This window comes from Falco cherrug, chromosome 16 (assembly GCF_023634085.1).
Source record: "Falco cherrug isolate bFalChe1 chromosome 16, bFalChe1.pri, whole genome shotgun sequence".
In the NCBI taxonomy this organism is placed as follows: domain Eukaryota; kingdom Metazoa; phylum Chordata; class Aves; order Falconiformes; family Falconidae; genus Falco; species Falco cherrug.
In genome coordinates, this window is record NC_073712.1 from 10203213 (window position 1) to 10345282 (window position 142070).

At 49.0% G+C, this 142070-nt stretch overlaps 5 protein-coding genes and 2 pseudogenes across 5 annotated transcripts; 1 reads left to right on the forward strand and 6 right to left on the reverse strand.

Moving 5' to 3' along the window:
- Nucleotides 1–8150: 8150 nt before the first annotated feature.
- On the reverse strand, nucleotides 8151–8717 carry LOC129737508 (olfactory receptor 14C36-like). Its single transcript, XM_055728328.1, has one exon. The coding sequence runs from the start codon at nucleotides 8715–8717 to the stop codon at nucleotides 8151–8153; it is 567 nt and encodes a 188-aa protein (XP_055584303.1).
- A 3378-nt stretch (nucleotides 8718–12095) lies between these two features.
- LOC129737509 (olfactory receptor 14C36-like) lies at nucleotides 12096–14379 on the forward strand (annotated as a pseudogene).
- Nucleotides 14380–16394: 2015 nt separating this feature from the next.
- LOC129737510 (olfactory receptor 14C36-like) lies at nucleotides 16395–67343 on the reverse strand (annotated as a pseudogene).
- A 6915-nt stretch (nucleotides 67344–74258) lies between these two features.
- Nucleotides 74259–80841, reverse strand: LOC129737511 (vigilin-like). The gene is made up of 9 exons (XM_055728330.1): nucleotides 80788–80841; nucleotides 78568–78774; nucleotides 77875–78090; nucleotides 76821–77027; nucleotides 76505–76606; nucleotides 75833–75946; nucleotides 75099–75185; nucleotides 74804–74935; nucleotides 74259–74501 (listed from the first exon to the last, which is right to left on the reverse strand). The coding sequence occupies exons 1-9, from the start codon at nucleotides 80839–80841 to the stop codon at nucleotides 74292–74294; spliced, it is 1329 nt and encodes a 442-aa protein (XP_055584305.1). The 3' UTR covers nucleotides 74259–74291.
- A 7134-nt stretch (nucleotides 80842–87975) lies between these two features.
- LOC129737512 (hydrocephalus-inducing protein homolog) lies at nucleotides 87976–100224 on the reverse strand. The gene is made up of 4 exons (XM_055728331.1): nucleotides 100105–100224; nucleotides 98356–98475; nucleotides 94858–94992; nucleotides 87976–88179 (listed from the first exon to the last, which is right to left on the reverse strand). The coding sequence occupies exons 1-4, from the start codon at nucleotides 100201–100203 to the stop codon at nucleotides 87976–87978; spliced, it is 558 nt and encodes a 185-aa protein (XP_055584306.1). The 5' UTR covers nucleotides 100204–100224.
- A 24889-nt stretch (nucleotides 100225–125113) lies between these two features.
- LOC106630946 (ankyrin repeat domain-containing protein 26-like) lies at nucleotides 125114–126237 on the reverse strand. Its single transcript, XM_055728332.1, has 3 exons — nucleotides 126052–126237; nucleotides 125434–125630; nucleotides 125114–125186 (listed from the first exon to the last, which is right to left on the reverse strand). The coding sequence occupies exons 1-3, from the start codon at nucleotides 126202–126204 to the stop codon at nucleotides 125114–125116; spliced, it is 423 nt and encodes a 140-aa protein (XP_055584307.1). The 5' UTR covers nucleotides 126205–126237.
- Nucleotides 126238–127942: 1705 nt separating this feature from the next.
- On the reverse strand, nucleotides 127943–134868 carry LOC129737513 (ankyrin repeat domain-containing protein 26-like). Its single transcript, XM_055728333.1, has 5 exons — nucleotides 134742–134868; nucleotides 132582–132795; nucleotides 130224–130407; nucleotides 128382–128471; nucleotides 127943–128122 (listed from the first exon to the last, which is right to left on the reverse strand). Exons 1-5 carry the CDS (start codon nucleotides 134866–134868, stop codon nucleotides 127943–127945), a joined length of 795 nt encoding a protein of 264 aa, XP_055584308.1.
- Nucleotides 134869–142070: the final 7202 nt, after the last annotated feature.

Genomic DNA, 142070 nt, shown 5'->3' on the forward strand with positions numbered 1-142070 from the left:
CCCCTTTGCAGTGCCTTGATGTTGCAGCTAGCCCAGGCACTGCCCCCCACCAGCACAGGGACCCTTGCACAGCACTCCAGCTTAAGATCACTGGCACCGGCTGCCCAGAGAGGCTCTGGAAACATTCCAGCACCACCTGCACAGGAGTTTGTGCAACCTGCTCTAGCACAGCCTGCTTTTGCAGGGCGTTGGACTAGATAATCTCCAGAGGTTCCCTCCAACAACGACCATTGTGTGATTCTGGGACTCGTGGCACTTTGGCTGAGGAAGAAGAGGTCAGGATCCTCAGGCCACCCGACACCTGACTGCCTTCCCAGTGTCTGTCTAAGAAACCTGCCAGTCCTCACTAACAGAAGTTGGACCTGCACACGTGGGCTTGCACATGTGCATGAGCACTGCAGGGCAACAGCCTTCTCTCTCTTCCCCGTCCTCCACTGCAGGGCGAGCGCAGATGTTCTGCCAAGGGAGCACCAGTCTGCACAGGCCCTGCTGCTGTCGCTGCCATGCAGCGGCTCTTCTATCCTGAGCTCCCTCTACTGTGTCCCACACCACTGGCCTGGTGTGACGGCAGAGCCAGTGGCACTACCCTGTTGACGCAGAAGGCTCGGACACAACTGATACGACCAATGTGATCAAGTTAGTGCCACTTTATTAAGGGATACACAGCAATTTATAGTCTACAGATGCTATTAATAGACTCACAGCAATTTATACCCCCAGCTAAAAATACACACTCTACACAGGCTTTGTTATGTAAAAGGTGATAGCTTAAAACGACTCGTTCACACGCTTCCACCTCCCCTAGGATTGGTCCCCGTGTGGTGCCCACACGCTGCTCCCCCGTTGTGCAGGCATCCTGTTTTTTCTCACCTTTCTGTCCAGCTCTCTTACCTCTTTGTGAATATACAGTCCCTTTGTCTCTCTTGGCCTTGCACATGTCCTTCCCAACACCTACAGCTTGTTACAGCTGCGGCCTGCTCGGCCTGCTATTACAGCAAAGTTACTTGGTCTGCATTGCTCATAATATGTCCGTTGTCTTCCAGCCACTCCACAAATCCCCCTTTTTGTTTCTGAGGGATACAGACCCCTTTTATCAATCTGTTCATCATTGTCATAAAGCAATTCCACACTCAGCCCATTATCACTAAAAAGATTACAATGGCAATTAACATCGTTATCCCATGCAGAAACAAATCTTTTAACTGTCCAGTAATTCCTAAACTCTGTAGCCAGTCCGTTAACCCGTTCTCAACCTTTATGGCCTGTACGTTTTTTCTCAACTCTGCAAGCTGCTTATGAATAGAGTTCGAGTGATCAGTCAAATTCATACAACACGTTCCTTAGCGCTGATCACTCTAGGCTACTCTCTACTGTTCATGCTGTTTCCTTATCTTCTAGAGGTAAGATCACATTCCTCCTTTGTTTCTGTTGCATCCTAGTTTCTTCTCATACTCCCTCAAAGTTATTGAACTCCTTGCTGCAGGATCTCAGCTGCACATTGCCAAAGCAAGGCCAAAACTGCACATTATCCCACTGTCTCTGTTCCGTACGATTCTACAATTACCGCCCCCCCCCCCCCCTTTTTTTTTTTGAACAGCTAGTACCAGGTTTGCCATGTTCTGCAGGGCCCTTGCAAACATGATGGCAACCAAGGTAATAGCAAACAAACAATACTGCCAATTGAGTGAATGGATGCCAAAAAGGCTGACCTTTTCTCAGGTTTTGATAACATGTTGCTGCAATGGGGCGCCTAAAATCCACGCAGCATGTACCATCAAAATCCTCACAGCCATGTCCTTGAGCCAACAACAAAAAGCCAATACTTGCTCTGTTTTGTATGTAATAGTGGCCAATTTGACTCACATTCTTAACTGCCTAACAAACAGGGAGATTTAACTCTTGAATGCTTTCACTGCTGTTACTCCAGATAAGAGAAGAACCACTGCAATATGTTCCCATCAGTCCCATAAATCAACTACATCATTACCTGCTTCATCCAAAGCTATATTGCATTTAAGTGCATTATGCTTATCAACATGTTCACGTGTTGATTTATGTGGGTGTCATGGTCCCATCATAGCCTCCTACTACATTAGCATCTACATAAAGACAACTATTGACATTCAAAGTGCAAACAATATCAGCTTCTTTTGGATTAACATTATGCATAGGTAATCAATTATCGCCAATATCAAGGCTTTCAGTAAGATTCTTCATTCCCCAAATACATTCACTTTTTTGAAACAATGTTTGCAAGTCAGGAAGGGCACAGCAAGCCAGGATGTGTTCAGTTGCTGTGCTAAGGAGACCCACACATCAGTTGTTGAGTTGACTGGTGGCAGCAGCACTCCCACGGTCTGGCATGCTAAGCTCAGGCCGCACACAGCGAGCAGGTATCCATCGCGGACCTTCATCTGTAGAAACACAAGCATCACCTCTCCCGCAAGTTAACAATCCATGCGGTCCTCACCAATGCCTGGTGTGAGGGTCTTTCACGCGCACTAAGACACCTTGGTGCTTTTGCTGCTTGTCACCAGTTGACACAAAATATCGTACAATGGGAGGCACCGCATGGTCGACAGAGATTGTCAAAAAGTTCAAAATATAGCATGCTTTCTCGGAACGTGCCTCTGGGTCATTCCCCTCATTCCCCTTTTCTGTTTTTCAAGCAGGCGTTTAAGAGTATCATTCATGCATTCAACGATGGCTTGGCCCGCAGGGGAACGGGGAATACCAAATTGCTGGGGATCCCCCGCCGGCATTGTAACAACTTACATCTGTTGTAACACCAGACTTGTTACACCAGACCTCTGCCATTAACTCCAAAAGTGGGCACGGGGATACCGTTTGGACAGTCTGGACACGCTGCAACAAAGCTGAGTGCAGCAGCCTGAGAGAGACTCTTTTGGCCAATCTGTTGATACAAGAATCGCCAATTCTGATGATAAAATTGGTGGGCTAACACGACCTGCAGGTGGGCCTCAGGAACAGGCACCGACAGAGCCACAGAAACTGGAGCATCAACTCCAGCATTGCCATCGATTACAGAACCGCGTAGGCAAGTGTGGCAGTAACATGCATGACATAGAATGGAGAACGGCGTTTCCAAATCCCTTCCCGAACTACAGTCAAAACTGCCAAAAAGCTTGAAGGCCTCTGCCATTAACTCCAAGGGGAGTGAGGGAGGAGAGCAGCAGAGTTCAGGTGCCAGGTCACACACTGGCAGGCAGTGGCCTGTGCAGAAGGGGTGAACACTCCTTAGGGTTCCCTGGAATTGCCTCACAAGTATAAACTCCATTTTGAATGTTGGAGCTGTTGGAGGCTGCTGCCCTTGCAGAGCAGCTGTGCTGAGCTCTGCCACCTGCCTTGGTACTTGGCTCCATCAGTGTCACAGCTCTGTCTGCAACAGCACTGGCAACAGTTGCCTCTGCGTGGGCCCCTGGCTGAGGGCACTGCTGCACATCTGGGCTGAAGCCCCCCAGCTGTGGCACCAGCCCAGCTCTGCCATGAGGAAACCTGGAACCAAGTGTCCCCGAGCCCGTGGGTGCAAAGGCTTTGCTTCAGAGCAGAGACCTGGCCTGGGCAAAGGAGAGCTGAGTCTTTGTACCCCTAGGACTATGCAGTGAGGTGCTTCAATTGACTCTGCAATGCTTACTGAAGCACTGAAGACATCCTCCCTGCCCCTGCCTGTAGAACCACCAGACACACACATACACAGACGCTGTTTAGGAGTACTTAGATCCTTTGCTGCAGTCTTCCTGTTATCCTGTCTCATAATGGGTTAACAAAAGTTGATACTGATGCACAAAAGTTTTTCTCCTCAGAGAAATGCCACTGCTGGACAGAAGTGTCTCTGCCCAGCTGAGGCCGGGAGCATCAGTGATTGCATCCGGCTGTTCCCCAGCAGGTTCCCGTGCAGCCCCAGGGGCACCTGGAGGGAGCGCAGAGGGGCAGAGCAAGGGCTGCCTTGGGCTGCTCCCTGCTGCTGAGCTGGGCCGGGCTCCTGCCATGGAGGGAGCTCATGGCAAGCGGGCAGCACTGCAGAGAGACAGCTCTGCCCACCAGCAGCGCCTCTGCAAAGTGCAGCAGGGCTGAGGCACTGCCTGCAGGCAGCGAGGGCACAGGAGCCAGGCACCCAGAGCTTCAAGGCAGTCTGGGCTGGGACAATGCTGAGAGCTCACCGTTGGAGAAATCTGCAGAGCCCTTGACCAGGTGAGTCTGTGGCTGCAGGGCAATGCCTCTGCAGTTCCTAGCCGGGTCTGCAGCAGCTGGGGCACCCCCAGCCTGTGGGACCGTGTGGGAGCCTTTTGCTGTGGAGGAGGCCAGTGTGCTGCAGAGCAGGGCTTCCCTGCTGCAGCGTGGGAGGGCCAGGGTGATATGGAGAAATAATGTGAAATGGGGATAATGGACATGGATTGTGATTGTATGTGTCTGCTTAAGGAATGTGGGTATGGTGACTAGTCATGGGTGGGGTGACAACTACAGTTTTGAGAAGACGCCTGCCCCTCTTCCTCTAACAAAGGGGCTATTTAAAAGAGAATAAGAAAAGATGAGAGACATTCAAATGCTATCTAGAGGGAGGGAGTGCTAAGTCTCCTTGCTGGAAAAGATTGGGTGGTCACAATCACCTGAAGAAGATCGGGTGGTCACAAGGACATGAATCACCTGAAGAAGATCGGATGGTCACAAGAACATGAATCACCTACAAACCTGCAAGACCACCACATTCCAGGAAACGGACTGATAAGCTAATTAACATACGAAGCGGGGTTTAGGTAACGAATATGTATAGGCGTTAATTGAATATTCATTTGTTCATTGTATAAATGTGAGATGGTTCGTCACTTCGGGTATGCACGCTTGTGGAGGAGCGATCCCCCGTGCATCTGCGCGCAATAAACATACCTACTTTATAACTTTCGAGTTATAGAGTCTAATTCCGCACGTCAAGGGCATGTGGGCTGCCTTGTGCCAGGGCCGGCTGCAGGGCTGTGAAGGTGGCTGTGCAGGCAGGGGTGCCCAGGGCTGTCCTTGCCAGCAGGGTCCCTGCAGCCCAGGGGGCTGTGTGCTGGGGCAGGGGCTCTGCCGCCTGCCAGGGGCACCTCTCTGCCTGCTGCGGAGGTTCCAGCTGCTCTGTGGGGTATACATTGATACCAAATAGGGAAGGGTCTCTCTGCTGTTGAGACTGTGCTGATGTGTGAGCGCTGCTTACAAGTGTAGATTACCCTGAGGATAACTCTGGACGAGATTTTTTCGTAAGGAAGTTTAGGGCAGAGATAGCTATTGTAATACAGGGCTCTCCTCAGCCTGTTTTCCATTTCCTGCTCTTGGGAGCAGGACAGGGAAGGGAGAGATGGAAACAGAGATCTCTAGTTGGAAGTGACGTGCGGAATTAGACTCTATAACTCGAAAGTTATAAAGTAGGTATATTTATTGCGCGCAGATGCAGGGGGGATCGCTCCTCCACAAGTGTGCATGCCCGAAGTGACGAACCATCTCACATTTATACAATGAACAAATGAATATTCAATTAACGCCTATACATATTCGTTACCTAAACCCTGCTTCGTATATTAATTAGCTTATCAGTCCGTTTCCTGGAATGTGGTGGTCTTGCAGGTTTGTAGGTGATTCATGTTCTTGTGACCATCCGATCTTCTTCAGGTGATTGTGACCACCCAATCTTTTCCAGCAAGGAGACTTAGCACTCCCTCCCTCTAGATAGCATTTGAATGTCTCTCATCTTTTCTTATTCTCTTTTAAATAGCCCCTTTGTTAGAGGAAGAGGGGCAGGCGTCTCCTCAAAACTGTAGTTGTCACCGCACCCATGCCTAGTCACCATACCCACATTCCTTAAGCAGACACATACAATCACAATCCATGTCCATTATCCCCATTTCACATTATTTCTCCATATCAGAAGAAGTCACTGAGACTCTTCGCTGGAACTGTGAGTTATAAGGAGGTCTGCCATGAGCCTCCTGATGTGCCCTCAGCCACTCTTCTGCCTATGAACAGCAGCAGCAGCACCTTTGCTGGAGCCATCAGGGTTGTTCTGACCTGCCCTTTCCCCCTGTGGACAGGACCATGCGCCCAGCCAGTGCCCTGCAGACAGGCAGGTTTGTGTGGGGGCAGCGCACAGAGGCTGGGATGGGGTCTGTGATCACCGACAGGGAAAGACCTGGCACAGGGAAACACCTCCCAGGAGGAAAATCCTGTGGCATCCGAGATAAAATCAAGACTTAAAGGAAACTCAAAGCAGAAATGTTGTGGGTGGGAGAATTCAGCAAGCTCTTTATGACCCCCTGCAGTGCAGAGCCTTTCCTCTGAGGCATCCCCCTGGCTTGCTCTCCCCCCAGCAAAGCCTCTGCCCTCAGGGCTGGGGGTCCCGAGGTGTGAGCCACCCCCTCTGCAGCCAGAGCTCCAGCAGAGTCGCGGGGCAGCTCTCCAGCCACGTGCCCCGGCCCCTCTGCAGAGCACAGGGGCTGAGAGCAGCTGCCCGGCAATGTTGGTGTGTGGGAGGTGGCGAGCAGAGCTGGGCAAGGGCAACGCTGCCCTCAGTGCCTGGCACGCTCACCCTGGCCTCTCTCAGTCGCACCCTCACTCTGTTTTGCCTCCTTTCTCCATTGTCTCTGTTATTTGTTACTGTTCTCTTGCTCTTGCTGTCAGGCTCTCTGGGGATGGGTGTTTCAGCTGCAGAGTCACACACTGATCTTGTGGGTCCTGCAGCTGTGTCCATGGGAACAAGTGTCCCAGCTTTCCTGCCACCTGGGGGGCTGTGGGCAATGCCCTCTGTGGGGATGGGCAATGAGCTGGTTCTCCCTGAATTAGATGCTATATTTAGGGTCCTTTTGTACCTCCCTGACATTTGCTTCCAAGCAGTGAGTTGCCCTCCAGAATGCAAACCTGTCCCCTCGCACCCGTTGTGATCTGAAAGCCTCACGGAGAATTGCAGGGATGCTGTGACAGAGAAAATGCTGTTGGGTGGGTGAAATGAGCCCTGTGTGTCCTTGGCTGCAAGTGGGGTGCTGAGACCTCAAGAAATGGTGAGGGGTCTGTGGTGGGTCAGGCTGCTCTCAGCGGTGCCTGGTGGATTTTCAGGGTGACATGGCAGTGTGGTCACCCTCCACCTCAGGAAGGTGCAAGCCCAGAGACACCGGGAACCAGATGGACAGACCACCTCCCCGCACTGGGCACTCACCCACAGGCAATCCTCTTGCCTCGCAGACCTCACTGTGTTCCTCCTGAGGGCAGCAGCAATGCTGAGAGTTTCTGACATATGAGAATACTCCCCACAGAACATGAGAGGGAGCTGTTAAAAGAACTAGAGCTCTTTCAAACTGCCTTCACCCCTCTCATTCCGTAGCCCTTGCAGTGCAGATGCAGACATGGCATGAAGGGACAGAGGCCAGTGTCTGCCTCTGTCTGCTGCTCTTCTCTCACACAGACCCTGATTGCCCACTACTGGCAGCCCCTCTGGGCCAGTCGCTGTCCCCAGCACCAGACTGCTGGCCTGGGGGCTCCCCAGGCACCTCCTGCTGCACCAGGGACACAGCAGCCTGCCCCAGCTGGGGCATCCACAGAGACACCTGCTCTTGCCCAGGGATGTGGCCTCAGCCATGGCCCTGAGCAGGCGGTGCTGCTGTGCAGGGCAGCGGTGCCTGAAAGCCCAGGGAGATGGTCCCAGGCACATCCCTCTTGGTCACCCACCATTCCCATGGGCACTGGCACCCACACGGGAAGGCTCAACACAGGCCCATTCCTTAACGCATTGAGCCATGCCCTCCTCCCCTGAGCCATGGGGAACCCAAGCCCAGCAGCACGCTCCTGGGGGCAATTCCTTCAGCCTGTTCCTGAGCTCAGCTTTGGAAGAAGAGCCCAACCTCAGGACATAGGCACTGAGAAAACTTGCTTTTATTACAGAGATGCCACACTGAAGGCCAACTGCACCATCCTCCCAGGGCCACATACAAAAACCTCTAAGTCACACAGTCTGTGTTCATCCTTTAGGAAAGTGGAGTAGGTGCAGACATTGCAGGACCAAAAGGACTTACACAGATGGAATGATAATAGAACGGGAGGTTCCAGAGATGATGTGGAAATAGCTTGTGAGGGAACATGGCAGCTGATTGCTGCTGAGAGACTACTGATTACATGAGCTTCTTCAGTGCATCCTTGAGCTCCTTGTTCCTCATGCTGTAGATGAGGTGGTTCACTGCTGGAGGCACCACCGAGTACAGGACTGACACCACCATATCCAGGGATGGGGAGGAGATTGAGGGGGGCTTCAGGTAGGCAAACATGACAGTGCTGAGAAAGATGGAGACCATGGCCAGGTGAGGGGGGCACGTGCAAAAGGCTTTGTGCCGTCCCTGCTCAGAGGGAATCCTCAGCACAGCCCTGAAGATCTGCACGTAGGACAGCACAATGAAAAAAAAACAGCCAAAGAATAAACAGGCACTAACTACAATAAGCCCAGCTTCCCTGAGGTAGGCATGTGAGCAGGAGAGCTTGAGGATCTGTGGGATTTCACAGAAGAACTGGTCCAGGGCATTGCCGTGGCAGAGTGCCAGTGAAAGTGTATTGGCTGTGTGCAGTAAAGCGTAGAGAACATCACTGCTATAGAGACCTACTGCCATGTGGACACAAGGTCTGCTGCCCAGCAGGGTCCCGTAGTGCGGGGGTTGGCAGATGGCCACGTAGCGGTCATACGCCATGATGGTAAAGGAGAAAATATTCTGCTGAAATGAAAAATACAAAGAGAAAGCTTGGGCAGCACACCCAGAGTAGGTGATGTCCCTGGTGTCCCAGAGTGTGTTGTCCATGGCTTTGGGGAGAGTGGTAGAGATGGATCCCAGGTTGAGGAAGGAGAGATTGAGGAGGAAGAAGTACATGGGGGTGTGGAGGTGTTGGGGTCTGCAGCGGGTCTGCACATAAGTTAGTTGACTTCAAAGACTTAGCCGTGTACCTTTAAGATGGCCACAAATTGTCAGGTATGTAAACAGGATGGGAAGAATCGGAGCTTAGAACCGCAGCATACGGGCACCTACAGCAACAGCAAAGAGCAAGCAAGAAGAAGGACACAAAAACCTATCAGGGTTTAACACCTGCACTGTCTAAGATATATAAATAGTTTGTATAAACAATAAAGGCCATTTTGTCTGAACCCAGCCACGCAGACGTAGTGTTTCTTTTAAGTCCACCTCGACTTGCATCACCACATGGAGGTGTTGGTTACCCGGTACAGCAGTGATGATGACGCTGTTAGCCAGGAGGGCAGCCATGTAGATACCCAGCAAAAGCCAGAAGGTCAAGAGCTGCAGCTCCCGTGTCTGCCAATGCCAGGAGAAGGAACTGGGTGACCCAGCTGCTATTGGACATCTGCTTCCTCTGGGCATGGGGACCTGTTCAAAGAGGAAAGACTGGGTACAACTTAGAAGACACTTCTCTAGCCAAGTGAAAGCCTTTCTCCTAGATGCGTCCCCGCTGCCCCATGTCCACCCCTCTGCCGTTCCTAGGAGAGCTCCCTTCAGAGCCGTGGCTGGAGCTGTGCTGAGTGCTGGCCGAGTGTGCTGTGAGGAGCAGGGGCTGTGCCCGCTGGCTGCCCAGCAGTGAGCCCTGCATGGGAACCGTGGGGGCAGGGGCCACTCCTGGCCTTGGACTTGGTCAGACCCAACTGCTCCCAGCGCAGAAGGGCCTGTCAGCATCTGCTCTGCCCGTGCTGAGCAACGGTCATGGCCAGAGTCAGGTCAGGAGGGTTTTGTGCTGTGCTCAGGGAGAGCAGGGTGAGTGCTGAGAGGCAAGGGGACTGTCTGTGCCTTAGGGCAGTGTGAGGGAATCTGGTGTGTCCCTCTAGCTCCTTCGCAGCTGCCCAGCTCTGCTGGGTGAGGAGGTACCAAGGAGCCTGGAACTTAGGAGCTAAAGGCTGTGATGGGTGGGAGAGGAGAGAAGACTTGTGCTGTTCAGGGAAGGCATCTGCAATGTATGGCACAGCTGGGTGGTGATCCATCTCCCCCACTTAAGGTTTACCCTCAGCATTCCTCCACTGCCCCTGATCCCCTCTGTCTGTACCTCACCGGCCTGGAGCTGTCCCTGCCAGCAGCTCTTTCTCTGGCCCCATGGCTCTTCCCTGCCAGCGCTCACAGAGCCCAGCTCAGCCCCTGTGTGCCCAGCTCTGCCCTGCAGCCGCTCTCTGTCTGCATGCCTGAAAGAACAACAGGTCACCCAAACCCTGATGGAAAAGGAAAGCTGATGCTGGTTTGATCTGCAGGATGGTGGGGAGGGAAGGCACTTGCTGAGCTTCCTCATCAACCTGACTGATTCCTCAACTGTCTCAGTCCCTGCTCTGACCTGCACAGCTCAGATTTGATTGCCGCCAAGTGGAGCCAGAGAAAAGTTGCAGCAGAGATTCAGGCAAGCACAGACCCAATCAGGAATCTCCTACAATGAACAGTCCCTGCCTGCACAGCCACCTTCACAGCCCTGCAGCCGGCCCTGGCACAAGGCAGCCCACATGCCCTGGCCCTCCCACGCTGCAGCAGGGAAGCCCTGCTCTGCAGCACACTGGCCTCCTCCACAGCAAAAGGCTCCCACACGGTCCCACAGGCTGGGGGTGCCCCAGCTGCTGCAGACCCGGCTAGGAACTGCAGAGGCATTGCCCTGCAGCCACAGACTCACCTGGTCAAGGGCTCTGCAGATTTCTCCAACGGTGAGCTCTCAGCATTGTCCCAGCCCAGACTGCCTTGAAGCTCTGGGTGCCTGGCTCCTGTGCCCTCGCTGCCTGCAGGCAGTGCCTCAGCCCTGCTGCACTTTGCAGAGGCGCTGCTGGTGGGCAGAGCTGTCTCTCTGCAGTGCTGCCCGCTTGCCATGAGCTCCCTCCATGGCAGGAGCCCGGCCCAGCTCAGCAGCAGGGAGCAGCCCAAGGCAGCCCTTGCTCTGCCCCTCTGCGCTCCCTCCAGGTGCCCCTGGGGCTGCACGGGAACCTGCTGGGGAACAGCCGGATGCAATCACTGATGCTCCCGGCCTCAGCTGGGCAGAGACACTTCTGTCCAGCAGTGGCATTTCTCTGAGGAAAAAAGTTTTGTGCATCAGTATCAACTTTTGTTAACCCATTACTAGACAGGACACCATGAAGACTGCATACTCCTAAACAGCATCTGTGTATGTGTGTGTCTGGTGGTTCTACAGGCAGGGGCGGGGGGGATGTCTTCAGTGCTTCAGTAAGTATTGCAGAGTCAATTGAAGCACCTCACTGCCTAGTTCTAGGGGTACAAAGACTCAGCTCTCCTTTGCCCAGGCCAGGTCTCTGCTCTGAAGCAAAGCCTTTGCACCCACGGGCTCGGGGACACTTGGTTCCAGGTTTCCTCATGGCAGAGCTGGGCTGGTGCCACAGCTGGGGGGCTTCAGCCCAGATGTGCAGCAGTGCCCTCAGCCAGGTTCCCATGCAGAGGCAACTGTTGCCAGTGCTGTTGCAGACAGAGCTGTGACACTGAGGGAACCAAGTGCCAAGGCAGGTGGCAGAGCTCAGCACAGCTGCTCTGCAAGGGCAGCATCCTCCAGTTGCTCAGAGATACAAAACAGAGTTGAAAACTGTGAGGCAATTCAAGGGAACCCTACATAATATTTATTTCTCCATAAACAGGTAAGGGAGAAACAACGATTCTGTGTGGCCTCTGCTGAATTGAGCAAGGGCAGGTGTGGTTACAGCTGAGGTTGTCTCTGTCCTCTTCTCCTCTGCCTTCCCTGGCCAGTTCTCCCAGGCCTCTGTGGCTGCAGGCAGGACTCTGGAGGAGAACAACCAGCACTGGGAGGGGATAAAGTCTCTTGAACTCAGGGAGTCTTGAGCAGTCCGTGGGAGCAGAGGGGCGTTATCCCAGGGAGCTGAGAGAGCAGGCTGCTGTCACAGGGAGGCCACTCTCCATCCTCTGGGAAAGGCCATGGAGACTGGGAGAGCTGCGGGAGGGGTGGCAGCACCCACCAATAGTGCAGACATTTAAAACATGACCAAAGGATGAGCAGGGGAAATTAAGGCCCCAGAGTGTGTCCACTGAGATTATATTTCTGGGTGTATGAAAGAGAAGGTGAGCGGATTGACGATGGGGACATTGTGGGTGGACATCCTCTCTGCTTTCTGCGAGGAAAGGAAAGGATTGGTGGACTTAGAGCAGTGGTGGTCTTCAACTGGGAGTCAGCAAAGCTTAAGAAATCATGACCCACAACATTCTAGTGCCCACATTAGGATATTGTGGCCTGCATGGGTACAGAAGTGGATGGGTATAAAAACAGCTGGATGGTCGATCTCTGAAATAAGTGATGAGTGCATGGTTCTCTGCCTGGAGGCACCCAGCTCGCAGCGTCCTGCTGGGGTCTGTCCTGCCACCTGCCCTGTTGAGCCTGGTTTGTATGACCTGGAGGAGATGAGAGGGGTATTTTTCATAGCATTTGTAGATGACGCCACATTCAAGACAGCAGACACTGCGCTGAAGGAATGGTTGCCAACGTAAAGGACAGACATGCTGCAGGGGTGTTTGAAAAGATACTTAAAGGTGTCCAATAATAAAAAAAGATTCCAAAGTCTTTTCCCTAGAGTGGACTAAGCCCCTGCACTGAGTGAGGCTGGGGGCTGTGTCGCTGGGTAGTAGCTCTGTGGGAAAGGCTTTGGTGGTCCTGGGGTGTCATAAGGCAAAGCATGAGCTGTCAGGAAAAGCAGCCAACAGAATCCTGTGCTACGCAGAGACAGTCCAAATGATTATTGCTTGTCTGCTCATCACATTATACAATAGATCCAGCACATCTAGAATCCAGGATACCAGAGACATTGGTAAACTGGACTCAGATCTCTGGAGGCCCACCACAATGGTCAGAGGTGGAGCACTTGCAGCATCACAATTTAAGACAGCTGGCTTTGTCACGGCTGGAGAAAGGAAGATCTTGGGGGAACATGCGTCAGCATGGCACTGGTCCCAGGAAGACACAGTCAGGCTCATGTCCATGCTGCAAGGAAAATGGACCTGAGACAATGGGCTGAAAGCAGACATGGTCAGAGGACATCAACTGAGAAACTCTTCCAATGTGACAACAGCCAAATGCTGGAATTGGTTTCCCAGAGATTGTGTGCTTCCTCTTTCCCAGAAAGGGACCAATATGCATTTAGGTAAAGCCTTGACAAATGGGGTCTGGCCCTGCTCTGTGCAGGACATTGGTCAAGAATCCTGCAAAGGTCCCTGCCAGCCTGAAGGATGCTGTCCCTTCTTCCCAAAACTGTTCTCCAATTAGGGAAAGCACTCACCTGCTCCCTGGGCACTGAAGAAACTCACAGCAGGTGCGGGGCTGCTTCACAGGTGCCCAAAAGGTGTCACCTTCCCTCAGCCCATCCCTTCCCTGATACAAGCTCTTCTCTGGTACTCTCCTCACGTCATGCAACAAGAACAGCCTAACCTGTCAATCCCCATTGACCATGCTTTTCTTGCTGTATATCTCTTCCATATTTTCAAGATGCTTGCTGTGGGAATTGTCCACCTTGGGTACCAACTCCATAAAGCACACCATTCTCTCTCATTCACCGTATTTTCCTACTATTCCTCAACATCACCACCACAGTGAGTGACCACCACCTCAATACCCCCACGTACTTCTTCCTCCTCAACCTCTCCCTCCTCGACCTGGGCTCCATCTCAACCACTCTTTGCAAAGCCATGGCCAACCCCTTGTGGGACACCAGGGACATCTCCTATGCAGGTTGCGCTACACAGCTCTTTTTCTTTTTATATCAGCAGAGTATTGTCTCCTCACCATCGTGGCCTATGACTGCTACGTGGCCATCTGCCAGCCCCTGCACTACGGGACCCTGCTGGGCAGCAGACCTTGTGTCCACATGGCAGCAGCTGCCTGGGGCACTGGGTTTCTCAATGCTCCGCTGACACGGCCAATACACTGTCACTGCCGCTCTGCCAAGGCAATGCTGTGGGACAGTTCTTCTGTGAAATCTCCCAGATCGTCAAGCTCTCCTGCTCACGGGCCTACCTCAGGAAGCTGGGCTTCTTCTTTTTAGTGCTTGTACAGGATTTGGTTATTTTCTTTACATTGTGCTTTCCTACATGCACATCTTCAAGGCTGTGCTGAGGAACAACTCTGAACAGGAACGGAACAAATTCCACGTGCCTCCCTCACCTGTCTGTGGTCTCCCTCTTTCTCAGCACTGCCATGTTTGCCCACCTGAAACCCCCCTCCATGTCTTCCCCATCTCTGAATCTGGTGGTGTCAGTCCTGTACTCGGTGGTGCCTCCAGTAGCGAACCCCCTCATCTACAGCATGAGGAACCAGGAGCTCAAGGATGCACTGAAGAAGCTGATACAGTCAGTAATCTCTCAGCAGCAATAAACTCTCCATATATATTCACAAAGGATTTACACATCATCTTTGAAACATCCTGTGGGTTTAGTGGATTTCTCTGTGACAGTCCTGTTTCTCCTACAATACATCTCTTCATACACTTAATATACTCAAATGCAGGAACCCTGCCTGTCTGACCCAGAGGCCTTTGTAGCATTTCTGTGAGTATGATGGGCCTGTGTTGAGCCTTCCCGTGTGGGTGCCCAGTGCCCATGGGAATGGTGGGTGACCAAGAGGGATGTGCCTGGGACCATCTCCCTGGGCTTTCAGGCACCGCTGCCCTGCACAGCAGCACCGCCTGCTCAGGGCCATGGCTGAGGCCACATCCCTGGGCAAGAGCAGGTGTCTCTGTGGATGCCCCAGCTGGGGCAAGCTGCTGTGTCCCTGGTGCAGCAGGAGGTGCCTGGGGAGCCCCCAGGCCAGCAGTCTGGTGCTGGGGACAGCGACTGGCCCAGAGGGGCTGCCAGTAGTGGGCAATCAGGGTCTGTGTGAGAGAAGAGCAGCAGACAGAGGCGGACACTGGCCTCTGTCCCCTCATGCCATGGTTGGTGCCAGCCCCCAGGGCTGACTGGCAGGATGAGACCCCTCTCTGATCACCAGCATCTGCTGTGCCTTTCAGAGAGGCTGGGTCTTTGGGATGAGTGCCCAGAGCTCTGCAGCCCCCTTTGGGTGGGCAATTGCATGGGGCCAGCCCAGTGTGGGCTGCTGTGTCTGCCTGGGCTGGGGAGAGGGCAGGGGAGGGGGGTAGAGCTGGGGGTGGGCTGGTCTTGAAAGGTCCTGGGTGGGGCAAACACGGGTGTAGGGCTCAGCTGTGTGAGTGTGCAGGGTGGGGGCACAGAGCAGGGTGGTCCTTCTGCAGACTCAGGGGTCATGGTGAACAAACCATGGCACCAAAGGAGCGGGACTGAGGTGCCTGCACTGTGCCATGTTCCCTGGACACTTAGCAGGAGCTGCTGCAGGGAAATTTTCCCCACGAATTCCCAAAACTGCTCATTTCCATGTCTGGTCATACACCCAAGACCCAGTGAGGGATCTTTCCTACGTGGTCACCTCTGTCTTCCTCTATGACTCAGTGACACATAAATCCATCACCAGTTTTAAATAAGATGACAACCAGTTTCCCACTGCCACTTGTTACACCAAGTCCTACAGCTCTTGCCACAGTTGGTGTCTTACCCAAGCCCACCGAAGGACACCTCCAGCCACATCATGTCCTCATGGACTTGTTCTGACAAATACTGAGACAGGGCATTGACTGAGATCCCGCCAACTGGCCTGGGTCCAATGCTCAAGTCTATCACTCAAATAATGTCACAAAACCCCCAAAATCTCTCTCAGCTTCTCCTTGTTCAAAATATGATCCAGGCCTCAACCATCCTTCTGGCTTCTGCAGGATTTGTTCCAATCTGTCAGGGTCTTTCTGGTGCTGGGGAGCTGCTTTCTGGGGGCAGCATTTGTGATGTGGTCTGCTGGTGGGTTAACCTTGGCCATGGGGCAGCCAGCCCCTCAGCTGCTCATCCTCTTGCTTGACTCAACTAGATAAATAGAGAAAATCAACCAGCAATGCTCCTGGGTAAGGATAAAGACAGGGGGATAGTAACCGATCCCCGTTAAGGCCAAAGATGTGTTGTCTTCCTATAGACCAATGTCATTTTGTGACAATTAAAACCAGTTTGGATTGTGAGGAATAACGACCAACACATGAATGACCATTCCCCTCACAGTTTCTCCCAGGACCAAATTACTCCATTGCTCCCAATTCATCTACACACCCACAGCCATGGAGGCACTAGGGGGATAGTGAAGAGGGGGTTGATGGTACAGAACGTCTCTGCTGCTCCTTCCTCCTCACACTTCTGTCCTTCTCCAGCATAGGTCCTCTCCATAGACCCGACCATCTTTGTAGTCAAAGGCAATGTGTTGTTCATTTCTTTGTGTCTAACTTCTCTTGATACTCAGAGAATGAGAGACGAGAGAAGATTGGAAGAGTCTCTGGACATCTTCTATTTCAAGACGCAGCTGAGACAGGTCAGCTTGAGCAAGTTAATCGTGGCCTTGTCTAGGTGGTTTTGGAATATCTCCATGGATGGACATTCCACAAACGCTCCTGGCAAGTAGATCCAGTGATTGATCACCTGCAAAGTCAAAAAGTGTTTTCTTAGGATCTTGTGAAATTTTATATACATTTGTAAGAATCTCACAAGGCTTTTGTTCTCCAGACTGAAGAGGCACAGATCTGTCTCCCTTTCTTCCTGGGAAAGATGCTCCAGTCTCTTCAAACAATTTGATGGCCCGTTGCAACTCTTGCTTTAGTAGGTCAACAACATTCTTGCCCTGGGAAGCCCATCCTGGACACAGCACTGCAGACGTGGCCTCAGCAATGCTAAGATGAGGGAAGGGTCACCTCCATCCATCAGCCAGCAATGCTTTTCCTAATGCAGCCACCACAGCTGTTGGCGTTTGCCATGAAGGTGCATTAATCATTCATTCTCATCTGCTTGTCCTCTGGCACCCAAAGGTCCTTCTCTGCAGAGCTGCTCTCTGGCTGCCCTGCCACCAGCAGGATAGCCACAGGAGGGCTGGATCACAGCCTGGCCTCCCCAAGGAACTTGCTCAGAACCAGCACCAGCAGCAGCAGAAGCTAGTCATTCTTGGAGATGAGCTTCACCTCTGGCACAGGCAGCACGGTGCTACTAAGACACCTGGGAGAGCAAAGCCCTCTCCTGCCAGGGCTGCACAGCCCAGGCCTGTTGCCCTCTGGCCTTGGCCACTGCAGCCTTTGCTCTCATGCTGGGAACCTCCTTCCTCCTTCTGCTGCCCCCTGCCATCCCCTCCAGCATCCTCTGCTGGGAAGCAAACCCTTCCCACACAAGGGCTCCCATCCCTGGGTACCCGGTTTCTGTGTGACAAGCCTGCCCTTGTCCCTGGTGCCACACCTGAGGTGCTGCAGCCCACATGGGCCCCAGAGCCCACCGCCTGGGCGTGGGCAGCAGGAGTCCCCTGTGCCACCACAGAGCTGTGACATCAGTGCCATAAGTCCTAGAGTAGGGGCACGACAGCTCCCACGGCTTTGGTGGTGGATGGAGACACAAGGTCTGTAGGGGCGACCTACAGGAAAGATGAGAGTGGGGGATGCTCTGTGTGATGTCAGGGCAGCTCAGATACATGGGGCTCTGGTATTGGACAGGCAAAGAGGTTGAGTGAGAGCTTGTGTGTGGATCAAAGGAGAGACCAGAAAGAATGACACAGTGGTAGGAATTAGTTGTGGTTTGACCCTGGCCAGCACCTAATCACCCAGAATCAGTTGCTCAGTGACCCCTTACATGCTCAGCATGATGGCGGAGAGGCTCCAAAGAAAATTCACAGGTCAGAAAAGAGACAGTTCAACAGGAGAAGCAAAAGCTGTGTGTGCAAGCAAAGCAACATGTAATTCACTCACTCCATGCCATGGGCAGGCAGGGTTTCAGTCATTTCAGAAGAGCAGGGCTTCTGCACATCTATCAGTGACATGGGAAGATAAACACCATTACCATGAAAGTCCTCTTTTCATCCTGCTTTCCTTGTGCTGTTATTATGAGCACAATGTCCCATGATATGCAATAGCCCTTTGGACATTTGGGGTCAGTTGTCCCAGCTTCTTGCGTCCCCCCAGTCTCTTGAGCAGAGGCAGAGTGCAAAAAAGAGAAAGCCATGGCAACTACTCTGCAGCAGTAGCCAAAACACTGGTGTGTGGGCAGCGCTGTCTTAGGAAGAGACACAAAGCACAGCGCCAGAAGGGCTGCTGTGAAGAACATGCACTCCATGCCAGCCAGAGCCAGGACAGAGTTACAGGTCATACGGTCAGGCTGAGGAATGGACAATGTCTTCTTCACATGCTCCGAGGCAATCTGTGGATGACAGGGTCTGGCTTTTCTGGAGGAAGCAGTCTCCTTGGTATTCACTGCACAGGTAAGCAAGGATGCCAAGAGTCCAGGGCCTTGTGGGCAAGTTCCCCATGCCCAACAGCCCATCCAGTCTGATGCCTGCCTGGAACTGGGACACCCCAAAGAGGAAGAGCTGCTCAGGGATGTGAAGACCAGTGCCAGCCTTGGTTGTAGTGAGTGTGAAGTTGTGGTGACCCTGATCCCCAGTCATGTGCGGAAAGAGATCAGTAGAGCACAGACCTGAGACAGGAGGGAATGAGAACCTGGCCTGTTGAGGGCCCTGGCAGGTGATATCCCATGGGGGCAGGACCCTGAGGGTATCCCTGTGCCTTCCTGGCCCTGATCAGATTAAGTGGGGCCTCCACCCAAAGCTTTGTCCATGGCTCCAGGAGTTCACTAAAGCCAGGCAGGAGTTTCAGGTCCAGCATCATCTACGCTGTATGTGTGTGGGTCTCTAGGCACAACCATAGACAAAGTCTTGCCTGTCCATGGACCTTGTCAAATCGAAAATATTCAGGCTCACATCCCAGTTTGATTCTTGATGGGGTGGCCAATGAAAGGACTTTATGGCCCTCAAAGTCTTAGGGTCTTTCTACTTCCTTTCTTCTCATCCCTATATCAGTTGATGGGAAGAGGGGAAGGAAGAGCAGGTCAGGCTTCAGGGTGTCACGGACTGAAAGGGGGGAGAAAAAACTCTTACCTTCAGCTCTTTCCCAAAAGCCTAAAATCTTCCATAGAACTGGAAAGCACTGACATTCTTCCACGACCCCCACTTTTAGCAAAGAAGTTGAGAGTTCCCAAGCAGAGGATTTGTTCCCATTCTGTTTACAGCTTCAAGCACCCCATGATGTGGAGGTTGGTCATTGCATTATCTCCTGCCAAGAACATTCTTATTTCCACACCTGAGGATTGCCTATCACATTCCTGCCAGGCACCACAGCTCCAAGACTGGCTTCATCCTCCTGACCACCTCCCCGTTGGGACTGGCAGGTCACTAGGAGGCTCCCAAGGCCTTCCCTTGTGCAGGCAGAACAAGGGCCTTGCCCTCAGTTCCCCCTCCCAGGAAAGTGTTCCAGCCCCTGAGCATCTCAGTGACTCTTCACTGAACTCACTCCCAGTCATACACATCTTCCTTGCTGTCTCGAGGCACTGAGACACTTCTTGCCTCAGTCGCTCCCCAGTCAAGGCCCAAAAATGAACACAGCAGTCTACACATGGTGTAATGGGCGATGAGCATGGGGACACCATCACTTCCCTCACTCTCTTGGCAAGGCACCTCTTCATACGCTCCAGGACACTGCTGGCTGCCTCTGCTACCAGGTCACAGGGGGGGATTGTGTTTTGCCTTCTGTCCCCCAGCAGCGCCAGGGCCTTTTCTGCACAGACACTGCCCAGCCAGGCAGGTCCCAGGCCCTGCAGCTGCAGGGTGTTAGTCCATCCGAGGGAGGTGCAGGCCCTGCCCTTGGTCCTTCCTGCATCTGTGCAGCTCCTGACAGGGCAGCCACCCCACCTGCCAGGTTTTCCCTGGATGGCATCCCTAGGGCACAGGAATGGGCCTCCGAGTTCAGGGCCATCACCAGACCTGGTGCCAGTGGCCTCCACTGGGCCATGTGTACAGCTCCTAAACCGCACAGGGCACAGGAGAGTCCCCTGTGCTGCCCACAATGCCCCAGTATGTCCCAGTGGCCTCCAGGTGGGGTGTGAGCCCCTCACCACTGCTCTCTCAGCCTGACCATCCCACTGGTGTTTTACCCATCTCTTTCCATACGCACCCAGAGTGTCATGGCCTCACTGGGGCAGAACACTGAGGGAGACCATGGGCGGAGTTTTGCTGAAGCTGAGGGAAATGACATCCACTGTGGAGCTCCTCACACACAACTGCAGGCTGTCAGGTTGGCTAGGTGTGATTTACCCTTGGGAAATCCACCTGGACAGTTACCCTCTCAGGTGCCAGGAATGTCACCCAGGAGGACTCTAAGTGGTGGCACACCCCTCGCCAGTGGGGGTTTGTGCAGCCTCTGGTTCCCCGAGTTGCACTTATGGACTCCTTCCAAGACATCGCAACAATGCTTGTCCTTCCTCACAAGTAACTTCTGTCAATTCATGGAGCTTTCAAAAGGGATATTTCAAAGAAATATTAATTTTATAACAGAACTTCACCACCATTATTATTACAGATATACCACATCCTTAATTTATCTCATCCTCCTTATATTTGTACCTGACAAGGAGGCAGTGTCGACTTCTGTACTCCTGCATTAGTAGTTCCTGAGACCCGATTGCTCTCCTAATACCATACCCCTTCAACACCCTCCTTGTGCCCCATGACCTGACAACAGAAAAGCAGTCTTTTTTCTTTCAGATTTATCAAATGTATTTCGCACAAGCCATTTGAGAGGAGAAACAATCTCCACATGAACTCCTTGGGTTGCGTTGACACAATTTATGTATGATCTTCTACCTCTATGGCGTTTTTTCAGGTTGGACAGACCTCTGGAGATCATTGAGTCCACTCCTCCAACTGAGGCAGGGTGAGCTAGACCAGCTTTCTCAGCAGCTTGTCTAGGTAGGCTTGCGATATCATAGAAGCATAGAAACAGAGAATTGTTTAGGTTGGAAAAGACCTTAAAGATCATCAAATCCAAAAGTAATCTCAGGACAGCCAATTCCATCACTAAATCATGTCCCAAAGCAGTGTGCCTGTGTATTTCTGAAACATCTCCAGGGCTGGTGATTCCACCAGCTCCCTGGGCAGCCTGTTCCAATGCTTGACCACCCTTGCAGTGAAGATGTTTTGCCTCATATCCAATCTAAACCTCTCCTGGTGTAACTTGAGGCTGTTGCCTCTTGTCCTGTCATTTGTTATGTGAGAGAAGAGACCTACCCCCACCCATCTACAACTGACTTTCAACTACTTATAGAGAGCAGTAAGATCCCCCTGAGCCTCCTCTTCTCCATACTAAACCACACAAGTCCCCTCAGCTGCTCCTCAACAGACCAGGGCTCCAGACCCTTCACCACCTTTGTTGCCCTTCCCTGGACGTACTCCAGCATCTGAAAGTTTCTCTTGAAGTGAGTAGCCCAAAATGGAAAAACAATGTTCAACATGTGGCTTCAGCAGTGTTGAGTACAGGGGGTTGATCACTGCCCTGGTCCTACTGGCCACACTGTCTCTCATACCAGCCAGGATGATATTGGCCTTCTTGGCCACCTGGGCACATAGATGGCTCATGCTCAACCATCTGTCAGCCTGCACCCTCAGGGCACTTTCCCACCAGGCAGCATTCCAGAAACTCTCCCCCGAGCCTGTAGCGTTGTGTGGGGTTGTTGTGACCCAGGTGCAGAACTGGCACTTCTCCTGGTTGAACTTCATACAATTGCACACACACAAATGATCCAACATGTGCAGATCCCTCTGCAGAACCTTCCTGCCCTCAAGGACATCAGCACTCCCACCCAACTTAATGTTGTATGCAAACTCACTGAGGGTGCACTCAATCCCCCTGGCCGGATCATTGATTAAAGTTCTGGAGCAGGACTGGCCCCAGCACTGAGCCCTGGGGAACACCACTCCTTATGGGCTGTCACCTGGATGTCACTCCATTTACTACCACTCCTGGGGCTTGGCTGTCCAGCCAGCTCTAACCCAGCGTGGAGAACACCCATCGAAGCCATGAGCAGCCAGGTTCTGCAGGAGAATGCTGTGGGAGACGGTGTCAAAGGCTTTTTTAAGGTCCAGGTAGACAGCATCCGCAGCCTTTTCATCATCATCAGCGCAGGCCAACTTTACAATCCTCGCAGGCACATGTGCAAAGAGCTCTGGGTCAAACAGGCTGGGTTCATGTCTTTGAGTAATGGCAGTGGATGCTGCCATACGGGGACAAAGAGGCTTGTCACAGATAGAAAAATAAATGCACAGGAGTTTCCAGAGGTAACTTGGAAATTACTTGTGAAGAGCCATGGGTAGCTTATGGCTGCTGAGAGACATCTGACTGCATCAGCTTCTTTACTGCATTCTTCAGCTCCTGGTTCCTCATGCTGTAGATGAGGGGGTTCACTGCTGGAGGCACCACCGAGTACAGGACTGACATTACTGGATTGAGGGATGGGAAGGAGACTGAGATGGGCTTCCGTTAGGCAAAGGTGGCAGTGCTGAGTAAGAGGGAGACCACGGCCAGGTGGGGGAGGCACGTGGAAAAGGCTTTGTGCCGTCCCTGCTCAGAGGGGATCCTCAGCACAGCCCTGAAGATCTGCACGTAGGACAGCACAATGAAAACAAAACAGCCAAATGCTACTAAGAAACTAACCACAAGAAGCCCAAGTTCCCTGAAGTAGGCCCGTGAGCAGGAGAGCTTGAGGATCTGTGGGATTTCACAGAAGAACTGGTCCAGGGCATTGCCGTGGCAGAATGGCAGTGAAAGTGTATTGGCCATGTGCAGTAAAGCGTAGAGAACATCACTGCCATAGAGAGCTACTGCCATGTGGACACAAGGTCTGCTGCCCAGCAGGGTCCCGTAGTGCAGGGGTTGGCAGATGGCCACGTAGCGGTCATACGCCATGATGGTGAGGAGAAAATATTCTGCTGAAAGGAAAAATACAAAGAGAAAGGCTTGGGCAGCACATTCTGAGTAGGTGATGATCCTGATGTCCCAGAGTGTGTTGGCCATGGCTTTGGGGAGAGTGGTGGAGATGGAGCCCAGGTCAAGGAGGGAGAGGTTGAGGAGGAAGGAGTACATGGGGGTGTGGAGGTGGTGGTTACACGCTACTAGCAGTGATGATGAGGCCATTGGAAACGAGGGTAGCCAGGTAGATGCCCAGCAACAGCCAGAAGGTCAAGAGCTGCATCTCCCGCGTGTCTGCCAATGCCAGGAGAAGGAACTGGGTGATGGAGCTGCTGTTGAACATCTGCTGCTTCTGAACATGGGGACCTGTTCAAGGAGGAAAGACAGGGACAATTTAGGAGAGACTTCTCTGAGCCAAGTGAAAGCCTTTCTCCTAGATGCGTCCCCGCTGCCCCATGTCCACCCCTCTGCCGTTCCTGGGAGAGCTCCCTTCAGAGCCGTGGCTGGAGCTGTGCTGAGTGCTGGCCGAGTGTGCTGTGAGGAGCAGGGGCTGTGCCCGCTGGCTGCCCAGCAGTGAGCCCTGCTCTGCAGCAGGGGCTTCATGGGAACCGTGGGGGCAGGGGCCACTCCTGGCCTTGGACTTGGTCAGACCCAACTGCTCCCAGCGCAGAAGGGCCTGTCAGCATCTGCTCTGCCCGTGCTGAGCAACGGTCATGGCCAGAGTCAGGTCAGGAGGGTTTTGTGCTGTGCTCAGGGAGAGCAGGGTGAGTGCTGAGAGGCAAGGGGACTGTCTGTGCCTTAGGGCAGTGTGAGGGAATCTGGTGTGTCCCTCTAGCTCCTTCGCAGCTGCCCAGCTCTGCTGGGTGAGGAGGTACCAAGGAGCCTGGAACTTAGGAGCTAAAGGCTGTGATGGGTGGGAGAGGAGAGAAGACTTGTGCTGTTCAGGGAAGGCATCTGCAATGTATGGCACAGCTGGGTGGTGATCCATCTCCCCCACTTAAGGTTTACCCTCAGCATTCCTCCACTGCCCCTGATCCCCTCTGTCTGTACCTCACCGGCCTGGAGCTGTCCCTGCCAGCAGCTCTTTCTCTGGCCCCATGGCTCTTCCCTGCCAGCGCTCACAGAGCCCAGCTCAGCCCCTGTGTGCCCAGCTCTGCCCTGCAGCCGCTCTCTGTCTGCATGCCTGAAAGAACAACAGGTCACCCAAACCCTGATGGAAAAGGAAAGCTGATGCTGGTTTGATCTGCAGGATGGTGGGGAGGGAAGGCACTTGCTGAGCTTCCTCATCAACCTGACTGATTCCTCAACTGTCTCAGTCCCTGCTCTGACCTGCACAGCTCAGATTTGATTGCCGCCAAGTGGAGCCAGAGAAAAGGGCTCCTTAGGGCAGAGGCAGGGACTCTGCTCTCTCCTTCCCTCTCCTTCCCAGCTGCCCTGCAATTGCTCCTTTCTCAGATGGAGAGTGATCACACTGCCATGTTACCCTGACAAGCAGCCAGGCACTGCTGAGAGCAGAGCAATGCACTGCACTGAACAAAAGGCCTCATCCATTCTCGAAGGCTCAGCACTACACTTCTATCCAAGAACACCCAGGGCTCACTGTGTGACCTGGAAGGCACAGCTCAGGTGGACACCTGAAGTAGGTAGACAAGGGTCGTGACCATGGCAAGCTTGAAAAGGACAGTCAGCTCCTTCCCTAGCCTCACAGACTGCATTGCCCACAGCATCACGTGTTAGGGGAAAGCTGGGACACCTCCATGCTGTGGACATGTCTGCATAGGAGGACCCACAAGGTCTAAGTCTCAGCCTGCAGCTGAACCCCTTATTGCCAGAGAGCCTGTCTGCAATGCCAATAGCATCTGAGCAAGGCCAGGAGAGAGACAAAGGGACACTCGGGAAGTCCTTCCCCTTCCCCTTCCCCAGCACACCACCTCCCAGACAGCAGCAGGGCAATACAGTCACCCTCAGGCTCTGCTCAGTGAGAAATGGGACCGTGGCAGCAGGAGAGATGCATTTCATCCCTTCTGCTGCTCTGCTGGACCAGGAGGTGTTGAAAAAGATGAAACCAACAGTCCAAAAGCTGTGCTGGGTGGGAGAGGAGAGCAGAGGTGTGTTACTCAGGGAAGGCACCTGCTCATAAGGGCATGGCCAGGAGGTGCCCCTATCTCCCCTGCATCAGGGTTCCCCTCAGCATCTCCCCCCTCCCTGCCCAGGGCTCTGCTGCCTGGAGCTGTCCCTGCCAGCAGCTCTTTCTCTGGCCCCATGGCTCTTCCCTGCCAGCGCTTACAGAGCCCAGCTCAGCCCCTGTGTGCCCAGCTCTGCCCTGCAGCCTGAAAGAACAGGTCACACAAACCCTGATGGAAAAGGAAAGCTGATGCTGGTTTCATCTGCAGTGTGCTGGGGAGGGAAGGCATTTGCTCAGCTTCCTCATCAACCTCCCTGTGATGCTTTCAGCATCTCACCTCCTGCTGTGACCTGGACAGCTCAGTTTCCATTGCTACCAAGTGGAGCCAGAGAAAAGTGGCAGCAGAGATTCAGGCAAGCACAGAGACTAGCTGGACACCCCTGCCATGAACTTTGTCATGAAAAGTCTCCTTAGAAATGATCTGGAGCTGTGAGCAACCCTGTCACATGCAGCACCCACTCAAAAGCACAGGGAACTTTTCCTAATGGGGATCACTCCTTCCACCCACAACTTCTCCCCAGAGCTCCATGGGAAGCTCCTGGGCAGGCTGAGAGGTGCCCCTGGCAGGCGGCAGAGCCCCTGCCCCAGCACACAGCCCCCTGGGCTGCAGGGACCCTGCTGGCAAGGACAGCCCTGGGCACCCCTGCCTGCACAGCCACCTTCACAGCCCTGCAGCCGGCCCTGGCACAAGGCAGCCCACATGCCCTGGCCCTCCCACGCTGCAGCAGGGAAGCCCTGCTCTGCAGCACACTGGCCTCCTCCACAGCACAAGGCTCCCACACGGTCCCACAGGCTGGGGGTGCCCCAGCTGCTGCAGACCCGGCTAGGAACTGCAGAGGCATTGCCCTGCAGCCACAGACTCACCGGCTCAGGGGCTGTGCAGATTTCTCCAACAGTGAGCTCGGAGCATCCTCCCACCAAGGTCTGCTTTTGAGCTCTCCCTGCCTCCCTCCTCTGCCCCTCTGGGCTCCTCCAGGTGTCCCTGGGGCTACAGGGGAACCTGCTGGGGAACAGCGTGATGCAATCACGGATGTTTTGTATCTCAGCTCTGCAGACACACTTTTTTCCTAGCAATGGCATTTCTCTGATTAGAAAAAAGATTTCAGCATGAGAATCAGCTTTTGTTAACCCTTCAGTAGCCAGCACAGAAGGAAGTTCACAGGAAAGCATCTCAGATCTCCAATGTGGGGTTTTGGTGTGTGATGTCTTCAGTTACTCTCACACAAGGTAGGCATGTAAGTCTGGGTTTGTAGTCTCAGGGCTAAAGACTCAGCTCCTTTTCCCAGGCCACGCCTCTGCTCTGAAGCAAAGCCTTTGCACCCGCGGGCTCGGGGACACTTGGTTCCAGGTTTCCTCATGGCAGAGCTGGGCTGGTGCTACAGCTGGGGGTTTCAGCCCAGATGGTCAGCAGTGCCCTCAGCCAGGGGCCCACGCAGAGGCAGCTGGAGCCCGTCCTGGTTCAGACAGAGCTGTGACACTGATGGAACCAAGTGCCAAGGCAGGTGGCAGAGCTCAGCACAGCTGCTCTGCAAGGGCAGCAGCCTCCAACAGCCCAGGCATCCACCACGCAGTTTAGACCAGTGAGGCAATTTCAGGGCACGTGAAGGAGTGTTCCCTCCTTCAGGAGCAGTCACAGAAGACACAGAGATACTGTGTGGCCTCTGCTGAATTGAGCAAGGGCAGGTGTGGATACAGCTGAGGTTGTCTCTGTCCTCTTCTCCTCTGCCTTCCCTGGCCAGTTCTCCCAGGCCTCTGTGGCTGCAGGCAGGACTCTGGAGGAGAACAACCAGCACTGGGAGGGGATAAAGTCTCTTGAACTCAGGGAGTCTTGAGCAGTCCGTGGGAGCAGAGGGGCGTTATCCCAGGGAGCTGAGAGAGCAGGCTGCTGTCACAGGGAGGCCACTCTCCATCCTCTGGGAAAGGCCATGGAGACTGGGGGAGCTGTGGGAGGTGTGGCAGCACCCACCCATGGCACGCCCTTTTAAAAGATGGCCAATGTATGACCAGGGGACGTAAAGGCTGTGCCCCAGAGCGTGTCCACTGAGATAATATTTCATGGTGTATGAAAGAGAAGTTGAGTGGGTTGATGCAGGGGAGATTGTGCCTGGACATCCTCTTTGCTTTCTGTGAGGAAAGGACAGGATTTCTGTGCTTAGAGAGAGCAGTGGTGGTCTTTCAGTGGAGGTCATGACGTGCGGAATTAGACTCTATAACTCGAAAGTTATAAAGTAGGTATGTTTATTGCGCGCAGATGCACGGGGGATCGCTCCTCCACAAGCGTGCATACCCGAAGTGACGAACCATCTCACATTTATACAATGAACAAATGAATATTCAATTAACGCCTATACATATTCGTTACCTAAACCCTGCTTCGTATGTTAATTAGCTTATCAGTCCGTTTCCTGGAATGTGGTGGTCTTGCAGGTTTGTAGGTGATTCATGTTCTTGTGACCATCCGATCTTCTTCAGGTGATTCATGTCCTTGTGACCACCCGATCTTCTTCAGGTGATTGTGACCACCCAATCTTTTCCAGCAAGGAGACTTAGCACTCCCTCCCTCTAGATAGCATTTGAATGTCCCTCATCTTTTCTTATTCTCTTTTAAATAGCCCCTTTGTTAGAGGAAGAAGGGCAGGCGTCTCCCCTTTGTTAGAGGAAGAGGGGCAGGCGTCTCCCCGTCTCCCCTTTGTTAGAGGAAGAGGGGCAGGTGTCTTCTCAAAACTGTAGTTGTCACCGCACCCATGACTAGTCACCATACCCACATTCCTTAAGCAGACACATACAATCACAATCCATGTCCATTATCCCCATTTCACATTATTTCTCCATATCAGTCAGTAAAGCTTTCACATTCATCGCCTGCAATAATCTAATGTCCAAATTCTGATATTGTGGACTGCGTGGGTAGAGAACTAGATTGGAAAAAATACCTGGATGGTCAGTCTCTTAAATACGTGATCAGTACAAGGTGCTCTGCCTGGAGGCATCCATTTAGCAAGATCCTGCTGGGGTCTTTCCTGTCATCTGCCCTGTTGAACCTAGTGTGTATGACCTGGAGGAGATGAGAGGGTGATTTTTCATAGCATTTGTAGATGTCACGACACTCAAGATAACAGACACTGCACTGGAAGGCAGGGTTGCCATCCTAAAGGACATAGGCGGGTCACAGGGATGTGCCAAAAGTAACCTCATTGTATGCAATGAAGAAAAATCCAGAGACTCGTCTCCAGAATGGACTAAGCCCCTGCAATGGCAGAGGCTGGGGTCTGTATGACTGTGAAGGAGCTCTGTAGGAAAGGCTCTGGTGGTTCTCGGATGTCATCAGGCAAAGCATAAGCCATCAGCAAAGGCAGCCAACAGCATCCTGGGCTCTATGAGAAGGAGCAGGGACACTGGAAATGGTTATCCCCCTCTAGTCAGCACATCATACAATAGATGCAGAATATGTGGAATCCAGAATACCAGAGACATTGGTGACATGGACTCAGTTCAGTGGAGGCCCACCATGGTGGTCACAGGTGGAGCACTTGCAATGTCAGAAGAAGTTGAGACAGCTGGGCTTGTCCAGCCTGGAGAAAGGAATGTCTTGGGGGAACATGCAGCAGCATGGCAGTGTCCCCAGGAGGACACAGTCAGGCTCTTTTCCATGCTACAAGGAACAAGGACAAGATGCCATGGGCTGGAGGAAGACATGGTCAAAGTATATACAGGGAGAAGCTTTTCCATCATGACGACAGTCAAGTGCATATCCAAGAAAGTAACAAAGCTGTATCCAAGCTGTATCCAAGAAAGTAACCAAGGTGCCTTTGGATAAAATTTTGAGTCATCTGGTCTGGCCCTGGTTTTTATAAGCGATTGGTAGAGAAACATGCCCAGGTCCTTGCCAGCCTGAATGATGTTGTGTAGAAGGATTTTTAAAGGACCGAGGACATATGTTACCATTGTCCAGAGTGGACAACCCAGGCCTGTTAGTTGAAGCTGCAGAGCAACTTTAAATTGTCCTTGAAACAAGCAGTGTGAGAAAGAAAACAAGCTATGCACAAACAAGAAGCCAGGTGCAGAGCAAGTCCTGGGAACTGCAAAATGAACACACTCTCATCGGCACACTCTGATCAGGCACCTGCAGCATGCCCACCAACCAGCAACACGAACACCCGCGTGACCAGAAACTTTTATCCAATCACCTGTGTGTAAAGTCGCGTGAGCGGTTGGTTTAAGTTATACATGGAATTAGATGTGTCAATTAAACTTTTAACTAGTATCCTCTTTAAGAGAGGTGAGAGCACTAAAGAAACAGAAGTGGAGGCTTTAGTTCGCTGGGCACGAAAAAAGGATAAGATTCCCGAGCCCGCGTTATTGTTTAGTGTTACTGAGTGGAGAGAAGTGGGAAATTGCCTCTGGAATAGTACAATTGAGGGAGGTAAGGAAGGAAAAGAAGCTAGAGCGTTAGGAGCTATGTGGCGGTCGATAGTTAACACTCTGGAAACTATGAAGGCGGAAAAAAAGGTAGCGGCAGCAGCTATAGAAGTGTTGCGGGGAGGTGTGGTAGAAAAGCCGGTAGAGCAGAAGGGTGACTCACCTAAGCCTTCTCTCTTGGCTACACTTTTCGGAGTTGGGCATACTCGTCCTATGAAGGGTATGTCCGCCCCTGCGTGTTCAACAGTGCCGGAGCTTTTAGATAAGACAGCGGACAAACCAGAAGTTACTCCTCGGGAGCCTGAGGTAACTGAGCCAAACCTGGAAGAGGCGGCCGAGCCTCCCTAGGAGGGCGGGGCAGCGTGTCCTGCTGCACCAATCGGAGCTGTGGGTGGAGCAAGGCCATTTCAGGAGGGCGGGGCAGCGAGTCCTGCTGCACCAATCAGAGCTGTGGGTGGAGCAAGGCCAAAACAGAGGGTGGCAACAGCTAGTAGGTCTCGTCAGGGCAGGCAAAAGCGGCGTCCGATGACGTTTCCTCCTCTTCCTGAAACATCATCAGACAAATTTGAGGAGGATAGCGGGGAGAAGCCTTGTGATAACAATACAGAGAAATCCTTACAGGAGGTAATAGATAAATAAAGAAACCTGGAAAAGCGAGTTGAAATGAACCTGCCTACTACTTCAATACCTGTAGTTCCTCTAGTTAATGCAACTACCCCTCTGATACTGAACTCGGGAAAAGATCCAATTCTACAGCAATGGTCCGGTGCTGTTTGTGATGCATTTTTGGAGGGTGACTGGCAGGTGACCAGCTCATTAGCTTGTCCTGAGGTGGTTAATAATCTTGATGCACATCACTGGGACATGATTTATGAAAGGTTAATGATCAGATTTTAGCGATGGGTGTGTTGCAATCAGCTATTCCACCTTTGATGATGATCCCTCAGATCTGGCAAATTGTTGTGATAGACTTGACTGTTTCTTTATGATTCCCTTACACCCTGATGACACACAAAGAGCCTCACTAACGATGATTTGCAAACATTCCGATCCTGGTTGCATGGCACTGAAGCCAACGGTCCTCGAACTTATTCACCAGAACAGTGGGCTGCCCTAGAAGTTGTGTCCTGCAAGACTCAGACTGGCTGGTGTGGTCGCCGAATGGTGAATCATCCGTTATCTTTCTTGGTTTGTAATGTTGCCACTTCACCTTTTGCCCTTATTTTGCAATGGCAAAAGAAAAAGGGGGGAAATTCGGCCATCATTTTAGAGTGGTTGTTTTTGCCATTGCAACTCAGACATCGTATTTTAAGTTGCCCTGAAGCAGTAGCGGCCTTGGTGAGAAAAGGAAGAGACAGGATTGTTGAAACTGATGGGACTGAACCGGCAGTTATCAGTATTCCAGTCCGTGGTGATGATTATGGGTGGCTCCTGAGACATTCAACAGCCATACAGGAAGCCTTGATGGGTTATACAGGTGTTGTACACAACAACCGGCCAAAAGGACCTCTCTGGAAAATGTTAGAACATTACCAGTGGATTGCAAGACCGTTATGCTCAAAAAGATCAGTTGACAAGCCAACGGTGTTTACAGATGTAGGACGAAAGATGAAGAAGGCTGCGCGTGTTTGGCAATCTGATAATCAGTGGCAGAAACACATGATCACCGGTGAACCATGGGACAACCTTCAAACCTTAGAGCTGAAAGCAGTGTGCTGGGCATTGGGAAGCTTGAACGGTACACCTGTAAACATAGTATCAGACTCATTGTACGTAGTTGGTGTAGTAGAGCGTATTGAAGATGCCTTGTTGAGAGAGACAAAGAACCAACATCTTGGTGGAATATTTCTACAACTGCGTGGTCCTCTTCGACAGAGAAAACATGAATTTTGTATTATGCATATTAGAAGTCATCAGTGGACCATTGGGTTGGGCAAAGCAATGCTAGAGCTGATGAAGCAGTCAGCTGTCTGGCAATAACTTCTCCAACAAATAAGTTTGAAGAAACTCGTAACAGCCACGAGATGTTTCATCAGAATGCAAAGTCTTTACATCGACAGTATCAAATACCCATAGCAGATGCAAAGAGTATTGTCCGCTCCTGTCCTCAGTGTAGTCATCATGGACCTGGTTTAGGGGTGGGCACTAACCCAAAAGGTCTGAAGGCACTTCGGTTTTGGCAAATGGATGTAACACATGTACCTGACTCTGGGAAGCTTAAGTATGTGAATGTCACAGTTGACACATTTTCTCATTTTATATGGGCCACTGCACAAACCGGTGAAAAGGCATTACATGTGGAGAGACACTTAATGTCTTGTTCTGCTGTCATGGGAGTACCTGTAGAAATAAAGACAGACAATGGTCCAGCGTAGAGTAGTCAACGAGTCGGAAGGTTTATGACAACTTGGGGAATTAAACACATCAAAGGGATTCCTCACTCCCCAACAGGCCAAGAAGTTTTTAAAAGATCAAACCGTACCCTGAAGGATTATCTCCAGAGACAGGAAGTATCGCAGGACATAGATGTAACTAAACGGTTGACTAAGGTGTTGTTTACCTTAAACTATCTCTCCCTTATGGAGCATGGAGAGGGACCACCTGTTGTTATACATCACCAAACAGTACGAGGGAACCAAACAACTACAGTTCCTGGTTTGAATGTTCTGGAAAAAAATATGGCTTCAGGTGTATGGTAAGGACCTGATCTGGTGTTATTTATCGGTAGAGGTTATTTTTGTATCTCCACAGATAAAGGACCTATATGGGTCCCTAGCAAGTTTGTGCGATCCGTATGTCAAAATCAGAAGACGGAAGAGAAGACGCAGAGCGAGCAGATGGAATAAACTGTCTATGTTGTAAGGGATGTAACCCGCGGGTATTGTGCCAATGTATGCTATGTGGGGTAAAACTGTTCTGTAAGCCAAAGCTGTAACGTAAATGGTGTAAAGAGTGTATGTGTTTAGATTAGTAACCGGGCATGAAGCAAGAGAAAACATACGACTAGTGTAATACCATGCTGATTGGAGACAATGTACATCATCAGAATCTGTGAAAGCATTTGTGGATTGTGGTGGAATGTTAAAAAAAAAAAAAGTGGAAATTGTAGGACTAAACATATTTGAGTGGTGGACTTGGTTTACGGTCTTGATGAATTTTTTAACCGTTGGCCAAAGTATTTTGCCATCTTGCCTAGGACAAACATATGGGTGACATGGGCAAATATCATGGGAGTAACAGACTTTTGTTTAAGTCTGCAACAGGCAGACAACCCCGTTAGAAATTGTTTAATTGGTATTCCCAAACAGCAAATGTCCTAGCCTCCATATTTATGCCGGGGGCAACGGCAGCATTAAATGCTAAGAATATATGAAGGTTAGCATGCTGGGGAGAGAAAAAATTTAATCTTACATCACATATTTCAAATTCGTTATTGCTTGATGTAGATAGTCTTAGGCATGCTATGTTACAAAATAGAGCTGCAATAGATTTTTTGCTATTAGCACATGGACATGGTTGTGAGGATTTTTTGAGGCATGTGTTTTATGAACCTTTCCGATCATTCCATATAGAAGCACAAGACGTTGTCACAACTGCAGGGAAACATGAAGCATATTCTTGCTGATGATAATCCCTTCAATGAGGATTGGGGATAACAGGTTGGTTAAAGACTTTATTGATGGAAGGAATACACTTTGTTATAATCATTGTTGTAATGTTTTTAATTTTTAGCTGTTTACTTTCTTGTTTGAAGAAAGGTTTAACATCTATTGTGAACCAGAAATAGGTTGTCCAAAAAGAAAAAGGGGGATATGTATAGGGATTTTTAAAGGACCGAGGACACATGTTACCATTGTCCAGAGTGGACAACCCAGGCCTGTTAGTTGAAGCTGCAGAGCAACTTTAAATTGTCCTGGGAACAAGGAGTGAGAGAAAGAAAACAAGCTATGCACAAACAAGAAGCCAGGTGCAGAGCAAGTCATGGGAACCGTGAAATCAACGCACTCTCATCGGCACACTCTGATCAGGCTCCTGCAGCATGCTCACCAACCAGCGACACGGACACCCATGTGGCCAGAGACTCTTATCCAATCAACTGTGTGTAATGTCGTGTGAGCCGTTGGTTTAAGTTATAAATACGACCTGTTTGCTCAATAAAGTGAGCACGGCATGTAGCCATATTGGTGTGATTGTCGTGACTTGGCCGACTCTCCACGGGGGACCCTCTTCAGCAATTATAAAGTAATTCATTACAGACCCAGACTGTCTCCTCTATTTTTTGATTATTGGGTTTGGTTTTGCTTACAATAATGTTGTCATTGCATTTGTAATTCAGTCTCAGCTTTGCTTTTCTGCCCCAGTGGCTGTGTAAATGAGGATCCCTGCTCTCCACCAGTTTGAACAAAATAAAGGGCCCTTCAGTCACTATTGTCCCCTGAGATCCTTCCTCCAAGGCCTATTTGGGGCTGCAGGGACAGTTTCTGTATGCAGAGCTGGATGGGAAAAGAGTCCTGGCATGCCCGCACTGCCAGGGGGTGGAAGCCCTTGGCTCTGCAAAACCGTCCTCTTCCCACTTCCACGCTCCTTCTGATCCCTTGCGTTGCTGCCAGGCCTGAGTGCGCTGGCAGCCTGGTCACAGCCGTGCTGCGTGGCAGTGCTGTGACCGCAGGCAGGGACAGGCAGTGGCACCTCTGTGACACAGCTGGCCTCCATGAAATGTTCTGTATTGACAGAAACCACCGGAATGCAGCCCTGGGATGTGCTCCCTTGAACCGAGGTGCCTGTCTCCACTGCTCATGACGAGGGCCATCTCTGAGAGGTGCCGAGCAGGGTGCTACACCCCCGGGCTGAGGTGCTGCCAGCCTCTGGCAGGGGCAGCAGGAGGCCAGGCAGTCACTGTGCCCGCTGCAGTGCTCTGCCTCCGCACGTGCCAGGGAAGGGCTCACTAGCGGCATCCCTCGAGATAGGAACCTTGGCCAAATGTATGGAATGTATTTATTAAGGCACTGTATACTGTGATGGTGTGCCTTTTCAGCTCCTCTTTGGATGACACCAAGCTGTGTAGAGCCTTTTATCTACCTCCTCTGCTTCACCCTGCCTTGAGCAGGATAGCTGGACAAGATGACGTTCAAGGGACTCTTCCAACATGAGTTATTCTACGGTTTCATGAAGCATTTTCTTAGAGAGCTCTTCAAGACAGAATAGCAGGAGGAAGAAGGAAAAACTGGAAGAAAGAAGTGGAGGTATAAAAAGTACCAACAGAAATACCGCAGTTCTTCTGAGGAGCACTTCTCCACTCAAAACATGAGTAGGAAATCTATTAGATTAAAAGATCCATGAAAGAATCTTCCCTTTATCTGCTCAGGTACTGGGTCACAAGGAGGGTTCTGGGTTGGGATGCCTGCCTGAAGAGTGGTTTCCCAGGTGCTGGAGCTTTCCTTGGAGGTAGGAAAGAGCAGGAGAGAGAAACAGTGTCACAAAGTGCAGCTTAGAATGTTGAGAGTGGAGATCAGGAGGAGGAAATGTCACTCAAGGACTAAGGCTGTGGTAAGAGGAGTCCTCCAGAAGGAGTATGAGATCTGAGGAACAGAGTGTGAGGCTGGACAGACACCAGTGCATGTGTGGAAACGCCAAGGTAAGAGCAAGGTGGGGAAACCAGTTGGGTGTCTGCAGCCTTCAGTGAAAAAGCAGCAGCTGTGGGACAGCGTAGGACACTCTGTGATGGACATGGCAAAAGGCACTGGTAAGGCTGGAAGTCACCGAGAGAACCAAAGGCTTTGTCCCTGTGGTTACAGGCACTGTCTCTGCCACCAAGGCCTATGAGGATATAAGTTGTCCTAAGGCCCTGGGGCCTCATGGCCTCCTTGCTACCACTTGCAGAACACTCTTCTCCCCTTGAGCGATACTGCACAGTGAAAGTTCCCAGCATTGGCCACAGCCTGCCACCCTGAGGCCTGGCACCTGCACTCTGCTGCTCTCCTGCCTCCCTCGCCCTGGGAGATGACACTCCACCATTTCTTGCTCCTAGAGCCAAGGTGGACATGGATGACTCAGGGTTTCAGATCCAGCTGAGCATCACAGCTGTTGGCCCATCTGGTGGCTGTGCTAAAAGGCTGATGCAAAGAACCTGCAGACACCTAAAGGAGCATTGTCACTGTGCTGTCCTGTGACTGTCAAGGGGTGGTGGCCTGACCATTGTCTTGTAGGAACCCACCAAGCCTCATTCTCACAGATCCCCTCCTTCACTCACCTTGGTGTTGGTAAGGTTGTTTAGCTCACACGTTTCCAACTCGTCTCATAGAAGCTGTACATTGGGTTTTATCCTTTCTCCCATAGGTTATCAGAGAGGTACCACTAGAATAGTCTATTAGCTCAGCATTGGGCAGTGGCTGGTCCATTTTGGAGTCAAATGAAAGTGTCTCTTATGCCCATGGAGTCAGCTCTTGATCTCTTCTCACCTTTGCCAGCCCTACAAACACCTTCAAACCGCTCCCAAACCCTTGCCATGTAAACCTGCAGGATCCCTAAATTCCCCAATAAGATGTCAGGTTATTGATCCTAAGGCTTACTCACACTGGTTAAATAAGACTTTTCCCCCTTCCCCTCCCTGATCTAGGTTATTTCAGAGCAGAGATGTGCTGGACCACAGCTGTGTCATCAGGGCCAAAATCAGACGTGTCACAAAAAAAAGCAGGTACCAAGTGCCCAAGGTCCCATGAAAGCACAAGTTTTGCGGCAGAGCATGCTGGGCTGGTTGGCAGTTGGCACTGTAAAGGTGAAATGAGATGTCCCTAAGGGGAGCAAACCATGCTGTCCTTGGGACCAGAGAGATGCAGGGCTGGGCTGTGCAGTGCTGGCAGGAGAGGGCATTGCTGCTGTGTGATGTCTCTGCAGCCGCAGAGGACCTGTGGTGCAGGTGAAGCTGATGTCCAGGAAGGTGTCCTGGTTTAACCCCGGCCAGCAACGGAAGACTACCAGCAACCAAACACCACACAGCCACTTGCTCACTCCCCCCCACCCGGAGGGGTGAGGAGGAGAATCAGAAAGGAATGTAAAACTTGAGTGTTGAGATATGAAGAATTTAATAATTAAATTGTTAAGGGATAAGAACAACAGTAATAACAATAATAATAGCCATAATGATGATGATGATAACAACAACAATAACAACAACTAGGAATGGAAAGGTGGGGAAAAAAGGTAAAATCCAAAGGAAGGGAAAAGGAAAAAAATAAACATCACGTGATGCACAGTACAACTGCTCACCACCCGCTGACCGATGCCCAGCCAGTTCCTAAGCAACAATCCCCCCAGCTAACCCTCCAAGTTTACATAGCAAGCGTGCCGTCCCATGGTATGGAATACCTCTTCGGCTGCTTCAGGGCAGCTGACCTGGCTGTGTCCCTTCCCAGTCTCTTGTGCCCCTCCAGCATTCTGGCTGGCAAGGCCCAAGAAACCAACAAGTCCTCGACTCTAGTATAAACATTACCCAGCAACAACTGAAAATATCTGTGTGGTTATCAACATTGTTCTCACATCACAGCCAAAACACAGCACTGTACTAGCTACTAAGAAGAAGATAAACTCCATCCCAGATGAAACCAGGACAGTATCCACTCCTTACTCCATACCATTTATGTCATGCTACATTTTCCCAAACGTCATCCTCATCACTCCTCCTGTACTTTATATAAATACACAGATATCACCCCTTAGTCTATGGACCCTCCCTATAAAATCCATTGAGTTCATTTAGTCCATGATGTAAGGCTCCATCTGTTATAACAGTCTTTCTGGGCAAGGAGGACGGTATGAGGTGTTAAATTATTCCACATTGAAGCCAGTTCTAATCCTACTACAGCTGTGCTGATCTGGTTTCACCAGCCAATCTTCGCTGGTGTGGCAGTCGAAGAAGAAGTAAGGTTCAAATCTTCCCATCTAAAGACGGTAGAAATGGATGCCACAAGATTATCCAGTCTCTCCACGGTGTGGCTTCAGATTCTACCATCATCACCAAAGACAATATACAGCATTACATAACAATTAACATCACTTAATTTATTGACTGTTTTCACCCATAATCAATTCCCCTTGATGCGCACGTTGAACTTCCCCACCTTCCCGCACTACCCACCAAGTGCTCCCAGGCCCTTGAGCAAAAACAGTCCCACGAATGGGTTTGCCTTTGCCTGAGGCAGGAATGACCCCGACTGTTTTCTCAAGCATATTTGTAAGGTGCACTACAGGACCTTTATCCCCCTCTACAGTACGCAAAAGCTTTGGCTGGGCAGGACCAGCTCGGGTAGCAGATCCTCTGGTATTAACCAACCAGGTAGCCTTTGCTAGATGTTTATGCCAACGTTTGAAAGTTCCACCACCCATTGCTCTCAGTGTAGTCTTTAACAGTTTGTTACATCGTTCAATTTTCCCAGAGGCTGGTGCATGATAGGGAATGTGATATACCCACTCAATACCATGGTCTTTGGCCCACGTGTCTGAGACTGTTTCAGAAATGAGTTCCGTTGCCTGATTCAGTTCTTCCCGGGGTGCCATGTCACCACAAGACCTGTCTTTAAAGGCCTAGGATAGCGTTCTGGGCACTGGCATGGGGCACAGGGTATGTTTCCAGCAAATGGTGGTTGCTTCCACCATTGTAAGCATGTGTCGCTCGCCTTGGCAAGTCTGTGGAAGTGTGATACACTCAATTTGCCAAGCCTCACCATATTTATATTTCAGCCATCATCCCCAATACCACTGAGCCTTTAACCATTTGGCTTCCTTAATTGCAGCGCATGTTTCACATTCATCAATTACCTGTGCAATAGTGTCCATGGTTAAGTCCACCCCTCAGTCTTGGGCCCATCTATATGTTGCATCTCCTCCTTGATGACCTGAAGTGTCATGAGCCCACCGAGCTATAAAGAATTCACCTTTATGTTGCCTATCCAAATCTACTTGGGCCAGTTCAATCCTTCCCAAATGGGTAGGATTTAGGTGACATCCATCAGTGAAAGTATGGAAACACTGTGGTGAGAGCAAGGCAGGGCAGCGAGATGGTGCCTACGGCCTGCACGGAAACAGGGGCAGGTGTCCAACCATGTAGAACAGCCTGTGGTGGAGATGGAAAAGGATTTTAGCAAGTCTGGAAAGCCTGAAGAGAACCCAGCTCTTTGTCCCCTTGGCTATGGCAGTTGTCTCTGACACAGAGGCCTGTGAGAAAACATGTTGTCCTCATGGCACTAGAGCATCATTGCCTCCTTGCAGCCCCACCGGGAAGCTGGACGTTGTTGTGCCATCACTGTCCTTCACTGGGCATTGGATCCCCCACCTTCCATGGTCCCCAGGAAGAGCCCTGAGCCCTGTGTGAGGGACAGCACCGACCTTCCCACAGGCTGCAGGTCACGGCTTGGCCTTTCTGCTTCATCAAGCAAGCCAAGGCTTTGCTCAGCAGCAGAGCTGCCTGCACAGCGCCTTTGCCTAGCTGCACTCACAGCCTCCAAGGATGGGCTCTAACAAGGCCATGGGGACGCTTCCTCGGTCATGGCCCTCAGTGGGGCCTGTTAATGCTTCCAGAGACTTTGGGGTTTGCTCCTTACTTGATGTTCTTGAAAGGTTTCTTCAGTCTCCTCTCATGATCTGAATTCACAGCACCAAAGACACCCTAGGCTCATTACAAGGCAGAAAGCCCTGACAAGCCATGTCTCTCCCATCAGGGACAACTGGTCTTCAAGTCTTGCTTGCACAGGTAATGAGATAAGTTTCAGAAGTACAGTGAGAGAGGAAAGCAGGTAATGACCACTCTGGAGAAGTGATAGAAGACTCTTCCAATTGCTCTTGATGCAGTGTCTCCTTAATAGGTGTGGCCAGGTGGGAAAAGCAGTCCCTGGAGCTAAACACTGTTTGGACAGCCTTGCTCCTCAACTCTACAGCCCCACTATTTCTCTTCTTGTCTCCAAGGGATTTACAACACTTTACATGAGACTTCTTCAACCAACTCTGCAGCTGAATATAGCAAGTGCTTGGCAGTAATTATTGCCTGCTTTCCTTAGAGAACAGGGTGTTAAAGACAAATAAAAGAGGGCTTTCTTATGGAGGGGGTGTGTGTAGGGGAATGGGTTAGAAATTAATAAATAAAAAATATATTGCTCAGCTGTATTATTGTTAGTTCAAGCAGATCCCCATGAAGTCTGTTGCCACAACTGAAGAGTTGCCCATAGGGAATATTAGAGACACCACTGAAAGACAGTCCAACTTTTCCTCTCTGAACCTTAAAGGAGAAGCTACATAGGTAAAACGGATTGGCGTGATCATAGAGGAAGAGAAGAAAGGCATCAGGAGATGAACTTCTTAACCCAGAGCTGTAAATCAGGAAACCAGGACGTCGGCGTATTCCCAATGTCTTGAATTCCATAGAAGGTGTCAACTTTCTGGGACTTATGACAAATATTACGATGTTTCCAAATCTTTTTTATATCTGTAGAAATCCCCCCATTTTAACGTACATATACTCAATAACTGGTATTAACAACAGCACAGGCTCTGCCCTCAGACGCCAGCTTCATATCTAATGCCATTCCATTTTGCACAGCTATAGGGACTATTTCTCAAACTTCTTCCTGCAAAGCCTTCATGGCACCTGCAGGGTCCTTGGCCATCTCTTCCATTCCTGTGCATCTTTTTATCACTGCCTTCTCCAATTCAGGAACCGCTAACCAAGGAGTAACCAAGGCCACAAGAAGGTGGATGATCTGGGCTATCATTATGACACCCATGACATCTGAGAAGCTCATAGTCCAGTAGGAGGCACGTGGCCATGTTGGCAAGTTTGAGGTCCCTGGAGTCTCCAGTTCCTAGGGGATTGGCCACCAGCAGCCCAGCTGGTTATGGCTGCAGTAAGAAAGGCACTTGGACTCTGAGACAAAGTGTCATTTCAAATGGCCTTGGTTAGAGCAAACTCTCCACACACGGAGACAATCGTGTCAGCTGTATTCCGTCCCTTCTGAGGCTGGGAACACGGAGTTTACAGCGTTGGGAGGGTGATGCAGCAAGTTGTGCAGATCCTGCCTGCAGAAGGCTTATCCCACATTGTCTCCTGTGAGACCTTGAAGTGCTTTCTGCCAGGGAAACCCATTCTAGTCATCACTTCTCGTGTTCTAAGAGGAGATGTTCACTTGGGAGTTGGTAACTGCAGTCCCAGGTAAAGGTAGGGGCGTGGGGTTGGCCATTCACCAGCAGCTTCCTGCAGATTTCTTCTTCCAATATGGCTTATTCTGCAACCCAGGGGCACACTCAGCACAGACCAGCCTGAAGGCCAAGAGGTACGTGGAGCACAGCACAGGCCTGCTCAGGTTTCCTGTGACACTCATCACTAACTCCTCCATGTACAATTGTCCTCTGCTCAGATTCTCTGAACCTCCTGATGAAAGTTAGAAGGAGAGCAATATCTCCTTTAGATCACTAGAGAAAGGGACCTGTACTTGAAGTCCTTTCATTGAAGGGCAGGTGGAAGGTGATGCCTGAGCTGACTTGGTGGGAATGCTCTCCTGGACTTGTTTTGAACAAAAAGACAAGGCAGGAATGGTTCCAGATGTGGAGGGCAGCTTTGACTGGAGTATGGGTGAAGGTGGTGTGAGAAACCAAGGGACTCTCTCAAAGCTTGTTTACATCCCTGATGAGCGCTGTGAGGCTTAACAGTTGTGAACAGACACTGTGCAAACAGCTGCCTGACATAAGATTTCGGCTGGGGTCAAGGGCAGGCCACGTGGCTTTGAGGGCTGTGCCTAGACATGGACAATAACCGCTACCTGTGCAGTAATCGCATGTGCCCCACAGAGGAGTGCGGTATGTCCTGTTTGGGAAATGCCCCCCCTGAACACCCTAGCAAAGACTGTGCTACCAAACAATATGTGGGGATGCACAGATCCCCATCACCCATGTGAATGGAGACTATGGATCAAGGGGAAGCTGCTGGATCCATGGTGGTGACTTTCTCTTGCAACTCTATCTTGACTGATTGCTAGATTTCTTTCTTTCCAATCTTTCTCTCTTCCCTGTCACTGTTTTCTTACCACAACACGTGAATGTTTTGTTTACAAAAGTGCTCAATACATTTCCTTTATTAAAGGCTACTGACCTTGTTTGTGTCTATCTCACTCTGAGAATCACAAAGAATCATCCCAGCTTGGGTCATCCCAGACCGGAACATGTGGTAACAGAGTAGAAAACCCTGAGAGAAGTCAGCAAGAAAAGTTGTAGCAGGGTTGGGTAGAGAGGAAAGATCACCTCCAACAACCCTTGGGCAGTGCTCTTCATAACAGCCCAGGATGCCGTGGGCCTTATTTCTTTGAAAGGTGCAAAGCCAGGAGAAGAGGAGGCTTTGGGGACACCTAAAAACAGCCTTCCCATATCTTCTTGGGACACAGCAGCAAGAAAAGGCAGCCAGGGTCTTGCCTGTTGTGCATGATGGGAGCAAGAGAGCTAATGGGCATCAGCTGAAGTGAGGGAGGACAATCTTTCTCCCCATGAAGACAGTCAAGCACTGGAGCATATGTCCCAGAGACCTTGTGCCCTGTCCATCCTTGGAGATTTTCAAGACTCACATGAAGGAAGGCCTGAGCTACCCAATCTGACCCCATAGCTCATCCTGCTTTGAGCAGCACATTGGCCTGGACACCTCCTGAGGTCCCTTCCAGCATGAATGATTCTGCATCTCAATCCAGCATGGATCTTGCCTTCATGATGGGAGGGCAATCACCCAGGTTCCCAGCAGCTGTTGAAGCCAAACAGAAAGTTGGTCAGATGACCTATGACTTTCTTTTCCCACTCCAAGCATTATTGCTCCAATACAGGGTTGCTCGGCAGCTACGCCCAGAGAACTGTGATTGATTCCAATTCTTCACCTTTTCCTTCCTTTGTCCCTCTTTTCCCTTGCACAACTGCTTCCCCTTGACCATCCTCGTATCCCCCCATGCAAGCAGCCAGCCCAGCCTTTCCCTTCCCTCCCTGGCCTGTGCCTTCCTTCCTTTGGTGACTGAACTTTTCAGAGGGAAAGGAGGGAAGGAGTGGCTGGGTGGCTGCTGGGTTATTTCCCAGAGACAAGCCATTATGGTAAGGAAGATGTGTATAACTGGGATGGGGTTCAGGAAGGAAGAGAGGCATCCGAATGTCCCTAGGACTTGGAGGGCCATGGTGTCCTTTCATTGGCCACCTCATTAGAAATCAAGCTGGGAAGTGAGCCTGAAATTCTGAATCTACAAGGTCCAAGGACAGAAAAGGCTGTGTCTATGGCTGTGCCTGGAGACCCGCACACCTACAGCATAGATGACACTGGGCCTGAATCACCTCCGTTGCTTCAATGGTGTCCTGGAGCCATGGACAAAGCTTTGGGCCCTAGGCCCCAGGTGAGGCTGGTCAGGGCCAGGAAGGCCTAGGGATGCTCTCAGAGCCCTGCCCTGCCCCCATGGGATCCCACCTGCTAGTGCCCTCAGCAGGCCAGCTTCTTATTCTCTCCTCTCCAAGGGCTGTGCACTGTTGCTTTCCTTCCTCACATGCCTGGGGATCAAGGAAACCACAACTTCATAGTCACTACAACCAAGGCTGGCACTGGTCTTCACTTCCCTAGAGCTACTCTTCCACTTTGGGGAGACCTAGGTCCAGAGGAGCATCAGACTGGGTGGGTTGTTGGGTCTGGGGAACCTGACCACAAGCCCCTGGACTCTTGGCATCCTTGCTTACCTGTGCAGTGAACACCAAGGAGAGTGACGCCCCCAGAATAAACCAGCCTTTCCCACCCATTGTTTCTCCTCCCATAGTATCTCACAATCCAAAAAATATTAATTGGTAAGAAATTAATCATTGGCAAGACAACACATCTTTGGATCAGTAAGTGATCTCCCTCTCTTTATCTTGACACACAAATGTTGCTGGTTTATTTTCTCCCTCTGTCCAGTTGAGTCAGGGGAGTGAATGAGCAGCTGGGGCACTGGCTGGCTTCAGGCCAAGGTTAACCCACCACAGGACCACATCAGGATTGCTGTGCCCAAAATGTGGCTCCCCAGAAAGAGAAAGACCCTGGCAGATTGAAGCAGGTCCTGCAGAGGTGAGAAGGATGGGTGAGACCTGGAGCACATTATGGACAAGGAGAGGCTGAGAGAGTTGGGGTTTTATTTGAGGAATCGTTTAGAGTGAAAGGCTGGCGCACTGGGCCCAGGGCATCTGCTGGGATGGCAACCCTTGGCCTGTTTCAATATTTGTCAAAACAAGGCCATGAGCACATGATCCGGCTGGAAGTCTCTGACCACGGCCTTGGCTGAGTGACCAACTGTATCAAGAGCTATGGGACACTTGTGTGTAAGAAGTGTCAGTAGGAAAATTAATCACTTTATATTGGAAATGCCAATGGAGTTTGGTCTCACTAAGCCACCAAGAAGGATAGAGGTGACAATGCAGCAAAGGTCCCTTGTTGGGGCTGGGACCACACAGGGAAATGTGAAGTGTTTGGGACTTCTTGGGGAAATTTTCCCTGCTGCATCCTCCCTGGGGTCTCCAAGGAACATGAAACAGTGCAGGCCCTCTCCTTTGGTGCCTTGCTTCCTTCAGCATGACCCCTGGGTCTGCACCAGGACCGCCCTGCTCTGTACCCCACCATGCACACTCACACAGCTGAGCTCTACACTGGTGTTTGCTTCTCCCAGGCCCTTCACAGCCCACCACCCCCCTCCCAGCTCTGCCCCCCTCCCCTGCCCTCTCCCCAGCCCATGCAGACACAGCAGCCCACGTTGGGCTGGCCCCATGCAATTGCCCACCCAAAGGGGGCTGCAGAGCTCTGGGCACTCACCCCAAAGACTCTCACAAGGGCACAGCAGATGCTGGTGATCAGAGAGGGGTCTCATCCTGCCAGTCAGCCCCAGAGCTGGCACCAGCCATGGCATGTGGGGACAGAGGCCAGTGTCTCCCTCTGTCTGCTGCTCTTCTCTCACACAGACCCTGATTGCCCACTACTGGCAGCCCCTCTGGGCCAGTCCCTGTTCCCAGGGACTGTTGCCCTCTGGCCTTGGCCTCTGCAGCCTTTGCTCTCATGCTGGGAACCTCCTTCCTCCTTCTGCTGCCCCCTGCCATCCCCTCCAGCATCCTCTGCTGGGAAGCAAACCCTTCCCACACAAGGGCTCCCATCCCTGGGTACCGGTGTCCGTGTGACAAGCCTGCCCTTGTCCCTGGTGCCACACCTGAGGTGCTGCAGCCCACATGGGCCCCAGAGCCCACCGCCTGGGGCGTGGGCAGCAGGAGTCCCCTGTGCCACCACAGAGCTGTGACATCAGTGCCATAAGCACTGAGGAGAGGCACGACAGCTCCCACGGCTTTGGTGGCAGGTAGAGACACAAGGTCTGTAGGGGCAACCTACGGGAAAGATGAGGAGTGGGGGATGCTCTGTGTGATGTCAGGGCAGCTCAGACACATGGAGGTCTTGTACTGGACAGGCAAAGAGGTTGAGTGAGAGCTTGTGTGTGGATCAAAGGAGAGACCAGAAAGAATGACACAGTGGTAGGAATTAGTTGTGGTTTGACCCTGGCCATAGCCTAAACACCCAGAATCAGTTGCTCACTGACCACATACATGTCCAGCATGACTGGGGAGAGGATCAGAGGAAAACTCACAGGTCAGGACAAAGTTCAATAGGAGAAGCAAAAGCTTTGTGTGAAGAACATGCACTCCATGCCAGCCAGAGCCAGGACAGAGTTACAGGTCATACGGTCAGGCTGAGGAGTGGACAATGTCTTCTTCACATGCTCCGAGGCAATCTGTGGGTCACAGAGCCTGGCTTTTCTGGAGGAAGCAGTCTCCTTGGTATTCACTGCACAGGTAAGCAAGGATGCCAAGAGTCCAGGGCCTTGTGGGCAAGTTCCCCATGCCCAACAGCCCATCCAGTCTGATGCCTGCCTGGACCTGGCACTCCAAAAAGGAAGAGCTGCTCAAGGATGTGAAGACCAGTGCCAGTGTTGGTTGTAGTGAGTGTGAAGTTGTGGTGACCCTGATCCCCAATTAGGTGGAGAAGGAGGTCAGCAAAGCACAGCTCTGGGACAGGAGGGAATGAGAACCTGGCCTTTTGAGGGCCCTGGCAGGTGGGATCCCGCGGAGCCAGGGACCAGAAAGCATCCCTATGCCTTCCTGGCCTAACCAGCTTCATCTTGGGCCTCCACCTAAAGCTTTCTCCATGGTTCCAAGAGGCCATTGAAGCCAGGCAGTAGTTTCAACTCCAACGTGATCCATGCTGTAGATCTGCAGGTCTCGAGGCAACATTTTAGACACAGCACTGCCTGTCCATAGACCTTGTTCATTTGGCCTTCAAGCTCATTTTCCCAGTTGATTCTTGATGGGGTCTCCAATGAAATGAACTATGACCCTTTAAATCCTAGGGCCTTCTGCTTCCTTACTGCTCATCCCTTCATCAGTTGTTAGGAGGAGGAGAAGGAAAAGCAGGTTCTGGCTGTCAAGGACTGAAATGGAGGAGCAAAACTGTTACCTTCAGCTCCTTTCATATAGGCCTTAAATCTTTCACAGGAACCAGAAAGCAGTGAGATTCCTCCACCTCCCCACCTTTTAGCAAAGAAGTTCATAATATCCAAGCAGAGCATTTGTTTCCATTCTGTTTACAGCTTCAAGCACCCCATGATGTGGAGGTTGGTCATTGCATTATCTCCTGCAAGAACGTCCTTATTTCCACACCTGAGGATTGCCTATCACATTCCTGCCAGGCACCACAGCTCCAAGACTGGCTTCATCCTCCTGACCACCTCCCCGTTGGGACTGGCAGGTCACTAGGAGGCTCCCAAGGCCTTCCCTTGTGCAGGCAGAACAAGGGCCTTGCCCTCAGTTTCCCCTCCCAGGAAAGTGTTCCAGCCCCTGAGCATCTCAGTGACTCTTCACTGAACTCACTCCCAGTCATACACATCTTCCTTGCCGTCTCGAGGCACTGAGACACTTCTTGCCTCAGTCGCTCCCCAGTCAAGGCCCAAAAATGAACACAGCAGTCTACACATGGTGTAATGGGCGATGAGCATGGGGACATCATCACTTCCCTCACTCTCTTGGCAAGGCACCTCTTCATACGCTCCAGGACACTGCTGGCTGCCTCTGCTACCAGGTCACAGGGGGGGATTGTGTTTTGCCTTCTGTCCCCCAGCAGCGCCAGGGCCTTTTCTGCACAGACACTGCCCAGCCAGGCAGGTCCCAGGCCCTGCAGCTGCAGGGTGTTAGTCCATCCGAGGGAGGTGCAGGCCCTGCCCTTGGTCCTTCCTGCATCTGTGCAGCTCCTGACAGGGCAGCCACCCCACCTGCCAGGTTTTCCCTGGATGGCATCCCTAGGGCACAGGAATGGGCCTCCGAGTTCAGGGCCATCACCAGACCTGGTGCCAGTGGCCTCCACTGGGCCATGTGTACAGCTCCTAAACCGCACAGGGCACAGGAGAGTCCCCTGTGCTGCCCACAATGCCCCAGTATGTCCCAGTGGCCTCCAGGTGGGGTGTGAGCCCCTCACCACTGCTCTCTCAGCCTGACCATCCAGCTGGTGTTTTACCCATCTCTTTCCGTACGCACCCAGAGTGTCATGGCCTCACTGGGGCAGAACACTGAGGGAGACCATGGGCGGAGTTTTGCTGAAGCTGAGGGAAATGACATCCACTTTGTAGCTCCTCACACACAACTGCAGGCTGTCAGGTTGGCGAGGTGTGATTTACCTGTGGTGATGCAAGTCGAGGTGGACTTAAAAGAAACACTACGTCTGCGTGGTTGGGTTCAGACAAAATGGCCTTTATTGTTTATACAAACTATTTATATATCTTAGACAGTGCAGGTGTTAGACCCTGATAGGATTTTGTGTCCTTCTTCTTGCTTGCTCTTTGCTGTTGCTGTAGATGCCCGTATGCTGCGGTTCTAAGTTCCGATTCTTCACATCCTGTTTATATAACTGACAATTTGTGGCTGTCTTAAAGGTACACGGCTAAGTCTTTGAAGTCAACTAACTTATCTGCAGACCCGCTGCAGACCCAACATTTACCCTTGAGAAATCCACCTGGACAGTTACCCTCTCAGGTGACAGAAGTGGGGAGTGAGTTTTTTTATTTATGACACTTGATCATGCTTCACATTGCTTGCATATACGAAAGATCCATCTGCGCCTGTGTGCACCCAGAGCTCTAAGGCAAACAGGTGGGAGACGATGCAAAGGACCTGTAGAAACCACCTGCAGAATTGAGAATTCTTATGTAAGGAGAAGGGATGTAAAGTCCCCGGGGACAATGAGAAAAAGGGTGGGCTTGGGGACATTCAGAGCAAGGTTGTCCACCCTGTGTCAGACCTCAAGGGACAGTGTTTCCTACCACTCCAGACCTCCTCAGGAGAACCTCTGCCTCATTATAAGTTGGAGAATGCTGCTAGAACCTCTCCTCTAACCTAAAAAGTAGCAAAATATAAGCGATGAAATAAAAATTAATTATTTTCAGGTGCACTTTGAACTCCTCTCTCTTATCTACAAGAATAGGACAGATTCAATTAGCTACACAGGTCTCCAAGACTGGAAGGAAATGACAAAAAGATAAACACCTCATTAGGGCATTGGGGGCTCCTGCCATGAACCTGAGCTACTGAGAAAAGACTGAACCAGCAACTGAAGGAATGCAAGTCAGAAGCAATACTGAAAATACCTTCAAATATTAATGGGTCCCAATGAGGGCCGTTACTAAGAAAGTGTCCCCATGGACTCCTTAGGGTAGCTAATAGAGGCCAGAAGTGCAGGTAGGCAAAGGTACTGTGTCAGTGCTTGTAATACTGCAATTATCCATTTTTTTTATTTTATTATTTTTTTGATGAAGCAGAAAGGCCAAGCCCTGACCCCCAAGCCCTTGGAGTGCAGAACATAAGTCCCTCCCAATAAAGTTTCCTGTCACAGGCCTTGATGACATGGGCAACTGCCGTTGCCAGGGGGACAAAGGCCTCAGTCCCCTGTGGGGCCATTCAGCCTTGCTGGAGCCCTGGGCCATCTCCACTGCAAGTTGCCCTGCACTGTCCGTGCTGGTATCACTTTCCACTCTGGCGGTGGGCACATTTCTTTCTTTCCCACCCAGCCCTCACACCCTTGCTTGTCTGCCTTCACTGATGTCTCTGCACTCATCCCTGCTTCTTCCTTGAAACTCAAAGCCATGGGCTGATCCAGGCTCCCTTGGGTGAACCCTGGCATCCCAGGGTAACCCTCAGAGGGACACTTCTTTTTCCTCACATCCAATCTTATCCTTCTGTTATCAATTTGTTAATAAGTTAAGATTGATTGATTTTATTTGATTAATTGATTTTATAAAATCATTTAATAAAATTAAAATATAGAAGGATAAGAAAAAAAATCTTATAAGAAACTTATAGCTGCACAGTGAAAGTTGTTATGAGATCTTCCGTACGTCCTGTACCAAGGCTAGAAGAAGGGGCTGGAACCATCGTTAAAACTTAGGTAATAACTTTAGGGTTGAAAGGTTTCTTTGTATTTAACCAGTCTTCTGTATGCAGAGGTGTACTGAAATGTCAGAATATGAGATGAATGGGAACTGGGGAGAGTCGACTGGAACAGCTTGTAGTTACCTGCCAAGAAACCGTGAACTTCAGTAAAAGGTAATTCCGGCAGGGGGAGATCGCGACCACCGACTCATACACCACCTACCCAAATCGTACCCCAGACCCATTTCTAGACCTTTCTAAGCTCTACTGCGCAGAATCGGATATAGGAGGAAAATATGTTAATGATTTACAGGAAATGTTATGATTATGCATGAATAATTAATGAATATGTATGAATAAGTTCTATATATGGAATCTGATTTTGGGACCTGGCGTGCGTTGATCGTGAGAGGACTCGCTCACGCACCCGGCCGTTAATAAAGAAGTGTCTGCTTATCTACATCACATTGGTGTCGATAAGTTCTTCATTCCGAGATTTCGGTAACGGTTTTGGCGACCCAGATGGGACCTCACTGAAGGAGACCGGCGGAGTCGGGGACCTGATCAGTTCCAGCCGGCACCGAGGATTTCTCGGGGATACCCATCGATCCCCGATCCGTAAGGCTCTTCGCGACGTTCCCTGGATTTTTGGGTAAGACACTTCTTTTTTTAATTGTAGTAAGTAAGTGCACTAGAGGAAGTGGGTAGGAGTCCCACTATAATAAGTGTATGGTAAGGAGTGGGATGGAGTCCCACCAGTGAGTTGGAGTCCCACTGAGTAAGTCTACCTGTCAGACGCGGTGAAAGAGCTGCGCAGGGTAGGACTAGAAGTCTGCCCGTAAGACATAAGCGAAAGCTATTGCAGGGTTGGACTAAAAGGATCCTTGTGGAAGTGGAAGCCTAGGCGTCTGCCCGTAAGACATAAGCGAAAGCTATTGCAGGGTTGGACAAAAGTGGAGACAAGAGAAACTATATGCTATAGTGTTCTCTAAGGTAGTGCCTCTAACAAGAAGTTAGAAGTTTTGGGGGTTTTTTGTTGTTTTGTGAGTTTGTGTATTAAGAAGAAAATTAAGAGGTATAATATTGTGTTATATGTTTGTTTAAAGTAACTGTGGGAAAGTGTGTGTGTGGCTGTAAGGGTGAGACGTGCAGTTGAGCACAAAAGCCAGTGTGGAGTGTGGATCCGCGGATCGGAGTGACAGAGTTGAATAATTGTGTATTGTACTGTGAGTGATTATACCATGGCAACTAAGTTAACTCGATTGTTTAAAAGTAAAAGCATGGGTAATCTTGTGTTAAATAATAAAATCCTGAAAAATTCTCCATTGGGATGTTTGTTGGCACATTGAGGGGATTTATATGAGGATTTGCCAAAGAGCCAGATGATCGAGTATTGTAATAATTGGTGGCCGCTATATATATTGGAAAATCAGGAAAAGTGGCCCACCAATGGGACACTGAATTATAACACTATTTTGCAGTTAGTGCTGTATTGTAAAAGAGAAGGGAAATGGAATAAAATGCCAAATGTGGATTTGTTCTTTTATGTAAGACAAAGAAAGGATTGGCAGGATGAATGTAAGCTAACTATTAGAGATAATTTGGTAATGGCTATAACTTCTGATAATAAGAAAGTGGAAGAGAAAAAAAAGTGTTGTTCAGATTGTGAGGTTGGGAGTGGATACAGGAGTGACATTTTTTTTTGTTAAATATCTGTAAAGGAAAAATTGGAACAAAACCAGGCCATTCCTGCAACCCCTGGATTTGAAATTTGGAAATAAGATAATTACACATGAATATTTGTATGGACCAAAATGTCCGATACCCTTCTTAGGAAGAGATTTGTTATCCAAATTAAATGCACAAATTGTTTTTGATGAAGGAGAACTTTTCTTGAAAATACCTGAGTCAAAAACGGGAGAAATCCTGATGATACAAGAAAAGGTAAAGGAACAAGAAATTCCACCGGAGGTGGATTTGGCAGTGATCCCTACTGTATGGGAGACAGATATTCCTCGTAAATCGAAACTAGCAGAACATGTTAAAATAGATTTGAAGGAAGGCGCAGGAACAGTGAGAATTAAACAGTATCCAATCAAACCGGAAGTGAGACAGGAATTGAAGAAATGGATTGATAAATTTTTGGAGTATAAAATTTTGGAAGAATGTGAATCTGAGTATAATACTCCTATTTTACCAGTCAGAAAACCTTCGGGTGAATATAGACTGGTATAAGACTTGAGAGCAGTAAATCAAATAGTTAAGGATATTTATCCTGTAGTAGCAAACCCTTATACACTGTTAACAGCATTAAGGGAGACTTATCAATGGTTTACAGTGCTTGATTTAAAAGATGCTTTCTTTTGTATACCTTTGGAAAAGAAAAGCAGAAAACTGTTTGCTTTTGAATGGGAAAATCCTCAAACCGGGCGAAAGATGCAGTTGACATGGACTAGATTACCCCAAGGATTTAAAAACAGTCCAACTATTTTTGGAAATCATTTAGCAAAGGAACTTGAAATCTGGAAACAGGATAAATCAAGACCTGGGCATTTACTCCTACAATATGTGGATGACATATTGATAGCTACAGAAGAAAGACCTACCTGTATACAGGTGACTATTGACCTCTTGAATTTCCTGGGACTAAATGGGTATAAGGTATCCAGGAAGAAAGCCCAGATAGCCTGCCAGACTGTGATATATCTCGGCTTTGAGATTTCAAAAGGACAACGACAATTAGGAAAAAATCGCAAAGAAGCTATTTGTGGTATACCTGAGCCGAGAAATATTCATGAACTCAGAGCATTTTGGGGAATGACTGGGTGGTGTCGCCTTTGGATCATGAACTATGGGCTAATAGCTAAACCGCTGTACGAGGCCCAAAAGAACCCTTCCTTTGTATGGGGCCCACAACAACAAAAGGCTTTTGTAGAGTTGAAGCGTGCCTTAATGTCTGCACCTGCCTTGGGACTGCCGGATCTAACCAAAGATTTCCAGCTGTTTGTACATGAAAGACAACACCTTGCACCGGGCGTGTTAACCCAGAGGATAGGAAGCTGGAAACGACCAGTCGGATATTTCTCTAAACAACTGGACACAGTGAGTAAAGGCTGGCCAAACTGCCTGCGAGCAGTGGCCGCAACAGTGATGCTCATACAAGAAGCTCGGAAATTGACTTTGGGAAGAACAATAACAGTCTATGTGCCACACATGGTGATAACTGTCCTAGAACAGAAGGGGGGACATTGGCTGTCCCCCAGCCGAATGATGAAATACCAGGTGGTATTGACTGAACAGGATGATGTGATTCTAAAGACAACTAACCTGGTAAATCCTGCAGTGTTTTTAAGTTCCATACAGGAAGAAGGACGACTGGAACATGATTGCTTGGCTACCATCGAGTATGTTTATTCCAGTCGTGAAGATCTGAAGGATGTGCCATTGGAGAGACCAGACTGGGAATTGTATACTGATGGAAGCAGCTTTATGGAACAAGGAGTCCGATACGCCGGATATGCGGTAACAACAGAGACTACAGTCATAGAAGCAGGAGCATTGGCGGGTACCACATCAGCCCAAAAGGCGGAACTCATCGCTTTAATTCGAGCCTTAGAACTAAGCAAAGACAAGAAAGTAAATATCTGGACTGATTCAAAATATGCCTTTGGGGTAGTGCATGTCCATGGAGCTTTGTGGAAAGAGAGGGGGTTATTGTCCTCTCAAGGATCAAACATTAAGCATCAAACAGAAATTTTACGATTATTGCAAGCAGTTCAAAAGCCAGATCAAGTAGCAATCATGCACTGTAAGGCACACCAGACTGGCAATACAAAAATAATAGCTGGGAATAATTTAGTTGATAAAACAGCAAAAAAGGTAGCAAAGAAACAAGCATTGCAAATGGCAATAATTCCTTCTAAAACAGTAACCCTTCCTAGGGAAAAACCGAGATATTCAGAGGAAGATGACAAATTGAGTCAGTTATTAAATGCTAAGAAAAACTTAGCGGGATGGTGGGTAACTCCTAATGGACAAGTAGTAATTCCACCTCTTTTGATGAGAGAGAGAATTCAAATGAGACACCAAGAATGTCACTGGGGAGCAGAAGCCTTAGTAACATCTTTGGGAAAACAAGTAATATCAGTTAAAATGTTGGGAATAGCTAATACGGTAACTGCAAAGTGTGAAGTAAGTTTGAAAACCAATCCAGTGATTAAGAAAAAGGTTCAAATGGGCAGACTGAAATCTGGTACAGAACCTGGAGATTATTGGCAAGTAGATTTTTCAGAGCTGCCTAGACAAAATGGGTACCAGTACATCCTGGTAGGGGTTGATACTTTTACAGGATGGCCAGAAGCCCTTCCCTGTCACACCACACAAGCAAAAGAGGTTGTGAAGTGGTTATTACAAGAAATAATTCCGAGATTTGGAGTTCCTATTGGAATTTCCTCTGACAGAGGTCCACACTTTGTTGCTGAAGTAGTCCAAAGTGTTAGCAAAGCATTGGGTATTAATTGGGATTTACATTCATCTTGGAGGCCACAATCTAGTGGGAAAGTGGAAAGGATGAATCAAACGTTAAAACGACAAATAAGTAAAATTTGTCAAGAAACCAGTCTAAAGTGGCCTCAGGCACTTCCATTGGCGTTATTACGAATCAGAGTACAGCCAAGGAGTGGAACCTCAGTCAGTCCTTATGAATTATTATATGGAAAACCATATGAGTCTCCAGAACGAAATCCAAACATACATGTGAAAGGAAAGCAGGATGTATATAACTATTTGCTTTCTCTAGGAAAAACTTTGACTGCAATTCGGAGTGCAGTAATTTGGAATAGACCTTTATCCCTGGAAAATTCAGTGCATGATTTCCAACCAGGAGACTATGTCTATGTGAAGACCTGGACCTCTGAACCTTTGCAGGAGCGCTGGAGAGGACCTTTCCAGATACTGTTAACCACTTTTACAGCTATCAAAATAGCAGAATCAGATGCTTGGATACATTATACTCCAGTGAAGAAAGCACCTACTCCGTGGAAGACTGTTAATCGTGACCCAGAGACTTTAAAATTGACTTTGAAACATGTCTAATTTTTCATATCAGGTTATGATTATTCTTTGGATTTTATTTTGGTCGGTAGTGTTGGTGGGATCATGGGCTGACTTGGTGGACAGGAACAGAAGACAAGTAGAAACAGAACAAGTGATTGACATTCCCAAACAAATGGCTGAGGAAAATTTAATGGTAGGATTGATTAAAGAATTTGCCAATTTACAAAATGTCACACAGATCACTGCTTGTTTGCCAATACCGAGGGCAGTAGGTGAATCTATTCCATGGGGAATTTTAACCAAGAATCTGACCAATCTGGAACATAAAAATGAAATGACATATTGTAAACAAAGGCCAGTAACTCAATGGTATGAACAAGTAAAGGTTATTAGAAAACAGTGGAAGTCGCCAGGTAAAGAAACAGATTGTAAAAAACTACTGAATTATGATTTTATCACAGGATCCCAACCTAGTGCCATAACTCGAGTTCTTCTTCCTGGGGGTCCAAATCCCCAGTTAGGATGGTGTTCCTATGATGAACAATTTAAAACCAATATGAGCAAAAGTGTCATGGAATGGAAGTGTAACGAAACTGGCCAAGGTACCCAATTAGTAGCACAATGGGACTCTATATGGTCTATGTCCATATTTTCCCATTTTCAGTATATGGCAAGAACTTCTTGGTGTTTTACCTGGTATGGAAAGGTTTTTTCAGTATTACCCTGGGTTGATGATAGGTCAACTTCATCGGGAGAGAAGGAAAATAAAATAGTGCCATGGTGGAAATGTGAAAAAGTGTATGATTGCAGTAATGCAGACTTAGTAATCCAAAGAATTCCTCCGTTGGCCGCTGCTTTGAAATATGGTTGGTTTTGTCGAGGTCTTAAGAATACTCTCAATTTAACCAGCACTTTTACAGTTAGAAAAGGAACTTTGTTTAGTTGTAGAAAATCTACTATTCGAAGTCCAGGACATTTAGTTTGGGCATTAAGTGATGGAACCTGGACCACACATTTACCATTAGATGGTAAGATGAAACAAATTACTTTAGGCATGCCAACATTGTGTCCAATTTGGAAGAAATCACCATTTAGAGGATCTCTAGAGAATTTAGAATTGAAACAAATAAAGAGATCTGAGATAAATGATGATATTTGGAATGAACCATCTACAGGAGTGAAAATTGGCTGGGCACTGGAATCACTTTTAAATCCTATAGCTTCATATAGAAACAGAGCATGGCTCTATCAGTTAAATGGTCAAGTGGAAAAATTAGCAAACATTACCAAAAAGGGGTTTAAGGTATTGAATATACAATTACAGGCGACCTCCAGAATGACTTTACAAAATAGAATGGCACTAGATATGCTCCTACTTAAAGAACATGGAGTATGTGGATATCTCAAGGATAAACTGGACCACTGTTGTATCCACATTCCAAATGTCACTCAGGATGTGCAACATGATCTAGACCTATTAGGAAAAATTGAAAAAGAAACTGAAACAATTCAAAAGGATATGTCAGAAGATTGGATTGGAAAAATTTTTAACAAATTAGGATGGAATTTGAGCTCTTGGATACAATCTATAATTAAAACTTTGTTTCTGTTACTAATTGTCTTTTTGATGATCATGCTAGTTTGAAGAAACAGTTTACCAATAGAATTGCAGTCAATCGTATGATTATGAGAGAAGTACCAACTATTTTATCGACATGATCCATCACCAAAATATGTTGAAACAAAAGATATATGAATAAAGTGAAAGTATTGAAATAATGATTTTCAACACTTTCAAAGGGGGGAAATGTTATCAATTTGTTAATAAGTTAAGATTGATTGACTTTATTTGATTGATTAATTGATTTTATAAAATCATTTTATAAAATTGAAATATAGAAGGATAAGAAATATTTTTAATGAAACTTATAGTTGCACAGTAAAAGCTGCTATGAGATCTTCTGTACGTCCTGGACCAAGGCTAGAAGAACGGGCTGGAACCATTGTTAAAACTTAGGTAATAACTTTAGGGTTGAAAGGTTTCTTTGTATTTGACAGGTCTTCTGTACGCAGAGGTGTATTGAAATGTCAGAATATGAGATGAATGGGAACTGGGGAGAGTCGACTGGAACAGCTTGTGGTTACCTGCGAAGAAACCGTGAACTTTAGTAAAAGGTAATTCCGGCAGGGGGAGATCGCGACCACCGACTCATACACCACCTACCCAAATTGCACCCCAGACCCATTTCTGGACCTTTCTAACCTTTACTGCGCAGAATCGGATATAGGAGGAGAGTATGTTAATGATATTATGATTATGCATGAATACTTAATGTATATGTATGAATAAGTTCTATATATGGTGTCTGATTTTGAGACTTGGTGTGCGTTGATCGTGAGAGGACTCGCTCACGCACCCGGCTGTTAATAAAGAAGTGTCTGCTTATCTACATCACATTGGTGTCAATAAGTTCTTCATTCCGAGATTTTGGTAACACTGGGAGGTTGTTGCTGTTAGTGCAGATCTCTATCTCCTCAAAAAAGTTAATTCTCAAAGACTACCTGAGCTCAAGTGCAGCTGAGTGCTTATTAATGGAAGAAAAGAAGATTCATCATGGTGCCTGTGCAGCTCTGGCTGCTCTGTTCTGCTCCTTTTTGGACTGAACCTGAGGACTGATGGAATGAGCTTGTCAGGTGAAGGAAGTAAGGCAGGAACTGGTTACAGGATCAGCAAGGCATGTAGCCTCTCTAATTGCACTCTATCACATGCAGATAGGAGCTCTGACATTAAAGAAAGATCAATCCACCCCCCTTTAACAAGCACTCAGGTTGCCTGAAGTACTGGTTGCTTGTGAAAATGTAGGGGGAAAAAAAAGAACAGGAGGTAGACACAGGCTTTCTGCTGACTTTATCTGCACGGCTCTGCCAATGTCCCTCACTCCAGGTTGCAAGGTACTCAAACTCTGGGTCTTGAATTACCCTCTTTCAATTCTGCCAGTTCATGTTGGTCCTGACCCAGCGCAGACAGTGCTCTTTCTATTTCCTGACATGTTGTTCATAGCTCTGGCCAATCCCCTCATTTTGACCTGAAGCTTTTCTTGTCTTTCTTGGCTAGATCCACTCTTGAACAGTTATTGTCAGAGCAGAAGTAGGAATTCCCAAATCTATTGACCAAAGTCAAAAGCATCTCTGCCCTCCATAAATATACAAAAAATTGACCGGGTTGAGTAACATGTGAGTGATGCTCCCAGTGTGCATTAGGATTCTCCCTTAAAAGACCTAAAGAACAGGACTGAGAGATTAAGGGCTGATTTTAACCTGTCCAAAAGTAACAACTCTTTTGGAATAGTTTTCTTGATTAATTGGAAACTGAACATCTGTGGTGGCTGTCAAGGGTGTAACTGTCATCAAATGTATGGGGTGTCATAATAGGAGAGCAGAGGTGTCTTACAGAATGGAAAACTGGAGGCAGAGAGAACATTTTATATGACAGCTGAGGGGTGGGAAGAAAGGAACTTAAACCAGATTGAATAAAGGAAACAATGGTAAAAGCAGAGAGTTTAGTGCAAGATTGGGGAACCTGGAGTTTTGTAACAAAACTGTCTGCCACCCTCATCTTTATCAGTGATATCTGTGGTGATTGCAGGTTCCAGATTCTGTCCGTGTGTCTGTCTATTGGGTTATCTGTGCACTTCAAGAGTTCAGACTATGTTGCTGCTCCTCCCCTAATCATACTGTGAGTCTGTCTGGTTTTTCTTGGTGTCTCAGCTCCCAGAGACAAGTGACTGTGTAAATTAGATTTTACTTTAAAAATACATTTTTGTAAATGATTGTAGAGAAAAGTGGGAGAATGCAAACCCTGTCTCAAAAGCAAATTCAATTGGCTTATCCCCTCTAAAGTCGCCAGCTCTCTGAGCCAAACTCATGAATTTGAGTGGCCCGACTCATGATTTTTGAACATGGAGGGGTTGTGATACTGATCTTCTGTCACCACAGTATCAGATCATGTAATGCTTCTTTCTGATCCAAGTGGCCAGCTGGCCATAATGTTGCATGCTGGGATCTGTAGGTTTTGCTGGCCATATGTCTGCATTAAAGATAAGCTTGTTTGCTCTAGTCTAAGCAGACAATCTGCTCAACTTTATGCACAATTAGATATAGCCTTTCAGCTGCTGGCAGATTGCCAGTGTGGTCCTTTCTGTTGCGTGGAGTTTGGCACCCTGGGTGGTAGCATGTCAGGATCTAGAGTTGTGGCAGTTTTACATGTGCTTGTAGGTAATGGAATGGTGAAAAAATAGCAGAAATTCCTAGCATGCCTACAGCATTTTCACTTGATGACCTAATGTTGCATAGGTATGAAATAATGGTCACCTGTCAAGCATTGACATGATGGGAAAAGTGAAAATGGAGGGGGAAGGATGATTTTACTGTCACCATAGTATCAGATCAGGCTATGCTACATTCTGCAAGGACAAATGAAAGGGGATGGGAGAAAGCCTAAGGTACTAGCATAGACTGGAAAGCTTGGGAGGAAGTAAAACAGGGGATGCAGAATTCAGGTCTTTGGTGCTTTCAAAGTACAGTTCAGAAAAGCAATAAATTGACTCTGAGTTTTGTTACAGATTGCTGACTCAGATCACTTTGATATGGAGATAAGGGACACCAACAGGTTAAAAAACTGATGCAGTTAAAAACTGATGCGGGAGGGGAGGTATGTTGGAGGCAAAGGAAAAGAAAAATGTGGATAGGAAAAGTTATGAGTGGAAACAGGATTTATAAAAGAAGACTTTATTCACAAGTCATGACTCCCAGTCAATAAAGAGCTGCTTCTGGCTGAAAGCCTACCACAGTTCACTGGTGGAATAAGGGTAGGAATTAGAATTTAAAAAGCAATATAAAAGAAATACAGAAAGTTGGGAACAATTAATGATTGATATAATTTGGAATTTATATTGAGTAGAAAATGACAAGGAAGCCAGGATAACCTGCAGTAGTCCCTGACAACTATAAGGAGGACTTTTTCAACTATATTGATAGGAGAAGAAAGCATAGTAATGGTACTGGAAACTGTCACTAAATGGTGAAGGTAAAAAGGCTGATAAGAAATGTGGAAGAGCAGAAATGCTCAATTTTTTTTTCTGGTTTGTTTTGGGGAAGAATAAGGACTCACATGAAATGAAGACAATAAAATACTCTTTCAGACAGTTTTCAGACTGTTTGCTATGGGAGGGTAGTTAGACAACCTTTACTGTGTGTCAAAAAATGAAAATGGCTGAGCCAGGTAAGTTACTGCTGAAATCATTATCTCAGGAGACTTGTGGCATACTTACGATGTTAACCTTTAATAAATCCCAGCATTGCAGAAATATTCCCCTAAACTTATCTTAATTAGTAGTTGTGATTTAGAAATCACTGAATGGGCATATTTCTGGAGAGGGTCAGAAGGGGATTCAGCTGGGACTAGTGCCAGTACTGGTATTCTTCAACTTATTTATAAATGATCTAGGAGTAAAGAATTGGTGGAGAGGCAAATAATGACAAGGGCAGGACAGCTACAGAGATCTGGTAAACTGGGCTTGCTTAAAGAAAGTACATTTTGATGTAGCTACTTGCAAAGTCACAGACCTAAGAGCAGGGACTGGAAGCCAGACTGTGAGTTGTATTCTGGAAGCTGTGGCTCTGAAAGGAAATCCAGGCACAACCCACTGAACATCAGCTCCCAGTCTGATCCTGAAACTTAAAAGGCTAATTTGATCTGTAGATTTATAAACAAGGGTGTAGCAAATAGGAACAGGGAGGTGATTTTTTTTCTGCGCATGCTGTTAGTGGAATCAGGACTGGATTACTGCACATTGCAAAACTGGAGAGTTACAGAAAAGAGCCACAAAAGGATTCAAGGGCTGGTGAGAGACATAAACAGTTCAATCTGTTTATCTTGCAGGAAAGAACATGAGAATGACTGTATTACACTGTGTAAATACTCCATGGAGTTTAAGTATTGATTATTGAAGATCTATTTAGTATAGCAGAGACAGGCGTAACAGGAATCAGCAGCTGAATATTATAGCCAGAAAAATGAAAATGAGAAACTAGGTACAAATTTTAACAGTAAAATTACTACCGGCTAACAAGGATAATGGAGGAATTTGTGTCTCTTGGTATCTTAGCATCATTCTGGATGTCTTCCTGGGAATTGTGTTTTAGCCAAAGGCAAATCTAAGTTGCTAGTCCCAGACATGAGTAACTGAGTTAAGTTTAATGTAGGAGTACAGAACAGGTGATTTCCTGATATGCCTGGCTGTAAACTTGATGACAGCCATAGAGGGTGATTTTTAGTTTGGGCTTCTTCATTGTCAGTGACATTAACGCAAAGGTGTCAATGTGTTCCTGAGACAGCGACTCTAAGCACAGGACTCTCAGTACAGCTGGCTTTACACTCTGAACTATGACACACGAAGGCTCAAAAGAGGACTGAGGAGATTCCTGACATTGCCATGCATTGTGTAGGGTAGACTGGGGAGGTGAGACCTCTCAGATGTAATTGCTCTGGCTCTGTTATGCTGGGATTTTGTAGCGTCATTCTAAACGGGTATACAGTGGCAGGGTGGATCATAGTGGGTCTTGTCTAGTTGCTGTTTCATGATTCAGCCAGAGAAGTGCCTAGAGAGAAGATCGTTTACCATTTTGACTGCGGAAGAAGTGACAGCCACTCAGTCTGTAGCTCCGTTTCTTCACCTGAAAGTGCAGTGATTTTGAGGCATTCCTTACACAGCATTGCAGACAATGGGATTTGTGGCTGTTTCCTTGGCTGAATACTTTGGGCACTAGCCTTTCTGCAAACTTGCTGAACAGTAGCCTGGGTTAGAACACTCATAACCTCCTGTTCTCTGAGCTTCATTGGCACGCTTTTTACCGGTTTAGCAACAGCTGGTGCTTAATGGGCCCTTGAAGATAGAGAGGCTGCGTTTCTAAGAGGAGGTAATTTCCTTTGGCCACTCCCAAGGCCCATTTTGGTAGCTCCATCTTGGTTGCCCCAAAAGTCCAGGTGCTGGAAGTAAGGTGGCCAGGAGGCATGAACCTGCTTTATCTCCATGCATTAACACAGCTAATTAACTCCCTTTCGACCCACCCTCCAGGCGATTAATCCTCTATCAGCCTAGTCTCCAGCCACTTGAAGAGTCTGTGTCTGCAGAGGTATTTACAACCCCCAGCTAGCTAGCAGAGAGCAAGCCTGCCCGTTATCAGGGCTCTAAGGCAAATGGCTATCTCCCCAGTGGCCTTGCAAAATCCAGCAGTGCTATGCTGTGCTGGCCACCTACTTTCACCCAGCCTCCCTTCTCCGCTAACATTTCACAGATGTGACCTGAGCCCTCCCCTTTCATTGCTTAACAATAAGCAGCACCTCCCCAGCTCTGTGAAAACTGAGAGCAAAAGCACTTTACTTCTTAGCCTGCCAAGAGCCACACGGGGACAAGGCTTTTCAAGCTGTCTTGCTGAAATTCAAACTAAAAGACCCATAATGAATGAGAGGGTAGTGCTTCATATTAGCAAGGATAAAAAGAGGTAGCCAAAACATAGAACAAAACTCCTAGTGTGGCTCACAGCTATCCTCATTCCTGGTTAGGAGAGGTGATCTGTAGGTCCGGTAAATGTGTGAAACTGAGCTACAGCATCCCATGGAGTTACCTGACATTTATAGAAGTGTTTTTGACAAACTTCATAACACAGTAGTACAGAAGGAGTAAAACAGATTAGCGTGCATCAGAACAGTCGGCTTTTGGATGTAAAAATCGAACCAGTTAGCTCAGTGGGCTATTACTTAAAGCATTGGTACCTGAAGTTCTCTGTTAAAACTGAAGTCATCCATCCCTAGAAATAGTTCCAGGCTGGCCGTAGCTGCTGCTTTCCAGCAGGGCGCACTGTGGTCCAGGCGTTGTCAGTGCTGAGCACAGAAAAGGAGACTATAGAACAGCAAAACGAGAAAGAAAAGCACCGAGAGCAGCATCAAATTGAGGAGAAGGTATGGCCTGAGTTTCCAGGCTGTGTGTGGTATATTGACCTTCTGAACTGTAGGTATGGAGAAGCTACTCTGTCCCTTCCAAGCTTAGGCAATTTCTGGAATGGTCCTGGGGCTTTTCAATAGCTTTCTTCGCACCCTTAGTGATTACAGGCATGCAATGGATGTACACAAATACGTAAGCATGTCTCCTACATCCTTCAAAAGTAGAGACACTCTTCATGTTTTTGGACTGAGGAGCCTTTAAAGGCTGTTAAGGCTACGCCTGCAGCGACCCAAGAGCATTGCCTGGGAGCAATACAAGATGCTGTCCCTCTTACAAGCTGGGGTGCTGCCAGCTCAGGAGTTCAAGATCAGACTGGAACCTCTCCTGCTATGTTGCCACGTGAGGACTCCAGAGCCAGCTGGTATTATAGCTTTTGACTGGCTGTCTGTGGTCTGCTTTGATTTCTGGAAAGGAGTCTGTTTTCCTTGGGCTCTGTGTCCATGGGTAATAAAGCCGTGCATTCACTGCTTTTGGGTCCTAGGTCTGTATCACCGCAGGGGTCTTGCTTAGTCAGAGACCTTGGATGAGTTTATACTGGAGCAGGGCTGCCCATCAACCGAGAGCTGTGGTGGAATCCTTCACTCTCCTGACTGCTGCAGTGAAAGGAGGAGGACAGAAGCAGAGTCTTCCGTAGCAACTTTCCAGGGATTGTATTTGAGTTTTTTCCTTCTCAGTAAAAGAAATCATGGCCCACCCTGTCTCCATTTCAGCTCCTGGTTCATTGGACATGAAAAGGAGATGAACTTCTTGCTGAACTGATGGGAAATGCGGGTGAAGCCTCTTAGAACCAGAAGTTGTAGTTTTATCACCACATCGGTCAGCCTTGGCCTAGCCCTTTCTCTAGGGAATGATGAAAAATTACTTGCAGGGGAAAGCCCAGGGCAGTCTGTATGTCACTGAAGTCACAACAAGTTGAGCTTTTGCTAGGAGTGATCTATTTCTGAGTGGCAGCTCCTGCCTGTGCAGCAGCTGGCATTGGTGCCAGCCCTGTTTATAGCTTTGCTTTGCTGTTTGCTGCCCCTTTGGCCATAGAACATTTGCAGGAAGGAAGTAATGGGCGTTGTCTTGCTTTACTGTATGCAAATGTCATATAGATTGAAATTCTGCAGGCTGAATGGGTGCGTGGCTGTGTGTAGAGGGAAAAGGATGAGACAGTTCATCTATGGGTATATTTGTATGGCAGTTGTGCTGTGCAGGTTGTGCTGTGCAGAGACAGCTAAGATATCCCAGGCATTAGAAGACGCTTAGCCATCTTTAGTGTTCAGAATTAGCTTGAATATCAACACAACTGCACTGTGCTGTGTGGATACGCTCAGTGTGACAGTCTTCTCAGAAACTGGTAAGCTCTTCAGGTAATTCGGGCCAGAATTTAGTATCTAGTTTAATATGAGAATATCAACAGTTAATAATCCATGCCATCTGTTCCTCACCCTAAGCCCTTTTAACTAGTCCTGCTAATTTGATGATGAGGTAAGAAGTACAACTGGGGGACTGACAGGGCTTGTAGCCTTGCCCCTCCTGCAGGAGAGCGAATTGGATGTCCTCTAAGCATTCGATGGGTTTTGAATCCCAGCATCGACTGCTTTGTGTTCTCTCAGAATTCAGAGATCGATGTGAGGTTCTTTGCCCCTAATCCAGCCCCCGTTCATCATTATCACCTCCTCAAAGTGGCCAGTGCTTTGTTATCAGGAGAGGCAAAATCTTACAAGGTGGCCATAATCTCCTCTGAGAGTCAGACAGATACTCTCCGTGGGTAAGAAAGTGACAGTGACTGAAAGCTCTAGGGGGAAGCAGGCTAGAACAAAGCTGTCCATTGCATCCTTTCATCAAACTGTTAATCTTTCTTTCAAAGACATCACATTTGTTTGGTGACAAAAGCCCCAAAGAAGCTGAATTGAGCCTGAAATCCTGTAGCAAGATTTAGAGGAAGCGTCTTTCATTCAGAGCAGGGAGGGGCGAGAGTCCTTCTTTTTCTTCCTACCAACCAATGGGCTCACAGAAGCCCACGAAGGTGATGGATTAATGCAGGGGCTCCCCAGGTAGATGCTACGTGACTCATGCCACGCTCCAAAAACGATTCCACAGCGACCAGCTGAACAAGAAATACAGAGTGTGACAAGATCCAGCATAAACTTGTGCTTTGGAAGGAGGGTGCTTTGCCTCTCTGAGAGATTTGTAAATTTACTACAGAAGACCCAAGATACAATGATCAGTATTACAGTTGTCAGAATCCAAATAGCACAGATTTTAACCAGTTTTTCTACTCCTAAGTTTTGATTGTATATTGTCTTGCTGTTTCCTCTAGTGCACAGCCCTGTTCCAAATCTTTGTTCTGGATGCTTTCTGTGCAAAGTCTGCATCTTTTTCTCAAGGACAACAACAAAAGTTAAAAGGATTCTAGCTCTATTCTAATTATCAGGTGGATTTAGGACTTAAGGGCAAACTAACTGGGCTATAAGGGAGGCTGTAATTTGATGTGTGTTACTTCTGTGCTAGCTTTTTCAGTCTTTCCCATCCTTTGCTGCTCATTTATGTCTGTGTATTGTCCCTTCTTTTGTGTTGGCATTGCTGGCTGTGCAGCCAGATTTCAGCTGGAAAAATAACTTTATTTTTGGCTAAACTATTTTTCAGCCAGATTGTTCCCTGACCTGGTTCACTGAGCAGTAAATAAACACTTTTGTGGTCTCTGTGATGGAAGAGTGATGAGGAGGGGAATAAGGGTTTGGGGGCAGAGCCTGCTTCAACTGGATTAAGCAGCACTGTTGTCAGATGTCTAAGTACGGCCTCATTTCAGCCAGTACTTGGAGGCTTCTGAATACTGTGCTCCTGGGATAACATTGCAACGCCTGGGTCTTCCTTGTCAGCAGGAAACAGGTACTTTGTGCGTAAATGGAAGGCCCAGGGCTGTCTTAATCATTTGTGCTGCAGAGGCATCCCCAGTGGGGGAGGATAATGGAGAGAAAAACCCTCTGAAGCGAGACCATTTTACTTTGAGGTTTGGGCATGGTTGTATTTGTGTGTCAAAGATGTGGCAGGCATTAGGACCACGCAAGAGCCACTTGGAAGCATCTGACTGTTTGTAAACTGTGCTTTCCTGGCTCTGGAGGCTTTTAAAAATAGTACCGAACCTGCAACCAGTCTGTGTTTTTGTTTAATTATTATGAAATAGTTATATGGGGAATTGGAAATATTGACAGCAGTGTTAACGTATGGGGTGCAAGTGGTGTGTCAAGCAAATGAAAGAGATTTAGTTTGTAGCCAGTAAGTGGCATGAAGGAGTCTGAGCCCCACATATAAGAGCGTTTGGATGTGTGTCCTTATGGCTGGTAGGCTGTGCGTCAAATGTCTGTGCAGCAAAATTTCCTTACAGCTGCTCTGCGGGAGCAGGCTGGAAGCTAGGACCATGCGTGGCAATCAGTTAGCTGAGGGGAATGTGCGCGGGCTTGTCTAGACAACAATTAACATGATGAGCTTGTCTAGACAGCAATTAACATGATGAGGCCTGTTTGCAGAGCACAGGGGAGCGGGAAACGGATGGCGCCAAAGTTGGTGCCAAGGAAAGGCAACACCTTGCTGTTAATTAGCCGCCAATCAGGGATTGCCTAGTATGCAAGGCTTAGCCTCAGGAACCAATTGGTTTAAGACGCGCAGCCTTTGAAAGTGTATATAAAGTTGTGCTCCTGTACAATAAACCGACATTTGCTTGCATCAAGCTGCGTCCTGTCTCCTCATTCGCCGCAAATTGGTGACCCCGACGTGATACGTTTAAGGATCTAACGTGAAGGGCTCTCGAATCGCCCATCTGAGCGACATGCAGCGAATCCCACAGAACTTTGAATGATCTGCTGAAAGGAAGCAGGAGGCGGCCAGAAATCCCTCCGGAGGTGAGAGGTGAGCTGTGGGGAATCCGTAATGGGGAATCAGGCTTCGTCCCCAGAAGGAGACGTTTATGAGCTTATGAACGGTCTTCTTAATAAACATAAGAAAAATATCTCTGGACAAGACCTTAAAGCAATGCTCAGGTGGGTGCAAGTAAATATGCCCGCAGTGACTGCATCTACAATTTTTACGCGGGAACTTTGGGACGACACAGGGGTGAAATTGTGGGATTCTGCGACAAAAGGCAATACTGAGTCCCACCATCTGCTCTCTTCGTGGAGAGCTATTTTTGAGACTATGAAAGCAGAGGAAGGAGAGGGGGAGGAATCGCAAGCTCCTACAGCTCTTTCCTCATCAGCCTCTAAGTCACAGTGCTCTAGACCCCTGGGTGTCAATGCAGTGGGGTATCCGCCAGAAGAAGATCCTTTTGACCCAGGACCGATAGACCGTGAAAAAGAACCTGATTTACACCCTCCTGATCTACGTGATGTGTGGACAAAAATAAAGAAACAAGCCTTAAAGGAGGGGGATTTGGACATGGCTAAAACTATAGTTGCTCCGGTCTTGTATTCTCAGGGTCGGGCAGGGGGAGCACGATGGGAGGCTCTTTCCTTTTCGGTTGTTAAAGAACTGCGCCGCACTGTTACGGAACGTGGTATTTCTTCTCCCTATTTTATAAGCCTGTTATCTTCTGTGTTTGATACTTATATCATGACTCCTCATGATTTGAAATCTTTAGCACGATTGTTACTAACCCCGACTCAGTATACGTTGTGGGAGTCGCACTGGAGAGGGGGACTGCAAGCACTCCTGCTCACGTACGTTAACCATAATGATGCTGCATTAGCTGCACTGACAATAGAGCATCTTACGGGCACCGGGGCACGTGCTGATCCGGTAGCGCGGGCTCAACACTGCCCCCGTGCGGCTCTCGAGGCAATTAGAGAAGAGGCGAAAAAGGCTTTTTTCCAGGTCCCTGACGTACAAAAGCCACAAAAAGCTTTTACTAACATCACTCAGGAGTCTCGAGAACCTTATATGCAGTTTATTGATAGACTAAAACAGGCTTTGGAACGTCAAGTAGATAATGCGGAAGCTCGGGATATATTGCTAACAAAACTAGCTGTTGAAAATGCTAATGCTGATTGTAAAAGGCTACTGAAGTCTCTTCCCAACCCGAACCCCACTTAGGTGGAAATGGTGGAAGCATGTAACCGAATCGGTACGGTTGACCACAAGTTTGAAGCTATGGCTGCTGCTTTTGCAACGATGCGTGGTGTGGGGAATTGCTATGGTTGTGGTAAGCCTGGCCATTTAAAGAGAAATTGTCTTGCTTGGGCTGCGGGGAATAAACAACAACCTCCTGGTCCTGGAGTTTGTCCGACATGTCGGAAAGGGCGTCATTATGCTAATCGATGTCGATCTAAGTATGACTTCCAGGGACAACCGATACAGGGAAACCGACCGCGGAGCGCGGGGCAGCGATGCGCGCAGACACAAGTGCCACAGCTGACATTTCAACAAGCTCGGAGAGAAGCACCGACACCTCAAGTCTCTGTCCAGCAACCTCAGGCAGCACCGGATTGGACCTGGCAACCTCACACACAGTAACGTTGCTCGATTCCTCGGTTCATTTATTATCAACAAATGTCAAAGGACCATTACCCCCTGATACACAGGCTCTATTAATTGGTAGATCTTCCACAACATTGTCTGGTCTATTTGTTTTACCAGGTGTTATTGACTCTGACAGTGTGGACGAAATTAAAATTATGGCACGGACTCCATTTCCACCTTGTACGATACCTCAAGGTAGTAGAATAGCGCAATTGATTTTGATCCCGGCAGGGGTAAGCTCTCTTACCTCTGATCACCCTCCGCAGAGGAGAGGAGGTTTTGGATCCACAGGGTTACCTCACATTTTGTGGGTACAATCCATTTCTCCACAGCGACCTATGTATCAGTGTACCCTTATTTACAATGACCAACAAATAGCACTAAATGGGATCATTGACACTGGAGCTGATGTCACCGTAATTTCTCAAGCCAAATGGCCTCCGCAATGGCCACTGACTAATGTCTCTCAGGCACTGGCTGGGATAGGGGGGACCGGTAATAGTCGTCAGAGTTTGGAACTAATTCAAATTCAAGGACCAGAGGGACATGTGGCTTCTGTTAAACCTTTTGTGCTGCCTGTCCCTATGGTTTTGTGGGGACGTGATGTATTGTCACAATGGGGAATGTCTATCCGTACACATTTTTAGATGGGGCCATTGAAGTGCGCAACACCCTAAAAATAACTTGGAAGTCTGATGTTCCTATTTGGGTGGATCAATGGCCCCTTCCTTTGGAAAAACTTCGCGCACTTCAAAACTTAGTCTCAGAACAACTGTCCAAAGGACACATTGTGCCCTCTACCAGCCCATGGAATTCACCAGTTTTTGTTATTAAAAAACAAACTGGCAAGTGGCGCTTGCTCCATGATCTCAGAAAAATTAATGATGCTATGGAAGATATGGGAGCCCTCCAACCCGGGCTCCCGTCTCCAACTATGATCCCTCGACACTGGCATCTGACTGTCATAGATCTTAAAGATTGTTTTTTCAGTATCCCATTGCATCTAGATGATACACCAAAATTTGCCTTTTCCATTCCAAGCATCAACATGCAAGCTCCGTTGCAGAGATATCAGTGGGTTGTACTGCCACAAGGTATGAAAAATAGCCCTACAATGTGTCAATGGAATGTGGCGAAAATACTCAGTCCTGTCCGAAATGCTATGCCTACTGTGTTATTGTATCATTATATGGATGACCTTTTAGTGGCAGCACAACATCACGAAGTCATGGAGAAAGCTGTAGCCCTTGTCACAGATGCCGTGAATTCGGCAGGTCTCTGTATAGCAACAGAAAAGGTCCAGAAGTTTCCCCCTTGGAAATATCTGGGCTGGCGAATAAGAGCACAAACTATTGTTCCTCAACCATTGCAGATCAATACCAATGTAAGAAACCTGCATGATGCACAAAAATTACTGGGAACAATAAATTGGGTTCGACCACTATTGGGAATTTCTAATACAGACTTGGGTCCTCTGTTTGAACTACTAAAAGGGGACACTAATCTTTGTTCTCCACGTAATCTTAACCCTGAAGCAGATACATCTCTACAAAAGGTTGCCTCAGCTATCGCTTCTCGACAGGCCCACCGATGGGCCCCTGAACTACCTTTTTACTTGATTATTTTAAACCCTGCTCGACAGCCTCATGCCCTGATATTTCAATGGGACCTTCAGAACTCAGACCCCTTGTTAATTATTGAATGGATCTTTTTACCTAACCAGCCTACAAAAACTATTTTGACACAACATGAAATGCTTGCCTCCCTGATTGTTAAAGCTAGATCACGCCTGTTAACCTTATCAGGGAAGGATTTTGTCTGTATTGGCCTACCAATAACAACAGTATACTTACAATGGCTTTATCAGCAATCAGACACCTTTGTTATGGCACTTGCCGACTATACAGGCCAAATAACTTCCCATCCACCTTCACACAAACTGTTTAACATTGACTTTCGTCTGATGTTAAAACCCAGAAGAAGCGAACAACCCTTACCGGCGCTTACTGTGTTTACAGATGGATCGGGCCAATCGCATAAACCTGTTCTTCTGTGGTGGGATGATCAACGGAGACGATGGGACTCGGACATAGAGACAGTCTCCGGTTCACCTCAAACAGTAGAACTGAATGCAGTTGTTCGCGTTTTCCGAAAATGGAACGTACCACTCAACCTTGTTACTGATTCTGCTTATGTTGCAGGTATTGTTAGACGAGCTGGAGCTTCTGTGCTGCGGAGTGTTTCACATTCACAACTCTTTACCCTGTTACAGGAACTTATTTTCCTTTTGGACACTCGATCTGCGCCTTGTTATGCATATTAGGTCTCATACCTCACTACCTGGTTTTCTTGCAGAAGGCAATCGACGAGCTGATCTACTGACATTACCAGTTCAAGTACTGCCAGACCGTATTGCACAAGCTAAACTAAGTCACTCTTTTTTCCATCAAAATGCTGGAGCTCTTAAGCGACAGTTTGACCTTACTTCTCAACAGGCATCAAGTATTATTGCTGTCTGTCCTGATTGCCAAAAACACTCTTTCCTATCAATTGCTACAGGAGTTAATCCTAGAGGATTACAAAGCCTACAATTATGGCAAACAGATGTCACACATTATTCTGAATTTGGTAACCTTAAATATATCCACTCTTCCATTGATACATTTTCAGGTGCCTTGTTTGCCTCGTGTCACACAGGAGAAAAAGCACGAGATGTTCGTAGACATTTAATGCGTGCTTTTGCTACTTTGGGTATTCCCTTAAAGATAAAGACAGATAATGGTCCAGCTTATGTTTCAACCACTATAAAAACCTTTTTTGCCCTATGGGGTGTAAGTCATATTACTGGCATTCCTCATTCCCCCACCGGTCAATCTCTCATTGAACGGTCTCATCAGTCTCTAAAGCGTTTATTACAACAACAAAAAGGGGGAATGGGAATGGCTATTCCGGAGGAACGGTTACAGAAAGCATTGTATGTTTTTAATTTTTTGAATTGTTCTTTAATAGATAACAACCCACCGATAGTTGGACATTTCACTGTAAATACCTCTTTCGAGGCACGGGTTAAAGCCCCAGTATTGGTCCGAGATCCAGAAACAGGTAAAATTATGGGACCACATCCTCTTGTTACATGGGGAAAAGGTTATGCTTGTGTCTCCACAGAAAAAGGACCCAGATGGATCCCAGCAAAGAATGTACGACCTTTCCGTGAACCTTTATTGCAGACAACTGATACCGACACCGACCCTACAGAATGAAATAAAAACTGTGTGAAGATTACTGTTTAGATATAGTTATGTAACTACATGAATGATTTCTGCCCTGAGCCTGGTGGAGCATACAGCTGCGGTTTGTGTCCGGGCTCAGAGATGTAAATAGGGGCTTCTCTGTTTTGGTAAAGTGTCTCTCTTTGCATAAAAAAGAGAGGGAATGAAGGGAATGACCCCAGAGGTGTGTTCAAAGAAGGCATGCTATGTTTGATGTTTCGAACTTTTTGATTGAACCAGTTCTTGTTTGGTGTGCCCTTCCATCTATGTATAATGTTAATTTAAAAGAAAGATGATATTGTTTACACTTTGTCGATAATTGTTTTTCTGTAGATGTTAATGTAGTAGGAGGCTATGATAGGAACGTATCGCAGCGGTTCTTATCTTACCCAGAGTAACAGTAGGAAAAGCATTAAAGAGTTAAATCACCTTGTTTGGTAGGCAGTTAAGAATGTGGGTCAAAATTGCTACTGCCTTTGTTGTTGGTTCAGGGACATGGCTGTGAGGATTTTGATGGTATGTGCTGCGTGGATTTTAGGCGCCCCACTGCAGTAACATATTATCAAAATCTGAGAAAATTTCAGCCTTTTTAGCATTCATTCACTCAATTGGCAGTATTGTTTGTTTGCTATTACCTTGGTTGCTGTCATGTTTGCAAGGGCCCTGCAGAACATGGCAAACCTGGTACTAGCTGTTCAAAAAGCAAAAAGGGGAAATTGTAAAATTGTACGGAACAAGGACAGTGGGTTATTTTGACATTGATATCATGTCTTAGTTGGTTTTTTATTTGTTCTATTACTTGTGCCTTGTTTTTGCTCGGTTTCAGGGGTTCTTTTTGTGCAACAGGAAGGGGGAGATGCAGGAGCAGGCTGGAAACTAGGACCATGCGTGGCAATCCGTTAGCTGAGGGGAATGTGCTCAAGCTTGTCTAGACAGCAATTAACATGATGAGGCCTGTTTGCAGAGCACAGGGGAGCGGGAAACGGATGGCGCCAAAGTTGGCGCCAAGGAAAGGCAACACCTTGCTGTTAATTAGCCGCCAATCAGGGATTGCCTAGTATGCAAGGCTTAGCCTCAGGAACCAATTGGTTTAAGACGCGCAGCCTTTGAAAGTGTATATAAAGTTGTGCTCCTGTACAATAAACCGACATTTGCTTGCATCAAGCTGCGTCCTGTCTCCTCATTCGCCGCAGGCATTCTTTATGGCAGTGCTGGGAGCACGGGGGAATGTTTCCTCTGAGCGTGCTCACCCAGTTCCTCGAGGGTACGCACTATGGACAGCAGAGCACTTGCACACTCATAGCGCATTACCCATGCATTTTCAGTCAGGCACGGGATGGGTTACAAGTTGCTTGCTTTAATGCAAACGAGCACACACCCTCAGACAGCACTGCTGAGGTTTTTTACTAGCTCCCCGTGCTCCCCAAGCGGGGCCTTGCCCTCTCTCGGGGGGCTATCTGAGTCAGAGGTCACGATCTCCCCCCACAACAATTACCTTTGTCCAAATTCCAACCAACATTCTGCGGATTGCAGCACTCTTATCAGCTTGTCTCCTCCTGCGACCACAACGTCCTCACCCAGAGGCTCTTTCTGCATCACTGAAGAGAACGCAGATCTTTTCCCCATCCATTCTTTGTTCCCCATCCTTCCCAAGGCTGACTCCCTGGATGAGAGGTCCCTTAATTCGTCACTTCTAACAGCTTTAGAGAGTCAGCTTGGCCTAACCTTTGTGTGCAGGTGTGTTTAACGTAGAGCTACACAGCAAATCAGAGCGTGGTAACTGGGGAGCTCAGACATCTTGTCCCTTTGCCGAGCCAGCAGCCTTCCCTTAACAGAATCCCTGGACATAAACGTATACACAGTGGAATCTATACAGTGACATCAAAAGTCCCACCAGACACCACATCCGTCCCTAAAATCCTTCCCCCCAAACAACCCTGAAAGACTTCCCTTGACCCCCTCCTCCACCCCAGGCTGTTCCTGAAATCATGCCCCACCTCCACCTCCCCGCCCTGGCCCTAAAACATTTCCCCCAGACCCTGGTCCAGCCCTAAAGTCCCTCCCCCAACCTCGGTCCAGCCCTAAAGTCCTTCCCCCAACCCCCCGGTCCTTCCCTAAAGGCCTCCATCAAACCCCCTGTCCGTCCCTAAAACCCTTCCCCCAGACTCCCCACTCTGTTCTCTAAATAACACACACCCCCTCACCCTACCCCACCCCCGATTTATCAATACACACCCCCCCACCTGCCTCCACCTCCCCCACCCCCCATACACCCACTTCCACAAACACACATCCTTGCCCCACCCCCCACCACCACACACCCCGGTCCATCCCTAAAATCCTTCATCAATTCCCACCCGTCCGTCCCTAAACCCCTTCCCCCATCCCCTCCCCTGCTCCCGTCCCTCTGTCCCTGGCATGGCCCAACTGCCCAGCACCGCCAGACCACTCTGGCCCAAACACCATAAGGCAATGGTTCCCACCTGACAATAGCCAGTCGAGGAACATTTTTTTTTTTCCTAAATAGAGTTTTACTTGTACGCTGCCGACTACGCTGAATTCTGTTTTGCTGGCTGACTGGATACACAGCAAAGCTGAACTCCACATCAAATATAATCAAATCTATCAAGTATATCAAATAATGGAATATATCAAATGCAGTTTCTTATATTGCAATAAAAGAAAATAGCATGCAATATGATAAAAGGAACCAGTGGCAGTTACTGTGAGCAATATGATAAAAGAGCAATAGGAGCGAAGCACCAAATTGTCACTGCAAAGCCTTAACGTGACTAAGGAAAAGGAGACATCACCAATTCCAACCCCAACATCACACAAGACCACCCTTTATCTGGGAGCGCCCTTGCAGCCGGCACCAGCAGTCTCTCGGGACCTGGGAACTTCCCCTGGAGAAGGTGCCAGAAAGGAATCCTCTTGCTGCTTCTCAATCTGCCCTGGCAGACATATGACGCACATCATAAAAGTTCTGCTCCCTGCTTTCTGTGGTGAAAAGTTGGCACAGCACATTTACACCCATACAGAACCAAAAAACATGGCTTGGGAAAGCGCAGCACTGTTCCCCTGGAGAGGGTTCCAGGAAGGAATTTTCTTGCTGCTTCTCACCCTGCCCTGGCAGCCATGTCAGGCACAGCACAAAAGTTCTGCTCCCTGCTCTCTGGGGTGAGAAAATTGACACAGCACATTTGCAATAATACACAGATTTGGACACCCGGTCATTCTATTCATAATAGATCTAGGGGGATCTAGGTGGAATAGACCTTTCCATTTTCTTTCTTCAACGATTTCCTGACTTGATGGCCTCCTTCCCTCCTTCAGGTGCCCACCTTTTCTTTTCTAGTTAGTCAGACTAGATGCCTTTCTCAACACAAACAGAGCATTGCCATTTATTTATTTATTGATTGATTGATTGATTAAGACCTTGTGCTGTTTCACAGGTGCAGCAGCTGTTTCTTGGCTTTCTCCACACCCTGGGCTGGGCCCCTGATGCTCACGGTGTCACTGCCAGAGCCCTTGGTGGGGAAGTGGATGTGGACTCCACCACACTCCTTGACGATGGAGCGGACGAAGCGGCCTTTGGCACCAATGAGGGAACTGTGCAGTTTGGAAGGAATAGAGACCTCCACCTCTGTGCTGTTGGCCTAAGGGAGGACAGTACCAGCCTCTTGAGTCAAGCTGCAGAAATGTGTTTGCACCCACTCTGCTTACCCTCTGACTCCCACCTTGCTAGGAGCTTTATACAGCTGGAAGAAATGCCTGAGCAGAGGGCTTGGAGACTGGCTACTCCTGACAGGAGCAGTCACAGACTTTGGTTTACGAGTCACGAACAAACCGACACGTTTGTCTCCACCCTGCCCTCATCCATTACAACCACGTCTGTATCTGTGTCTTCTAGCAACATTGTCAAGTCCCTCAACCGCAAAAGGCCAGTCGCTTCACTTACCAGCTCCTTCTGGATGGCAAGAATCCTGTGGCGAGCAGCCTCACAGTTTGCCCTCTTGCCTGTGATAACAATTGTCTCCGAGCTGCTGTTCTTTGCTGGGAGATCAATTTTGGTGTTGCTTTCTTTACGGATCTGCCACAAAGAAAAAAAAAATCATCTCAGAAGTGTCCCATGTCAGAAGAAAAGCCCTTGCAGGCTATATTGGACATCACCAATGAGCAGGAGAGAGCATCCAGTGGGCTTTTGCTGCAGGCAGCGATCATCACGAGCACTTGAGTTAGGAGCAATATCTCACCTTCTTGATGTTGGCACCTCCTTTCCCTATGATGTTCTTGTGGAACTGTTTGCAGATGGGGACAGAAATAGAAAAGCTGTTTTCAACCTAAGGGAGAAAGGAAGGGAGAACTGAAGATTACACTGTCATGGCAAGTGAGGCCCGACTTCAGGAACTCTGATAAACGAGCTTTTGAAAATAGGCTTAGACCCAAGGAAGTTCTCTATACGAGGGACTTGTAAGAATAAACAAAGGCAAGGACGTTCCCCTATAGCCTTCACATAACAGGTACTACCCCCTGCCTCCATTCAGCCAAAACAGTGTCGACAGCTCCCTCCTCTTGAGGTGTTTTAGCTCTACCCAAGCCAGTAGAGCTCTGCTTTGCCCCAGGGTTATCCAGGCACGTAGGAGGGAACAAGCACTTCTGCTATTAAGCAGAGCACAAGCATTCCTCTGCTTTGAGAAGAGAGCATTGTGCTCATGAAACATTGAAAAGACTTACTTACATGCCTCTCCAGCTATAACAAAGAGAATCCTTCCTTCTCTGCACCAAAAAAATGAATGCTGACTTTTCAAGAATGCTATGGATGAGTTTCATAACCAAGGGGTGTCATCCACCTGCCACACAATTTGTCTTCTGCAACCTCGATTAAGCATGTCAAGACATCCTATGGATGTGATAAACACCTCATCACCTCTGCTCTGTTGCCCCTTCTTCCCCCAGTTTCTTACTGGAACTAGTAACTCCAGCTCACCAGTTCCTTGACCATGGCTTCAATCTGTTCCTGAGCCACATGCACATCTTCCGTAGGTCCTTCCAAAGTGATGTTATCCTCTCCTCCAGTGAATTTGATGTGAACCTTGAGGTGAAAGACAATGAATCTCTTAAGAATTTGCCAAGATCCAAGCCAGGCCAATGCTCTTGGTCAGGCCTACACCATCGATCCCTGCCACTAAGAGATGTGCTCCTTCCCAAAAAGCCCAAACAAAATCCCCACAATTTTACGAGTCAGTAACTTAATGATTTCGGCCATATGGCAGTGCCTAGAGCCCAAGGCTCTGGTGCTGTCCCAGTTTCTGCAAGGGCTTTGGAGAAGTTTACTCATCTAGCCTTTATCTAGATACCGTCTAACTCACCAGGGAGAAGCCTTGCTGCACTCGCCATTTCCAGGTATCCTACTACATCAGTTCTCAAAACAGCACCACATAAAGCTTCCTTGGAAGGGCTCAACCCATGACAATAACATAGGATGAGCAGTGTTTGCAGCAGTAAAAGAGAGGGTTCCCTTGAACAGCAAAGATCTGTGTCATTTCCCCCTGGGTTTACCCACGCTAGAAGACACCTCTCTCTTCCGTGACGAGTGATCTGGACTAAACCTTTTTCTACGCCGGGGGTGCTAAGCTAACCAGCTCATCCATACCTTTGGCATCTGCTGAGTTATTTTGGCCAGGTTCTGTCCTTTCTTTCCGATAATGAAACGATGAAGCCAAGAGGGGGCAGAGACCAAGGAGACGGTAAAACTGTTGGCCTGAGAGACAGAAAAACAGAGAAGCTGTTTGATGGACAAACTGGGAGAGGCCTTCACAACAATTCAGTTCCAATTCCCATGCTGCACCTCCGGTATTGACTTCTAAGCTGCACCTCTAATGGCCCAAGAGAGAGCACCCCCGCTACACCTGTCAGTGCTCACAAATGTATCTTCATGGGACCTTCAAAGGAGGCCTAGCCCATCTTGTCAGTACCTTTGCATAGACTTCAGTCAATGCTTGCCCAAGTTTCTCAGGCTCGCCTCGCAGTATCAGCGTCTCCGAGCTACTGTCAGTGGGTGGGATTTCGACAGAGACTCCAGTCTTCTCCAAGATCTCCTGCAGGGAATTCCCCTTGGGGCCGATGACATACTTGTGCTGGGACTTCTTCACCTCCACGGCAAGAGTAGTAGTCTTCTTTTTCTGTAGGGGCAGAGACACTGAGGCATCAATCACAAGGGGGCGGGGAAGGACAAGAGCGACAGGAAGAGGCACAAGATGCAGTCAGACTCTGCACCCAGCAAAGAGCAAAGCCAAGCTGAGCACAGTGGCTCGGCAGCACCCTAGCACCCCTTGGACCCCTGCCTACAGAAAGCCTTGTGCTCAAAAATTCACAGGGCAAGTACAAAACTAGCATGCTGGGTCAAGCTCCCTGGGACACGGCATGCAAGAGACCACACACACACACACAGGCATGTCGTTGTCGTCGTCCCCGTCCCCCCGTTGGACAACAGGGTTCAACTCCCAGCCGTCTCCCAGGCAGTGCTGTGATGCAACACTGTGCAGGCTATAAGCCGATTGTTGAAATCCAGACCGGTACAAATACAGACCTAACCACGAGGAGAAACAGCCCAGCAACCCACAACAAGGATATTCACAGCAGCGTTGGCTGTGGGAAATAAACTGGAGTGACATTCACTCTTCAGCAACTTCTGCTTATGTAGCAACTTTGATACTGTCAGCTGGCCACCACTGTAGACTTCACACTTCTTTCCTTCCTTAGTAGCCCCAGTGTGAACAAGAGCCAGGGGAGCTCTTGGTGGCCTGCTAATTCCCACGATACAGAAAAGCCAGAAATCTGTCACCTCCCGGATAGTATCAGCCCAGCTCCCACTCTGCCGAGTGAGGAAACGGTAGGATTCGGGGTCATGTACTGCAAGGGCTGCTGAGCCAGATGCAACCGAGGGATGCACAAAAGTAGAACAAGAAGGGAAGAGTGCCTAGGAGCGGGTGCCAGGGGAAGGTGGGAAGCTTTATGGACCATCCGTACCTTCTCCTCATAGATCTTCTTAACGCGAGCCACAGCCTGAGCTAGTTGCTCCTTTTCTCCGGTGAAGACTATCTCGGTCTTGTTGACACTGGGTGGAGGAATGTTGATGCGCGTCCCTGTGTCCTGCATGAGCTCCCTCACCAGCTTGTTGTAAGGGCCAGCAATGAAAGGGTGGTACACTTTCTCCACTTCCAGCCGCTCCACGGCACGCTTATCCTGGAAGAGCCCACAACAGACCTTGGTGGGAACTGCCCTCTATATTACAGTCTCTGCCAGGCACAGCTAAGCTCCCAGGGGTGTCCTGCCTGACACTCTGGCCCAAGCAACCTTCTCAATTTGCGGGCTTGTAGATCTCCACCTCTTTCAATCTACAAATACGGTTGCTGCTGCTGCTCCTTGTTTACGATATTCACCCCTGTGATCTCCTGCCTTATCCCAGCTGGCACCTAAGACGCTTCACTTCAACTATCAAATGCTTGTTTGGGCTTCAGAGATGGACAAAACGCAGCACAAGAAGTTTCAGGACCTGGCAGCGGTGCTCATACAGCCGGCGAGTGGCACAGTATACGTCTCCGTTCAGGCTAACGTTAGCCACTGACTGTAGCCACGGTGGCTGCAAACTCCGACTATACTGTGGGGAAGCAAAAAGGCTGACCAGCTAATGCCATGAGAGAGATCACAGTACTGAGGTACCTGCTCAGCGGAGATAAGCAGGATCTCGTGCCGGGCCTTCTCAATCCCTTCTTTAATGCCGCTGATCTTGATCTGGTTGCTGGGGTCATCTGGGCGGGGGATCTGCATTTTGGTTGCAGTTTTGAGCTTCAGGTCCTGCAGCTTCTCACCCTTCTTTCCAATGACAAAACGGTGGTGCTCCTTGGGGATGGCAACTGTCGCTGAAGCCTGCAGCAGAAGAACCAAGCATCTGTGAAAAGCCTTGCCTGCACTGGCAGATCCACAGGAACAGAGCCAGGGAAAGCAAGGTGGACGCTGCTCAGCGTACTGCTCCTCAGAGCAAACACAACGCCTTCCCAGCACATTCTGTCTGAGGGCTGACACTGTACCGGTTGATCTACAGTGCCTCCATGCCATGGTAGCGGCCTGGGTGAATGACCTGAATCCCCGCAGCAGCACAGTCCTAAGTGCACTTGTATCAGCTTAACATGCTTCTATATGCAAAGGGAAGAGTATGTTTTGGGAAAGGCAGTATCAGCGGAAATACTGTAACCAACAGCACATCTTGATTTTCTTTGACAAGGTGTGAACCGCACAGGGGGGCTTATCTGGGATGGCTCTGCACTCTGATAACAGCTGTAAAATCCAGGGTTACAGATCTCTCTTCCAATAGGCCGTACCCTCTTCAGAAGCAGCTTAATGTGCATTGGGAAAAAAAGACTAGCTACCTGACCGAGAGCAACTGCCCTTATCCTACCAAAGAAAAAGTTACCATTGTTACTGAAGAGCGGCGGGGAGGCGACTGGGCGACCGCCCCCCGCAGCCCTGTCCCCTCGGGGGTGGCCCCGGCCCTCCCACCAACCCGCGGGGCAGCCGCCACAGACGGGGGGAGCGCAATGTGACCCAGGGCTTTGGTTTGCACCCTGGGTGCTGCCGGAGCACTCCCCGTTGCCGGCGCAGTGCGGGGCGGCCACTGCGTGGGGGAGCGGCTGGGGAGGCCGGCAGGCTGGGCGGGTGCAGGAGGCCGGTGGGCTGAGCCCCTCCGCGCAGCCCCCGCACCCCCACTCGCTGCGGAGGGTTGCCCTGGCGGCACGTGGGCCACACCACGCCAATGGGAAAGGCCGAGACCACAGAGTGCAGTCGGGTGCTCGCTGGACATCCCGCTTGCGGAGCCCGTCTCTCTGCTGCCGCTGTCTTGTTGGAGGCAGCGCAACCCGCCCGGCCGCAGAGACGGGCCCGCACCCTCCTCCCGCTATAGCTGAGGCTATACCCCCAACCCCCACCGCCCGCCCCGCGCGGCCAGTGCCACCGCGTGCCCCGGGACCGGCCTTACCTCTAGTAGGCCTGCAGCTAAGCCTATGCTGGGCACGAGGCCGAGGGGCCTGCCGCCATCGTGGTCAAGAAGAGAGATGTGTGTGACCTCCCAACATACGGGTGGTCCCTCCCCTGTGTGCCCTTTGTCAGCCGGTTGCTAGGGGAAGAGCCCGACTCGTTCCCATAGCAACCGACCAAAGGGCACATGGGGGCGGGGCCACACCTGTGTTGGCAGGTCACGCACTTCTCTCCTCTTCACCAAGATGGTGCCCCGGGACCGGCTTTACCTCTCGTAGGCCTGCAGCGAAGCCTGTGCTGGGCACGAGGCCGAGGGGCCCGCCTCTTCCCGCCAGCTGTGCGCGTGGGAGCGGCGGTCGGGGTCGCTGGCTGCGCGAGGCGCGGGGCAAAGGTGAGGAGACGCGGCGGGAGGGGGGCGGCCAGCGGCGCTGCCCTCCCTCGGCGGGGCTCGGGGGTCTGCCTGCGTGGCCCCCGTCTGGAGGGGCGGTGCAGGACAGCCCCTTCCCCGGCTCTCCGGGAACTCTCCGGGAAGCCCCTCTGGGGTGCTGAGCAGGTGCTGGTGAGGAGGAAGCAGCCGAGGGGAGCTGCGGGGTGGGGCACACACACACCCCCCACCACCACCCCCATACCCACAAACACCCCCGCCCACCCCGGTCCATCCCTAAAATCCTTCATCAGTTCCCACCCGTCCGTCCCTAAACCCCTTCCCCTGCCCCCTCCCCTGCTCCCGTCCCTCTGTCCCTGGCATGGCCCAACTGCCCAGCACCACCAGACCACTCTGGCCCAAACACCATAAGGCAATGGTTCCCACCTGACAATAGCAAGTCGAGGAACATTTTTTTTTCCTAAATAAAGACATTTTTGCTTCATATGCTGCCCACTATGCCAAATTATGTCTTGCTGACTGACTGGATACCCAGCAAAGATGAACTCCACATCAAATCGATCAAACATATCAATCATTGAAACATATCCAAGGCAGTTTCTTGTATTATAATACAGGAAAATAGCATGCAATATGATAAAAGGAAACAGCAGTAGCTATTGTGAGCGATATGACAAAAGAGCAATAGGAGCGAAGCACCAAATTGTCACTGCAAAGCCTTAACGTGACTAAGGAAAGGAGACATCACCAATTCCAACCCCAACATCACACAGGACCACCCTTTATCTGGGAGCGCCCTTGCAGCCGGCACCAACTGACTCCTGGGAACTGGGAACTTCCCCTGGAGAAGGTGCCAGAAAGGAATCCTCTTGCTGCATCTCAACCTGCCCTGGCAGACATATGACGCACATCATAAAAGTTCTGCTCCCTGCTTTCTGTGGTGAAAAATTGACCAAAACCTTTTGCGCTCATGCAGAGCCAAAAAGATACATTTTAGGAAAGCGCAGCATGGCTCCCCTGGAGAAGGTGGCAGGAAGGAATTCTCTTGCTGCTTCTCACCCTGCCCTGGCACCCATGTGAGGAACAGCACAGCACAAAAATTCTGCTCCCTGATATCTGTGGTGAGCAAAATTGACCCTTTAGAGTTGCAATCATTAAGAGCCCCAAAAAATCATCTTGGGAAAGTGCAGCACAGCTCCCCTGGAGAAGGTGCCAGGAAGGAATTCTCTTGCTGCTTCTCAACCTGCCCTGGCAGACGTGTGAGGCACAGCACAAAAGTTCTGCTCCCTGATTTCTGTGGTGAGCAAAATTGACACGGCACATTTGCAAGAATACACAGACCCAAGAAGTCACCTTGGAAAAGTAAAAGCGCAACACTGCTCCCCTGGAGAAGGTGCAAGGAAGGAGTTCTCTTGCTGTTTCTCACCCTCCCCTTGCAGCCATGTAAGGAACAGCACAAAAGTGCTGCTCCCTGCTTTCTGCTCTGAGAAAAAGAAAATTGACCTCTCATACCTGGAATCATTCACATTCCAAAAGAAGCCACCTTGGGAACATGCAGCGCTGCTCCCCTGGAGAAGGTGCCAGGAAGGAATTCTCCTGCTGCTTTTCACCCTGCCCTGGTAGCCCTGTCAGGCACAGAGCATAAATTCTGCTCCCTGATTTCTGTGGTGAGCAAAATTGGCCTCTTTTCATTGGCAATCATGCACAGCCCAAAGAAACTCACCTTGACAAAGTGCAGCAGTGCTCCCTGGAGAAGGTGCCAGGAAGGAATCCTCTTGCTGTTTCTCTCCCTGCCCTTGCAACCATGTGGGGAGAAGCACAAAAGTTCTTCTCCCTGCTTTCTGTGGTGAGAAAATTGACTCGAACCTTTTGCACTCATGCAGAACCAGAGCTCACCCGGTGAAAGTGCAGCACTGCTCCCCTGGAGAAGGTGACAGGGAGGAATTCTCTTGCTGCTTCTCACCATGCCCTGGCAGCCATGTGAGGCACAGCACAAAAATTCTGCTCCCTGCTTTCTGTGGTGAATGAAATTGACCGGTTTAGTTGTACTCATGCAGAGACAAGACTTTTCTTACTCGAAAGCAAAACCAGAAAGCCACACAGGCTTGGGTATCCTCTTGTTCTTCTGCGTGGCTGGTGACTTCCCATGGCTCTTCCGCAAGGCAGGAGAAACAACCATGAATTTGGAAGCCCGCATAAATTCAAGTACACTTAGTCCTCTGACAGTCACTACTTGTGGGCCAGCAGTCCTCTCACCCCTCCACAGATCTGCCTCAGTCCTCTAGCAGTCATCCTCCATGGAGGGACCACAAGTCCTCCATACCTACCTACCAACTCACCAGAAATGAGTCAGACCACATCAGAAGTAACACTGCCTGACCTGCAGGAGATACAGAAACCATCGTTACTGGTTGACAAGACAGAAAAAACACCACCATCCACCTGCACAGCAGAAAAACAACCAGAAGAAACATTGTATACAAACCAAAGGCCGCCATCCAAACCCTGCAAAGGCCAAAAAGATGAAAAAAGGCACTCTCCACATAAAAAAACCAAACCAAAACCACACAAAGAACACATAATAAGATCACACTACCATAACCCCAGGAACTCAGAGCCAACAAACCCAGATTCTGTCCATAACAATAACACGCTTTAACGCTTCACTCGCTTAACCTCTGGCATACCACAACCTTGTCGCCCCCAAACCCCAACACGCTGTAGCCCTAAGGCAACACAAAATGGAACACAAAGTCCCTGAAGATCTCCGCCAGGGCCTTCAAATGGTCCCTGACCTCAGGCATCGCAACCTTGAAGTGGGAGCCATGTGGAGGCACCAGAACATCACCGGCACCCATCTTCACACCCTGAAACAGTGCCTGGGATAAATGCTCCTGGGCAGAAAGACTGAGGCACTCGGAGGCTTTGAACCAGCTGGCCACAGTCACAGGGCTTGAGCTCATCATTTCTGTGTCAGAGCCACCAGGCAGGTGGCCCCATCCTCCCTGAGAGACTGCTCAGGGCACCTGTACCCAGCTCCAGGGGGCTGGACACACAGCCTCGGATCCATGGGGGGAGGGGTGCTTTAATCCTGGGAGCAGGATTTGTAACAGTGCCCCTGAGGAGGAAAGCCTCCTCAGGCCTGGAAGCCTGAGAGACATCCCTGCGCTGCTCCACACGTCACCAAAAGCAGGGGCTGAGGAAGGCTGCTTTGGGGCCCGTCGAGGGAACCAGCTCCCCTGGGCTGCTCTGCGGCCACCGGCTGCCGTTGCTGTCGCGCGGGTCTCAGTGCTGCTCTGCAGTCGGCCGTCACCTCCCTGCGCGACACTCTCCAGCGCAGCACACGTCTGCACTGGCTCTCCCTGGAGACAAAGATCACAAGTGAGGGATGGGCTTGGCTTTGCCCCCAGTCCCAGGCTGCCACCAGAGAGACCTGCCACCCCCGCCCCAGCTGTGCGATGTGGGCACACGTACAGCTGCAGACGTGGGTCAGGGCAGCTGTGGGCAGGGGGCAAGCCCCGTGGTGGTGCCCCCGGCGCTGGCAGCAGGCAGAGCTGGGGGAGCGAGGGGCAGCCCAGGGCAGCCGGCAGCTGGCGGCGGGGCCCGGCAGGGTGCAGCACCCTCAGCAATGCCCGGCTCCTTGCGCCTCGGCCCCAGGGCTGCAGCGCAGGGCTGGCCCCAGCCGGGGCTGGGCTGGGAACAGCCAGGCAGGGCCCCTGGCAGCCCCGGCACGCACCTGCTCCCTGCATGGGGCAGCCTGGTCCTTTGCAATCGACCCCGTGGCATCCAGAGAAGAGCCCTGCCCTGGGCCTGAGCCATCTCTGCAGAGAGGAGGCCTTCCTCGGCGTCCGTCCCTCAAATCCCTCCCTCCGGCCCCCACAGTTCGTCCCTAAAACACTTCCCCTCGCCCCCAGTCCCTGCGAGCGGGGAATCCGCCTCCCCAGCTTTGAGCCCGGGCGGCGCAAGCCCCCCCAGGGCTCACCCTGCCATCCATGTGGTTCCTGGAAGAAACACCATCCCGCCATGCCCGCAGGCAAACCGCTATCCCTATGGACACAATGGGGGCAGCCGGCACGGGGCGGGGGGGGGTGTCACTCTCGGGGCTATTCTAGTGAGCAACACTCAGAGAGGCCAAAAACTGGAGTGCAGGGGTGATGCCGGCATTACAGCCGGCTGCAAGCGAAAGGCACTCAATGGGCATGGGCGCTGCTGGGAGGGAAAGCGCCACGTCAGGACGGTCGGCAATCTCGGCTGACTGGGAGGGAGCTCCATCGAGCGCTCAGAGTCGAGGCTTGAGATCCTTGCAGCCACGGAGGTTTTTGCACGGAGAGCTGCGCTAAGCAAGGCTGGTTTATCACTTTGGCTGCAACACGAGCGTGCTGCACCCATGCATGTGTGCTTCCCCTGAGCCGACAGAGAACTTTCTCTCCTGGGCTCTGTTCCCTCTGGGACAGCGGCTGTGAGCGAGGCAGGGCTGTCAGATATGCACAGCAGGGGTCGAGGGGCTCAGAACGGATAAACCCCCCGGCCTGCGCCCGGCCCTGCCCCTCTCTTACAGCCTCCATGGCAGTTCCCCTGCAGCTGAGTAGAACCATCAACGCTCTGTCTTCAGTGCAGTTTCTTGTACATAGAAAAAGGGGACAGCACAAAGCGTGAAGCAAAGCCAAGAAGGTGGCACCTGATTTTAAAAAGAATACATTCAGTACATCACAAAAAAATGCGGTGGAACTCACTCTTCCAATTGGGTTAGGCAGGAGGAAAATGGATTTGGAAAGCTCACTTCAAGCTATAAGGTGGCTACTGAACACAGACTCTCCCGTGCGTGTCCTGCACATTGGTTCCGTGCCTTGGACATGCCTGCGGTTTCCCTGAAGCACCCTCTCTGGGTTACTCTTCCAAAGGGGTTCCTGGGACATCTGCATAGGGAAGCTGCCTGAAGCAATCACCGTTTGTTATCCTGTCAGGTTTCAGCCAGGGCAGATAGCCTGTGCATGCAGGGACTACAGACTTTTTCTGTAACTACAGACTTTTTCTGTTAACACACTGATCTTGCAGAGAAGTCATGCACTGTGCAATTAAAAACAGAGAACAGTGCGAAACTAGTTTTGGCCTTCAAGGCATTTCTGACCTAATTACATTGAACTTTATTTGCTCAGAAGCCCTTTAAAATTGCTCCAGTTGAAGGCAGCTCCCTGATCAGCTCTGGGTTCAGACTAACTCCTATACACCTACAGCCGTCCAACTCTGAAAAGTCACACAAGGACCCCCTACATCACCCCAGCTTTGAAGTGTCACTTCCAGTGCCTCCCTCTGGGCTAGAAGCATTTCCTTCCTGCCCCAAACGGAATTTCAAAGCTTCAGAGACACCCTTTGGAGAGCCTGCCCCATCTCTCAGCACCACGAAGACACAGGTGCTGACGCCCAAAGGCACTTCCAAGTCCTGTCCCTGCCTTCCCCGCAGAACCCTCCACCTCCGAACTCTCCCCAGCCCCGGAGAAGGGGCAGGGATACCTCGCTGTGCTGGAAGCCGGGACAGCGCGAGGCAATTCAGCATCCTACAGCCGGATGGCCTCAACGTTCGGGGCCAGCAAAGCACCCTGCCCTGCGCACTACTGCAAAAGCAGGCTGAAGAAGGTTGCCATCCTACCAGAGCTGGAAGGGGAAGAAACTGCAGTGAATATCACAGCAGGTACGCTGCCTGCAGCTGTTAGGTGCTACCGCTCAACGCCGTCCCAGGTAAGGAGTGCCGACACTTTCCTCAGCCTCACAGACCCCCTGCGAGCCCAGGGACCTGGCCTCACTGATTTAGGGCTCCCACAGACGGGAATTTGCTCTCCGAGGAAATGCAGTCATTGCAATCAACCTTTCCTCCCCAAAACATCAGCTGGAATGTGGATAACTGGCTAGCTGAAAAGGGTCACATAGACATAGTCCAGCTGGCTGGACAAAAATGCACATGGCTCTCAGCTTATCTGAAGTAAAGCAAAAATACACTGTCCTTGGCTGTTCTTGTTACACAATAACAGGAAGATTGCGGTGGGAAAAGCATGTTGCAGGTGGGAAGAGATAACTACAGAAGAGAAACTAGGGGCGGGCTTGGTATTTAGGCAACTAACCAATAATGAGCTTAACTTTTGTAATATGTATGAGCTAATTATAACAAGGTATAAAAGGTGACTGTGAGAAACAATAAACGAAGTCTGCTGATCACTCACATTGAGTGACTGTGTCTTCCCTCCGTCGCGACAAATGGCGCCCGAACATTCAATTGCTGAAGTTCAGCATAAAAATCGTATCAAGCAGGATTCAACACACGCTGGATCACTCAATAGAAGAGTTGGCAAGGACATTGCCAAGAGATGCCAGACACGACTGGGCATCTGTTTTGGTGGTGACGACTAGATCTGGAAATCCCAGAGGGAAGCTGTACAGGGATTTACAAGTTCCTGCCTACGTATTTCCACAGTGAAAAGCAGCAGCCTGCTTGAATAGCATCCTGGAAGCTTCCATAGCCTTGCCAGGCTTTGGTAGGAGCCTCTTGGACCTTCACGCTTCCCAGGAGAAAGAGCAAAGAGCCTTCTCTTGACCCCTGTTTTCCTGGGGAAGAAACTGAAGCAACTCAGGTGCACTAAGGCAGATGGCAGGTCTTTGCTGCGTTCTGGACCTCAGCTCCTGCACCAAGACCTCTGGGACCAAGCAACTCGGAGCTAACTACCAGCCAGCTGAACTGGTTTCCTTGCAGGTGCAGTGTCCAAAATGCATTACCTTCTCCAGTTCAGCAAACTGGAAAAACAGTGACTGTCTTCTCAGACCAACAGGAACAGTACAGGCTGTCCACGACACAGCACACATCGGGCGCTTGACCAGGAGACTGCCCAAATACCACGTGCTTGTGGCCTCCCAGGGAATGGGTATATTTGGCCAACAGGGCCACATAACCATTTCAGAAGGTGCTGAGGATTAAGGAGGTTGCTGGTAGCTGCTACAAAGTGCTAGAGCACTTGAGAGAGACAAAGCTCTAGAAAAGGCTCCCAACCCACGCACCAGGTATTTGCTGCATCTTTTGCCGGTGCGCCCATTGGCATTCTGGTTTGGGGCTAAAGTGTAGTTTTGAAGCCGCTGCCAGCTCATCTCCACTTAAGAGCTCATTCTAATGAAGAATATTTGATCCCAGGGACCAGATCAAACCTACTGGAGAACCAGGTCCTGGACCACACCCTGTTTTTCTCAGGGTCTCGATACCAATTGCTTTGATCTACAATCTCTGATTGCACTTGCTACTCTAGACAAAGCTGCTGATAAATTCTTAAATGTCTCTTCCACCAGCTCAGAGCTTGCCCATTTCTTAACACTGCCCTTGGTCTGCAGGAACTGAGCTCCTAGAGCTGTCGTCTGCCCCGCAGGATCTTCCACAGCCCAAGGGCAGTCCAGCTGCCTTCTTACAATTGCTCCTTCAGTCTAACAGAATCAGTCTTGCACGACTGTGCTCTGAAGACACCGTTGCACTATAAAACTCCACTCTGCAGCTTGCAGGGTTTTAGCAGAGGTTGCGCCATGCTTCAAACACTATAATCAACAGCAAAACCCACGTGCCCTGCCCATCTCCAGCCACGACAGCAGCACGGCAGCTCAGGTGCTCCGGTTCCTTTTTGTCGCTGTTTCCCAACTATATTATCACGCCACAGTGTTTTGCACAAAAAAAGATGAGCTCCCTACCTCTGCGTGCTGATGCAGTAGCGGGCCTCCCAGTTACCAACATTGCGAACCAGCAGCGTTTTCTGGGTGCTGTACTTGACTGGACAGGCTGAGAAGTTCACCTGGTCGGGGAAGTCCAGGATAGCTCGGGCACCTATAGCTCGGAGAGGCACAACAAACTTCTCCCTTTCTGTGATGCAGATGAGCTCGTGGAAATAATCCTGCAGGGAAAGAAACAATCTCAGCACAATGCTTTTAGTACTTTCCCCATGGCAGAAGGAAAATTGCTGTTTTCTAGGACTATAGCAGTATCATTCAGTAACGCAACAGTACTTTTTACCTTCATGACCTTTCATTCCAGTAGCATGACTTGCACACAGTTGTTAACTTGCAAAGAAGAAACAAGCCCACTGATTCACCCGCTTTCGCAGCAAGCTGGCAGCACCACAATTATCTGATGCTTTGATTCCGAGGCACCAAAACAGAGTCGCTTCACGCAAGGGATCACAGCACTAATGGAACCTGCTTCAATCGCCACCGCAGACTGTTGGAAGCACCACTGAGAACCCAGCTGTGCCACAGCACTAACTTCAAAGCCAGCAACGCGGCGACCTCGTTGAAGCTTGGCAGGGGATGCTCAGGTACACTTTCAAAAGGACTTCAGCACATGCATGGTCAACGGTCAGTCGCTGGGGAAATGCTTCACAAGCTGGACACGGTAATTGCTGCGATGCCAGCTGAGTGTAGGGTACAGCTGTATTTCTCACCCGCTCCCACAGCCTTACAGGGCCAAGGCTGGGGACACGCACCCTTCAAAAGCCATCTGACCCATCTCCCCACACCAGAGCCGGCTCAGCTCCAGACCCAAACTGTTTTTGCAAGAGGTTTCACAGGTACTTCAAAGCACTAACAGTTCCACCCCTGCCCTCAGCAGCCTACGCCAGCTCTGCACTGCAATTCAAGAGAGTTCTTCCTCTGCCTCATCTCAGTTTCCCTTGACATCTCACCCAGCCCCAGGGGACACAGAGACAGCTCTGGCTGATGCCTTAATCGAACCCCTCTGTAAGGTCTGTTCTAGAGGAGTAAGTGACGGGGTGCCTGGTTAGCACACCCACCCCAGGCAGGCGGCATCGGGAGCTGCACACGGGGGACACTCAGACACCCCACCAGAGCAAAGCCGGCTGTGCATTCCCAGCCACTGGCTCGTTCAGAACAGAGCCAGGCAATCCCCCCCGCGCCCCGGCTGCCTGGCGTTTAGCAGCAGGAAGGCAAATCAAATTACCAAAAGCATTTTACTGTAGGGATGAGCAGAGCAGTCTCCAGATGTATGGCATGGCGTCGCTGCGCTGGAACTATCACCTTGCCCCCACTGAAATCAGTGGTAAAGCTGCTGCCATAGGGCCAGGAGCCATTACCCCCAGCAGCGCTCTTGTTGATGAGCTGATCAAAGCTCTGCTTCTCATCACTCACTGGCTGCCCTGGTTTTTTCCTCAGTGCTTTTAATTAATTTGATATTTTCATCATTGTTGAAGCAGCAGGTGCTTTGATTTAGGAATTGCATACAGCAGCAAACTCCCTTCAGCAGAACTGATCCAGACTCCTCCACGGCTGGGATTTCCGTTCCCATCCCCATCCCCTCCTGGAAGGGCCCTAAGGCAGCCAGCCCAGGCACAGACACGTACCTATTGCTCTAACGCAAGCGCTGACAGCCAGCGCCTCACCCACCACCCAGCACCTCGCCTACCACCTGCTCAGCTGGGGTTTAAGGTTGTCAACACAGATGCTGCCCCATCCAAGACAAAAAGAATAATCTCTTTTTCTAGACATCTCAAATATTCACCCTAGAAACTGCAGAAGGGCTTTTGCTTTTCCTATTTGGAAGGTAAAATACTAGGAAGGGAACTGCAGCAAGCAACCTGCATGATTTAATACCACATTTCAGGAAAGCGTTTCATCTTCAGCAAGTCGTTCTGAATTAGCAAGTTTGTACTCAATCTTGCAGCTAAGCCCTCTAAAATAAAAGCTATGGGCAGCCCATATGAATTTAAAGCACCTGTTATCTGGGTACTTCACGTCCTGCACTGTTTAGATCCTCAGAAACTCATTAGCAAATGAAGAATGTTATTTGCTTTTGTTGTTGTTGTTCTTTTGGCCACACTACTGTAACAAAGGCATTGCAAAGCCAATTGAAAGCTACCTGCCTTATTAAGTCTTGGCATGCCATATTTACTTATCTCCCTCTTTCAGGTGCCAGGTAGGCAGGGGAGGATGCAAGTTCAGATCAGCAGGAGGATAAAGAAAAAAGGAACTTCAACAACTGGAGCTACTTGAAGGAAGTAAAAGGAAGTAATTGTCAAGTCGTTGTCATTGCTAAGGAGCAAACGGATCAACAGCAATGCAATTAAGAGCCCAAGAAATAAATCCCCCCCCAAAAGCAAGCACAGGCAGCCTTCCCAGCTCCGTTGCTGGTGAGGGGCACTGGGACCACCTGCACAGCAATGCACAAGGGATTTCTCCATGGACCTGAGGGCAAGGCTAAAGCAACAAGGATTTGGTTTCACAGAGACAACCACAACCTTGGGAGAGAAAGCTGCCTCTCACCATTCATGCAGATGCACATTATGTCCCAAGCCCCCTCTCCAGGGACACCGTGGGTCATGGCATCCCGTGCAAGGCTTGACTCAGCACTTCAGAGCAGGCTGACCCTTCAGCCACGCTCTACCACCCCACCAAAGCGGGACCTTGCACCAGGCTGAATGCAGCGTCAGCCCAAACAGGGCGAAACCCAAGGCAGGAGGGGTGCTAGGCAGAAGCTGGCTGTTTGTGTCGCTGTGGACCCATGGTCCCTTAAGCTTTTGAAAGCTGAATTGCCCTCCCTTGGGGGCAACAGGTTGCAAAGTCTCTACTGCAGCACTGCCTCGTGCTACGAGGGCACTAACCCTGCTACGCACTTGCTTGCAGCCTAGGGGCACAGTTGAGACCAGTTCAAAATGTTGTTCTGCTTCGCAACTGCAAACCCTTAGCAGACTGTTTAAGACCAGGTTTCTAAATAAACGTGCCTGGATGGCAGAGGGGTTGCATCCCATCTATGCTCTAAAGTTTGTTGTGTTTAGACACAGCTTCAGGCTATAGGTTTTCATGCAAATATGACTTCATCCTTCATACGACTCCCCTCTCAGTTTCAAGGAAGATACAGACAGTTGTATGATGGTTCCCCTTCTCATGCTCCCCTGTGACAAGCAGTAAATTACAAGCTCTGGCCTTCCAGGTTTCACCACTGGCATCTGAACTGGCACCCACTGAGACTGAAGCAGCTGCTCGTCTTGGGTGTTGTTTCAGGCTCTTTGTAAACTCAGGCTAACAGTAATTACTGTCACAGCAATATTAACCCTAACTGCCCAGAACCCCAAACTGAGATGTCAGTTTCCCTGCATAACCTATACCAAATGCTTCACTGAATTCCTTGCAGCAGCCAACTTGCACAGAAAAGATCCTTGTAGCATGAGGTCACACGGCAAGCCAAGCAGGGAAAGCTCCCGCTGAAACCCTGATACCAGAAAGTCTGGAAAATAAGGGCCGTGACAACAGAGGAGAGACCGGAGGATGAAGATCCGTTCGCAGCAGAGGGGGTGCCCCTGCGCCTGCCCCCCTCAGCCGCCGGTTCGCAGGAGTCTTTGAAATGAGTCACTTGGCTTCACGTTCATGTGGTGCTGGGCCATTTGCCTTGGTCTTCTGCCCCTTTCCTCCTCACACAAGTCATCTTAAAAGTATTCTTGGAATAGCTTCTGTGCACAACAAAGCATCTAACAGGGCTGCGCTGAATTTTAAAGGACTTCATTTCAGTAATGCAGTAACTCGCTGTCCTGTCGTATTTCATAGTAATCAATGTGCATTAATTCAGTCTCCACCGAGCACCAGCAATGAATTCCACAAACCTCACAGACTGAACTTGCATTGCCTGAAAACAGTGCACTGCTACAGTGAAAAGAGCAAGACGACAACACGGAATAAGCTGTGCTATGTTTTTATGTGCTTCTTACTTCCTTCTTCCTCCACAATAAACTATTAATAAGCCTGTAGGACGCACAAATGGAAGTATTTCTGTCTGTTGTTTATCTGCCAGTCAGTGCCACAATGGTTTCCAATTCAGCAGAGGCCGTCAGACCATAACGCAAGAACATGTGGGAACAGGGGCTGGCACGAGAACACCCACGCTGTACAACTGGAGCCATAAAACAGAAACGTGCAAATCAGAAGCAGCAAGAGTAACAAATTGGAAATGTTGCCCAGCAGAAAAATTAGCAGTTCATTTATAACACAAGTGCCAATAAACCAAGAGGCACACCAGCTGTTTATTTATTTTCTGACAGTCCAATCACGTGGCACATTCCCAAATGACTGCCAGACAGTAGGAAACTGCTCATTTTCCAAGAAAGGGCTACGTGGCACACAGCATTTCAGCCACCAACAGCTCACATGGCCCTAGTACTTAAGGCTTGGCCACAACTGTACTCCTTTGATTCAGGAGTGACTTCACTGAAGTCAGACTTACCCCAGGGAAGAACAGATTCAAAGCAAGAGAATTATACAAACCAACTCCCCATCAGGAAGACCCGCATCCCAGTTCACTGGGTTACCCACAGTCCCTGTGGATCGTGCAGCATCAGGGATGTAGAGGTTGTTCAAAGGCAGCACTCCTGAGCCTTCCACAATTAACACACAGATACTCTGCAGGCAAGCAACTGCAAGCCCAGCGCAGGAGGCTTTACGGAACCATTTCCCAAAGCCTGCCTCTTGGCTAAGGGCTTTGCAAGGTGCTCTGCACCTCCTGACCACGCTGTGGATGCATTTCTAGCTCAGCTACAGCACTCTGGCACTCCGCTGACTCACGCTCCATCAAGTATGAGCCAAAACATTCCGTTTGTACAACATTCTGGTTCTGCTGTACAATCCCCTTGTGCTCCTCACCAAGCAGCCCACATCCCTCCCCCAATGCCCTGCAAGGAGCACAAAACCCAGGTCAGCAGAAACCGCCAGGGTGTCGCTGAAGCTGTGCGGAGGACCTCGCTGGCACAGCTCCCTAATGCCACACACTCACCAGTTCAAGGGCAAGACAAGGGACAAAGTACTGGACATGAGTGCTCCTGGGGGTTCTCTCACCCTACTTCTATTTGGGGTGATGTTCATCTGTTGCTCTGCTGCTTCTCTCTAGCTGAAGAGCAGCAATTTGCCCTTCATGGGAACCGATTTACTTCCACCCCAAAAATGAATGCTCATGAATACTAATAAATCACATTTTAAAGGAAGCAGCGTCCTCTGCAAAGCCTACCTCGGTGAGGTTAAGCTCTTATGTCACTTGGGCAGTATGGAGAACTGCCCTAGGCCAAGGTCATTTTAACCTTCCATACGAATGATGTAAAACCATTTCTCAGTCCCTCCCCAAAGCAACAGATCATTTCACAAGCTCAGGGAGCCAGGGGCCGCAGGGCATTTCCTCTTTAGTTTGCTACAGCCACGCTGTTTGAGGATAGGACAGGGCATTAAACTAAATCTAAGCAGCAAACAGAAGATGAGAGAACAGCTGTGCCCAAAGGGATCCTGCGCCTCTGGCCTGGCGCAGAAGCATCAGCTGGCTCAGAGCTATCCCCTAACCTCGCCTCGCCCACACAGCCACACAAAGAACCCTGCCAAGAGGCAGCAGAGTGCTGCTGGAAAGAGTCAGCCTGGCTGTATGCCCCTGCGATGCTTCCTCCCTTCCATGCCGTGTGCTAAACCCTTCTGCATTAAGAAGCCTCCAGACAACACTGTCACCCCTTCACATCACGGCACCGTGCCAGGCTTGCCAGAGCCACAGCACCGATGTTCCAACCTCCAAGCAAAAGCATGGCACATGGGGCAGGGAATAGGTGCCAGCTGACACAGCAGCCACAGCCACATGCACACAGCCACAGCCACACCAGCGTGACTGCCCAAAGGCTCCGGGGTAAGTGTCTGCCTGCAGATTCTACCTGCCCCTTCAATGCCTGGGTGTGCTCCAGATGTCTCTGTCATCTGCAGCACACCGGCCCCCTGCTGATTAAAGACATCTAGAGCTCAGTGCGGCTGTGCCAGGCTGGCTCCCCGCCACGAGCACATCTTCTCCCCTAGAATCACAGCTGGAGCACAGGCAGGCAAGTATCCTCAGGGGCAGCACAGCGGCAAGGCTGGAACACAGAGGCTATGAAAAAGCATCACCTTCGCTCCAGCCCTGGGTGAGGCAGGGAACTGGTTGCCAGATGGGAAAGAGGAAAGCTCTCTGCATCTATTCACTCCTCTAGTATTTTCTATCATAATTAAGCCCCTAACACTGAGTAGAGAGGTGGGATGGCTAAACATCAACACTCCTCCCGGCCATCTTCCTACTGTCCCACGTGCACCTTCCCCTGCAAACGCCCAGGAAAGCACGGGGAGGGAATGCACAGCCCGTCAGTCCCTGCTGCGGTGGCATCGCATGGTGCTGCCAGCCAGGATGTGACCAGCCGCAGGCTGCCTGACCACAGCCTAGAGCAAACCTTGCAGCACGGCACGGGCTATAACCAGTGCGCAAGGAAAGTGCCGGCTTCAGACAGAACGTTCCACTGTCTCACTGCTGTGTCCAACGTGATACACATCCCAGTGACTCCAGTTTTCAAAAGTGGTGGTCCTCACTCTGATCAGGCTCAACTTCGCGTCCTCCAAACAACAGGTCAATTTTAAATAGGCTTTTGTATTTATAATTATCAGAGCAAACCCATAACCATACAGCAACGGACAGATATTAGCAGTGCCGCAAACCCCACAGCAGACGCCCTGTTCTGAACCCAGCCCCGCAGGTTCGCCTCCCGCTGAAGGCACCTGTCTCTTGGGACCTCCAGTCTCACCTTGTTCTCATTGGGGGTGAAAACGATGTGGAAAGTCACAAGCATGCCAGGCGGTACTTTGCGGCACACGGCATGGTGGCTGATCAACTTGAAATAAGGTGACCTCTCCAAGGTGACCTTCAGCAGCTGAGGAACCTGCAGAAAAGGTAAGAAAGTATGATTTTGCAGCTTGTGGAAACAGGAGCAGAAGAGACCTGCCAACAGCCTTCCTTAACCACCTTTCCAAAGCACTTTTAGCTCTGGAGGTACGTGCACATAATACACAAGAGTCAACATTAATCCCTTCTGCCTGGGCAAAATAGCTCAAGGCCAGAGGCAGCAGGGCAATGAAGGAAGGGCCAAGCAGGGAAGACACCAGCAGCACCGAGATATAATATCTGAATCAAGCCACCCGTGTATTCAACAGGCCCAAAGAACCTGCCGGCTTCTGCCTGTACACACCCAGGCAGTCATGCCCCTAGAAGGGAACTGTGTTATCTGAAAGCCAAACAGTACGTGTTAATCCTGGGGGAAGGAAGAAATGCACTTTAACATGCTAGGTTTGAGCAGGGCTAGAGTCATGCATGCAGACCAGCAAGAGGAGGAGACCACACATACTGTGGCCTCACTGGGAATAAAAGCAAGCCTGAAGAGCAAAAGGAGGAACATGGGAAGACAAAGCGACAACCCCACAAACAGAGGATGGCTAGGAAAATTCACAGGGAGCTGTAAAGAAGCAAGGGAGAAGCACAATACGCTACAAGGAAAGGCTGATGCAGAGGATGAGAGCCAGGAACTTGGCAAAGTGATGGAAAGCCAGGCGACCCCCTCCAGGCTGTGGCTATCAACTATGGGCTCCAAAGGCATCTTCTGCCTCGAGATACATGACCGGCACTGACTGCCGCTGGAGTCTCAGTTTTAAAAGCCAACCTCTGCTCTCCGGAGGCTCCTGCTGCCTGTGACCGTAGCCAGGCAGCTGCCAGCGCAGGCAAGCCAGATCCCTGGGGATCCCTGCCCACCCCCAGCAGTCCCTGCAGGCACCCTGCTGCACGGTTCTGCCCTCTGGGACACCACCAGCACACAGACAGCACGCAGGCATTTCTCGACCCCTGAGCACCAAATCTCAAAGTCTAAAGCAGGTGATTTGGATTGACGGGCAGCTTCACTGACAAACAACAACCCCACAGGAGGCTTGGAAAAAATGGAGGCTTGTTCTGCACCACCCACCCGAGCCTGGTAACCCATGGCCCAGGCAGTCCTGAACTCTCCAAACGCCCTTGGAACCCAGCAATGTCCTGGGGCAGCGGGTTCCAGGAGCCAGTTTCACAGCGCACACAAGCAGTTTGGTCACCAAGTCCCTTAGGAGAGGAGCACGTGTGGCTAAGACCTTCAGCAAAAGCCACCCAGAACACCTGAGGGTGCTGAGGAACAGCCTGAAGACAGAAAAGCAATTGTACAACACTGGTGAGAGCAGTAAGTATATAGCGAAGCACTTCTGTAGTTGCACCATTACAGAGCCTCTATTTGGAATACATTTTGCTGTCAGCTGGATTTTTAGGGGGCAAACAACTTCAGGCTGCCATGCAGTATAAGATTCAGAAGAATCTGGGAAACCAGCGCGAAAACTCTGAGACAGAGCACAACACTGCTCTTCTCCAGGGCATTGCCAAAAGCCAACAAAATTAGAATAGAACACCCTCTCAGGATTATCATCTCTACCTTTCTGTATTTAGAACATACCAAGGATTTTCCTTAGAGCTAATCCTACTTTTACACCCACGCTCTCCAATGGCTGAGGTCTTACCGGCTTCAAAACTAGTTCGGTTTGGAAAAATCCCACATTCACACACTGCCTCCCCCTTTACAGGGCACGTAAACCCCAAGGTGCAGCTGGACAAGTTTATTATTCCTTACTGGGAAGGGCAGAAATGTTATGCAGATGTTCTTTTCCACCTGAGGAAGCATGAACAGAGCAAATCAACTGTTTGCCTGTTGGCTGGTACTTGGCAAAGATAACCATTTTGAGGTGCTGCATGGATAATGGAGCAGCTGAAGCCAAAAGACTCAGTGGGAACGAAGCAGAGAGTAGGAAGAGAGAAACTGAGGCACATTTTAATTGGGAAGAAGATACCTACAGCAAAGGGTGCCCAAACCCCAGTGTAGACCACACCAGTGGCATTCCCTGGGTGCAGGCACCCATGCCACACCTTATCCACGTTCCCAAGTTAAATGCCAGACCAGGAATGGTGCAGTACTCTCCAGGAATAACTGAGGGACCACACACGCATCCTTCCCAGCCAAAGGGTCTTCCCTTTTCACCCACATCCCTGTCAAAACCTGTTCTCTCAGGAAATACTTGGACTTCTCCCGCTGTCCTTCCACTCGCTGCCTTGGCAGCTTTTTTTTGTTGTCCACCTGTTTGTCCCCCCCAGCAGGTAAATCTGGAAATCTGGGCGGAATTCACCGGCTCTTGCGCACACTTCCGTCTTCCCATCCCACCCTCCCCTCACACATACCTCTTATTCCTCATTACAAAAGAGTATCCTTAATTACACCTCTCTTCCTGACCTTTCTCTGCTGCCAGTGCACTTACTGCTACAGATCAAGAGAAACCCTTGCATGTAGGAAAGTGCGCAGTGAGAGAACACTGAGCTCAGCTCCTTTCCTCCCTCTGCCTTTTCCCACCAGCTTGCTCTTGGCACATGCCTCATTCCAGCAAATGTTTCCCCAACTGAAATTCAAAAGGTCTCAATTTCCCTCTTTACAGTGGAACAAAACTGCTGACATTTTCCAACTTTTCCATTTGCAGCTTTCTTGGGAAATCTCAAAATGATCAGGTTTTTCAAGCAAAGGTGGAGACCTCCGAGGGCACTTGACTCTGAACGTGCTGTGGCTCTCCAAAGGGGAAGCAGAGCGTCACATTGCCTCAGAAAAACCTGAGCAGAACCCAATTAAGCTTAGCAGGAGCCTGAAGCGGCACCTAAAGGCCTCCCACTGCTTCTGCTACATCAGTCTGTTTCCACTGCTGTTTCAAACCACCTTTCCTGAAGCGCTGTTACCACTAATTATAACTTACTCCAGCATAAAGCGGAGAAGACTCAACCCCCGAGCTCTGACAGCCCGTTCAGCTCTCTGTGCAGCTCACCCAGAGGCAGAGCTGCCCTGTGGAAGCCAAGATTAACCACGGAGCCACCAGGACGCGGTGCACACTCGAGGGAAAGCACGAGGGCAGGGAAGAACTGTACAGCCCTCAACATTCCCAGCCATCCAGGGCTTTCAGGGGGAAGGATGCTGACTAGAAAAGCTCCTTTCGGTTAGGGACTACCAACACACAGCCAAAACCAGGGCGAGAAACCTCAGCATGGCAAGATTTCCACCATCTTGCAAAATAAAGGTGGCGAGACATTTTACTCCGGATGTGCTGTGCTGCAGCAGGTGACTGGCTGTGCTGTGCACCGCGCGGATGACACTGCTCTCCAGTTCCAGCACAGGGTTAAACTTCCACATCCCAGCACTTACCTTGTCCTCGTTCCTCAGAGTCAGTGGCACTTCATAGACCTCATAGGGGACGTAGCTCTGGAATACCACCTCTGACGGGAAAGGCTGGAACGAGCGCTGTCTCGGGGAAGGTGCCGAGAACTGCAGATGCAAAACAGAGTTTCAGCCGCTGGGAGAAAGATTCATCAATCAGAGAATACTACATCGGTCCCCAGTGAAGTACAGTCTCCCGGTGAGTACGCCTGCCCAGCTCACGCCAGGGGAACGGCAGCTCACCCACCTGTGCTCTGAGCAGATCAAATGTTTCTGGGCCACACTGAGCAGGCTCAAGCGAGCAGCTCTTTTGCTGGCCGTTTCTCCAGGTTTCCTGCTCCAAAAGGCAAGGCAGCGCTTACCTCCGGCAGAGCCCTGGGCTAACACGGTCACACCGCTCCAGAGCACTTACTGCGAGAGCCGTAAGCACTCGTGCAGCAAGTGAAAGCCAAGCATTTACAGGAGACTCCATGGGAAACAGTTTGGGGATTATCTTTACCCTGAGACAGTGACCAAGTCCAACCCATCCTCAAATCTCTTTTTTGAAACACAGCCTAGAAACCATGAGGAAGAGAAGACAGGCCAAAAAGGAACACCGCCGTTAAGAAAGCAACAGATGAGGTGATAAGGTTCAGCTCCTTCCCCAGCACTACTGCGCAACTTGAATAGGGCTGGACTTGGCATCTCCTTTTCCCATGAGCTTTCAACGGATGCTTCATTACAGTCCATTATTGCCACGTCAGTTAATACCACTACAGAAGCGCGCCTGACGACACACAGAAACAGCAAACGCTTACGGCGCAGAGGCATTACTTGGAGAAAATCCCTCCCTGCTTTGTCTCCCCCCTTCCAGCTGAACTCTTCGCACTCACAAGACACAGGCACGTCTCCTGCTTCTGCACAGGAGTCAGGGTCGTGCTGAAGCCAGCAGCCACAGCACACGGCCAGTTCTGTGTGCGCTCGTCCGAGGCGTTCCCAACCTCACGTGCTGTCTAAGGCAATCCCCAACCAATTTGTTACAGGTCTCTTGCTGGCACTTTTCCACTCAACAGCCTACCTCAGTCATCTACCCACTTGGAACGTGCGTTCTACTAAGCAGATGTGTAAGAAGAGCAGCTTTCAACATACATGTAAGCAAACACTGATCCAGATAAAGCACACCCGCTCCCCTCTGCCCAGCGCCATTCCCCTGTGTACCTGGCAGCCTGCAAAATCTAACACCCTGTAAGGGTCCCACTCGTCGTTCCAACCCAAAGCATTCATGCAATTGCTTGAGCTACACCTTGAAGAGTTACCGTAGGCCCTCAGCCCTCAAAGACCAACGCTGCCACCATTGAGGCCATCCGATGACCCCAAGCGTTTGACAGAGACTACACCAGACCAAGGGCTGCCTATTTCAGCAGGAGGGTGGGAAATTGCAAGCTTGCATTCTTGTGTCCCCCCCCAGCCTTTCTCCAGGATCATGCTTTAGCCACAGTAGCTCGTCTCCAGCAAAAGCCACCAACTTCAGCAGAGGTGATTTATATGGGCTTAGTGCAGGCCAGGACTTCAACAGCTCACTGGGGGAAAACATTTCACCTTTCCCCCAGCAGAAGGAACGCCACCACCACCAGCAGCAGTTTGAAACGACAAACTGCCACCAAAGTATTTAGATAAGCTGGAGGCAAGCCTGTCACAAGCATAGGCCCACTTCAAATGTCACGTCAAACAGCAAGGAAAAGGGCAAGAAAAGGCTACCTTATGACGGGAGGCTTCGCTCACGTCGAGAAGCTGGGTAATCTGGGGCCGCCGCATCTCCCGAGTGCTGGCCAGCCTCTGCTTGGTGCTAAGAGTCATCTCCTTCAGGAAGGCAGAGGGAGTCAGCTGAAATGCAAAACACCAGCAAGAGCTACAGAAATGCCTTCATTCAGAAAGGCTTTTCTTGTGCAAGAGCCACTGATGAATAATTTGTGATCACAGCCACTAGGATAGTCCTGGAAGTCCCATAATTACCCGCTGAAATATTTAACATCAGTAAATTAATGATAGAGAGCGGAATACACACGCTCCAACCAAGTGGCTCTGTCCCAGTAGCTTCTCCTTTGTGATTTGATGTGACATGTTGGGGGATTTGGCTCTTCAGGCATTTGTTTCCTCTTCAGATTTGCTGGATTGAGCCAGTGACCTTTGAAGAAGGTCGGGAGGAGTTACCAGCAACCCCCTAACTCCATCCTTGCACAACGCTTACAACCACCACACGTGTGGAGACGTCACTGCTGGGTGAGTCAGAGGAAAGCAGAGAAGCAGTGTTGTGCCAAAACTGAGGTGGAGAGGAATGGCTCCAGGTTTTAGTTATCTCTTTTGAATTAGCACTTGTTTTCTCTGTTCTGGCCTCCGAGACCTCTCCACAGAAGTATGCAGAGAGATCTCCTCGACAGAGCCTCAGCGCCAGGTCGCCTTCAGTCAGGTGAGCTCTGGTCAGCAAAGGACATCTGAGGATGGGGAGGAGGAACTGCCCTGACTCTGCTGCTGTCTGCAGCGCTGGGTCTGTGCTCCACAGGGGATACGGGACAGAACAACTGTTTTGGAACCTGTTCCATCTGGGACCAGCCATACCTCTCGAAACCTTCAGGCAGAGTTTGAGCAGCCCACCACGTGCCCAGCTGCCTGGAGGGCAGGTATGGTCAGAGCAGCGCTGGCAAGCATCCCGACATGACAAAACATTGCTGCCCACACAAAGGGGACAGAACGAAGCACACGCTCATGCTTCAGCTATTCCGGTGCAATGCCCGGTACGTCCATTTAAATTGGCTCCGGTGGCACATCCAGACAGACTCTGGGCTTGCCCTGAAGCAGCACACAGTCCATCCCCTACTGCACCATGATCGCCACCTCCGACAGAAGCACGGCAGCAGAGAGACGGGGAGGTGGTGTCCAGCTTCACAGTGCGGCCAGACAACAGGAGGGGCAGGTAGAGGAAGGACGTGGGGGCAGTTTCCAGCCTTACACAGCTCCTACCTGGCCGCAGCAGGTACTTACAGCTGCAGGCTTCTCCGTCTCTCTGACTAGCTTCGGATTACGAGGCACTACCACTTGGCTCGGGAATCCACCAGCCATCCTGGAGGACCCCGTGAACCAGCAGGGCTTTCCAGTGGCCATGCCTCAGTTGACCTGCAAGGAACAACAACAGGACTTTGAAAATCCAGAATCCCCTTCATGGCAGACCCAAAGGAGACAGCTGTGTCTCCGGGTTGTGGCATCCTTCATAACTGCGGCCTCCCCACCCTGTCTCATAATTAGACCATGTTGAAGCAGAAGAGTGAAGATTGATAGAAGTAAAACCCCACAACAAACATTCCCTGAGCCAAAACAGCCTTTCACAAGCCACACGCACACATCAGAGCCTGCTGGCATTTCTCACCTTCTCCCTCCAACTTCCACCTATTTTGGAACTATTTACTGGAATTTTTATCCAAATCTCGATTAATACCCAAACTGTCCTTTATTACTCTTCAAAAGTTTTTCGGTGGGAACAAAAGAGAAATGTCACTTCACTGCTTCATTTTGCAAAAGCAGCTGACCCGATGCGACTCTGCGCCTGACCCTACTAAGTGCTCAGAGTATTAGGAACAACCTTAAAGCCGGGGATCGCTGCTGCCCCGAGCATCAAAATCAGACCGCTCTCCTACTTTGCAAACTGAATGCCCACCCTTTGTGCAAGGAGGTTGGTGATGGTTTTAACTAATGGAGCACAGAGCTCAGTACTCTGATTATCAACTATGGTTTCTCAAAGCTAATTTGGTTAACTTGCAAAAATGATCCAGCAAACAGGACTCCTTCCAGGCATGAAATTGCCACAGTGACCAAGAGCCTTTCTCCATGGAGAACGAGGGCCCCTTTTTTCACTTATTAACACCCAAACTCAAGGCTCCCTACAGGCGTTCGAAGCTGTAACAGCAGAAAGAAAAGCATGAAACCATTCAAGCTGCATGAGCAATTAGCTCAAATATAAACGCAACGTTAGTGAAAGCAGGGCCACTTAAGGCTATCCTCACGGCAGCTCTTCTCCAGCATCCTCATCCTGCAGGCCGCATGGGTCAACAGGTCCATGGGCCATTCTTTTTCTACCACCAGCCTGCTGACGACCTCTCCATCTGCATCTCAAAAAGTGCGGGTGCAAGAAAGGGAAAGAGGAGAAAACACCCCCAGAAAGCAGGTCTCAAGCATCGACAAAAATCAAAGAGAGGTATGTACAGCACTTACTAAGCACTACTTTGGACTAGAAATCATTTCCCCTCCCTTTCTGGCTAACTGGACCAAGGGACGGATGGATTTGCCCACTTCTTATTTTATGGGACTTGAAAGACCCAGCTCTACCCTAACACTTTTTGACATCCCGAAATTAAGCAAAAACTCACAGATCCCAGCTTCAGGTAAATTCATCCAGACACTGCAGACAAGCTACTCATTTCTTTAAGGAGTACAGAAAAACCTCCACGCTGACTTACAAAGCAAGAACTTAATTCCTATTTTGCTTGCCTGGGGAGGACCCCAAGCACATCAACGCAAAAGAGAACAGGCAAATCACCGTGTTGCCACAGCTCCAACAATGCCTTTGGGGTGTCCTCTGTTGTTGCACCTGGTGAGTAGCCACCTAATGAGCTTGTTCCAATTAACCGTGCACACATCTACACACACGCCAGCTGAGGACATCCAACTTACAAGGCCATCTCGGCTGCCAGGGAGCTTCACGCATTTTCAGCGCAGCATACGGCATAAACAAACGCTTCCCATGAGACTCACGTCCACAAGCAAACCAAATCAGCACATCTGCTCAGCAGGGAACCAGGAACCCTCCGCTGGAAAACCAGCATACATTATCTGGGGCTTTACAGTCCGGTCAGGGAAGATAAAAGCTGGCTCTCCAGCCAGCTAGCTTGCGGCAACTCACTCCAACACGTCTCCCACATGGTGTCCAGCCACAAATCTGAGCAGGAACTGCAGAGCTCAGATATGACACCCCGGTGCGCTCCAGGCTCCAAGACAGAAGCGCTCTAAAGAAAGGGAACCGGACGCTGGGTGATGCTTCCTGCCTCAGAAGGCAGAACTCCAAGACAGACGTCAAGGTGAGACCCATCAGGGCTCTCATGCTTGGCCTCAGATGCACCCACAGGTCTGCCACCACGTGCTCCTGCCCACCGCTCCCCCACCTCAGAAGCAATGCCAGAGCCTCCCCGGCTCGGCACAGAAGTGACTCCTGCCTGCTGCAGGCAAGCAGCACAGCTGGAGCCAGGCTTCACACTCAGAGGACTTGACAAAGCAGCCACAGGTGCTTAGCAAGGGAAACCACTAGCTGCAAAGTGCCTTCATGGAGCTGCATGGCAGAAGCCACATGGAACCTGTGCAAAGCCTGCAAGCACCGCAGCATCCAACGCTGGCATCTCAGCCTGCTCTCAAACCCAAGCACCCTGCTCCCACACTCAGCTGCGTCCCTGCCATTGAACTCCTCTGGTTTTCCAGCCCAAACCTTTCCGCCCTCCCAGGGAGATGGAGAGGGCCAAATCCATTCCTCAGCCCTGCTCGTCAGCCCAGACAAGATTGTTATCGATTTGTTAATAAGTTAAGATTGATTGATTTTATTTGATTGATTAATTGATTTTATAAAATCATTTAATAAAATTAAAATATAGAAGGATAAGAAAAAAAATCTTATAAGAAACTTATAGCTGCACAGTAAAAGTTGTTATGGGATCTTCCGTACGTCCTGTACCAAGGCTAGAAGAAGGGGCTGGAACCATTGTTAAAACTTAGGTAATAACTTTAGGGTTGAAAGGTTTCTTTGTATTTAACCAGTCTTCTGTATGCAGAGGTGTACTGAAATGTCAGAATATGAGATGAACGGGAACTGGGGAGAGTCGACTGGAACAGCTTGTGGTTACCTGCCAAGAAACTGTGAACTTCAGTAAAAGGTAATTCCGGCAGGGGGAGATCGCGACCACCGACTCATACACCACCTACCCAAATTGCACCCCAGACCCATTTCTAGACCTTTCTAAGCTCTACTGCACAGAATCGGATATGGGAGGAGAGTATGTTAATGATTTACGCGAAACGTTATGATTATGCATGAATATTTAATGAATATGTATGAATAAGTTCTATATATGGAATCTGATTTTGGGACCTGGCGTGCGTTGATCGTGAGAGGACTCGCTCACGCACCCGGCCGTCAATAAAGAAGTGTCTGCTTATCTACATCACATTGGTGTCGATAAGTTCTTCATTCCGAGATTTCGGTAACAAGATCACTTCCAGATCTCCTAGCAATGCTGCCTCCAGAAAGCAAGTGAGAAAAAGCTTGATCTGCAGGCTAGCAGCTAGGATGCTTGAGAGCTAAGGAAAACCCTTGGCTGGGGGGGCTCTGCTCCCTGGGTTACAAAGACTTTTAGCTAATGACTCATGTGCAGCACATAAGGAGCCTCTGGAGAAAAAAATCAAAAAGATCAGGACAATCTTCAAGGTGACAGAAAAGGATCTGTTTCATGATGTGGGCTCACAGCTACTACAGAGATTCCTTGAGTCAGGTTAGGCAGAAAAGAAGGGCCTGCACAGGATCATCCTGCTCCCAGGCGAGTGTTTTGGCCATGAGCTACATTAAGGATAAATAAAAGCACCTCTTCTCCTTAGGGCAGCAGTATTAACCTCTGAACACTGCCTGGCTCACGATACGGGCTAGGGCCGTACAGCCAAAGTATCTGCAGGCACAAGGCAGGGCTTCACGTCTTGAAAAGTCAGAAAGCTCAACCAACGCAGGCACAGAGTGGCCCTTCAGCACCCGTGAGCTTGGCAAAAGCTGTGCTGAGGAACACTTTGACGAGAGCACTTAGATATGGCCCTAAAGCATCCAAATCCCTTTGTGTGCATGTCCAACAGCTTCCCTCTATAAATGAAACTGAACCGCTCTCTGATGATACTGTGCTCAAACAAGACAGGAAATTAAGAACAAACAGCAAAATCCTTAATGCCCACTAGGAGAAAAAGGGCAGTTTGACGGAAAGGCACAGCTCTGTCCATACAGATCCTGCAGCTGTCACCATGCCATGTGCCAGTGCTCCTGTTTCGAAGGACCCCACGTCACTCGTGCTGCAGCACCAGCACCAGCCTCTGAGCCGGTCTGACACCAGCCGATTGCTCTCCAGGCAGAGGCTGGGGATGGACCCGCACACTGCGCTGCAACACACTACACCCAGCTTTTCTGGTAGGAGCACAGACTGGTGGCTCAGTCTTGCTTTGGCATACACAATAAATCCTCTTCTTGCTTCCGCAAAGATAAACCATCTCTCTCTGGAGCAACTGCTTAATTTGCTTTTCTATTACACTTTGCTGGAAGAGCAAGACAAGGACATCCGTTAAAAGTGAGAATCAGGATGCTATTGAACAATTTTGTTCAGTTAGACCGTCTTGCCCTGTTCAGGCTTCAGTAGCATCATCACATCTCTTGCTTAGAAATCACCTGCTTACCTATAATTACCATATCAACAGCATCTCAAGGAAGCCAGGAAAGGAGAAGCAGATTTTCCAAGACTACTCTTTTGCCCCTCCAGCCCGCTGCTAAGTGGTTGAGTGCTTTCTAAATCAAGCCTTGCTACACAGGAAGCCTCACCTGTCACCTTTATATTCCAGTCCACCTCTAATTTATCACTTTGATTCTGCCATCCTGCAATTTATTACAAAAGCTCTACCATAGCCGAGATAATTAATAGGAGCCTCATGTTATACCTTCCTGTTAATTTCTTTCAATAAACTTCAGCTGCCAGCTGACAGTGACAGCAACCAAGCTCACTTCCAAGGGTCTGCTTGGAGATTCCCTAGCCTCACGTACCATCATTTACAGTAACTCTGGTTCCTGCCTAAGTATTTACAGTACTATTGTCCCTTTCCAGGCTGCCTCACCCAGCATTTGATCTCGGCTACCCTAGCTTTGCAGATTTGCAACTCCCTCTTTATTTACTCTTTTTCTGGCACCTGGATCGCATTTCATAGAATCATTTAGGTTGGAAAAGACCCTTCGGATTGAGCCCAACTATAAACCTAACATTGCCAAGTCCACCACTAAACCATGTCCCTAAGCACCACGTCTATGTGCCTTTTCAATACTTCCAGGAACAGTGACTCAACCGCTTCCCTGGGCAGCATGAAAAAGCATAAGACCAGTAATCTCCATTCTGATGATCTGCAAGAATTTGTTAATCCACCCTTTAAGTGCACACCAAGATGGAACAAGGGACACTGCCAGCAGCCCTAAACACCACTCACTCCCCTTGTTTCTGCACCATCTCTTAGTTTCTGCACCATCAACTCGCAGCGCACAGCACAGGCTGCACGGTGTTCACGTACCCACCAGCTGCCTTCACCTGCCAGGACCCTGAGAGCTCGGGCATCAGCCCAGTTGTCCAAAATGCTCCTACGAGCCTTAATCCAACCCAAAGTGTTAGAACCTCAGTCTTCAAAACTTCCTCAGTGAAAAATTACGTATATTCATGCCCAGTTGTCACACAGGAGTTTCTACCTCTGGCAGAGCATAAACATTAACTCAGTTTGAAGACACCAGAGTGGAGGCGGGGAAACAACCAAAAGCAGAAACACAACCCCCCAAGCCGGCCTGGGCTGGCTCCAGCCTTCTGCCTGCTTCTCCAGCACACACACACACATTACTGGCTGCCAGAAGAGTAAATATTCTGCATTTTCTGGATTGCTGCTGTAATACTACAGCACTGGCTGCGACCCCAAGGTGTTACAGAGGAAGCTTTGGCTTCACCACCAAGTTACTGCTCATCCTTCAGTGAAGGGGTGAGGCTGGACAGCCTGTTAAGAATCATCTGCTCCCTCCTGGAGCACTCTAGCCTCTGCATTTTCTCTAGATGTATACACAAATTGCTTTTTCTCAGAAAGTCACCTATGGATTTAAAATGCAAGGAAAGCAGTGAGCTTTGCAGTCACTTCTACCTGGGCCATCTGTCCGATTTTTCATCGCGAGCCTTCACAGCATTTTGTAGACAGAGCAAGAACAACTCATCTCACCCCTCATTTACAGACGGGGCAACACAGGGAGAAAGCAAGATGAGGAGGGCGAGAGCAGCAGCAGCTAAGCAGGCAGCTTCCACCCCCTCCACGGTTAACCCAGTCCGGATGCAGGCACACCGACACCCCGTGGGAATGGGAAGCAAGGAAGAACCGAGTTTTCTTTCGGGGAGCAAAGCTCGCTCCCTGTCCGGCTCGGGAGGGGAGGAGAAGGGGCTCCAACTGCCGGTGCCTGACAAGGGATGTCTGCAGCCTCCAGGTGCCTCAGGAGCCCCCCCCTCCCTCCACAGGCAGCCACATCCCCCAAACCCTCCCCCCCACAAGCAGCTTCCTTGCAGGGACACAGACCCCGCCGGAAGATGGGCACAACGTCCTGCCGGGAGGCGTTTGGCAGGAGCCGTGTCACCCCGGCCCAGGCACAGCCCTGCCTCTGTGTCCCCGCTCCGAGCTGCCCCCAGCCCCGCTCCCAAGCCCTCCCACCCGCAGGTGGCCCCGGCACCGAAAGCCACCCGCCACCTCACCGGCGGGGCCGCAGGGACACCCGCGCACTCCGCGCACTCCCGGTCGGCGCTGACAGCCAGCCCCTTGTCCTGGCTGCCACTTCAACGGGGACAGTGGCTAATGCAGGGGCAGTGGCCGATGCCACCGTGGCAACGGCAGGGGCAGTGGCTGATGCCACCTTGGCAACGGCAGGGACAGTGGCCGATGCCACCGTGTCAACGGCAGGGGCAGTGGCCGATGCCACCGTGGCAACGGCAGGGACAGTGGCCGATGCCACCGTGGCAACGGCAGGGACGCGGAGAGGCACAGCAGAGGGCTGCAGGGATGCTCAGCACCCAGCCGGCTCCCACCCAGCCTCTGCCAGCCCAGGGGGACCCACAAACAGGAGCCCAGCTGTGCCCAGCTACCACACCAGCTCACGGCTTCAGCAGGGAGCTCCCACTTACCCCTGCCCCAGGGCAACTGGAACCAGCCGCGCTTCCCTGCACTTGCTGGGCACAGGCACTGCAGGTGCCTGGCTAGCACAGCCTGCTCTCCAAGCACCAACAGCAGCTCAGGGAACGCGTGCATCGCCCACAGCAAGCATGCAGCCACACTGCCTCCAACACACCCTCCCAGCTTCAGCACAGCCACAGCCCTGCCCGTCTCAGCACAAAACACGGCGGCAGCCCTTAGAGAAATTCATGGCAGGACCCACAGGGTTTCCCCCGGGGCTAAGAAAGCAAGCCAGCACTCCAGACTCATCATCCAAGAGCCACACGCCATCTGGAAACACCCACTATGACAACAGATCCTAAAAATCAAGCCACACAACCCACAGAGGTGCCAGCACTGCCCTCAGAAGGGACCAGCTGCTCTTCTGGCCTGCTCACTTTGGGATAACTTGGAGCCCAGCTCAAGCAGCTCACCTGCTGCGCTGCCACCGCGCCCCTCGCAGCCTGCCTGCGGCGGGGCTCTCGGCGCAGGCTCACACCCGGGCACAAACCAGCACAACTGACCTGTCCTCGGGGAAGCACCGCAGCCAGCAAACCCTGCTAAGCACAGCATCACACACAGCTCTCAACTCTTGACAGAGCCCACAGGTGCCCTTACGCCCTCGCTGAGGAGCTCGGGCACCAGGCACACCGGTGGTCCATTCAGACAGATGCACTTCACCTGGGCGCCTCTGCCCTGCCCTTGTGCAGGGTCTGACACAGGGCTCGAGGGAGGTCACTGCTTGCTGAGTGTTGTTTGAATCCCTCACGTTCCTTTCAAGGACACAGAGGCTCCTCCAGCTAGGAGGACAGAACTGCTTCTTTGGCTGGTGAGACCACAGGGGAAACATGGAGCTGCGTAAGATGGCAAACGAGAGCACTTCCAAATCAGACAGCTGGAGACTTATTCCCACTTCAGAGTGAGCATCGCTGGTATTTCATCAAGAAGCCAAGCAGGACACCTCAAAGCCTGAGCCTTGGGCATATGCCATGGGATCGCAGAGTGTGAAATAATCATCCAAAAAGAATTTGTGTTGTATATTAGTCTTCCCCATACTTCCTTCTCAAAAAGGCTTCTGCCCAAGTAACTGGACCTCAGAAGGCCCACAGCCATTATCGCACTCCACCTGGGAACACGAGCATTGCAATCCTGGGTAACTGCAGCCCTTCAGGCAAGGCTCAGCCTGGTACAGGAAAGGGACACGGGGCCACATCTGATCCTCAGCACAGTCTTTTCCAAGGACTGAGCAACAAAACACGAAGGCATGCAATAAAAAGGCACCCCGATGCGCAGCACATCACCCTCCGGTGCCTTGCACAGCCAGGGCTCACCCTCCTCCCTCCGGACTTTGATCTCAGAGTTACACGCTACCGGTGGGCCACTTCACTTTTAGCCTGTGCTCCCTGCACTGCCACCGAGATGAGCCAGTCATTACTTGGCAGAGGCAAACGCAGGGCAGGGAAGCAGGGAAGGCAGGACCCACCATTCTTCCCAGCCAGCGCCTTCCTTCGTCAGCCTCCGATCACAGGTCAGCTTGCTCACCCCCATTTTACCACGTGGACATTGCAATAGGGTTAGTTCAACTCTGTTTTCTCGTATAGGTTAAGACCCATCGGGATCTTAGAGTTTTCTGCACAAAGTTTAGCCAGTTTATTTTTTTTTCTTAGACAGGTTCAACCTAAAGTAAAGCAGAGTTCACAGTACAAGAGAAGCCTGGGACAGGGGAGTTCAAGCATGCTGGACAGAGAGAAACATGCTCAGTTTTGGGGGGCTTTTTTTTTGTTTGTTTGTTTTTTTAATGCATACACCTTGACTTCAAAGCCTTTTTCTCCTTTGCTCCTCTTCCCACATCCCAACTCTCACATGTAATGGAGGCAAATCTCTATCTGCTGTTGCCAGACCCTGGGCTGGACATACCCACGCCCATCAACTGGAGGGTAACTACACCAGCGCACCCACAGCAGCACAGCTTGTCGCTGTGGAAATCCCAACTTACAGCACTGAAGAGGTCATCGCTCGGCAAGAGCACGCCAAGATGGTCTGCAGGAGCTACTTCCAGCCACCCAGGCTAGAGAAGCACAGCACCCAGAGGGCCCCAGCTCAGACAGGCTCTTCAGCCTCCCTGCAGTGCCTGTCACTGGAGGGAGAGCGTGGGTCCCCCTTGCACAACCCGCTCCCAGCCCCACGGGAGGCAAACTCCCTTTGCCAGGGCCTTTAAACACCCAGACAAAAACCCTGGCAGGCAGCAGGGAAGAGATGATGCAGCCCCGTGCAAGGGGAGCTGCAGAGACCCTGGTGATCCAGCAGAAGGGGACCCACGCTCTCTGCTAAAGGCAGCTTGATTTGATTCGCTCGTGTTTTGCACGCAAAGCCCTTGGGGTGCTCCAGCATTTTGCAAAACACGCACGTTCTGCCAAAGCTGCTTCATTTCTGAGGGCAGGGAAGGTGAACAGTGCAGACTATTCTTTTTTTCTAGCTCACGGGGACTTTGAGGGATAGGAATACACTGCATTCCCAGAGAGCAGGCTGGGGAGATGGCACGGCTGGTGTGTGCTGTCAGCCAGCCTGCTGGCAGACGACAAGAGGGAGGCCACAGCCAGCTGGTCTTGCAGCTTTTTCACCAGAGCCACGGCTCCTGATGGCTACAGACAGCAGACAGCCCTGCCAAGCTGCCATTTTCGAGCAGCCACGGACCTGAAGTTACAGTCGGTATGGGTGCCCACACTTGGCAAGCCTACACACATGGTTCAGGATGCCCTGCAGGATGTAGAGGACTGCAGCCACCGCTTTCTGACCCAGTTCTGGGCTTCGCCATGCTTGGAGATGGAAATGTAAGGCAGACCACCCCTGTCACAGAGCTGGACGCCCAGACACACAGGCGGAGCTGAGACAGGGAAGGGGAAGGACAACCAAGTCTCTTCCAGGCTTCTTCCCCGGGACAGGGCTTAGCCACCTCCCCTGGGGGAGACGCACACTTTCAGGAAGAGCCCAGAGGCTGAAAATCACAGCACCATCCAAGCTCACGACCATGGACTTGGGGGTACAGGGTTTATATCACTGCCCCCTCTCCGTTCTGTTCCTGGCGTCCTACACAGCCAGCTCTGCTCCCGCAGGGACCAAGCCCCTCCTCCCCTGCCAACACCCCCCCTGCCCCAGCAGCTCACCTCTGCTCTCCTTCACAGCATCCAGCTGCCACCATCCAGTTCAGCTGGGAGCCATCCCTCCCGGTTCACACTTGGCTCCCAGCTGGCTGCCTGCGCTCCTGACAGACACATGCCCAGCAGCACAGGCTGCAGCTAGTCCCAAGGAAGCAGACAGGGGATCACACTCGTGCACAGCGCAGCGCACAAGCGAGCCACCCTGCTCCATCCTAGCGGGGTCTGACCAAACCAGGCTGGTGGCCCTGCTCTCTTTTAGAGGCACAGAGAACTTGGTTCATGCAGGGAGCTGCTCCACCCAGGCTGAAAATCCTTCCCCCCAGCCCCGGGGAAACACTGTTTACACAGCTCTTCTCCTCCTGCAGAAACAAAGGAGCCTACAGCCGCGGGCAAGAGCAGGCACCTTGCATTATTAACCTCTCCTTTGCTGCAGCGTTAGAAGGACACAGAGCACCGTCAGCCAGCACCCCCCAGAAGCCCTGCTGCGGGCTCCGAGGTCAACCCTGACAGCACAGGCACTCTCCAGCTTCTGAACACCAAAACCCCTGCACAGGGTCTGAAACAGGCACATCAGAAGCACCTTTCCTGTCATCATTGCTGCACCCACGCCATCAAACCCACAGAATAACTGGACACGGCTGCTGTCTTGCAGAGGACACAGAGCTGCAGCAAAGGCAAAGAGCTGCAGTGAGGATCCAGGGAGGGGGGGGAAGTGCTGCCACAGGCAGCTTATACGAGGGGGTGCAGAAGGAGCCTTCACTACCCCCATTTTAACCCATGGAGGAAGAACTCCAGCGCTCGGTTCAAGAAAGGACTGACTGCAACACTCAATCATTTTAGATGCTATCAAAACATCCTCTAACAAATAACTGCAGTCAGATCACTTACCCACTGACACCTGATGAAGTCCCAAATAGGCAGCTCAGTCTTCTTGAGCCAGAACAGGCTTCGTATTTGTTTCCCGATGAGAAAGAAGGAAAATCAAGGTGGCTCCTTTTGTCCGTGTTTCCCCTGCCGCGTTCTGAGCAATGCAGCCCCACACTGTAGGGGAGAACAACGATTTCATTTTGGTTTTGGTAGCACAGACCTGAACGCACAACCCTGGCTTTGCTGTCCCCCTTTTTATACCCATGCTGGGAACCCATTTCGTTTTCTCACTTTGTTTAGTTTACATCTCACTTCCAAACTCTGAACTGCTTCTCTACTTCTTCTCTGAAGCAAGACAGCATTTCAAATGCCTGCATTTTTGAGACATTAACTGTGCAGTTACTTGCAGAGTAAGTTGTTCTCCTCCCATTGCTTTTTTAAAACAAAGCAAAATCTTTGGCCCTAACAAGTGTGATGCCTCCTAGCTTTTCTTTTTCCTTAATACTATGACACCCTTTAATGCAGACAGCTGTCTCTGTGTACATGCAGAAGAAAATTTACAAGCCTCAAGAAGTTAATCACAGTTCAAGGGGAATCTCTGACATGGAAGTCAACAAGGCAGTATCCAAGGCTGCGACTGCCAGAAGACAGTGCCACAGAAGGATGGATAGATTCCGGACAGAGGTTCAGACCTGACTCTGCAAGGTATCGGCACAACATCTCAACCTAGACAAGAAAGGGTACAGCTGTCAAGGACACCCATATCTATGCAGTTACAGGATCGGTCAAGTAGTTGTTCCTGGGGCTGACGCTGCCTTAACCCCAGCCCTCTTGGCCTCCTGTTTCCTCTGGCAGCTAAGAGCCATCTAAGCCCCCACGACACCGAGGACAGAACCATGCTGCAGTACCACCACGCTGTAGGAGCGGGGCTTAGTGGTCTGTCACAGATGCAGAGCAGGAGCAGTCCCTCCTCCCTCAGACCCAGCTCTTCTCCTCAGCTAGCAGGGTCCTGCCAGGGCATCTCCCATCCCGCCCCATACTGCGGGGCACCACAGGCTGGGGACTACCAGCCCCTCCTCTCCTCCACCCGACATACCCGACCTCCCTCAGAGCCTAAGCACATGGCAGCTCTCTACTGCTTGGCATCACGTGCATTTAAAACCATGGCAATACCCAAGCACCCACGGCCCAGCAAGATCCTCCCACGGTCGGCTCCAGAGACCACGTTAAACGCCACAGACGGTCCTTCCTCCAACTTCTCCAGGCCAAGAAAAAACCCACACGGCCTTAACCCAGTCCACAACAGCTGGGTTGGCATTTGCAGCTTCTGGCACCACTTGGCAGTTCCATTTGCAGTAGGACTGCTCTCCTCGGCTTCACAGCAAGCTGGTCATCCACAGCCCCAGCCGATCCTAACCTCTCCTGCAAGGCACTTTCAAACACCAGCATCTGCTTCTGTGATCTGAAGCAAGCGAGAGGGAAAAATCAGACAACACAGTGGGACACAGGGAAGGGACAATCCCAGCCCATGACACATGTTTCAGCCTGAGCCCACAGGAGCACCTGGCACCATCACAGCAGCTACAAAGCACCATCGGGTGTTCAGAAGCGGTGCTGTGAAAGGAGTAGCTTCTTTTATTTGTCACTTGTGAAGCGCTGAAGGGACAAGCTCATCTCCTGGCTGCTGCCGGGCCAGCTGGCGCAGCTCCCTGCAGCACACAGGGCTGCGCTAAGAGGTGCTGGGGCACTCGGCAGGCGCCACCGCTGCTGTGCAAGGAAGTTAACCTGAAGCAGGCACCAAGGAAATAAAAGCAAAGCTGAATGTGGCCTCACCTGCTCTGGGCAGTTGCCTTCACAGGCCCAACACAACCACAAAGGCACACTTTGAACTCAAGCAAAATCCCAAAGCAATTGCCGGTTTGCTCAGGGAGGGACTGCTGGGTTACCTTTTGCTTAGACAAATATTTGACTGCATTTGTAGCGGAAAGTCTTTTGCCAAAAAGACACAGTTTTGTTAACGAGCAGCCACGCAGAGGCTGCCCTGCGCTGGAACCCGGGCCAGGGCTTTCTGATTTTTAAACAGGGCACCTAGTGCATCCCTTAAAAGAGCCTCTGGTCTCTGCCACGGAGGCGCTGTCAGACTCTACAGCTTTTAGGGGATCAAGGTCTCCGTGCTGACTCCCAGCACATCACGTTTTGGCAGTGGCAGCACAAGGGCAGGTTTTCATTTTCCATATAGAGACTGTTGAAGCTGAACTGCTGAAATGAGCTCCCCGGGTTCTTCCTTTGAACCTCTTCCCACCCTTCACACGTCCCAAGAGCTCTCATGAACCGAAGAGCCAGCAGCAAAAGCAGCCCCTGCAGATCTGCAGGAGCGGGCTGGAAACTAGGACCACGCGTGGCAATCAGTTAGCTGAGGGGAATGTGCTGGGGCTTGTCTAGACAACAATTAACATGATGAGGCATGTTTGCAGAGCACAGGGGAGTGGGAGACGGAAGGCGCCAAGGAAAGGTAACACCTTGTGGTTAATTGCTGGTAGTTAACCACCAATCAGGGATTGCCTAGTATGCAATGCTTAGCTTCAAGAACCAATTAGTTTAAAACGCGCAGCTTCTGAAAGTGTATAAAAACGCGTGCTTCTGTACAATAAATTGACATTTGCTTGCATCAAGCTGTGTCCCGTCTCTTCATTCGCCGCAGAGCAACCTCAAAACCATTTGTGGGTCTCTAAGACCAGGAAAGACGGACTGAGTCAGCTACTAGTAAGCAACAAGTTACAGGGTTTTTTCCGCACCACCTCACACTGCATTGTGCCCTGGGAAGCAAAGACACCATTCCGAAAAGCAAACCCCCACCTGCCTCCTGCTCAACTCGTGCCTGAGACAGGCTTCAGGGGGTGACCTTGGGCAAGGCCAACTGCACAGAGCTGTTCCGAGTGATGGTGGCATTACTCCCCTCTCTTCCGAGAGGGAATGCATCCGTCGGAGCCCGACGATGCTGCCACGGCCTCAAGCTGCAGCCAGGCCTGTGCTGGGCCTTCACTGCTCTCAGCCCTGACCCTCACCCATGGACGTGACGGCCCAGTAGAACTGCAGACCTGCCCATCCCTATGGACCGGCCTGGTGATCTGCACTCTTGGCGCACTCTGCTTACTGTCCCCAGAACTGTCCCCAGAACTCTTCTGCTCTTCTTGGTGAGGGCCTGTGGGGCTGATCCCTGGCCTGTGTGGTCACAGACCCTGCCAGCCTTGCTGTGGCTCCTGCTTTGCCCTTCCTCTGCAGGACAGCCTACCCCTGATGTGCCCTCGCAGATACTGCTGTGTACGTAACACTTCCATCTTTACCCCTAAGAGCTACATCAGTATTACAGTCGCCTACTACTGTGACCATAGAAGGAACATCAAAACCCAGCCAAATAATTTCAGAAATACAGCCAAGAAAAAAGTAGTCAAAATCAACAACATGAAAAGAAGTATAAAGAAAGAACAAAGGTTACAAAAGAAAAACCACCACAATAACCTAAACAAAATAAAGCTCACCTTTGTTCTTAATCTGCCGATTTCATTGACCATTTCAGAATACCTGTTCTTCACTTCTCCCTGCAAATTAGGCTGGGACAGTCCCCCTCTCTCCTCATACACCCTTAGTTCCTTCGTAGCTCTGCTCAGCAGCCTCTTCAACCTGCACTGCAAACTAGTCATGAAAACAATGAAGCAAAGGAACAAAACTGGACTTTTTCACATACTCTCATGTAAACAGCACAGACACCGCTTGCTTTATCTTTAATGTACTTGACACACCAGGAATCACCAGGAAAAAACAGTATTCCTGTGCCACATACACTTGGAGAGTCCAGATTTCACCTGAAAAGAGGAATGAAAGACTCCCTTCTTCCCAGGAGAACTGCAGGGCAACCTGCATCTGCAGTTGTTTTGGCAGCTATTGAAAACTAGGGGCTGGTGTACAGAAGTACCTTGCAAGAACTAACACGAGGCTGGCATCTGCTCACAGTTAGGTACACCTATTTTTACACTAAAGTTTAATAAAACATGACTTCTACGCAGGGATACCTCTTCACCACGCTAAAAAGCCGTACCTCTTACAGTCTTTCTGCAGCGGAGGTTTATTTTCTTTTCTTGGTCCAGACATAGTTCAGCTGGGCGTTTCAACTCTACCAGCTTCTTCACTTCCTTTCTTTCACTCTCACACTTTCAAAAGAGAAAAGAAAGATGTATCACACACACAGAGCACGGGAAAAATACCTACGTACAGTCTGTGCATCTAGCGCTCTCCACAGAGAAGCTGCTGGACGTCTCTATCTGTTAGCCACGTCCCACAGAATGCCATGGGACGGAATTCCTGAGGATATTCCATCCCTTCAGGTTTCACATCAAACAGACCAATATGTAACTACAGAAACAGATGCCCTCGCTGAAGCAAAGGCCATCCTCTTCTAGACATAACAGGTGGAAAAGATGCTGGAGAACACTTTTGGCAGTGCCTCTGCTCATAGTAGGGATTACGTAGGTATGCACTTCATGGGAGTGCCGCGATTGAGAGACGGAGACCCGGTCAGGTGGAATCAGATCAGATCTGCTTTATTGTTCTTAACATGCTTCTTTTATAAGGCTGCATACATAGTCTAAGATTATCGTGCACAAAGCTCATTGGTTACATATTGCAAAAGTGATTACATATTGCAAAAGCTAAATTCCTTATTCGCTGTTCCTCTTCACTCTGCTTATTTCGTTTCCTAGGGTTACAAGTTCTGCTTCGGTACTTTCTATTGTATGCCTCAATCTTATGCTTGCTGACAGTTTCGGTTATAACCGGACCTACATCCTGTTTTGTATAACCACAGGCCCCAAGGTCGCAATGCCCTTGCGGCCTAAACCTCCACTAGTTGTATTGCGTTATGTTCTTTCTCTTGCAGTCCGTTCTTCATGAGTTCCCACAGACCTCCCTCAATTAGATAAGTTTCACTGGAGGTCTTAGACAAATCATTCCCTTCATTTCCCCCTTCTTGTTGCACCATAAAAACTCGTTTCACAGAGTTAGCTATTAGCTTCTGTAAACATTGCATAACACACGGCAAAAGCAAAGCTAACAATAACACTATTATTATTACAACAGCTATTTTTTCCAAAATTGTAATCCACCATCCAGACAAACCTAATGAAGATAACCAATCTGTAAAAGGATCACTACTTTCTCAAAGTTTTTTCATATTATCCCTTAAAATAGAAAGTTGTTTGTGTATTGATTGGGAATGATCAAAAAGGTTCATACAGCACATCCCTTCAAACTCATCACATCCGTGCCCTTGTGCTAAAAGTAGAAAATCTATTGCGGCACGATTTTGTAACAGGGCATGTCTTATTCCTTAGACGTCACTGGCCAATTCAGACAAAACATTTGTCGTTATATTAACCTGTTTTCCGGTCCAACATGCTAATTTCCTTAGTTGTGTCAGTGCTTGTGCTGTAGCTATCCCGGGGGCAAATATGCTAGCTAAAATAACTTCAGGAGGATTCCAGAGTTCCACATTATCCTTACAATCATTGCCTAGTTCTACCAGAGCTCTTTTACTGCGGTGAGAACTTGAAGTACGATTGGCTTGAAAGATGTTAGTAATGCTTGGTGTAAACAGCGTTAAACGGCCAACATAACAAGGCCCTCCCTTAGCACTTCGAGGAATTCCTTGCCAAGCTCGATCACCACAAATTAAAAACATTCCCTCTGGCAGCCGTCCTGCGTTGGACGTGACCGCTGTAAGGCTAACATTCTTTTGACAATATGCTGTCACGTTGTATGGCTTATATGACGTGACATCAACGGGATCATCTTGACTAATATGAAAATTAAACCAAAAACATAGATCTGAGGGAGCAGAGCCTAAGAGGTTAAACTCCTGTATTTCTCTAGTTGTGGTACACAGAGAGCTATTGCATGACATAAAGGGGGAAGAAGCGTTAAAGGTAATATTATTTTTGTCACAACACAGAGGTGTCCTAAAAGGTGGCTGGTGACGGAAACCACAAGTAACAACAGAAGGGTCAAGAGTTATAGTAGAGTTGTTTATCAGGCTCATGTTAATAGGGATTCCTAATAAACACGTTCTAAAAGGATCAGAAGGAGTAGCCATTGAGAGACAAAGGCTACTCTGATTGATTTTTTCCGCCCAAGTGACCCACAGATTCTTTCTCTCCTCTATGTGCTTGAGGGTTTCCCAAGCTTTTGTACTGCTAACGAGGATGGAGGTAATGATACCTGCCAAGAGGCACATCATGCTAGAGCTACTCTTAATCATTTTCATTTTTTCCTTTTATAGGATCAGTTCTATCGCTTGGTTTTTCTTTTCCAGGCAAACCGCTTTTCACACTTTTGCTTTGTACATTCCCAGTCTTCTCTCGAGACTAGCCAAATAGCAGGTACTAAATTAGTTTTACTACATTCTAAACCACAAATTTATATAATTTTAGCCCTCTCAATAATCACTCTTTGCCAGTCAGCGCGATAATCAAAAAAGCGACTATTTTCTAAGGGTTCATGCCCTGTTATAAATAACAGTCTCACTGTATCAAATTCTTTCTTTAGGCAAAGATTACACCAACGCCCAGAATGAGTTAAGCGGCACCACCACTCCTTGCTACAAGTATAACATACACATAACACCCAAGGGTCACAGTGTCCGCACAAGTTGCAAAGAACTTTCCCAGAGAGTACTTCGTGGCACTCACGCGTATAGCGACTATTCATTTAAAATATTTGAGTCCTCAGGCTCTGTTCCTTTTGCGAGAGGTTCTCCTAGACGCTGTTCAGAATCTTCAGACGAAACTTGTGGTAAGGGTTCACGGAATGGTCGCACGTTCTTTGCTGGGATCCACCGGGGGCCTCTTTCTGTGGAAACACAAGCATAGCCTCTGCCCCACGTGACAAGGGGATAAGGCCCCATTATCTTACCCGTTTCTGGATCACGGACCAGTACAGGAGCTTTAATTCGCATCTCGAGTGAAGTATTTGTGTTAAAATGTCGGATTATTGGAGGATTGCTGTCTAATAAAGAACAATTCAAAAAGTTAAAAACATATAAGGCTTTCTGTAATCGTTCTTCAGGAGTAACAACTCCTATTCCCCCTTTTTGTTGTTGTAATAAACGTTTTAATGATTGATGGGAGCGTTCAATTAAAGATTGGCCTGTAGGAGAATGAGGGATGCCAGTAGTGTGAGTTACACCCCAAGATTCAAAAAATGTTTGCATTGCTTTAGAGACATAAGCAGGACCATTGTCTGTTTTGATTTGTACCGGGATACCCAATGTAGCAAAAGCACGCATAAGATGCTTACGGACATCACGTGCTTTTTCTCCTGTATGACAAGAAGCAAATAAGGCACCTGAAAAGGTGTCAATAGAAGAGTGGATATATTTCAAATTGCCAAACTCTGAATAGTGGGTAACATCGGTTTGCCACAACTGTAAACTTTGTAGTCCTCGAGGGTTGACTCCGCCTGCAACAGACGGAAAAGAATATCTTTGGCAGTCAGGGCACGTAGCAATAATGTTAGATGCTTGCTGGGAGGTAAGGCCAAACTGTCTTTTAAGGCCTCCAGCATTTTGGTGGAAAAAAGAATGGCTGAGTCTAGCTTGAGCTACACGATCTGGTAACACTTGTACCGGTAATGTCAAAAGATCAGCTCGGCGATTACCTTCTGCAATGAAGCCAGGTAGAAAAGTGTGCGATCTGACATGCATAACAAAATAGGGGTAAGGGCGAGAGTCCAGAAGAAAAACGAGTTCTTGTAATAAAGCAAATAAGTCAAAGTGCGGAATGTCACGCAACACAGATGCTTCAGCTCGCTCAACTATTCCTGCAACATAAGCTGAATCAGTGATAACATTAACTGGCGTTGACCATTTTCGAAAGACTCGAACTATCGCAGCCAGTTCCACTATCTGAGGGGAGCCAGGGACTGTTTTAACGTCTGAATCCCAACGCTCACGTTGGTCGTCCCACCATACTATAACTGATTTGTGTGATTTTCCAGATCCATCTGTAAATACAGTAAGGGCTTGCAATGGTTGATCACTTCGTTTTGGTTTAAAAGTTATACAAAAATTAGCATTAAGCAGCTTATGTGAAGGTGGGTGGGATGTAATCTGGCCCATATAACCTGCTAATGCTAACATAAAAATGTCTGATTGTTGATAAAGCCATTGCAGATATATGGTTGTCACAGGTAAACAAATATAAGCAAAATCAGTTCCTGATAACATCAACAACCGTTGTCTGGCCTTAATTATCAGGTGAGCAAACATCTCGTGTTGTGTCACAATAGTTTTCGTAGACTGGTTAGATAAAAAGACCCACTCGATAATCAACAACGGATCCGATTTTTGTGGATCCCATTGAAATATTAACGCATAGGGTTGTCGAGCTGGGTTCAAAACGATTAAAGAAAAAGCGAGATTGGGATCACATCGGTGTGCTTGTCTAGAAGCAATGGCTGTAGCAACTTTCTGTAACGAGGTAACAGCCTCAGGGTTAAGACGGCGTTGAGAACGTAAATCTGTGTCTCCCTTGAGCAACTCAAACAAAGGGCTCAAATCTGCATTAGAAATCCCTAGCAAAGGCCGAACCCAATTAATTGTTCCTAACAACTTTTGTGCATCGTGTAAATTTCTTACATCAGTCTGTATCTGCAAAGGTTGAGGAACTATGGTTTGGGCTCTTATGCGCCAGCCCAGATATTTCCACGGGGGTGTTTTTTGAATTTTTTCTGGCGCAATACAGAGGCCTGCCGAGTTAACGGCCGCCGTGACAAGGGTTACAGCTTTCTCCATGACTATGTGATGTTGTGCAGCCACTAGGATATCATCCATATAATGATACAATAGGACATCAGGCATTGTGATTCGGACAGGGCTAAGTACCTTAGCTACATACCATTGACATATTGTCGGGCTATTTTTCATTCCTTGTGGCAACACAACCCACTGATATCTCTACAATGGAGCCTGCATATTGACGCTAGGAACTGAAAAAGCAAATTTAGGAGCATCATCTGGATGCAAGGGGATATTAAAAAAGCAATCTTTGAGATCAATAACAGTTAAATGCCAATCTCTGGGAATCATTGTAGGAGACGGGAGTCCAGGTTGCAAGGCCCCCATAGTTTCCATGGCGTCATTGATTTTTCTAAGGTCATGGAGCAAGCGCCACTTGCCAGTCTGTTTTCGGATAACAAAAACAGGAGAATTCCAAGGGCTGGTAGAAGGCACAATGTGTCCCTTTTCGAGTTGTTCTGTGACCAGGTCCTGAAGGGCGCGAAGCTTTTCTAAAGGTAGGGGCCATTGATCCACCCAAATGGGAGCATCAATTTTCCAGGTTAATTTAAGGGTGTCGCGCATTTCAATGGCCCCACCTAAAAATGGGTACGAATTGTCATTCCCCACTGTGATAGCACGTCTCGTCCCCATAAAACCATGGGAACAGGTAACACAAAAGGTTTAACAGAAGCAATACGCCCTTCTGGGCCCTGAATTTGGATCAGCTCCAGGCTCTGGTGGCTTTTGCCAGTTCCGCCAATCCCAGCTAATGCCTGTGGAGTATTGGTTAGCGGCCACAGCGGTGGCCATTTAGCATGAGATATTACTGTAACATCGGCTCCGGTGTCAATAATCCCATTCAAAACTACTTTTTGTTCCCCTCGAATAAGGGTACATTGGCACATAGGCCGTTTTTGAGAAAGAGACTGTACCCATAAAATTTGTGGGTCCCCAGTTGAACCAAACCCACCCTGCCTTTGTTGGAGCTGGTCCAAATTTAAACAATCTTTGCTTGTGGGCATAAGGATCAGTTGTGCTATACGGCTACCTTCCGGCACCGTGCAGGGAGGAAACGGGGTCCATGCCATGATTTTAATGTTTTCAGTACTATCAGAGTCAATAACACCTGGTAATACAAAAAGACCAGATAATGTTGTAGAAGACCTCCCTATCAATAAGGCCTGTGTTTTTGGGGGTAAGGGTCCTGAAACATCTGTTGACAATAAGTGAACCGAGGAATCAAGTAACGTTACTGTGTGGGCGGTTGCCAGGTCCAATCCTGCGCTGCCGGTTGTTGCTGGGCGAAGACTTGAGGCGCTGCTGCTGCTCCTCTTTGGGAATTGTTGAAGGGTGACGGCGTTATTTGTGTCTGCGCGCGTCGCTGTCCCGCGCTCCGAGATCGGTTTCCCTGGATTGGTTGTCCCTGCAAATCATACTTGGACCGACATTGATTAGCATAATGACGACCCTTTTTACATCTAGGACAAATTCCTGGGACTCTGGGCTTAGCGCCAGCCTTAGTAGCCAGACAATTTTTCTTTAGATGACCAGGTTTACCGCAGCTATAGCAATTCCCCAACTGGCTACGCATGGCTGCAAAAGCAGCAGCCATGGCCTCAAATTTATAATCTACAATACCGATTCTGTTACATGCCTCGATCATTTCAACTAAAATAGGGTTTTGATTCGGGAGAGATTTTAAAAGCTTTCTGCAATCTGCATTAGCATTTTCAACAGCCAATTTTAACAACAAAATTTCCCGTGCTTCCGTATTATCTATTTGGCGTTCCAAAGCCTGTTTTAATCTATCGATAAATTGCATATAGGGTTCTCGAGGTTCTTGTGTGATAGTGGTAAAAGCCTTCTGCGGTTTTTGAGAGTCAGGAACCTTAAAAAAGGCCTTTTTTGCCTCCTCACGAATCGCTTCAAGAGCTTCTCGTGGGATTCGGGCTTGATCTGCCGGGTTAGAATGACGACTCGTGCCTGTAAGGTGTTCCAAAGTCAATACAGCAATTGCATTGTTGTTATGACCCGCATAAGTTAAGAGGAGCGCTTGGAGTCCCCCCCTCCAATGGGCCTCCCACAAAGTATACTGAGTCGGTGTTAGGAGCAGCTGCGCCAAAGATTTTAAATCATGTGGAGTCATAACATATGTATCAAAGACAGAAGATAACAAACTTGCAAAGTATGGTGAAGAAAGTCCATGTTCAGTAACAGTACGACGCAGTTCCTTAACTACCGAAAAAGATAAAGCTTCCCATTGGCCCCCTCCGACTCGCCCTCCGCCTCGCGGATAGAGTACAGGAGCCACTATCGTTTTGGCAATCTCCAGTTCCCCCTCCTGTAAGGCTTGACGTCTAATGCTGGCCCACACATCATGTGGGTCGGGGGGGTATAAATCTGGCTCCTGTTCAGGGTCTATGGGTCCCGGGTCAAAGGGGTCGTCTTCAGGTGGATACTCCGCGGCGCATACTGTCAGTGGTGCCGAGGGCTTTGCTCCCTCCGGTAACGGTGGGGACACCGGGGGGGGGTCTTCCTCTTTGTCTGAGTCTTTTTTATGATTGTTTTCCTGGGCTTTTAAAACCTCAAAAATGCTTCTCCACCACGGGAGCATACGCTGTGCTTCAGCATTCCCCGTAGTCGCCGCATCCCATAACTTCACTCCCACATTATCCCAAAGGTCTCGTGTAAAAATAGTGGATGCGGTTACAGCAGGTAATTTAACTTGAACCCACTTAAGGATTGTCTTAAGATCCTGCCCAGGAATGCTCTTCCCATGTTTTTTAAGAAGAGCTTTCATAAGCTCATATACGTCTCTCTCAGGGGCCGACGCTTGATTCCCCATGTTTCCCACAGCTCACCTCTCTACTCCGGAGGGATTTCAGGCCGCCTCCTGCTTCCTTTCAGCAGATCATTCAAAGTTCTGTGGGAGTCGCAGCAGGCCGCTTCAGCTAGGCGGTTCGTCGACCCATCACGTCGGATCCTTAAACGTATCACGTCGGATCCTTAAACGTATCACGTCGGGGTCACCAATTTGCCGCGATTGAGAGACGGAGACCCGGTCAGGTGGAATCAGATCAGATCTGCTTTATTGTTCTTAACATGCTTCTTTTATAAGGCTGCATACATAGTCTAAGATTATCGTGCACAAAGCTCATTGGTTACATATTGCAAAAGTGATTACATATTGCAAAAGCTAAATTCCTTATTCGCTGTTCCTCTTCACTCTGCTTATTTCGTTTCCTAGGGTTACAAGTTCTGCTTCGGTACTTTCTATTGTATGCCTCAATCTTATGCTTGCTGACAGTTTCGGTTATAACCGGACCTACATCCTGTTTTGTATAACCACAGGCCCCAAGGTCGCAATGCCCTTGTGGCCTAAACCTCCACTAGTTGTATTGCGTTATGTTCTTTCTCTTGCAGTCCGTTCTTCATGAGTTCCCACAGACCTCCCTCAATTAGATAAGTTTCACTGGAGGTCTTAGACAAATCATTCCCTTCATGGGAGAACACGGATTCATCCAAAGCTTTCATGGGATCTTCCAGCAACCAGCAGGCAGGGGCTTGTGGAGGAATCTGATCTTTTGGAGTTCTTCAACATTTTATTCCCCTCAGCCATTACCTCCACCTCTTCTGTGTGGGCATTTACTTAGCCACATGCTGGTTTTCCTCCTCTTGGTGTTTTCTCAGCCACACCAGAGGAGAGCCGGCAGCTGTTTTGACTTTGTACTTCCATTTTCCCTCTACAGAAAAGGAGAAAAGGGGAAGGCTGTCCCTTGGCAACTGGCAGGCGCTGCTTGTTTCCCAAGCACTCGTTCATTTACCCAGCATTCCTTCAGTATGTTTTCCTGCAAGGCTTTTAAGCTCCCGCTACGCTGAAAACATACAGCAGCTCCTCCACACACGCACTGGAAACATCACGCATTTTAAACCTGCCCAGAAACCAAGGGGTCAGAAGATGACCACACAAAATCCAAGGAAGAACTGGGAACTGTGGCCTTGCTCGATGTGCTCAACTGATAGCAAACCACACTGGGAACTCTTCCCAACAGAGCCACTCCAGAACTTACACAAAGACACCCATCTAGCTTTTATTTGCTTCCTCCATGACCCCCAAACGATAAGGTACTCGCAGCCTGAATGGCAGGGATAACAGAAAATGATATGTAAGAACCTGACCAGAAGGTGCATGTGGTTCTCCTGGGTATTGGCTCGGTGCCTGGAGAATTTTCTGGGCTCACCTGTTGCAACAGTTCAGCCTTCTCCTCGTCCAGCTGAGCAACGCGCTCTTCAAGGTGGGATCTTGACTTCAAGTGCTCCTCCCACGTGCTGTGCAAGTCCTTGGATGTCAGAGCCAGCATGTTCTGCTTCTGCGTCTGTGAAAGCAACAGTGGCAGAAGAAAAAGTAAGGTGGCCGGAAAAGACAAGAGCGCAGGAGAATGCAGTAACTTACACAGAAACAGGCCTAAGCTCTCTTCTCCCCGTCCAAGACCTATGGCCAAGGTTGATGTGGAGTGTAAAACACACCTTAGGAACCATAACCAAGAACAGCAGCTGGAGCTGGTGGGAAGAAGGAATACTCTAGAAGTGACAGGATGAGGTTACAACTTTGGGGGATAAGATGACATGCACACACACACAGAATCACCCTACAGCTTTCCTGCAAAGCTCCTCTGGTTCCCTCTATACTTCAGTTTTCATAAGAACACTGCAAAAGGTGGTGCAAAAGGACAACATTCGCTCCTACTTTCAACAGCTACACTCAGATTTATTCATATAGTTACAGACATTAAGTACCTTAGTTTTCAACTTTTTTTCCAACTCCTTTTGCAAGCGCAGCTTGTCTCTCTCCAGGTCACTGTGGTAGCGTGTAGTAACTTCAAGTGAAGCTTCTGGCATAGATTGCTTTTTAAGTGCATCAGCAAGCTCCTGCTGCAGTTGTCCAACCATGCCCTAACGAAACAGTTAAATGAGCATGAAGAAAGTTCTAAGAACATGAAATACGCCTTTAACTTATTTTGTTATACAGTTAGACCTGTCTAGATTGAACCCAAAAGTATGAAATTTTGCCTGCCACCAGCAGGCATCTGCACAGATGATGACCTCTCATCATCTTTCTCAGCTGAGCACCTTTGACTATCAGCAGCTGTTCATGAGGATTTCTGTTTCCTAACACATAAAAAAGGCTCAGGTATTGTTCTTCCTTGAACAATACACAGGAACACACTGCAATCGGGTATTTTTTCCTAACGAAACCCAAAGAAATCTGTTGTGATCCAAGAGCCACAGTTTGACTGCAAATATTACTCCGGTGACTGAAGGTAGGACTTTGTGTTAGATTGTTCTTTGTTCTGTTTCTTCACTATACAAATACAATTAAATGAATACAAATATCTGAAAGCTCCTTTGAGATACACTTTAAGGGTATGTTGAATCACATCCTCTTGTAGTCTTCTTACTCAGCTCGTTTTAGAAATACTGATAGATTAGGTTTACAAAAATCTGGATAGCTCATATATATATATAGCTATATACATATACACACACACACTCTCTCACATGATCTTCAAAAGGAACCCATTATTTTGGTAGTAAGAATACAAAGCAAGTCACAGTTCACAATGATTGACAGTACTGCTGGAGTGTGGCTACACATCATAAAAGAGAAAGCTTAAGGTCACCGTCTGACATGAACTTTGAGGAACAGGCAGGCCCCTCAGAACCCTCAAAACACATACAGAAATCAACAGCTGGACATTACTAATACTCTTCAATCTTGATAGCAGCTTACAGAGAACCTATTTTTTCCCCTCTATAGAAGCTTCATATAAATCTATCCCCAACCGCTTCACTTCTCTGTATCTTCATTTCTCAGCCCTCGTGTATTGGATGGTTCCTCCTTTTATACCACTCTCATTCATGTCATCAGTGCAATACTTACATCAAAACCATCCAATACTTAAGACTATTCTATAGGGCATAACATGGACTAAGGAAAATAGATGGAAAAAAGTTCTAGAGAAGAATCACCTTTCTTGATCAAAGCTTAGACTTGGATACCTTTTTTCTGTTCTCTGCTTAGATCTGAGGACTAATATCCCCGCTGCCAAAACTTTCCGCAATTCCGAGGGAAACATAACAAACCAGAACAAATCAGTATTCTTTGGTCCCATGCATGTAACTTGCACCGGATACATTGTAGGAACAAACTGATTTCAAGAACGGACAAACTTTAAATTGTTCTTTCTACGCATATACTTTACCTGTCTTTCTACTACGTCAGTCTCATATTTAAAGACTTGTTCCCTTAAATCAGTACACTTGGCATTTAAATCCTTGTTTCACTCTTCTATTAGATAAACTTGCTTTTCTGTATCAGCTCTAAGTTTGTTGAAAATGTCATTAAAACGGTCCTGCCCATAATCCACTATTTTTTCTTTCATGATCCTCTTGTTCTGCATCTCTTCCCATTGCTGATGGAGTAAAAAGGTTTTCACTCTGGAGCTGGGCCAATCGCTCCTGCAAGGACTCCTGTTTTATTACAGGTTCGCTTACTGGATCTTTCTCAAGTTGTCGAGCATGATCACATTCCTGTGCCCGACACTGGCCTTGACTTAATTCTTTTTTGTCATTTCTAAAAGCAAAGCTTTTTCTCTGAGCATTTGCTTCAACTGGTGAAGCTCATTTTCTAGCCTGTTAGCTTTGCTTTTAGCTTTACACAGCTGCAGAGACAAGCTCTTGTTGGTTTCTTGCACGTCAGAGAGGTCACGATGGAGCTCGACTTGCAAGCAAAGGCATTCATCACGTTCTCTGGGAAATCTTCGTTCAGCATTGCTTTTTGATGACAAATGAAGTTCAAGTTCTTGAACTGCAGCGTTCAGGGAGGAACGAAATGATTCAATTTCTGTCTCTAGTCTGTCTTTGCTTTTGTTTGTCTGCTCAAGTTTGGAAGTCAGCACTGCAGATTCTGTCTTTACTAAGTCCAGCTCCGCGTTGAACTGAAAAAACATTTGTCTTAATGCTTCCTTGTTCAGTTTAAGTTCCTTTCTGAGAGCTTCATTTTTTTCTTTCAAGGTCTCATTTTCCTTTAAATATTTTCCTTGTTCCTCCTGGTGCCTAAGTCTTACTTGAGTGAGTTCTAGCCTTAGCACAGCAATCTCATCTTGTAGTAACTGATTCTTGTACAACAGATCCTGTTCTCTATCAGTGCTGGATTCCTGAATGACAGGGAAAATGAATAAAGAGCCAATTGGGAAATGAATCTACAAAAAACCTGCAGCAATAAACTGCATTTTAACATTTCTAGTACTGAAGCATGACTTCAAAGATGAAGTTTCAGGCAATAAGCTACTCTGTGAACCCATGCACATGTACAATGTACGTACACAACGGAAGTGCAACATATCCTTAAAACCTAAATGAACATCCCAAATACACAGTTTCGTTTTTTTCCCCCCCTTAAACCAGCAACCAAAGCTTTTAAAATGACAGCGCTTTCTTGTATGTGCATGCCTTTATAATACTGCCTTTAAGGTTGAATTAGTTGTGCTACAGATCTGGTAAAAACAAGGCTAGAAAGGGTAATTTCCTTCTCAAATGTCTTCTGAACACTTATCCTTTTGTATTACTGAAAGTTAGCTATAAGACTCAATCACCCCCGGAATGCAATAGTCCTGTATATTTCCTCTTTATTGTATGTATAACTTTTTTCCACTTAAACACATTCACCCTACATTTATTGGGCAGCACAGCCAAGAACAAAAAGGCTTCCAGGCACTGCACATTCTTTAGGAAATTCAGTAAACCTTTTCAAGATCTTTTTTAATACAGTGTTTATGATTGCTTTTTCTCCTCCAGTTACTCTGACTCTTACAGAGAGTTGAATTCATTGCTGATAGTCGATCATAAAATTTTAGTTATGTGGAGGTGGCAAAGAAAGGCATACTTGAAGTAAGTTCAATAAGGGAATAACTAATTTAAAAAAAAAAAGCAATGGAAACACAAACACTGTCAAACAACTTTCTTCCTGGTCAACCTTGCCATAGGTAGCTAGGTGTTTCGCTGCTAGAAAGCCTAAAAAGCGATGACAAAATGTCTATGAAATGGAAAATAACAGATAGGTTAAGAAACGGGGTAAATAGTGTCTTCTATTAGTTTCCTACTTGCACAAGTAATTCAGGTACATACAGGAGTGATGCTGCTTTCCAGAACTTTTAGACATAAGAGAAAACAAGAAAGGTATTTACCCAGGTAAGTTACACGGGTAAACAGTAAATAAACCATCAAGAAACAGAAAAAGCTATGTAAGATTTATTATGACTTTAAAACAAACATGGTGAAATTTGATTTATTAGAAAAAAAATCTGCTTACCTCTGATTTTTTTCCTATAGATCTTCTTGTCTCTTCTTCTAGTTCCGTTTGTCTCCCAAGGTGGTTGTTCAAAATTCCTTCTTGAAGGGCTCTGGCCCTCTTTTCCTGAGAGAGCTGTCTCTGTGTTTCATCACGTTCCTCTTCAGCCTACAGTAATACAATAAAACTGCTTGCATCTTAAGAAAAAACAGAGCTAGCAATACATCTTCCCATTCTCCCTTGCATACTTGAAAACATTTTTGATTCCCCACCGTTATGATAATCCACCTATAAATAAATAAATTTAAATTTTCTTAGGAAAATTTAAGAAGGCAAAATACAGGATGTTTTGTAGTAATTCAAAAAAAGGTCAGGCTTTGCCTGAAATACAAATGAAACCTAAATTTTGAAAAAGGAAAAAAGGAATAATAAACTGCAAAGCAAAAAAAAAAAGAACAACCCAATTGTGAACCAACTGTACTCTACTGTTCTCAAAATTTGACAATTGTTATCCAGCGCCTCTTCCGTGAACAAAGCGCCTCCTTCTCTAGGCATACCGGAATACAATTGAAAAGAAGCAGAAAATAAGACAAAGAGTTTAATTCATTATTTAATATACCTGTTTCAAGAGCTTTCTCAGTGTTCTTAACTCCATTTCTGAATTCCTAGACTGTAACTCAAGTTTCTGTTTCTCCTCCATCTCTTTACAATATTGATCTTCTTTCCTTCGGAGGTCTTCTCTCCTTTTCTCACACAGCACTTCTACTCTGAGCCTCTTTTCTTCTTCTTGTTTCAAAGAACATCTGGGATTTAACGGAGTATTTGAGAAACAAAAGCACTGATATAAAAGTAGATATTCCACATGATGGAGTTGCAGAGACAACTCAAACCATAAAAAATGTTAAACGTTTTCAGAGTTCATATTTTTACTGTACTTTTCAACTTTTTAAAGAATTCTAACTTCATTCCATTGTGCATGGTATCAGTTGTACAAGATACAGAAAAAAAACTTTGAGTGATTTATCAGTTATTTGTAAGTTTGTATAGGGAAACACACACCAGTGTGCACACTTCTATAATAAAATTAAAAAAACCCATCTTCATATTACAGCCATTTTGTTGAAAAAGGAGTTTGTTGTCTCATCAGATCAAAGCATCGCAAACTTTTACTATGGTTAGTATACATTTTCTTAGTATACTGAGCATTGCCTACACATTACGGATTCAGTGACCAGAAGCAACACTGGTGAATCAGCACGCCACTTATCTGTGGCAGACCCAACAATTTTTCAGCAAGCCTTCTGTAAGTCTAAAACAACTGCTGACCACAGGCAGAACAAGCAGCTTCTGTTTACTCCAGAAGGATGTCAGTGTTCAAAACCAGATTCAGAAATGCATGGGGTTTAAGCTGAATACGATTAAAAACAGTTTTAAACCTCAGTTGGATCTACCTCTGGGAGAAACTACAGCAATTCCATTTTGAAGCTGACTTACAAGGAAAGCCTTATGGAAGGTCAGCTTCTTTACCAACTGAAACAATCAGCAATAAGCACTGACATGGTAAAAAACGGTCCATGGTGTGCCCACGGTACCCAAACAAGCAAGCAGCTTTGTGTTTGATCATTATTTTGACTATTTTTTCCCATATACTCGCAACAGTGAACAAAAAAATAAATTAAAAAAAATCGTCAACGTAAGGGAAGAACTGCCAATTGAAAGCCTGCTTTAGAAATTCTGCAAAACAAGAATCAACCACCACTAAAATTACTTGAAAGACTGACAGAAGCATTTGTATTTGAATGGTGTATATTGCAAGGAAAAAGCTTTACATGTAATTTCTAGTGTAATTTCGCAAAAAGTTGCGAATTAAAAATAAATTTAACGCTGCTTGGAGAATTCACTTAGAATGAAAATACTACTTCTTTATACTTGACAGATGCTTGAGGATTTTGAACACCTGCTGAAGTCAAACCCAGGCCAAGCTGGGACCGGCCTCGTCTTCCTCGTACTCCCCTCCCCCGCGCTGGGAGGCCCAACTCCCCCAGGCCCAGCTCCCGCAGCCTCCCCTCACAGGGCTGGTGCTCCTGCCCCCGGGCCAGCCCGGCATCTCCCTGCCGACCTCACACGGGCTGGGCAAGATCTCCTGGGCTGGGCGGCCAAAAACCGGACCCCGGGCTCGAGACACAGCTCAGCAAGCCCTGAGGAGGGGTGGGCACTCACTGCCCCCAGTGCCCTGGCACTGCTGCCCCCCATACAGCCCAGGCCGCTGTGGGCCGCCCCAGCTGCCAGCTCACGGTGGCTCCTGCTGAGCTCGCTCTCTGCCTGGGCCGCCTGGCCCTGCTGGGCCAGCTCCCCAGCCACGCCATCCCACCGGGGATCACCACGAGGAGATCTCCCCTCCCAGGCCAGGGCTCTGCAGTTGTCCTTGCTCAACTGCCTACGGTGCCTGCTGGCCACCCCTGTCGGACGTGATGTCAACAGCGATGAGAAACCTCACGCCTCCGGGTCTAGCTCAGGAGTGTGGGGAAAGGGGCAATCCCAAACTTGACCCTTCCAACAAACAAACAGGTAAGCAAACAAATGCTCTAAGCTCTGGTTTGACTTGCACTGGGTGGAGTTACCAGAAATCCTAGTATTATAGGCCAACTGAAGCTGCAAGGACAAAATGAAAAAAAACCAAACACCCAACCATCTCTCAAATCTCTCTTATAAATCTGATTTCCCTGTATACACTCTCTTGCTCTTTTCTTGCTAGAAAACAAAGTTAGAACAACATCCAGAAGACTGTACATGGAGCTGGTATCCGGACGTTTTTCCCCTCTCACATTATGTACTTCATAGCATAACTGGCCCACGGGATTCAAAAAACCCAAACCCAAAAGCCTGGAAACTTCTCATCCTGTTGCCTGCACCATCAGTGTCTTTCGGAACAAAACCACTACCAAGATAATACATTATCAGACCACAATTTACATACTTAAGGCTTTGGATATCCCTTTTCCATTCTGCTTCTTGGTGAGCCAACACGGATTTCAAATCTTGAGTCTTCTCCGCTCTGAACTGTGACTCCTCCCTTTCGTCTTCCAATTTCCTTACTTCTCTTGAGAGCGCTTTATACTGATTTTTCTGACGTTCTATTCTCCGTTCATATTCAAGAAGTATGTTTTGCATTTTCAACAAAGTAGCAGAACCTGTTTTGAGACAGAAAAGACACAAAGCTGCACAAATACTGCCCAATGGATAAGCTGTTCAGTGCTTTGCTGTATTAGGTGCAGGTGGCAGGTTAGTGGGAAGGTCCCTGTGAGAAGAAGCCAGGGGTCGCCCCGTGCTGGACATGGACGGTTTCAATGGACCCACCGCAGGGCACAGCTGAGCCTCTCAGCCGTGCTGGCAGCTCCTCAGGAAAAACAAATGTAGGAAAGGGCGAAACCACCACACGGGCAGAGAAGGGGAAAAGCATGTGAAAACCAGCCCTGCAAACGAACACCCAGGTCAGCGAAGGAGGAGGGAGAGGTGCTGCTCCAGGTGCCAGAGCAGAGATTCCCCTGCAGCCCCGGAGAGAACCATGCTGGAGCAGATACCCACAGCGCAGTGCTGCGGAGGACCCCGTGCCAGAGCAGGCGGATCCTTCCCGAAGGACCTGCGACCCATGGAGGGCCCAGGCTGGAGGAGATTTTCCCCAAAGGACTGCAGCCTGGGGGAGGACTCACACTGGAGCAGGGAAAAGGGACGAGGAAGGAGCAGCAGAGAAACTGCTACGTCCCGACTGCCGACCGCAGCCTCCCCGCGCTGCCTGGGGAGGTGGCAGGGAAGGAGCGCGGCAGAGCTTGAGCAGGGGGGGTGCCGACGTGTCCTTCTCAGGTTTGGGGTCTTTGTTTCTCACTATCCAAATGTATTTTAATCCGTGGAGTCTGTTTTGCCAGTGACAGTCCCTGGGAAGTGACAGCCCTGCCTTCACACTGACCCACAAGCTTTTTCACCCCATTTTGTCAAGGACGGGCAGTGGCAGCACTGGGGGGGGAGTTTGGCCTTTGGCCAAGGTTAACACTTGCCTAATGAAATTTTAGCATAGTTTAAGAGCCCTAGTAAGTGATGCTTATGTTTATATAATGCCTTGTGCATATATGCAAGCATCTTATGACAGTTGAAATTTGTTATATATATGTACTTACTATTTTTAAGCAAAGCCATTATTTTGCTGTACTCTTTGTCATTAGCTGTTGAGGGGTGTGCTGGTTGTGGCTGGGATAGTGTTAATTTTCTTCGCAGTCGCTGGTACGGGGCCATGTTTTGCAGTTGTGCCGCAAACAGGGTTGGTAGCACGGGGATGTGTTCGTTACGGCCCAGCAGCGCTCACACAGAGCCAAGGCCTTTCCTGCTCCTCACCCCACCCCACCAGCGAGCAGGCTGGGGGTACGCAAGGAGCCGGGCCGGGACACGGCTGGGACAGCTGACCCCAGCTGACCCAAGGGATGTGCCATGCCATGCGGCATCATGCTCAGCATATAAAGCTGGGGGAGGACGAAGGAAGGGAGGGACATCCAGAGTGATGGCACTTTGTCTTCCCAAGTATTTGTTATGCGTGACGGAGCCCTGCTGTCCTGGAGGTGGCTGAACACCCGCCTGCCCATGGGATGTGCTGGATGAATTCCTTGCTTTGCTTTGCTTGCGTGCGTGGCTTTTGCTATTAACCTGTTTTCATGCCGACCCATGAGTTTTCTCACTTTTCCCTTTCCGATGCTCTCCCCCACCCCACTGGGGTGGAACAAGTGAGTGGCTGTGTGGTGCTTAGGTGTTTAGGTGTGGCTGGGCGTAAACCACATCAAGGGGATATAAAGAAGAAAAAGCTCTTGCTGACTTTTGATGACCGCATTAGAAGGAGCTGAACTGTACTTTGCAAGAAACTGCTTCTCCAGCTCTGACTAGACAGAGAACCAATGATAACGTAAGGCACATCGGCTGGTAATGCAGGCAACATCTCAGGTTAGGTGACAGTTTCACAGCTTTTGAGGGGGATCTCTAGTCACAAAGAGATACTATATCAAAATATGAAATTAAAATACTTAGGAGCGCATACAAAGAAATCATGTTTTAAGGGGAACTTGTAACAGCTGAAGACAGAGACTTGAAAACATACCCATATGAACCACACCAAGCTCTTCCAACAGCAGCATAGTCTCCTTGTAGGTTGAAGCTTCCAACCGGACATCCTCTGAAGTTGGGTCAGATGAGTGAGTTAAACCAGGGCCATCAGTTACTTCCATTGGTATGCTGACCTACAAAAAATACAGTACTTTCTGTAATTCCACTGTCTAGTATTACAGACCATTACAAATGCATGAATGATTCATTCTCTCCTTCACAGCCCACAGATTTGTATCAAATACAATAAAGCTGCATACCAGCAGCAATTTGTACATCTGGTTGATCACTACATAAACACTGCTCCCATCTACGTGATTAAAAGCTGATAGAGACTGTTTACCAAGAAACTAGTTTTACAGTACCTCGTTCCTTTCACTCCTGGGTGTTGCTGCAGGTCTAGAAAACAGAAATATATTTCAGTACTGAAATGCTTACTTTGCATTATGAATAATACCTACAGTAGCTTTGAAAACTTAATTGCAGAACTGAATTAAACTAAAATCTGGTATAGTAACTTTGCTAGATATAGTTCAAGACTGAAACAATTATTGTGTACTATTAATGTCTACTGGAAGGCTAATTTTTCCGCAAGATATTAAGCAAATAGTTGAAATAACTGTTCCCTAAACTTCACGCAAAGTGACAGAAATCTTACAGCTACAGACATGTAGCTATACGGTTATGTGCATTCCCTGTTTAATACCAGGGGTTTAGCTCTCTTCAGTACCGAGAATCCTTCTCCTACAGGTCAAAGAACTGTAATTTTGGATTCTCTGGTGTCCTGGGTCTGGCTGGGATGCAGTTTATTTTCTTCACAGCAGCCCACACAGGGCTGTGTGTTAGACTTCTGACCAAAACAGTGTTGATAACACACCAGATTTTTAGCTAGGGCTGAACAGTGTCAACAACTTGCTCTTTCTCACTTTGCCACAACCCACACAAGTAAGTTCAGGGTGGGCAAGAAGTCAGGAGGGTACGCAGCTGCAAGAGAAAAGGTGGAGTGGGGAGCAGGGCAAAAAATCCTGAGATACCTGCCGTGAAAAAAACTGAGATACCTCACCCTTTTTAAACACATGAAATACTTCTATGCCTGTGCACACACACTCATGTAATGAATCAGAATTTGTGCACGTGACCTTATTGTTAACTTGGCCAGCATGTTCAAAAGCACTCTAAACAAAAGTGAACTGTTTGTCAACACAAAGCGCATCAGGTAGTCACAGGAAAGAACAAGAAAGAACAAGAAAGAACATCAGGCGGTCACATGAAAGAACAAGAATCTTCATATGCATCAGGTTTACAAAAAACCTAAACACACAACAAAAACCCAAACTTGCCTCTAGCTCTCAGGCCAATTTTTATCATTAAGTAAGTTTTATTTTCAACATTCCTTACATGCATACCTTCCTTCATCCTCAGATGTTTCACTGGAAGTGCTCTCATCCGGTACTTGACCATGATTGCCACTGGAAGAGCTCATCTGCTGATGAGCCCTCTGCTTTGAAGGCTGTCTTTTACCTTTCTTTGCAACTTTGGCATTCAGGGCAATTTTACTGCATTACACAGAAAGAAAGAAAGAAATCACCAAGTTACTAGGTTTATAAAAAATATTTCTGTGAAACAGACATTAAGATGATGTCCAGAAACAACTGAGACAAAAAATATCTATGATAAAATCACAGACTTGACTGTAAAGATCATGGAATATGCCCAAGTATTTAAAACCCTTCCCCTAGGAGTGCGGGGGACACGTGGAATCTGAGCTAGATCCAGGTTAAGCTGGACTATACCCAATAGCCACGTTACAGAAAGCACCTAGAGCAGAGATTCCTTTGAAGGACAGACAGAAAAAGCTCCTGCTTAGGTCTGCATAAAAATATGTGTGCCTTCTTTAGACTTTTGAGATTGGTTTGGTAATATCATCTTTTCCCCTCTCCTGACAAAGGGCATATTAACTTAATGAAAAGGAAAACACCAACTGCACGGAGATCACTAAAATCACCTAGAAAAGGGAGTAGTAGCAAACCCCAAGTTCCTACTTTTCTTTTCTAGGTGGCCATTTCCTACAAAAATAACTGCTTTTTCCAGTCTTCAGTTCTGGTTTTGAAGATGCATTTTACCTCAGTGTTAACATGGAAATCACAGGAATTTAGGTGGGGGTTTTCTTTTGGTTTCCCCTTTTCTTTTTTTAGAGCAGGCCATAAATTTGAACCTCCATCGTGCGCTTCATTTTGTCAAAAAAGGATTTTTCTTCATTTTTTGAGAAGCAGTGGACTGCTCACTATGGCTTTCACCACTGAGGAAACTACTTCAACTACCACAGTATCAGAAAACCTAAGACACTTACATAGTACTACAAATAAGAATTAGAGATTGCTGCGGGCATTTCGGGCGAGCGAGAGTCAGATTCAAATACTCACAGAGTTCAAGATCTGATCCGTTTATTGTACAAACCAGGCAGACTTTTATAAGGCATTCTATAAGCGTGCAATAATGTGGTTGGCTATTTTACAAGCGTATAATAATATGATTGGTTAACAATTGTTTACTGGGAAGATTTCTGTTTCTGCTTGTTCTGGCATGTAGGCTCCTTTCTGCGGTTTCCCAGCTCCTCTTATCACGTCCCGTTGGCCTTGGTTTTGAGCAAACATCTGCAATTTGCTCCTTTTTCTTCATCCCACTGTTCTGGCCGTAACCTTGTCTTATTTCTTCAGTATTTTTCCACTTGCTTCAGAGTTCAGTATAATCATTCAATACAGCAAGAGCCCCAACACCTCCCCCTTTCTTTTTAAATACAGCATTAATACTGCGTTCCACACAGCTCTGAAAACATTGTAAAAGGCAAGGCACTAAAAGTAACAAAAGAATAACAAACAACAATATAGACAGACCTTGTTTCAATAATCCCTCAACCACCCTCAATTCTTGTTGAGGTAAATAAATTGATACATTTAAACGGTAAATCAACTGTACATATTTTTAACAAGTGTAGTATTCCACCAGGTACAGTTATCTCCAAGGCCATGATTCATGTCATTATACTTCTTACCTAACCAACCCCAATATGATTGATTTATAGCCGTATAGTTTACTCCCAAAGGCTCAAAAGCTAGTTCAAAGCAGAAACGCATTTCTTGTAGGTGACATCTGAAGCACTTTTTTTTTTTCTTTTTTTTTCCTTTTTTTTTCTTTTTTCTTTTTTTTTTTCTTTCTTTTTTTCTTTTTTTTTTCCTTTTTTTTTCTTTCTTTTTTTTTTCTTTTTTCTTTTTTTTTTCCTTTTTTTTTCTTTCTTTTTTTTTCTTTCTTTTTTTTTCTTTTTTTTTTCCTTTTTTTCTTTCTTTTTTTTCTTTTTTCTTTTTTTTCCTTTTTTTCTTTCTTTTTTTTTCTTTCTTTTTTTTTCTTTTTTTTTCTTTCTTTTTTTTTCTTTTTTTTCATTTTTTTTCTTTCTTTTTTTTCTTTCTTTTTTTTTCTTTTTTTTTTCTTTCTTTTTTTTTCTTTTTTTTTCATTTTTTTTTCTTTCTTTTTTTTCTTTCTTTTTTTTTCTTTTTTTTTCTTTTTTCTTTCTTTTTTTTCTTTTTTTTTTCTCTTTTTTTTTTTCTTTTTTCTTTTTTTTTTTTTTCCTTCTTTTTTTTTTTTTTTTTTTTTTTTTGGGGGGGGTGGGTTTGTAATCAAGTCCGTATTTTTCCTTGAGAAGCTTAAGCTGTTCCTCTTGTTTCAGGAGAGTTTCCAACTCTGATTTGTCGAATAGGTCCGTATTTCCCAAAAATATCATACATTTCCTCCGCTGTGATTTTATACGGCAGGTTCCGAATATAAAGGATCCGATTGACCTCTGGGGGCAGCCAGATGTTAGCTCGCTTGGCCGCTTGCATCGCCATGGCGCCGATCGGAGGGGGGGGGGGGGTGGAGGGGGGGGGTGCCGCCTTGGAGAGAAACCACGGCCGGGACGGGGCCTGCCGGGCCGCACGCCGCCGCTCGCCGCTTGTTCCTTTTCAGGACACCAGGGTGGTAATTGCGCGACCATACCCCGTACAGCTCGATACGTGCGAGCCAAAGTCTTTACCCCCTTAGTCCCAACTTGCACAGATTCCCATAAGTCCTCTCCTACTTTCTTCCATGTTTCATTATTATATACATCTTGCGTAGAAGCAAGGTAACCACGGCGGCGACTCCAACATAGCAGATCAACTACTGCCTGCCGTGAGACTGGCGTTTCAGTTTTTTCTGCCAGTTTCATCAAACTGTCTACAGTTGCTTTTTCCACCACTGATGCAGTGATTCCCATCCTGCTTAAATTTCCTGACTCACCGGTCAGCCGTGCACGTTCCGCCTTTCTTCGGGCGCCCAGCTCTCTCTCGCTGGCAGCAGGATCCTCGCCGGCTCCGCAGCTCGTAACACGATCCTTAATGAATCCTCCTGACCTTTTAACCGATCCTGTCGACCCTCATCGGATCACGTCGGGGGTCACCAGATGCTGCGGGCATTTCGGGCGAGCGAGAGTCAGATTCAAATACTCACAGAGTTCAAGATCTGATCCGTTTATTGTACAAACCAGGTAGACTTTTATAAGGCATTCTATAAGCGTGCAATAATGTGATTGGCTATTTTACAAGCGTATAATAATATGATTGGTTAACAATTGTTTACTGGGAAGATTTCTGTTTCTGCTTGTTCTGGCACGTAGGCTCCTTTCTGCGGTTTCCCAGCTCCTCTTATCACGTCCCGTTGGCCTTGGTTTTATGCCAACATCTGCAATTTGCTCCTTTTTCTTCATCCCACTGTTCTGGCCGTAACCTCGTCTTATCTCTTCAGTATTTTTCCACTTGCTTCAGAGTTCAGTATAATCATTCAATACAGCAAGAGCCCCAACACTTTACATGTTAGAGATGTATTCCTCGTGATTCTGCTCCACGCACAAGAAAAAGCCCAGTTTGCCTTTGCCTGGAGTAGGACTCAGTATGTTTTCAAACAGTTTTCTGCAAGGATACAAACACTGCCCCACTATCGCTCACAATGCTCTGGCCACAGCCTTAGCACAGATCACCATTCCACCTGGCCTCACAGTGTATCGATACATCGATGGCATCCTCAGCGGGGCAGAAGGGCCAGAAAGCATTACAGGTGCAATGAAAAACATTTGGGCAACACTAATCAAGTTGGGACTGGAAGTCCCAGAGTCAAAGTGCCAAGGGCCAGCACGAGAAGTTAAATTCCAAGGAGTCTACCAGAGGTTGCAGGAGCTGCCTCTCTTCCACCAGACACACTGGAAAAGAACGAATCTGGGCACAGTCCATCCAGTACGCTGGAACTACAACAAGTTCAAGGGACTGTGAAGTACTGGCGTAACCATATTCCTGCCTTTTCTGCCATTGCTTGTCCCTGGTAGAATTTGTTATAAAAGGGAAAATCATGGCAGTGGACATCTCATCAGCTCTGTGGTACCATCAAGTCCCCCTTCCTGCAGGAGCATAACAGAGCCTGGCCGCAGGGTCTCCACTCCGCTCCAGCCCCCGTTACTCCTGTCAGCACGTGCTGAGGTTGCAGGCTGCGCTGCTTAGGGAGCCGTGGCAGCACACATTTAGGATGGTGAATGCCGGCCATCCTGAAAGCAACAGCTGTCTCTTACCCTAAAAAGCTTCCTGTAATACTATGCTTCTCTGAGGTCCCAGTTTTCTCGAATTGCCCCCACCCCAAAGCAATTTCCCCACAGGGTCCCTAAGCAAGGCAGTGGAGGAGTGGCTCTCTCAAACTCCCTCCCAGCCCTGCCCTGGCTGAAAGAAGGCAGAAAGAAGCCTTCAAATGAGGGAAGTTCTGGCTGCAAGAGAATACAAGCTGACCAGGTCTTGGGATCCACTGACATCAACAGAAATTTAGGTGAAAACTCCCCTTTCACATGAAACTCGACTCCCCAAACAAAAAACAGTTGTGATGGGAAACTATGGTGGGGGTGGGAAATCAGTGCTGGGGGCAGGAAAGCATCAGCAGGATGGGAAACCATTGAAATGGGAAGTTGTTCTGTCATTAAAAGTCAAACTGTCACAACGCTGGCTGACCCAGGTGCTGGCGGAATGATCGCCGTGGAGATGGAACCCCAGAACACTGTTTGCCCCAACAAACGCCACGCTGGCCAACTGCCGCGGCATAGAGCAGCACGCTCCTCGGGGTGCTCCTGCCTTCCGGGTAACCCCCAACCAGCTGTGCCGGCCAGCATCGCACCCCATCACCCCCCTTCGCTTCTGCCAACAGAGAGGTTCCCCCTCCAGCTGCCGACAGGACCAGAGGTGCCCAGCACAAGCTTCACCACTCTGACCATGCCGCCACCGGTCACTGCTGGTGTGCTGCCCTCTGTCCCAGGGCTGCTGATCACCATTCGGCCTTCCCAGCTCCACACCATCACCCACCAGCCCGCCCAGGCAACCTGGCAGGGTGTGCAGGGGCCCCTGGGGGACTCGGGGCAGGTTGTGCAGCTGCCACACGTGCTGCAGCTCCCCAGCGGTGTGCAGCTGCCCCCTCTGCCTGCTCCTTGTCCCCCTGCCTATGGCCGGGGACAGCAAGTGGTGATGGGGACACTTGTGCCCCACCAGCCAGTGGGGCTGGGCCCATGGGACGTGGGCCAGGGGCAGCCCCTCTACCCTACGGGCTGCACTGTGCTGAACGTCCCTGCCCATGCTGGGCCCCTGCCACCCCAACACCCTGCGGCTCAGCACTGCGTGCAGGTCTCCCCTGTGCTCCACACCCATCCTGGCAGCGCCCAGAAGCTGTTGGAGGCCTTTAACAACGACGTGGTGGCCAGTGAGGATGGCATCCCTGCTGCCACCTCCTGCCAGCCCGCCCTGGATATGCTCTCTGGCAGAAGCAGGACCAAGCACCAAGGTGAGGTCTGCAGGGTGGCAGAGCCCATAGGGGGGTGACCTGCACCAAGGAAGGCTTGCATCACCCTGGGGGTGGCTTGGCTTCGTCTGCTTTTTCAGAAGTGGTGACCACCCTGGCAAGCCCAGAGAATCTCCTGGACCTGCCCGAGCTGGGGCCAGATGCCTTCAATGAGGCCTCTCCTGAGCTGGCAGAGGACAATCTGCAGTTTCAGGATGAGCATTCGGCCACCATGGACAGCAGTGACCTGCTCACCTGGCTCTACAGCATCCTGGAGCTCTCTGAAGTTCTCAGTGGCTCCTCCTTGACCACCATCCTCAACAAGCTCCCGGAGCTCTCACAGTACGTGGCAAAGGGTGGCTGCTCTAAGGAGCAATCACTGGCGGCAGGGCTGGGGGACAGCGAGGACACCAACCATGGTGTCCCTGATGTCCCTGTCTTGACCACCACC

Bases quoted from the DNA above. Each gene is read 5' to 3' on its own strand.
- LOC129737513 (XM_055728333.1), bottom strand. From the start codon at position 134,868: ATGGAAGTAACTGATGGCCCTGGTTTAACTCACTCATCTGACCCAACT. The intron at 130,408-132,581 runs GTATGTAAATTG...GTTAAATCCCAG, and splicing joins AGGGATATCCAAAGCCTTAA to ATGTTCTTTGAAACAAGAAG. The intron at 128,123-128,381 runs GTAAGACTTAGG...TGAACGCTGCAG, and splicing joins TAAGGCTAGAACTCACTCAA to TTCAAGAACTTGAACTTCAT.
- LOC106630946 (XM_055728332.1), bottom strand. From the start codon at position 126,204: ATGGTTGGACAACTGCAGCAGGAGCTTGCTGATGCACTTAAAAAGCAA. The intron at 125,631-126,051 runs GTACTTAATGTC...TTGCTTTCACAG, and splicing joins AAAAAAAGTTGAAAACTAAG to ACGCAGAAGCAGAACATGCT. The intron at 125,187-125,433 runs GTCAGGTTCTTA...GTTTCTGGGCAG, and splicing joins AGAACCACATGCACCTTCTG to GTTTAAAATGCGTGATGTTT.
- LOC129737511 (XM_055728330.1), bottom strand. From the start codon at position 80,841: ATGATTGATATGTTTGATCGATTTGATGTGGAGTTCATCTTTGCTGGG. The intron at 76,607-76,820 runs GTACTGACAAGA...TCTGTCTCTCAG, and splicing joins TGACTGAAGTCTATGCAAAG to GCCAACAGTTTTACCGTCTC. The intron at 75,947-76,504 runs CCAAAGGTATGG...TTCATTGTCTTT, and splicing joins CCAAAATAACTCAGCAGATG to CACCTCAAGGTTCACATCAA.
- LOC129737508 (XM_055728328.1), bottom strand. From the start codon at position 8,717: ATGGCGTATGACCGCTACGTGGCCATCTGCCAACCCCCGCACTACGGG.
- LOC129737512 (XM_055728331.1), bottom strand. From the start codon at position 100,203: ATGACTCTTAGCACCAAGCAGAGGCTGGCCAGCACTCGGGAGATGCGG. The intron at 94,993-98,355 runs GTAAGTGCTGGG...CCTTTTCTGCAG, and splicing joins CTCTGAGGAACGAGGACAAG to GTTCCTCAGCTGCTGAAGGT. The intron at 88,180-94,857 runs GTGAGACTGGAG...CTTTCCCTGCAG, and splicing joins TCACCCCCAATGAGAACAAG to GATTATTTCCACGAGCTCAT.